We start from the raw sequence: 144,179 nt of genomic DNA, 5'->3' as shown, positions 1-144,179 counted from the left end.
CAGAAGCAATACAGCTTATAGAATATACAATTTTACAATATTTTGTATCAGTGAAATATAAATACAATAATTATACACAATATATGTATGGCGGAGAATGAAAATAAATTCATATGATAAATAATTAATACAACTACATATTACGAATTTTTTCAATATTAAACAAAAATTTACCTAAATTATTAAGTTCTTTCACATTGTGAACTGATAACAACTGTATAAGTTTAAAAGTGGATGGATATTGCCAATAATATTTCTTGATGTATAGTTTTCTTACATCACTATATCTATTACATTCTAGAACAACATGGTATTCATCTTCTACAATATTGTTATTGCACATAATACATAATCTATTTTCTCTATCTACATTGTAATATCTGCCTGTTTCTATGTTGAGGCTATGGGCGGATATACGATATTTACATATAAAAGGTTTATATATTTGATTAACAGGTCTATCTAAATAAAATTGCAGTATATCTGTGTCATATATATATCTATAAAGTATACATTTTGATGAATTATTAAAAAAAAGCATTAGCATCAGCAATAAAGGTATCTTTCATTCTTTGTTTTAACTCATGTATGAATATATCAACATTATTTACGCTTTGTTTTAGCCATACATCATGAAAACCATATCTACATAAAATATCTTTGACTGAACATGCCCAATTCGATTTGTCATTGGGTTTTTTAAATGAACTCTCCAACATATCTTCATAACATGCTTTAAGTATACAGTTATCAGTATTTAATAATTTAAACCAAAACTGAATCAGTCTTCTTTGTCTTTCATAATACATTGGATAACGTCCCAATTCACAGTAAACCATGTTATTTACAGCAGTTTTTCTAACCTTTAGAATTCGTTTTAAAAAATATAAATGTACTTTCTCTATATCATCAGCTTTATGATTACCCCACACTTCACAGCTATAATTAAGTATACTAGATACATAAGTATCAAATAAGGACAGTAACGTTTCACAGTTATAATATTCATCTACAATTTTACTACATAAAGCAAAAACAGCTTTTCTTCCTTGATTGGCTAACATTTTTTGTGTATGTAAAAAACTGCCATTATAGTTAAAAAGAATACCCAAATATACAAAACTATCACATATATCTATTTGGTTGTTATTCAAAAACCATTTTTCTTGACTTTTTACACTACCTCTATTTCTAAACACGACCACTTTAGTTTTAGACATATTAATATATAAACCATATTCCTCTGCAGAAGAGTTTACAGTATTTATCATATTTTGCAGATCATCTATGTTCTCACTAAATAAAACTGTGTCGTCTGCATACATAAGTAAAAATAAATTTAAGGATTTCAATTCTTATGACTGACAGCCATTACTGATTAGCTCTACTTCCATATCATTGACATACAACGAGTATAATAAAGGGGATAAAGATTCCCCTTGCATCAAGCCAGTATTACAATTAAAAAAATCTGAAATTTTTCCATTACACTTTATACTAGTTTTCAATTTAGAATACATAGATTTAATTACAGTAAGAAGTTTACCAGTAACGCCACATCTAACTAATCTCAACCACAATTTTACATGAAAAACACTATCAAACGCTTTAATATAATCGATAAAACAGCAATATAAGCGTTTACCTTTTCTTAATGACTTAGAAATCAGGGAAGGAAGACAGAAGATGGCATCAGAAGTGCCGTATCCAGGACGGAATCCAAATTGTGCATCTGTCAGAGTGTTGTTAATCTTGCACCATGTTATAAGTCTTGAATTAATCAACGACGTAAATAGTTTTCCTAAATGGGACACCAACGAAATACCTCTGTAGTTTCCAGGATCGTCAGGATTTCCTTTCTTAAAAATTGGAATTAAAATACATTTCACCCATATTTCAGGAAAATTTCCAGCACATAAAATATTGTTGAACAGTTTGCAAAGTACAGGTTTCAATAAAGTTTTACCAAACAGTATATACTCATTCATTATATCATCATAACCAGTCGACTTGTCTCTTTTTAGTTTTTTGATGCACGAATCCAGTTCTTTTTCTGTAAACGGAAGATCAAGTTGCTCAAAAACTGTTTCCGGAGTATTACTCGTTCCAACATTCACTTCGGGCGGTTTAGACATAAGTTTTTTAAAATGTTCCTCGAATTGGTCCAATGAAATGTTATTTTTAATGCGCTTTTTACGTTTTTTAAAATTCTTATAGAAACGTTTCGGATTTTTCTTCCTTAGTGACGACAGCATATTTCCTCGTTGGTTCTTATAATGTCTTTTAAGTCTTGTTTCGCAGCACTTATACTTTTGCTTTGAAAGGTTAAAGTTAATTCTGTTTTCATCCGAGCGGTATTTGATTGATTGATCACACTGTTCTTTGTATGTTACTTCAGATTTTGTATACTGTTCATATATATCAGTTAAAAGATTATTAAGTCTTTCTACACACGTATCTATATCGCTGTTTTCGTCAAAATTTACCAGTAGATCATCAAACTTTTGTGTGTTGAGTATCAATTTACTTCTGATATCATCTTCTGACCCTTCATTCCAGTTAAATATATTGAACTTAGTTTTATTACAATGACATTGACCGTAAGACTGATTATTACCCTTAAGGTACAATTCAACTACTATTGGAGCATGACATGAATACATATTAAATGGTTCAACATAAAAAGATTTTAAACATTTAAACATTTCACTTTGTGTAAACAATAAATAATCAATAACGCTACTACCGTTTTTATTATTAAATGTTATTTTCCCACTATCTGTTCCAAATCTGCCGTTACATATACGTAGACCGGACGACTGGCATAACTGCAATATACGCTGACCAAAACTATTTGGAGGTTTAATGTCTTCAGATTTTCTATTACAAATATAACTAACATTTACATAGTCAATAAAAGAAATACTGTTAATCAGTTCTTTATCCAATGTATCATTAACTATATTGTCCGCTTTTAGACCTACTCGTCCATTCAAGTCGCCTATCACAGCCACATTTCCTAATGTACTATAATGTTCAATATTTTCTTGCAGTATATCGAAAACATCTATATAATATTTACGGTAAAATACATTTTTATCAGGCGGAATATAAATAGCACAAATATACAAATCTAAACCATTTAAACATACATTTTTGTCAATTTTTAACCAGATCATACTATCTGCACAACAATTCAATACAGTAGTATAGGGAGTTAACCATTTCTTATAAAAAATAACTACACCTCCTCCTTTACATTTTTCTCTATACACAAATTCTTTTTCGTAGCCTTTCATTTCAAATTCATCGGGACATTTAAGCCAGCATTCATTTAGACACAATATATCATATTTATTTACTAAATTCAAGAAATTTCTATCTGACAATTTCCGGATCAACCCTTTTGATATGTTCCAAGAGCAAATTTTCAAGGAACCACTATTTTTAGCACAATCATTCTCCGCTACCTCCTATTCCTTCCATAGCTCACCATTAACATACAATTTGTCTCCAGCAATATAAGCTTTTTTGTTTTTTTTCCTTTCTTTGAGCATGATGGGTACCAGTTTTTTCCGTCTTTCTAGAACCTCTTTGGGATACTGTGGGCTTATACCATAATTGGTGTTTTTTAAACGGTTTGAGACACTGCGGATCATTTCACGATCCTCGAATTTTCTAAATTTCACCACAATTGGTCTTGGTTTGGCTGCTCCATCTTTCCTTTTTCCTAAGCGATACGCTTTTTCCAAGGTTATCTTGTCTTTTGCGTTTTCTATTTTCAGTTGGTTTTCACAGAATTCCAAAATTTTGTTTACACAGTTTTCATTATATGTTGATCCCGTTGCACCCCCCATGTAAACATGGGCATAATTATGGGTGATTATTCAGACTAGTCCACACATTTTACAGTTCAAACAAGGCAATGCCGAGCGTGGCATCCCCTCGTATGTAACATATTGGGGACAAATATGGACACTATATTTGTATATGACACATGCAGAAAATGGTAAATTGAATGTTGCATATTTAATACATAAACTATTTTTTTAGAAATCAACCAAAACATTCAGTAACTGGAAATACCTTTAATATTGTCTTTAGAACCAGTAGGTAAAAAAATGAGCAACCAATTTCCTGTGTATTATGCTATTTCAAGGAGAAAAAACAAGTCCATCTGCATGACCTTGACCTTTGGCCTTGAACGTACAAAATGTCAGATCATTACAAGGAGGAACAATATACCAAATGTGGTTAAAATCTTTTGAAGCATATTGGTTTTAGAGTGTCCACAAGGGTGATATTGCCTTGTATTACAACTGCCACTGTGACCTTGACCTTTGAACTTTAAAGTCAATAGCGCTTAAGATATTCTTAACGAGTACGAAACCATACCAAGTTTTCAGCATTTTGGTTCTAGAGTGTCCATAACAATTTTATCTACACGCAATTTACATGTAGTAGGCGAGGGGATAATAAACTAAGTTTTATAAGAATTAGACAAAAAGATCGATTTCCCGCCATGCATGGCAGACTTACACAGAAACGATATGTTGTCGAAATTCTGTTCGTCTCATAAAACGCGTGATGCCTTCGGCATATAATTTAAATGCATCGTAAGCTGTACACGACGTCTTTTAGACATCGTATGGCCATCGCGCCATCATCGTAATCCATCGTGTAGCCTTCGTAATCCATCGTGTAGCCTTCGTGATCCATCGTGTAGGCTTCGGCTGAAATATGAAGCTTAAATACCCGTCTTTGGTTAACCTTCGTATGTCCATCTTTTGCTATCGTATATAATTTCGGCACCATCGTATAGACTTCGTTATTGATCGTACTTGCTTCGGTCACTTTTTGGTATTTTAACGAGATCGGGACCAACTTCGTACGAACTTACAATTTTCGCATTCGGGTGTCCATCGTATATAAAAATCGGGACAGTGTGACGCGGGCATTATCATCGACGCCACAGTACTTCAACCAATCAGACAACGTTTATTGGGGCATTCGACCTATTTTAACTCAGATTTTGGAATTTTTTAATCGAAATTCTAGAAAAATGGAATGTTGTTTGTACATATAAAATAGAAAAAGATGAATACTATTAGCTAAAGCAAGTTTGGATGGGGTTCTGTGTATTTACATTGTTTGTACAACTCTCCTTACTATGCCATATTTTGGAATTTCCGTGACCTAAATGGTTCGCGAAAATTAATATTTTTATATATAGTATAGTAATGATCAGTCTACAGAACATAATATTTATTTCACTCAACATAATGATAACAGTACTGATTATAAAGTGTGTTTGACCACTGAATATTTCGGTTTCTGTAGTCAACATAATGGGAAATCTACATAATATAAAAATATGTTGACAGAAGATATTTTCAAAAGTACTGGATATAAAGACAAATCTACTCAATAGAATAATTTACCTACTGAACATAAAGCCAAAACTGCTAAGTATATTGATGAAAGTGCTGAAAATAATACCAGATCTGCACAATATAATGATTATTCTACTGATCATTATGATGTTACTACTCAACATAATTGTTATACTACTGAACATAATGAAAAGGGCACTCATAATCGAGAAAAAACCGCTGAAAATAATTATTAAATGATCACAGCATATACTAAATATGAACAACGGAAGACAGCTATGGCGTTCCATACTCAAGTCTTTGAACTTAAATAAGGAGGTTCAACTACTAAATTTTGGGATGATGAATAAAAATAGTAAAGACTAAATTTTAGAAACTTTCAGAAGTTATCTTCAAACGAATAATCAACTAAATCACGAACCACCAAAATAGTCCTAACAACTGATAGACTTACGAACAAAAGGACAAAATATGCACACATGAAAAACAATATTTAATATTCTGTTATTTTGTTTCAGGGATACACTGATATTTGTGAAGTTTTTCGAAAATGGAAAAGTTATAGATGGTTCCTACTTTCAGAAGAAAACTAAGGCAACGGCCCTTTTTGAATTCATTGGGAGAGATGACATTTTTCTAGAAAGCAAGTTTGTATCCTTATCATTTGAAGTTGCCAATAGAAAATTGGAAGATGTTTATAAAAATTCATCTATTGTCAACCTGAATATAGTTGAGTATGAGTTGCCTGAACTTGAAGAAATTGAAAACTCCATCCCAAAAGAAATAAGCTCTGAAAACCCTATTGTCATATCTGATTCTCCAGAAAAAATCAGCAGCAATGTCATTGAAATAACATCAAGTCCACTACATTCACCCCCAAATAAATACAGATGTATATCTAGCTCGTCTGATGATGACCAAGATCACATGCCTGTCTTGACAACAAAAAGGAGAAGAAAATTTGTAGAATTAAGCGATTCAAGTACACAAGATACTTCTGAAAATGGGAAGAGAACATATTCTTTGGGAAAAAGAAAACGACCTTACTCCAGGATGTTGGATTCATCAGACAGCGAAATTGAAATAGAGGAAGAAATTCCATGGAACATTGATGGGAATTGCAAATATAGAGTATCATACAGTAAAAATGAAGGTCAGAGAATGAAGTCAACAAAAGATGGCAGAAATTGGACACGTTATAACAACTCATTCACCAAAGAATTCCCTAAAACAATAGGTCTAAGACTGAGATCAAATTGTAAAGGTTCTTTCCAATGTCAATACGTGTCCATTTAAAGAGTATTTTGGAAAGGCAAGTAGTATCCATGTATAGTTAACAGAGATGGGAAAGTCTTTTGTGAGGAGTGTAATAACTTAATGGATTTCATCCCTTGCAAAGCTGTCAAAATATGGGAATTTAAAAAGTGTACTGAGTATGTTACTGTTCATCACCATGGATCTCATGCATGCTTCCCAATGAAAAGACCAAAACTACCTAAAGAAAAAATAAAAGAAACTTTTGATATTATGCCAAATTTAAAACCCAGAGAACTGACAAACAGACTCATTATGAAAACTATAGAGACATCAACTTTCAGAGAAGAGGTAGAGGACATTGCCGAAAGTTTATCGGATCCAAGGAAAACTAGAAATTTGAAAAATCAAATTTTCAATAAAGATCCTCTGTCAGAAAAATTATCAAAACTGCAGGAGAAATGTCTTCATCAATACAATGACCCTTTTCTTCTTTTTGAATATCAGATCAAAGAAGAACATGGAGACAAGTGGTTTATTTATCATTCCACAGTGGAAGGCAACACCATTGTAAAAAAAATAACAGAAACAAAAACTCCAGAAGACTTCCAAACTTATATAATAAAGTCATCAAAAAAAAAATTGGAGACATTAGTAAACATGACAAACAAAGACCATTTTTTAGGAGAAGGGTAGGCTTTCATTGATTTTAAAGTTAATAGGGTCATAATCAACGAGGGGGAAACTTGAAATGTTTTGGATTAAGTGTTTATCATACCCTACTTAAAAATGTCACATGGCTTGTTCGTATTGACTGTGAAAATGAAAATAAAAAGACTGTAGACCTTGCCATGTCTGTAGTTGATTAAATGTTACAATCATTCAGTGAAAATAAAACCCCAGAATTCCGACCATATTCAGGCATAATGTAAGATGAAGGAGGGGGGATGCACGCGTCACTTGAGAAACGATATGGCAAACAATATTATGATGAAAAAATTGTGACCTGCCAGTTTCATTTACGAACCTGTGGAAACCGTCATGCAGCAAGTGCATTTATTTGGGAGAGGTGTAAAGATACAGCTGTTACTGCTTTTATAAAGCACATGAATAAATTAATAAACGCTGAAACACCACTGATGTACAATGCTGCGTACTCGCAGATGGAAAAATTTATTGAAACATCAAGAAAACAACAGTTAAAAAGGTGGTTGATATGGTGGGATAATCGGAGAAACCATGTAATGAAGGCATTCAGATACATATGCACCATCTACCAATTTGGCAGAGGCAATTTATCCCATGCGTCTATGTCGCTTACAGGTGGTACAGGATTAAACATTTTACAAACTGCAATTTTCGATATTTCCGAATGTTTTAAATTTGAGAAAAGTGTTGAAGGATACTGTTTTGGGTTTACCAAATCGGGCGGAGGTCCATCAAAGCATTCACGACAAGGCAAATGGAGAGAAAAGGAAGCAAAAAATGCTGAACAATTAATGAAAGAGTTAGACCAACAGTACAAAGGAGGCACTGCTCCATGACAACCATCAACGTCTTCCTTTAAATCAAATGAAAGAGATGCACATAGAGCTGAAAGGGACCAGAAGACAACACACGTCCAAGTGGCAGGCGCAGAACATACCACAGTGCTAATTACGCTGTGTCTCTGCAAAAAGCAAACGAACCAAACGTATTTAAAATCATAGATTCTCCGAGTCAAGCATATATTACAATCAAAACTAGTAATTGCAAATTTTATAGCATTGATTTTGACAAAAAAAACAATCGCTCATGTCCATTTTCTGAAATACAAGCTCAAGTAAGGCAAGGAAAAGTTCCATGTAAAGCACAGGCTTTTTGTTCTTTTGGCTATCGGATTTTCATCAGAAGATGAAATTTTATTGCAGTATAGCTTTACAGTTTTTGAAGTCCGAAAAATTATAAAAAAACTTTGTGACTGGCAGACAAACAACAATCAACCTATGAACCTTCAACCATCTTCTTCACAAGGGAACACTTGTAGAGACTTAAAAGTGTCAACAGCATGTGTCACAGAACATAAAATATATGAATTTACATCCCTGCAAGGTTTAATATCCAAATGTTACGGCTGTGAAAAAAGTTTTACTGCTACAGACAAACAAAAACCTAACGATGTTGTCATACGTCATCTCGAACTCAGACCATCTTACAATAAGGAAAACAATGAATGGTACATACGAAAGGATGGGAAAATGGCAAATGCATACTATCATGTAAACATTCAGTGTGTAAAACTTATTCACTCAAGTTTCTGTCCTGGTTCGGTTACTGTTCCAGAAAGAGTAAACCTCACAGAGTCTCACATAGATAAGTTGCATTCCGTGGGATTTTTACATGTTTAAAAACATAAAGTTACTGTTAGGACATTTCGATTGTATTAGTTGTTCTTTTGGACTACCTCATGAATTTGTTTCATAAATAAGAATAAAGATAAATAAACAACTTTCCTTCTCTTACTTTTTGTCGAGCCTGCGACTTTTGTAGCAGAAAGCTCTACATAGGCATGGATAGTGATCCGGCGTCGGCGTTAGCTAACTTCTTAAAAGCTTTATATTTTAGAGGGTGGAAGACCTTCTGCTTCATACTTTGTATATAGATGCCTCATGTTACGAAGTTTCCGTCAGTCACATGCCAAATGTCCTTGATCTCATTTTCATGGTTCAGTGACTAGATCAGTACTTGAAAAAAAGTTAAGATTTTTTGTAATGTTAAATTCTCTCTTATTATAAGTAATAGGATAATATATTTGGTATGTGTGTAGAGTACCTTGCAATGTCCTCATGCCCGTCAGACAGTTTTCACTTGACCTCGACCTCATTTCATGGATCAGTGAACAAGGTTAAGTTTTAGTGGTCAATTGCATATCTCAGGTACCATAAGCAATAGGTCTAGTTATATTCGGTTTATGGATGGACTGTAAGGTGTACATGTCCAGCTGGCAGGTGTCATCTGACCTTGGCCTCGTTTTCATGGTTCAGTGGTTATAGTAAAGTTTTCGTGTTTTGGTCTATTTTTCTTATACTGTATGCAATAGGACTGCTATATTTCATGTATGGAATAATTGTAAAGTTTACATGTCTAGACCTTGACCTCATTCTCATGGTTCAGTGGTCAAACTTAAGTTTTGGAGTTTTGGTCTTTTTTTCTTATACTATATGCAATAGGTCAACTATATTTGGTGTATGGAAATATTTTATGATCTGTCGTGACGTGATATGATGTCCGTCGCGCAGGTTTAAATTAAATTAAATTATTTGCCCATGACCTCATTTTCACGGTTCATTGCTCAGTGTTAAGTTTTTGTGTTTTGGTCTGTTTTTCTTAATTTATAAGTAATAGGTCAACTATATTTGTTGTACGGAAGAATTGTTTGCTGTACATGTCTGTCTGTCTGGCATGGTGCATTGGTCAATGTTAAGTTTTCTTGGTAAATGTTTTATTTATGTGACAGTTGTAATAAATAATAATAATGATGAAAACTAGAGGTTAGTAGAACACATAACCCTGATACAAAAACAACATGAGTAAAACACTAGTACACAAATAAGAAGATGTGGTACGAGTGCCAATGAGACAACTCTCCATCCAAGACAATGAAGTTAAAGTAAGCAGTATTATTTTACAATACGGCCTTCAACACAGAACGGTCAAGTTGGCTCATTTTTACGTCCTGATGAAAATTGGAAGTGCAATTCTTATATATATACGTGTAAATTAATATTTTGACAATACATGAAAGACAGGACGGAATACAGAAATTTTCAAATGGGAAGACATGTCCAAGTAATCATCCAGAAAATCCTGGAGGCTCTACAGAGTATTTCAAATGTTTTCCGAAAAATTGAGATTTGTTTTGGCAGACGGATTATTTCAACTCGGAGAACACATAATTACCGCCAGAGACATGAAAACAATTGATTATTGATTTATTTTAAGGTGCAACGTATACCACGCGTATTAAAATCGAAAAAGGAACGAATAAGTAACAGGGTATCAGTGTAGCGGTGAAACGGGTACATATGCGCTAATAGTTTTTTTTCACCTCAGAGAACACGTAATTACCGCCAGAGACATGAAAACAATGGATAATCGATTTTTTTTTAAGGTGCAACTTATACCACGGGTATTAAAAGCGAAAAGGAACGAATAAGTAACAGGGTATCAGTGTAGCGGTGAAACGGGTACATATGCGCTAATAGGTTTCTTTTCACCTCAGAGAACACGTAATTACCACCAGAGACATGAAACCAATCGATAATCGATTTTTTTCAAGGTGCAACGTATACCATGCACGCGTATTAAAAGCGAATAAGGAACGAATAAGTAACAGGGTATCAGTCGAGCGCTGAAACGGGTACATATGTTCTATTAGGGTTATTTCACCTCTAAGAACCGGCAGTAACCACCAGAGACACGAAAATATTTCTTTTTAAAATTGAAACGTATAACACACGTTTTATAAGCGAATGAGGAACGAATAAGTAACAGGATAACAGTGTAGAGCTGAAACGGGTACATAGGCGCTAATAGGTTTTTTCCCCCTCTTAGAACACATAGGTACCACCAGAGACAAGAAAACAATTGAAAATCATTTTCTAAAAGGTGCAACGTATAACAAACGTATGAGACGAAAAAAGGAACGAATAAGACTAGTAACAGATAACAGTGTAGAGCTGAAACGGTTACATATAGGCCCTTATAGGGTTTCCCCCTCTTAGAAAGCATAGGTACCACCAGTAACAAGAAAACAATTGAAAATCATTTTCTAAAAGGTGCAACGTATAACAAACGTATGAGACGCGAATAAGAAACGAATAAGTAACAGGGAAACAGTCGAGCGCTGAAACAGGTACATACGCGCTTATAGGGTTAAATCACCCCTTAGAACCCAAATTTACCACCAGTGACAAGAAAACAATTGAAAATATTTTTTTTTAAATGTGCAATGTATAACACACGTATTATACGCGAATAAGGAACGAATAAGTAACAGGGTATTAGTCGAGCGCTAAAACTGCTACATACGCGCTGATAGGGTTATATCACCTCTTAGAAACGCAATCTACCACTAGAAGCAAGAAAACAATTTGAAATCCTTTTTTTAAAAGGTGCAACGTATACCACGCGTATTAAAAGCGATTAAGGAACGAATAAGTAACAGGATATAAACCGAACGCTGGTACGGGTACAGATACGTGCTAATAGGGTGATTTCATCTCTAAGAACACATAGTTACCGCCAGAGACAAGAACACAAATGAAAATCATTTTCTAAAAGGTGCAACGTATAATACGCGTGTTATAAACAAGGTATTACACGGCCGACACTCGGCTAACCGAGAGATTGGTCGGTTAATCTATATTGAGTATGTGGCTATATGGGCGATTGGTCTGTTAATCGGGTTGGTTATACGTCTGTTAAGAGTAAAACGCTTAATTTAATGTTAAACTCTATTAAATATACAGATTTTTGGCATGTTATAAGAACCAAATCAAAAAAAGAAAAGTGTCTGACAAAATGATATCTATCATAGAAAATTTTGCACTTGTAAAAACATTTCTTAGTCTGCGCAGTTTTCAGTAAAACTAAAAGGCGTCGCGCAAGTATGTAGTATTTATGCTTATACGCATAGCATTTTTTTTAATAAAAGGCGAAACAAACAAATTTAGATATTATTTAAAGGACAAAAAATAGTACTGGTGTTCTAAAAAATAAATTGACATTAGTAAATATTTCATAATTGTAAAATAACGTGAATAATACCACGTTTTAGTGAAAATTATGGGAATAAAGTCTGTTAATGGGTTGGTCAATTGAAATTGTGTCAGTTAAGAGTTATTTAGCCACGACAATAATTTTGCTACCTTTATATTTTCCCCTTGAAAATTTAAGAATGAGATGTTCCTGAGTGAACTAAACTGACAATTCGGTGCCACAGAATCCTAGACAGAGCATTTTTAGTTTGACTTTCTTTGCATTTTATTGAAGGGTGTATCACTTCAATATAGCGTGATGTGGATTGGCCTCTGGAATATGCATGATTTTTTAATTGACGTTTTCAATCAGCCTTAATTTTTGCGTCTGTTCGAAGTAGCACGTTCTTTATTCCGACTGAAAGTGTCTTTCTATTACAACACAAGGTACATATAACGTGTGCTCGTTCACATATGAACATGTTTACGGATTGATAGTTTAGTCTTAATTGCATGATATTTTTATTAGTTGTTAGTGGCTTTGAACTAGCTGTCAGATAACTGCGAGTACTCTCAGATTTGTTCATTGTGTCTTTTTGTGTCGGGATGTATAAGTACCGGGCCACGTCCACTTGTATTTTTGTCCATCTGATGAGTTAAGCCTTTTTCAACTGATTTTTATAGATCCCGCTGACATGTTTAACCCCGCCACATTATTTATGTATGTGCCTGTCCCAAGTCAGGAGCCTGTAATTCAGTGGTTTTCGTTTGTTTATGTGTTACATATTTGTTTTTCGTTAATTTTTTTACATAAATAAGGCCGTTAGTTTTCTCGTTTGGATTGTTTTACATTGTCTTATCGGGGCCTTTTATAGCTCACTATGCGGTATGGGCTTTGCTCATTGTTGAACGCCGTACGGTGACCCATAGTTGTTAATGTCTGTGTCATTTTGGTCTTTTGTGGATAGTTGTTTCATTGGCAATCATACCACATCTTCTTTTTTATATGATATTTGTCACTGGACGTTAAATCCTAATTCGTCAGCATCCTCCAATTGGTTCTTTTCTTCTATTACTTAATCATATGTTGTTTACAAATCACTCTAAAGAAGTAAACGGAAAGGAACGAATGCAGCTACATTTGGTTATTTTAAGTTTCAATTCATTTTATTCCGTTTAGTTCCTTTCTACATAAGTGCAGAAGAGAACTAAAGTTGTCTATGGTGGCCGGTAAATTACATTTCGCGTTTTCGATATTCTATGGGGCGAAACGCAAAATCGCGAAGTCAAAAACGCGAAGTCGAAAACGAGAAATCGGTTTCGAGTTTTCGCGTTTTCGACTTCGCAATTTCGCGTTTTCGCCATATAGAATATGAAAGGCGAAAACGCTAAAGCGAAAAAGCGAAAAATGGAATTAACCTGCCACCATAGTTGTCCGCATGTAAATTTCTAGAATTTGTCACCAATATAAGTACATCGCAATCCGTTACTGTTTCAACAGTCATCGGTGTTTCATGTATGTATTCTTAAACAAGTATTATTGTTCTTTCGTTTTTAGCAATGCATCACTCTCTACTGTCCTTATATAATATTCTATATTCTGCGTTTCCATCCAGATTCTCGTGTATACCATGAGGGTCCGGATTGGGGGTATATAATTCTTATATAATTGTTTATTTCTGTATTCTTTAAATTATTATGTCATTTTTTTCTACATTTTATTTTGTCTTACTCATTATTCTTTCTTTATTTTTCATATTTTGTCATCCCAATATATTTTACTTACTGATGTTTAGTTACATTACGACGTTTATCTCTGATTTATATACTGGTTACCAATGTAGATGACAAATTTGTGTCATTCATGACAATTAAACAGAATCAACATGATATATGCGATCATTCTTGGATGAAATTAATATTACTTTAATATTACACTTTTTGAAACCATTTTTATCAATTTTCAATTTCATGTGTTGTTTCCGTATATGTTCTGTTTCATTGCTCATGTGTTGTTTTCGTATATTTTAGCCGCTCGTCTTGAGCCTACTCATTTGATCCGATAACACCCCATATAGCAATAAAATTATACTTGTATTGCCATTCATAACTCTTAACAGACCAATTAACAGACCGGGTTTTATACATCCGACCCATTAACAGACCAAGTTTTAAATAAAGATTGAATTATGTCATCAAAATACAGATTTTGGTGTACCAAAATACAGATTTTGGTGTAGATTTTTCACACAATGATATCAATACGGTTAACAAAAATAATGCCTTTCTTTTTTTGATGTTCAAAATATTGAATGCAAGTAAATTTAACCAATGTGTCATTTTGTGTACATTTTATGTGTGTAAAATGTGTATAAATTTATTGATGAGTAACCCGCCTTTTCATTTTATAGATCGTACATCAAAGCTAGAAAAATAATAATTACACCACTGAATTCAGTACATTGAATTATTTTGTTAGACATGAATACTTTTTATGATGAAAATATATTTAGAAAGTTATACAATGAAACATGCTGAACTTTCAATGATTTTCTCGATAACACCTGATTAACAGACTTTAGCCAACCCGATTAACAGACCAACCGCCGATATAGCCGCATACTCAATACAGATTAACCGACCAATCTCTCGGTTAGCCGAGTGTCGGCCGTGTATTAGTCAAGCTCCGAAACGATGTACACCCCGCTAACATGTTTTATAGCTGACCATGCGGTATGGGCTTTGCTTATTGTTGAAGGCCATATCGTGACCTGTAGTTGTTAATTTCTGTGTCATTTTAGTCTTTTGTGGTGAGTTGTCTCATTGGCGATCATACCACATCTACATTGTTATACAAGCGCTAAAAGGTGATTTTAGCTCTTCTAACCAAGAACTAGATCTTCAAACATACGAATATAAAACATTTAAAAGGTAGAACGTATAAAAATCAAAGAAGAAACAAATAAGTATCTAACATAGAGCAACAGGATCGGTTAAGCACAAACACATATAAATAGGTCATAAAAGGTCATTTTACCTCAACAAATTTAGAACTATAACCAGACATAAAAATATAATTACATTAGATGTATGTTTCATTATAATACGTTATTCTGATTGGCTAACAGCACATCACGTGTTATTCCTTAATCAGTTGTATCACACAATACAACTTATCATTCATGATGACACGAGGTCCCATAATAAAGTGCACAGGTAAATTAAATAAAATCTTGATGTAAATCGTGTTTTCATGATCCTAGCTAAAAAAATGTAATTAAAGTGGATATGTTGCTTTTTGAACAACATAATTTGTTTTTAACCATTTGATTTTCTTGCTTTGTCTCTTTTTGATTATATATGATCTCATTTTTTTCTTCTTTCTATTTTTACATTTTACAAATTGTATGTCTTTTTTCTCTGTTTCATGTTATTGGCACAGTAATGTATAATATATTATGCAGCATTGTTGGTGTATTCTGGTTACAATTTGAATTCTTCTCAGACATGGCAGGTGAGATCAGACATCTCAAAGATATTTTCACATTCACACACTTTAAGTACACAGCTGTATGGGTTTTTTCTTGGTTTTCTTTTATGCATTTAACAAAATACATATTTTTGTTTTTTAAAATAGAAATATCATTTGAAAATGAGTAATAATAGTATAAAATTTCTCTCATACAACTGTCAAGGTCTTAATTCAATAGAGAAGCGAAGAGATGTTTTTGATTATCTTAAATCAAAAAACTGTAATATATATTGCTTACAGGATACACATTTTTCAGAAAATGATGAAATATCAATAAAAAATCTATGGGGAGGAGAGTGCATATTTAATTCATTTGCTACAAATCAAAGAGGGGTAGCAATTTTATTGACAACAAACTTTGAGTATAAAATACATAAAGTAAAAAAAGATGATCAAGGAAATTTGTTAGGAATTGATATGGAAATCGAAGGAAAGAGAATGACCCTAATAACCTTATATGGTCCAAACAAAGATACACCAGATTTTTATATAAAACTGAGTGGAATGATAGAAACTTTAAACAATCCATCAGTTGTTATAACTGGAGACTATAATTTAGTACAAAACCAAAGTCTTGATACATATAATTATCAAAATATTAATAACCCAAAAGCTAAGGAGAAAGTTCTAGACTTAAAAGATCTTTATAATTTAACAGACCCCTTTAGGGAAATTAATCCAGATTTAAAACAGTTCACATGGAGAAAAGCTAATCCCATAAAACAAGCAAGATTAGACTTCTTTTTAATATCCCAAGACCTTAATCAAAATGTAGTTGATGTACAAAATCACAACAGCTATAGATCAGATCACTCCCCAATAATATTAAATCTGAAGATGAATGATTTCATACTTGGAAAAGGATTATGGAAATTTAACAACTCACTTTTACATGATATTGAATACTCCAAAACTATAAAAGACACTATACTTAAAGTAAAAGACCAATATGCATCATTAGTATATAATAGAGAAACGTTAGAAGAAATTAATGATTTAGACATCCACTTTACAATAAATGACCAACTTTTTTTAGAAATATTACTTACAGAAATCAGAGGAAAAACTATTTCCTATGCATCTTATAAAAAGAAGGAACGAGATAAAGAGGAAAAAATATTATCAGAAAAAATTCAGAAATTAGAGGAAAGCATCTTAACAGAGGAAATATTAAATGAAATTGAACACCATAAATCTGATCTTAGAATAATAAGGAAAGAAAAAATGAGGGGATACTATATCAGGTCAAAAATGCAATGGATTGAAGAAGGGGAAAAGCCATCTAGTTTTTTTTTGAATATGGAAACTAAACATTTTATAAATAAAACCATCCCCTAACTAGTTAATGAAAAAGGGGAGACAATTTGTAAACAAGATAAAATATTAGAAGAGGCCAAAAATTACTATAAAAAACTGTATACTAAAACAGAAAGCTTGAGTGAAGTAAATCTTAATAGTGAAATACCTGATTCTGATATTAAAAAATTAAATGATACTTTAAAAGAATCTTTAGAGGGGGAGATAACTTATAATGAATTGACAACAGCTATGCGTAGAATGAAAAATGAGAAAAGTCCAGGGTCAGATGGCTTTACAAATGAGTTCTTTAAATTCTTTTGGATAAATGTAAGAAAATTTGTTTTCAGATCTATAATTTATGGTTACAAAAGGGGGGAATTATCAATAACTCAAAAACAGGGTATTATTACTTGTTTACCAAAAGGTGATAAACCTAGACAGTTTATGAAAAATTGGCGACCAATAAGTCTTTTGAATACAACATATAAACTAGCATCAAGTTGTATAGCAGAGCGTATGAAATCTGTTCTACCCATTATTATTAGCAATGATCAGACAGGTTTTATTCCTGGAAGATATATTGGAGAAAACACTCGTCTCATATATGATATTTTATTCTATACAGAGGTAAATGATTTGCCAGGTCTTCTCCTTCTCATAGATTTTGAAAAAGCTTTTGATTCGGTATCATGGAAATTCATAAATGAAGTATTAGACTTTTTCAATTTTGGACCCTCTATAAAACTTTGGATAAAGACTTTTTACACAAAATAAGCTCATCAGTATCCCAAAACTGTTTTTTTATCAGATTTCTTTCAGATTCAAAGAGGCTGTAGACAAGGGGATCCTTTATCACCTTATATTTTTCTTTTATGTGCTGAAATTCTAGGAATTTTAATCAGAAAAAACAAAGAAATTAAAGGAATTAAAATTGATGACACAGAATATCTTATCTCCCAATACGCAGATGACACATCAATAATACTTGACGGTACACCTGAATCTCTAGATGCATCTCTTCGCTTACTCCAAAAATATGCTGAAATGTCTGGTCTCCATATGAACTTGGACAAAACAAAGGTGGTGTGGATAGGCAAAAAAAAATATAGTCAAGACACAATGTGTGTAAAATGAGATTGGAATGGGGTTCCAGTAGGTTTACATTACTAGGAATAAACTTTTCTGTCAATTTGCATGAAATGGAACTGTTGAATTATGGTCCAAGAATTAAAGAAATTGAAAATATAATAAAAATTTGGTCTAAACAAACATTAACACCAGTTGGAAAAATAACTATCATTAAGACACTAATTATTTCAAAATTGAACCATCTGTTTTTAACATTACAAGCACCATGCAAAAATACTTTAAAACAACTAACTGACAAAATTTATTCATTTATTTGGGAAAACAAACCTGACAAGATAAAAAGAGAAATATAATGTTCTGAACACAAATTAGGAGGGCTGAAAATGATAGATATTGACAAATATATAAAAGGATTGAAACTAACTTGGATAAGACGGTTGTTGAAAAACAACCCAAAACTAAATAAGCTATTAGAAAGTACTGAAAAAATTAGTATTGAAAACCTTGTTTATTTAGGCCCAACAAAAAGATGTAAAAACCCTTTTTGGGAAGAAGTTTTTAAAGCTTGGACAGATTTACAAAATAAATTCATACCAAAAAATGAAGAGGAGTTTTTATCAGATTCGCTCTGGAATAATGAAAACATAAAAATAGGAACAACATCCATTTTCTATAAAGACTGGATAGATAAAGGGATCTTTTTGATAAATGATTTATTAAACGATGAGGGAAAACTAATGACTTTTCAACAATTCCAAAACATTTATAAAATTAAGTCAAACTTTCTTACTTATAATGGGGTCATTTCATCAATAAAATCATATAAAAAGGCTTTAAAAAACTATATATCTATAAACAATTGTTATAAAACACTAGGACCAATTATGCCAAATAATATAAGAATATTTTTTTTATCAAGAAAAGGCTCGAAAGATATGTATAATGTTTTATTTGAAAAAAGCAGTACTAAACTTAGATGTGAAGAAAAATGGTCCTTAACACTCAACAAAAATTTTGATTGGAAAACTGTGCATAATATGTCTTTTTACTCCACAAAAAGCTCAAAACTCCACTGGTTCCAATATAGAATAATACACAGAATATTGGGCACAAATAAATTTTTATTTCAGATAAAAATAAAACCAAGCGATAAATGTACTTTCTGCAGTGAAGTTACTGAAGATATTGAACACATATTTTGGACATGCCATAAAATAGCAGATCTGTGGATAAGACTCATGGACTGGATTTATAACCAAACACAAATAATTATTCCATTTAACATGGATATAATTTTATTTGGAAATTTAGGAAAAACAGAAAATAATAAAATAAAAAACTTAATAATACTTTTATCAAAATTCTTTATCTATAGAACAAAACTGTGTGAAAATCAAGTAAATTTTGCAGGGCTGAAAAACTATCTAAAAGAAAATCTAATACTAGAAAAGAATATATTTTTTAAAACAAAGCCTCTTCACATTGCCAACCTCTACTGGGACTCCTGGCTTCCATTATTAGAATAATTTACACTTAAGCAACTTAATTAGCATTACCCTATGTAATGTTATTGTGCATTTTATTTTAGCCTTTTCACACCATCATATATGTTTTTATTTAATATACTGTTATATATTGTTTATTGTTTATTGTCTTTTGTTCTTGTTTTGTGCCTAAAATGCATATACATTCTCTAATATCTATTTTGTGTTTGTATGAATTATTTACAATGGAAAACCAACTTTGCCAAATCTATTTAATGTTGCCAAAAAAAAAAATACTGCTGCCAAATTCCAAATTTCAAGGACTTTCTATTTTTTATTTTTATTTTTTTTTCTCTAGTTTTTATTTTTTGTTTTTTGTTTTGTATTTGTGTTTTAATTATTTATTATTTTCTCTTCTCTTCTCACATTCTCTCTTAAATAAAATTCTCACTTTATTGATCAATATTGAAATAATTGATACACAATAATATACTGTATATATATTTTGTAATTTTGAGTACTAACAATTACTAACAATTTTTCTAAATATACAATCTAATGTTTAACGAGGCCGGGATAAGGTACCGGTACTTTCTGTATCAAACTAACAAATGTGAAAGTTTTCAATAAAGTATGTATAATTTAAAAAAAAAAAAAAAAAAAAAAAAAAAAAAAAAAAAAAAAAAAAAAATGTAATTATAAGAATTATAAGTATTGAATGCTTCTTTTTGTAACTTCATAGGGTTGTAGAAGCGTTGACCGTGCGCACATTTTTAGAATGCACATACAAAATGTACTTCGGTCAACGCTTTTACAACCTAATAAAGTTACAAAAAGAAGCATTCAATTCTTAAATAAACAATTAAAAAGGGGGAAGGATATCAAAAATCGAATAAGTAACGAATAAGGAATAAGTAATAAGTAACGAATAGGTAATAAGGAATAATTTTATGTAACGAATAGGTAACGAATATGTAATAAGTAACGAATAGGTAACGAATATGGAATAGGGAATAGGTAACGAATAGGTAACGAATAGGGAATAGGTAACGAATAGGCAACGAATAGGGAATAGGGAATATGGAATAGGTAACCAACTTGACGTCCATTAGTTTGTGATATCGAAAACCCTAGTGTAATAACATAGATTTGTTTCTCTAAAATCTAAAACATACCAGAGCGAATAGTACAAGCTGAGATATATAAACACCATACAATGGTAACAAAGGAACGTCAACATCTATAAATGGATAATTAACAATAGGAAATGAAAGTTCATCTCTTTTATCATAAATTTTTGTATTAAGCTTTCCGTTAATGATACAAATATCAAGATCCAGGAAAGGACAGTGTTCATTGTTAGCATTAGCTTTATTTAATGTTAGTTCAACAGGATAAATCTCTTAAGTGTTTAAAATATAATTTGGAATTTAAATTTGAAAGATAATATCATAGGGAAAATGTACCAACTTTCAAATTGATTAGACTTCCAACTTTATCAAAAACTACTTTGACCAAATTTTGTAATTAAAAACTGTAACCTGAAACTCGCAGTATCATTTTCTTTCGTAGGTGGGCATAATTTCTATGTTCTGTTGACCATGGAATTGGGGGTAAAATATCTGATTTAGCATTTAAATTAGAAAGATCATATCATAGGGAACAAATTCATCAAAAATTACCTTGACGTAAAACTTTAACCTGAAGCAGGACAGACTTAGGATGAACAGACGGACAGACGGATGGATGAACAGACGCACCGACCAGAAAACATAATGTCCCTCTACTATCGTAGGTGGGGCATAGTTTCTATGTTCAGTAGACCGAAAAATTGGGATAAAAAATCTGATTTGGCATTGAAATTAGAAAGATCATATCACAGGGAACATGTGTAAAAAAAAAAGTTTCAAGTTGAATGGACTTCAACTTCATCAAAAAAAATACCTTGACTAAGAATTTTAACCTTAAGCGGGACAAACGGACGGACAAACAAACGGACGAATAAACGAACGGACGAACAGACGCACGGATCAGAAAACACAATGCCCCTTTACTATCGTAGGTGGAGTATAAAAAGGGATCCTAATAATTACATATGAATATCCCTGATAAGTTGCTCACTAGAGTTACCAATGCTGTACGAAAGATTGATTAAATTGATTCAAACGAGAAAACTAACGGCCTTATTTATGTATGTTTGTGCTTCATTCTTTCATATTTCATAAACAAATACTTTAATAAAAATAAAAAAACTTAAATAAAAATGAAAATAAACTATATATTCCTACTTTGTAGATTTAAAAAAGGCTTTTGATTCTTTCTGATAAAAAAACTTACTTTAAAAAATTTATAAGACAGGAGCATAGAACAAAATATTTAATATTAATAAAAGAAACTTATTTCATCAAGCAAAACACAGATACAAATTTTCAAATAAAAATTCATTAAAGAAGCTAGTATTTTATATTAAAAAGCAATAAATTCTCTGAGGCTCATATCGTACATTCCACGAGAATATTGCAAATGACTTGAACGAAAAGTCAAAATATGACCCTAAAAACTAGTAGGTATTGAACAATTTCTTGAATATTTTGAAAAATTAGATTTGTCTGATGAGGAGGGAGACTATCCTGGTATTGATTTTAATAATAAAAGTTTCCAGAGATTATTGATCGAATTCTAAATTATGTTATGACGGAAGAAGAATTTAATCAAAGTACTGAAGTACTGAACATCGGATGACCAAAGTCAAGTTCTTGTGGATGGTCAAAAGCACTTGTCTCAGAAAAAAATCTCATATTTCTTTACCTGAAACTGAAATTAATGTACAGAGAATTTTTTTTTCTGAGAAAAATTCGTGTGTGGATGACGAATAAATGATAGGAAATTCAACTTTTTAACTATTATGTTGTAGTGATATACACTGATGTGTTGTTATATATTATATTAAAATAACAGTTACATGTATATATGACTCATATATGATATCCATCCATTTGTATATCATTCTATTCTACTATCCTGGTACCTTTGATAACTATTTACACCACTGGGTCAATGCCACTGCTGGTGGACGTTTCGTCCCCGAGGGTATCACAAGCCCAGTAGTCAGCACTTCGATGTTGACATGAATATCAATTATGTGGTCATTTTTATTAATTTCCTGTTTACAAAAATTTGAATTTTTCGAAAAACTAAGGATTTTCTCATCGCAGGAATAGATTACCTTTTAGTCGTATTTGGCACAACTTTTGGGAATTTTGGATCCCCAATGCTCTTCAACTTCGTACTTGTTTGGCTTGATAAATATTTTGATATGAGCGTCACTGATGAGTCTTATCAGTAAAGACGAAACGCACGTCTGGCGTACTAAATTATAATCCTGGTACATTTGATAACTATCTACTAATGATAGTGCAATGCAAGTACATGGTGGACTCTTTTCTGTAAAAAATCGATTTTTCTAAAAGTTTGGATACGAGTAACCATTCATATTTTCCCGCAAATTATATTTATTCGAACCGGAAGTCCGCTTACGATATTGGGAATATTGAGACAGATTCCCAGACTATTGGTTCGTGTGCATTGATATAATCAATGATGTTTTACTTATATTTATATATATACTACAAAACATTTTCATATTATTGATTAACAAAAATATTTTTATCAGTATTCATTGAAGAGATGTAATTATATCAAACGATAAGGAATGTTATTTTGCACTATATGTGCGCGTATTTATCACGTTTATAGATCGGTTAAAATCCCAAAACTAATTTGCATAATTTATGCATTAATGGGAATTTAGGCGATAGCAATAAATCGAAATGACCTCAAAGTAATCGTGATGTAAAAAGTGATTAAAAATCTTGAAAATAACAAAACTGCAGGGTACGATGGTATAGTCAATGCACATATATAAGTCAACTGTTCCTATTATGTTGCCTAGATGTGCTAAACACTGGAAAGATCTCTTCAAAGAAGCTCTATCAGCGTTTGAAATGTATTGTCTACAACCGGGAAATTAAAAATAAATCTGTCGAAAACGAAGCTTGTTACCTTTTGCACACGAAGAAACCCGAATTATTTGCAATAATCATTAACTTTTTTATACGACCGCAAAAATTTTAATTTTTTGGTCGTATATTGCTATCACGTTGGCGTCGTCGTCGTCGTCGTCGTCGTCGTCCGAATACTTTTAGTTTTCGCACTCTAACTTTAGTAAAAGTGAATAGAAATCAATGAAATTTTAACACAAGGTTTATGACCACAAAAGGAAGGTTGGGATTGATTTTGGGAGTTTTGGTCCCAACATTTTAGGAATTAGGGGCCAAAAAGGGCCCAAATAAGCATTATTCTTGGTTTTCGCACAATAACTTTAGTTTAGGTGAATAGAAATCTATGAAATTTTGACACAAGGTTGATGACCACAAAAGAAAGGTTGGGATTGATTTTTGGAGTTGAGGTCACAACAGTTTATGAATTTGGGGCCAAAAAGGGGCCCAAATAAGCATTATTTTTGGTTTTCGCAAAATAACTTTAGTATAAGTGAATATAAATCAATGAAATTTAAACACAAGGTTCATGACCACTAAAGGAAGGTTGGGTTTGATTTTGGGAGTTTTGGTCCTAACAGTTTAGGAATAAGGGGCCCAAAGGGTCCAAAATTGAACTTTGTGTGATTTCATCAAAAATTCAATAATTGGGGTTCTTTAATATGTCGAATCTAACTATGTATATAGATTCTTAATTTTTGGTCCCGTTTTCAAATTGGTCTACATTAAGGTCCAATGGGTCCAAAATTAAACTTAGTTTTATTTTAACAAAAATTGAATCCTTGGGGTTCTTTGATATGCTGAATTTAAAAATGTACTTAGATTTTTAATTATTGGCCTAGTTTTCAAGTTGGTCCAAATGGGGTCCAAAATTAAACTTTGTTTGATTTCATCAAAAATTGAATAAATGGGTTCTTTGATATGCCAAATCTAACTGTGTATGTAGATTCTTAATTGTTGGTCCAGTTTTCAAATTGGTCTACATTAAGGTCCAAAGGGTCCAAAATTAAACTAAGTTTGATTTTAACAAAAATTAAATTCTTGGGCTTATTTGATATGCTTTATCTAAATATGTACTTTGATTTTTGATTATGGGCCCAGTTTTCAAGTTGGTCCAAATCAGGATTCCATATCAAGTATTGTGCAATAGCAAGAAATTTTCAATTGCACAGTATTGCACAATAGCAAGAAATATCTAATTGCACAATATTGTGCAATAGCAATTAATTTTCATTTGGATTTATCTTTCTTTGTATAGAATAGTAGTTGATAATATATGTTGGAAATTTGCCAGACATGACTATGATGTCATTTTCTATTTTTATTTGCCAATAACTTTATGTAAATAACTTCATTGGAAATTTGCCAATAAAAAATGTTGCTGATGAAGCTTTTTTTCCTTATCTTATCTAAAATGTTTTTAGATAATGTATGTTGGACATTTGCCAGACATGACTATGATGTCATTTTCTATTTTTATTTGACAATAACTTTATGTAAATAACTTCATTGGAAATTTGCCAATATAAAACTTTTTTGATGAAGTTTTTTTTATTGTTTTATACAATAAACAATGTATATTCACTTTTACTACCAACCAATCTTTACCATTCAGTGATAACAAGCACTTTATTTTACATTTTAATATTTTATGATGTATTTAAAAGAGTAGTTATTGTTGCAAACTCCATTAGAAATTTGAATTGATATCAGTTTTGAAAAAAGGGAAACGGGGATGTGAAAAAAAGGGGGGGGGTTTAAATTTTTCTCTTTTCAGATTTCATAAATAAAAAGAAAATTTCTTCAAACATTTTTTTGAGAGGATTAATATTCAACAGCATAGTGAATTGCTCAAAGGCAAAAAAAAAACTTTTAAGTTCATTAGACCACATTCATTCTGTGTCAGAAACCTATGCTGTGTCAACTATTTAATTTTAGATTTAAAAAGTTTGAAGAAGAAATCTTTAATTGATTTGTAAAATCTTGACATTTGTTTTGTGTAAAAAAAACACCATGTAATGTCAAAAATTTGATCACAATCCAAGTTCAGAGCTGTATCACGCTTGAATGTTTTGTCCATACTTGCCCCAACTGTTCGGGGTTCGACCTCTGCGGTCGTATAAAGCTGCGCCCTGCGGAGCACCTGGTTCCATTTTGTACCATATGTAATTGAACCTTTTTGAGCATGCAGACAATTTTGACAGGGCAACTATTTGATGGAACGCTCTATTTTTAGAACGAAAGAAGTTTCCAGTTATTGGTATTACAAAAATAGATTTACACAAAGATAATGAAAAGTTAAGGTTCAATAAAGCACAGAAAACGACTAGAAGGATTGAGAAGCCATGTGCATGCGTGGCAACACTTTAATTTTCTTATAAATGCCAATGAAAAAAATACATATAAAAATTTGACAATTAATTTGTGCATGCATCATATTACAAAAAACAAGTGATTAAAATAGTATATACAAAAATGTATTGTCTTGATTAAATCAGTTAACAGAGAACACCATGTGGAAGGTGTGCTCTGAAACTGTCAACTGTGGTTGACTGTACTGTGGCTATAGGTAGCATGTTCCCTTGTAGGATGATGTGTGGGAAAAATGCCCACTTATATGTTTCCTTTGTGGTTCATATATGTTTATAAGTATTTCGATGGTATGTCTTGTTCTACTGTCTGTTGGTATTAAAATCTCAGATGGTATGGCAATCATTGGCAATGAGGCCGTGAATACTTTTATAAAATATAATAAGACGTGTTTTACGGGTGTAAAGACGTAGGATAATCGGATTGTCAGTTGGCCAACATTCACAGAAACACAAGTAAAAAATAATATTTTACTAAAACAAAAATAAACAAAATCAAACAAAACAAGAAGTAATTGTAACAGGATGCTGTTACGAAGTCTCCCAAACAAAGCTCCCATAACTTGCCATTCATATGGTCCTATGTTCATTTGATTTGATTTTTTGTCCCATACAAGAATATATATGGCTTACAAGTAGGGATCTCCACCATTTACAAGTATTTAAACAGGAGGGGTGGTGGTGACCCACCAGGGAATTTACCTACATTTCATTTGATTTGTTTTATTGTCCCCTACAAGAATATATATGGTTTAGGGGTGGGGATCTGGACCGTTTACAAGATAATAGCACATTCTCAAATTGAACGGGGTGGGGTGACCCCCGGGAACTTCCATTTAATTTCATGTGATTTGTTTTATTGTCCCATACAAGATTATATATGGTTTAGGGGTGGGGATGTTGACCGTTTACAAGTTTTCAAACCAGAGGGGGTGGGGTGACCCCCTAGGGACTTCCCTTTTATTTCATTTCATTTGTTTTATTGTCCCCTACAAGAATATATATGGTTTAGGGGTGGGGATCTGGACCGTTTACAAGATAATAGCACATTCTCAAATTGAACGGGGTGGGGTGACCCCCGGTAACTTCCATTTAATTTCATGTGATTTGTTTTATTGACCCCTACAAGATTATATATGGTATAGGGGTGGGGATGATGACCGTTTACAAGATAATAGCACATTCTCAAATTGAACGGGGTGGGGGTGACCCCCGGGAACTTCCATTTAATTTCATGTGATTTGTTTTATTGTCCCATACAAGATTATATATGGTTTAGGGGTGGGGATGTTGACCGTTTACAAGTTTTCAAACAAGAGGGGGGTGGGGTGACCCCTTAGGGACTTCCCTTTTATTTCATTTCATTTGTTTTATTGTCCCCTACATGAATATATATGGTTTAGGGGTGGGGATCTGGACCGTTTACAAGATAATAGCACATTCTCAAATTGAACGGGTAGGGGATGACCCCCGTGGACCTCCGTTTAATTTGATTTGATTTGTTTTATCGTCCCATTCAAGAATATATATGGTTTAGGGGTGGGGATCTGGACCGTTTACAAGATATAAGCATATTCTCAAATTGAGGGGTGGGGATGAACCCCCAGGGACTCCCCCTATATTTCATGTGATTTGTTTTATTGTCCTATAATCATTTCTGAAGACTGCATGTATCTATCACTTACAGTTTTCAAGTTATATTCATTTGAAAATTTTAGAAAATAAAATCTCTTAGGGTTCTATAGTAAGCCCCTCCCTCCCTTCTACCCCCCAAAATACCCCTTAAAAGACCCCAATGCAAAAACGAAAGATTGATGGCTCACCTAGTCTACCATTTTATGAAATTTTAAGTAAATCTGACAAGCGGTTTCTGAGAAACGCTGCGGACAAGTTCATTTTTTAAAGTGGCGGAAGAGGAAGAAAAGGAAGACGTTCAGTTCAGTTCAGTTTCTTGTATATTCCTCCATTAATTGTGGAGCACTACCCAAAGGGTATAGTTTTAGCAACTATGTACACCTTAAAACATTAGGAAACAAATACATTGTAATTATATACAGATGACTGAATTTGGTTATAATAATCACTAAATGATAAATATCATAATTAATTCATAGGATTGTCATCATAAAGTTTTAAAAGATATATAATAATTCATATGTGCTGGGTTGTAAGAAAATGTTAAGAGACAACTGCATATACACTGTATTTACAAATAAGAATAAAAATGGTCTCAAGTTAAAATTACTTATAATTATTAGTTAAGAGTGCTATAAATACATCGGGAACTATAATGAAAATTATATTTTATAAGACTTATGTAGAATGGTTGGGGTTTGGAAAAATTTAAGCTAATATATATACATGACTAGATCTCTGCTTGTATGGTGTTGTACAATGTCTAATATTCCTTGTGCATCTGCAGTACTATTTGCCAGGACAGCAATGTCATCGGCACATGTTGGCGCAGGGACTTGTATATCACCAATACATGCTCCAAGTCCACTTTTTAATATGCTATCCAGTATGACGTTGTTGTAGCATTTATATAGCGTTGTAGATAGTTTTGCACCTTGTTGAATTGCTTGTAGCACCATTATATCTTCTGTACATTGCCCCTTCCCATTTAACCTTAATGCAATCCATTCCTTTATACAAGTTTCTCAGTAATATCCAGAGTTTTCCTTTTATTCCATAGTGGTACAGTTTGTTGAATAGTATTTCATGGTTTAGCTTGTCAAATGCCTTTTCTGCATCAAGAGTTATTAAGATCAGCAGTATCTTTAATTTCTTACTTTCTTCGATTGCTTCTGATGTGAGGAATGCCGCACATAGTGATGATACTCCTTCTGTAAAGCCTCTTTGCAGGGAGTTTTGTATGTTGTTAAATACAGAGTCAAATCTATCTTTCAATATACTTTGTAATATTTAGTTACAGTTATTCCTCTGTAGCTAGATGGTAATGTTTTGTAACGGTTTATTTCTTCCTCTGTGATATTTTATCCTGAGGATAATTTGTTCCGGTAATTTTTTTCCAGGCATAGTATTTCACAGGTTGATTTTTTCCAGAGGAGTGAAAATCTGTCTGTGTTATGCGGATAGTATGTACCGGTATATATTTGCCGTACTATATTTCACAGAACCGTGTGAAATAGAGTCCCATTAACTACTATGCAAGTTACTCACAATCAATATATACCTGACTATAATTATAAAATGTTTCACAAAGGTAGACTAAATTTGCATAATTTATTAAAGGGAGGTAATTATGAGCAATTTATATTTTAAAGACATTCATATAATATATTTCTGAATCTATTTTATAGTGAAATTTTTATTTGAATCTTATTTTTTATATATTCATTTATATAAAAAGATGACTTACAACTTGATTTAATAAGACAGATAACATTTTACAGGTAAAAACTATCCAGCTGTTAAACATGCTATTGTTCCAATATATTGTTATGCTATGATTTATCTGATTTCCATATAATCAACAACTACATCTCTGTCCCCAGACAAAACTATTTATATAGTTAAAAATATCATCATAATCAAATTCTTCTATTACTGTTAACAGTAGCAATATGCAACTATATTTCTACCTTACTTTTAAATTTATATTTGTACTGAGATCTGAAAACAACTCACTTTTACATGAATTTCACTAACCTTATTTAATCATGATATTATTTTCACAATTACGATCTTTGAAATTACTTCTGATTTTCTTCCCTATGTTTCATGATCATTTTCTTTTTAAAAGGATGATATTGACTTGAATATTTCAGAAAATCTTTTCAAGGATAATTTGTGAAATTATTTCCCATTATAATATATATTTTTTTTAACAATTTCGCTTTATTTCAAATACACTATTATTATTTCATTGTATTTTTAAAGGATAATTTTTTTCTAATAACTATTCAATAAGTTAACTACCCAGATAGAATTTCACGGCAAAGGATAAAATATCCCAGGGAAATAGTTTCCTCCGGATAAAAAAATAACAACAACTACTGTGACATTTTTTCCTCCGGATTAAATTTCACCCGGATATAATTTTGCTTTACACTATTGTGTCACCTATGTTATTTAAATGTATAAATATAATTCATACTTCAATATTGAAAATTTTGATCCAATTTTGAGTGATATTCATTGTCCAGTTGTCATACATTTTGATACTTCTGTAATACTTGAATCTGTTGATACTCTGTCACATGATGATAATACAATGTTGTATATAAATCAAAATGGAAGAATAATAATGCAAATGTATTTTTAGAAAATTTGAATGATGAAAATATTCATGATTTAGTTGAAAAACTTGAAAATCTATATGTCAATAATATTAATGTTGAAACTGTCAACAATGTAATATTGAATTGTAATTCAATTATTAAAAATGCTGCTGATAAAGCTGACATGATTGTAGAATTCAAACCCAAGAACGGTCGACCTGGTGTCAGGTCAAAAAAATGTAAACCTTATTTTAATCAAGATTGTTATTTAAAACGTAAAGCATATCGTAAATGTAAAAATCTCCACTGGAGATTACAAAGGGCTGAAACAAAAGAAAATCTCATCGCTAGTAGTAGAGAGTATAAACGTACGCTTAACAAGCAGTTTAGAGAATATCAGAAGTCTGTTATAGACAAATTGAAAAACTTGCGTAAATCTGATTCGAAAGCATACTGGTCTCTTTTGAACAAATGTGATACAAAAGGTAACAAAGCTGTAAATAAAATTGCTATGGATGTATTATATGATCATTTTAAAAATCTTAATGCTCTTGATGAGCAGGATGATAATGATATTGTATTACCTAATAATATTACTGATTATAATATTGAATTAAATCAAGATATTACTGAAGACGAAGTATTATATGCTGTCAAATCATTGAAAAATAATAAAGCATGTGGTGGTGATCTTATATTAAATGAATTTTTGAAATATGGTACAGTAAAGTTAATGCCTGTTTTTGTAAGAATATTTAATATTGTATTTCATAGTGGTATTATACCTGATAGTTGGTCAGAAGGTTATATATGTCCAATATTTAAGAATAAAGGTAATCCAAATGATGTGGATAATTATCGTGGTATTACTATTTTAAGTTGTTATGGTAAATTATTTACTTGTATTTTGAATAATAGGCTTCATACATATTTAGAAAATTCTGGTTTATTGTGTGAAGAACAAGCAGGGTTCAGAAAAGGTTATAGTACGGCAGATCATATTTTTAATTTGAAATGCTTGATTGATTTATACTTATATAGAGGTAGAAAATTGTATTGTGTATTTGTTGACTATCGAAAAGCTTTTGACTCTGTCAGAAGAGTATATTTATGGCAAAAACTGTTGAAATGTACCATTGATGGCAAAATGTTTAAGATTATAAACAGTATGTATAACAATGCAAAGTCTTGTGTGAGACAAGGCAACTCTTGTTCAAACTTTTTTAAATCAAATGTTGGTGTACGCCAAGGAGAAAATCTATCTCCTGTATTGTTTGCCATTTTCTTAAATGACTTGGTCGAATTTATGTCACATTCATATAATGGTTTAGTTGATATGAGTATTGCAGCACGTCTTCTTGATACTGACGAAGTCGCTGTATATTTTCGTTTATATTTGTTATTGTATGCAGATGATACTGTAATTTTAGCCGAATCGGCAGCAGAGTTACAAGCCTCATTAAATGCCATGTAACCTGGAAAATGCAAGTTAACATATTCAAGACAAAAGTTGTAATATTTTCAAGATATAGACGTAAAACAGATAATATGAACTTTAAATATAGTGGTGAAAGCCTTAATATTGTTACAAATTTTCAATACCTTGGTATTATATTTTCATGTAAGGGTAATTTTAATGACCCCAAAGCACATCTTGTACAGCAAGCAAGAAAAGCCATGTTTATAGTCTTAAGAAAGGCTAGGAAGTTGAATTTACCAATTGATATGCAATTAGAGTTATTTGATACAATGGTTGTACCTATTTTGTTATATGGTGCAGAAGTATGGGGTTTTGAAAATTGTAATATTATAGAAAACTTGCATATGCAATTTTGTAAAATAATTTTGAAGGTTAAAAAAAGTACTGCTCATTGTATGATTTATGGAGAATTGGGTAGAATACCATTACATATTCTTATTAAAGCTAGAATGGTTGGTTTCTGGCAACGTATCATGTGTGGTAAAAGAGAAAAAAATTCATATACACTGTATTCTATATTGTATCAGCTTAGTAAAAGGGGTATCTATCACTCTAAATGGTTGTTAGAAATTAAAAGTACTTTATATGAATGTGGATTTAATTTGATGTGGGATGATCAAATAATTGCTAAATTTGATAATATTAGTAAGAATGTCAAGAAATGTTTAAGTGAGAAATTTATGTTGAACTGGAGTAATAATGTTATGAATTCTGCAAAATGTCTTAATTACAGAATATACAAATCTGATTTTTGTTTTGAGAAATATTTATCGTTGTTACCATCTGATCTAAGAATGTATTTAAGTAAATTCCGTTGCCTTAGTAATAAATTGCCCATTGAAACAGGCAGATTTTTTAATATTGATAGAACTGAAAGACATTGTAATCTTTGTAATGCTAATGAACTTGGTGATGAGTTTCATTACTTATTCAAATGTACCTTTTTCAACAATGTAAGAGCTAAATTTTAACCTTTAAATATATGTAATAACCCAAATGTTTTAAAATTTAAAGAATTGATGAATACATCAGATTTATTTACACTTACTGGAATAGTAAAATTTTGCAAAAGTGTTCTTAAAACCTTTTAATACATGTGCTTAATCATGTTACTATAATTTGTACTTCCTGTCAAATATCTGCATTAATTATATATACTATTATTGCACCTTTGTTAACCATGTTGTTCTAATGTAAATATGTTCACACTTTTATTGTTTGTTAAAAATGTTGTACTAACATACCCCATGTGGGGGCTTTAGTGAAATATAATGTCTTATGTCTTATGTCTTATGTCTTATGAAATTCCATCTTCATCGGGTGCTTTTCCTGCTTTAAGTTTTTCTATAGCTTTATTTACTTCCTTTACATTAACAAGATCTATGCCTTTCTATGGATTCTATTATGTTGTTTTGTATTTCTACTAGCTCTAGTTTTTCAGTGTCAAAATTTTCCTCTATTGTTGGTGTAGCTAGTTGTTGGAAATGTTCTTGCCAGATGTTCATTATGCTTGGTCCATCTTCTGCAGTCTTTTCATTTAGTTTCAGTATCTTGGTATTAGTAAGGCAGCAACCATTTGATTTTCTGGGGGGGGGGGGGGGGGGGGGGCTATGGTTTCGTATCTGCATTTGAAGCTTTCATAATTTTTCCCGCTGTTGATTCTCTCTGCGAGGCATAGGCTTGTCTTTGTGCTTTTCGAAGTATTCTCTTTGCAGCTGTCATTTTGATTTTGAGCTCATTACTTCTTTCTTGAGGTGCTCCATGTTGCCTCCATACTTTATATGCATTTTTTGATTGCTTTGATGCCTTATCTATTTCACTGTGTCTAAACCACACCGGCAAAATTTGCTCAGACTCGATTTGAAGCTTTCATAATTTTTCCCGCTGTTGATTCTCTCTGCGAGGCATAGGCTTGTCTTTGTGCTTTTCGAAGTATTCTCTTTGCAGCTGTCATTTTGATTTTGAGCTCATTACTTCTTTCTTGAGGTGCTCCATGTTGCCTCCATACTTTATATGCATTTTTTGATTGCTTTGATGCCTTATCTATTTCACTGTGTCTAAACCACACCGGCAAAATTTGCTCGGACTCGATGGTATCTAACATCCGGCACAATGACGGAACACCAATAGACAAAAGAAAGGTAGGTTTCTCCTTATTTTTTTTATTTTTTTTTATGATATCGAAGAATATATATACATATACAACTATTTTCTATTGTGAGATGCAATATTTTCTATAACCGTTCTATATTAACGGAGAAATAAGTCAAAATGCATGTCAAAATGACGAATTGAGTGAACCTTGCCTCGAAATTGTTTAATTTCTCGTTAAATAGTTCACATTGTACGGAAAGAAAGGTACGGGAAGATAGATATTGACACGGAGATTGCAAATTTAGTTTTTATGAGCATCTACATAATTGTATCTCTGTGTATGGAACGAAAGAAATGGGTCATGTCAAAATGGAACTGGCCGGTTTCTCCAATGTATACAACCCGGTTTCGTCATAGATTTCAAAATGCATAACCCGGTTTGGTCAAATAAAAAAAATCATAATCGCATTACATTATAATTGATTATTTAACTTCAGCGTTCAAAAGGAGTTTTGCGGGTCGTTGGAAAACAAGTTCGTTCACCGGACAACGGCTTATTATTTATATGAGTCTCAGATTCAAATAAATAATAAGCAAACACTTGAATTCCTACTCTTAAAGAACACAAATATTTTAATTTACTTTGCCTTCCGAAATTTTTTAACAGCATATTGAGATTAAAGCTCTCTAAATATGCGTTTTCTATATGAGTTATGGGAAAATATGTTGAACATGTTTAAACTTGAAATTAAAGTTTACGGTCTTAAAATCGAAACACACAATTGATATGTGATTTTCTCGCACAAAAGGATGGACACCTTTATTAGTAATCTAATCATTCTATGTATGTAATCTTATCTACAATCGTTAAGGGATAATTTTAACTATGGTACAAGTTTTGGCACACATCGCGCATTTACTATACAGGCTCTGTCATCGGACGAGTTAAGGTTTTTTCATCATTTTTTATTATTTGTACTTTTGTTGTACTGTTTGTGTCAGCGACAACACTTTGACTCAGTCCATTCCCGAATCACACGCTTGTAATTCCATGGTTGTCTTTGGTTGCTTTATACCATATGCGTTTTGAACATAAAATAGGCAGGTAGTTTTCTTGTTTGAATTGTTTTATGTTTATAATTTAGGGCCCTGTTATAGCTTGCTTTCATGCAGTTTGTGTGTTTTTCTCATTGTTTAAGGCATACGCTGACCTAAACTTGATTAATTCAACATAATTTTTGTGTCTAAAAGAAAGTTATCTCATTGTCAATGCTTATGGGATAAGTGGTTACCGTCACTTCTTTTTAATAAGACCTAGATATAAATGACGGTCATGTTTTGCAAACCAACTTTTATTCACATTGAAAATACAAAACTGTCAGATATTGTTTTCGAAAGTTATCTTGAAGTTTCAATTGAATTTGAACTGTACAAAAAATGAATTTGAACTGTAAAAATAATGTGAAAAACATGCCTATGAAAATAAATGTGCCTACCAGAAACGGGGAGAAAGTTACAAATCTCACTGCTATGTTATGGATGCTTTTAAAGTGTGAAAACAGGACGGTTTTGCCTACGGTGACTTTTCTCATCATTTGTTTACTCCAATATCTATAAAGTGCTTTGAACATCTTCAATGTATGTATAGCATCATAAATATGAGTAACTGTAACAAAAACATGCATTAGAATATAAAATATACGTGTGCATCACACCAACTTGATAGAAAAAAAGTGAAATCGATGGACTATTTAGCTCTCGTATATAGTACAAAGCAAATAATCTTTTATTGCAAATATTTGCATCCGATTACAGCTAAATATATAATGTTTCAATATTCTTTTCGTATTTAATTAGAATGTTCGTATTTCCCATACAAAAATATGTTTTCCTTGAGGATCCCAAAATAAATTACTGTACGATCAGTCTACAACTGACTGTATTCTAGAAGCGATTTCAGATTTTTTGACTGTATGACCAGTCGTGATTTTGAAGAAAAAAACAACGGCAATTTGAAGGTACATACGTGTCTATGTGATATTATGAACTATCCAGGGAACTATAACGTGTAATTTCTTTTATCAGACAATACAAATATATTTCTGATGATTTTTATAGACGGCAAAATAATTGTATTTTTGTTCCGTCAAGTCTTATTTAAAATCAAATGCCTAAAAAGCAATAGATGATTCGTTGTGGACTTTGTAATAGTGTATCGTTGCAGTTATCTGTTTAGCTATTACATTTTTAAAGACTATTTACACCGTCCGCCGTTGGCCAATTGATGATAACATAAATCAAGCTCGTCTCTTTTAAAAATTACAAAAAATGGATAAAGAAATAAAATTGAGAAAGGAAATGGGGAATGTGCTAAAGCGACAACAACCCGACCATAGAGCAGACAACAGCCGAATGCCACCAATGGGTCTTCAATGTAGCGAGAATTCCCGCACCCGTAGGTGTCCTTCAGCTTGCCCCTAAAAATATGTATACTAGTACGGTGATAATAGACGTCATACTAAACTCCGAATTATACACAAGAAACTAAAATTAAAAATCATACAAGACTAACAAAGGCCAGAGGCTCCTGACTTGGGATAGGCGAAAAATTGCGGCGGGGTTAAACATGTTTATGAGATCTCAACCCTCCCCCTATACCTCTAGTCAATGTAGAAAAGTAAACGCATAACAATACGTTGCGTAGGGGGATAATTGATGTGATATAATTTGGATAAGTTTACAGAAATCATTACCTGTATCAATACAATGAATTTAAAATGAAAAGGATTTTATCAGTTTACCTCAAGAGATTTCTGGGTTAAGACCATATATCTCATATTGTACTGATTGCATTTGTTAATTGCGTGGCAACTTGTGAAGATGATAATAATTTGCTTATGTACTTTCACCCTTTTTAACATGATTTTCCACAGAAAAATCGGTTGGTAGGTTGAAGCGACCATTAAAACGTTCAAACCCGCTGTACTACAATTTTTAAAATAAATTGGGACTTGGATTAAGAGTTGTCTCATGGGCACTCATACCACATCTTCTTATTTATATTATTTTTGTGATTTTAGAATGCTGTCAAACATTGTCCATGTCCTTTACTCATGAACCGTTCAATCAAAGCTTTTAAAATTTTAATTTGTCGTTACTGATGCCAAAATGGAGGTCAAGATTGATATCGACGATTTTTACTGTTTTTGATCATGAGGTATGCTTCTTGAAAGGTTTAAAAATGGTGTTTCCAGTCGTTTCCGTGCGTTAACTCATGAATCGTTCAATCATACAACTTTTCAAACTTTAATATGTTGTTACTGATGATAACATGGAGGTCAAGTATGAGATTGATGATTTTCAAATTCAACGTTCAAGAGAGATGGTTCTTGAAAGATTGAAAAATGCAAGATATAAATAAATGGTTTATGAGAAGATGCGCTTACAAAACCGGGGAAACATATTGAACCAGTCCAACGGACAAACGGAAAGACGGACTTCATTATCATTATAAACCACCACTTTACAAAGTGGTGTACAATTGAGTGTCAAAGAGACAGCTGTACATCCAAAACAAAGTGAGAAACTGTGATCAATTATAGGCTACAGTACGGCCTCGAATGTGTGTAAATACATGCATTTTTATATAACAATTAAATCTGTGTGTTTGTACAATTTTAAGTATAACGGAGGACATTTCTTAAACTTGTTTATACAATAAACATTCCTCTTATTTTAGAAACATTTAAACATCCTTATACTTAATGTAGTAAGTCGAGTACACCCTATCAAGCTAAAACATGTTTCATAAGTTTTCAGGATGTGAATTTATTGAAATATATTTGTGTTGTTTAGAAAAATGCAACCTTCTTATGTATTGTAAATAACTTTGAAATCACCACTAGAATACAGTGAAATAAAGACTGATCATACAGTTTCAAAATATACAAGCGAGACTGATCGTACAGTGAGAAATTCAAACAAGTGTAATTTTCTTATTTCTGGATTCAAAGATCTGGTTGAAACTTTTACCACCACTAAAAATATACTTCATTCAGTTAATTAAGTCTGGTTTTTACGTTAATTTGTACACTAAGAGGATAAAAAGATTGTTTTAGGTTCACCGACTGATTTTCCTTAGTGATGCACTTGAAAATCTCTCGTTTAAGGCAAAGATATGAATAATGAATGTGCTGAATTTAATTCTAAACCATTTGAGAATATCGATGTCAGCTGAATTAATCATTAAGCAATGTACAGATGATCAACTTACCGTTTAATTCAGTATATCCATCAAATTTAAAATGTGATCCAAAAAGTTATCACTTCGAAAATCGCGACTTCCGGATAGCGTACAGAATAGTATCTACACTGTGATATTAAATTATTTAAATATAGTAAATTAAAATTATGGCACAATCAAAACACATCCTTTTATTTTTCATCTTTACATACTACTATTATAAACAAAGAAAATATAATAATGTTACAAAATAATTAGATACCAGTGTTTGCTATTCAGTATTTATATTCCATTTAAAATTAGTTTGAAGTTAAGTGAAATAAGGGATACGCCTTTCATTAGGAAATGTGTATTATCATAATTAACTATGTCCAAAAGTGCCCGTTTAAAATAGATTTTAACACGCCAAGTTTACTTTACAATAAATATATATTTAAATTCTCGAAAGACAATGTTCAGATCCGTGCCAAAGTTTCTTTTCATAAATTGTTTGTTAAAAAAACCCCAAAAAACCGGGTGATATATATAGACGAAACCGGGTGATTGTGAAGTAACAACATTGACGAAACCGGTTTATTTTAATTTGACATGACCCTTTTCTTTCGTTCCATACACAGAAATACAATTATTGAGATGCTTATAATAACTAAATTTGCAATTTCCGTGTCAATATCTTTCTTCCCGTACCTTTCTTTCCGTACAATGTGAACAATTTAACGAGAAATTAAACAATTTCGAGGTAAGGTTCACTCAATTCGTCATTTTGACATGCATTTTGACTTATTTCTCCGTTAATATAGAAAGGTTGTAGAAAATATTGCATCTCACAATAGAAAATAGTTGTATATGCATATATATTCTTCGATATCATAAAAAAAAATAAAAAAATAAGGAGAAACCTACCTTTCTTTTGTCTATTGGTGTTCCGTCATTGTGCCGGATGTTAGATACCATCGAGTCCGAGCAAATTTTGCCGGTATGGTTTAGACACAGTGTATTTATTCATTCCATATCGCCTTTCCCTTTGATTTGATTTTGATTTTTCTTCTATACTTTGGGATTGCTGCTTCTCCGGCTCTATGTAGCAATTTTTCTAGATTTCTTATATCTTGCTCAATGATTCCTTTTGATTTTTGCATGAGTTTTGGTAGATCTTTATTGATGACTTCCTTATAAATTTGATGGTCACAGTCAGTCCATTTAGGTTTTGCTATGATAGTTGTTGCTTTTTCCCTGACTTTTTTCAGTTGGCTATTCAGTGTCAAGATAACAGGTACATGGTCCGAGGTATTCTCTGGGTCAGTATCAAGGACATCAATTTGTCTGATTTTGTTAATGATTTCTGAGTTACTTTTGAAGAGGAAGTAATCAATTTGTCCTTTCGACATACCATTCTGGTGATAAAATTTATCTTTTACTGGGCATTTCTCAGTATATCTATACATTTTTCCTTTCAGAATGTCTTTGGGATTTTATCATGAGGTGTCGAGCTTCTATCAAGTGACCCGTTCATGTCTCCACATGCTATAATTTCGTGTGTGTCTTTATATTTCTCTATCATTTCATCAATTTGAGCCAATGTGTCTTTGTATTCGATGTCTGCATTTTTGCTATCTGATGGCATATATACATTTATAAGACATATTGGTTTGTCTCCTTGTTGAATATGTAGGGCTTGTATTCTATTTCCACCATCTATCAGTTCCTTTATATTTTCATTAATTTCTTTTTTCCAGATTATGGCTACTCCACCATATCCCCTTTTCATTGATACGTTGAAATCAGGGTCGTCATTATCATCAACACTTTTAGCTATGTATCCGCTATTTTCAGTAATTTCAGCTATGATTTTCTTTTCCGCATTAAAAAGCCAGTGGTCTTGAATGCATAACACATGTACATCCCTTAACAAGTTTTTGATATAGAGGGCGTTTGATTTCACATTTTGTACATTGAGGGTACCTATAATGATATCCTCCCTTTTATCTTGTTTGATCAGCCGCTGCCTAAAAAATGATTTGGTTTCTTTCTATTCCCATCTTCTTTTGCTTCTAGATTGTCAGCCTGAACTAGTCCCTTTAGATGCTTAGGACCACCAACATTGGCCCCCCTTTGAGAGGGGAACTTCTGATGGCAGTCCGCTTCCAGCGTGGCGTCTCCACTAGAAGCCGTTGTTATTAGACCAGTTCTGGGCGTGACATCTACTTGATGGCTTACTTCTGTATGTGCTTTGACTTCATCATTTTTTGCGGCAGCTGAATTTCTCAGATTGATGGTCAGTCTAGCTTCTTCTGCTGGTTCTTTATCTATTTGGTGAATATTATCAGCCTGATTTGTTAGCTGTTGCAATTGTTTTTGTCTTTCAATTTCTTCTGCATGACTTTGTTTAGCTATTACACTGGCGCTTGAATATGGCCAGGATTTATTCTGCTCTGTTGGTATTTGGCTATAGTGTGGAGGTGCCATAGGTGTCATGAATGGTGGATTGACGTGGTTAGGAATCCTGGATTGCTGATTTATAAGCTGTACACCAGTATGCTGATCACTCATTTGGTGTTGGTTTGAGTTCCTAGTATTGTCCATATTCTGATTATAAGGATAATATTAATGACTTCCTGGTCTTTGCCACATTCTTACTTCTTTCTGTAATTCCATTATTTGCAGTTTGTGTCTTAATTCATTCATCTCCATTTGATGTTTTATTCTTAGGTCTCTATTTTTCATTTCTAGTCGGAAGTTGTTCAGCATCATATCGACTTTGTTTATAGTCTGTTCCTGCGAATTGTTGCTACAGCCACAATTTGGCTGGTAGGTTTTTAAGTTACTTTTGTCAATAGTGCTTTCTTCTGATTGCATCCTAAGTAGATTGAATGTATTTCTATAGTCTCTATTGGTATCTTCCATTATGACTAGTCTTGCTCTGCATTGTGCTAATTGATCTTCAAGCTGTTGAGTAGTTTCATTAATATTTTTGCACTTATATTGCCTTTTCGGTTTTGCCTTGATGTTTTTTGGCTCATCTACATTTTCTATTTGTACATTCCTACAGTTCTGTACCATTTGGTTATGCTGTTTGTATGAAGCCGTTTTGTTCATTTCTAGCATGTCTAGTACTTCTGTGTTAGAATTTCCTGTTTCTTCTTCCGTGATCTGTGTTCTAGTTGGACTGTCTTTAGATGTATTGTCTGGCATATTTTTAACTATATGGCCTATTTCGCTATAATCCTCTGTCGAGTCTTGTTCTTCTAGAAGTACTTTTGGTATTGTTTCTTCTGTATCTATAATTGAGTTATTGCTTCTCATTGATATATTTACCACTTCCATGTCCATAATAGAACAACTCCTACATGAATATTGTTCTTCTTCAGTTTGGCTTATCCTTATAGGATCAATGTTTTCACATGTATAGTGAAACAGTTCACTGCATGCAATACAATCTATGGATGTTTCTAGTTGTGCTGTCTGATTGCATATGGCGCAGTAGTTACGTATAGTAGACATGTTGACTGCACTTGTGTCCTGACTGGGTGTTGGTTCATCTTCTGACCATTCAATGGCTCTATTCCAGTTACTTAATAATTCTTTGTCTGTATTTTGTATACATTCTGCCCCTTTGAATACAAGTATTCTTTTTATGTGGTTGGTTTTAGGTTGATTATTTGTTGCAAGTGATTCATTCTGTTTTCCACTTATTTCTATATCAGCTTCATTTCTCTTGATTATGTTTATCTGTTCCTCTATCTGTTTGTTGTAAATCTTATAGTTTCCTCTTGATATCATTCTTTCTTTTATATCTTCAATGTGTGTCAGGAAGAGTTCCATACCTTGGCCATTAACCTCTACCTTTGATGTAGTATGGAATAAATTGATACGATAGAGTTGTCTGTTATTACTTCTATTTCTGACCGAATGTGAAGTTCTGATGCATAGCCCTTGATTATCATGCTGGTGTTTGGGCAAGAGCTTGTATGTAGAGTGTTGTTCAAAGTATATGTCTATTTCCCCTTTTAAAACTTCATAAGCAGCTGCTGATAGCTCTAGGATGTAGTTTTGATGTTTCTGCTCAATTTTTATGTCCATTGCTCTATTACATGCTTCTAGTTTTTTGTCCAAGACCCTGGTTTTATTGATACTAAAGTTTTCATATTTAGCTGGTGTATAGGGCTGAGGTTTGCTCTTGGTTCTTGCTGATGTTCTTGTCTGGATACTCATTTTTTCACTTTAGATATTGTTGTTTTCTTTTAGCAAGGAAGTTCTTTGTAGGCTAATGTGCAATCAGCGGGGCGTCCCCACTGAAAGCTAGCTTTGATTAGAATTTTCCAGTTAACTTTTATATCTTCCGATATCAGGGTTTAATGAGTATGTAGATATATATCTCTATATTTGCAGGTTATACAATATAGACTGGTGTTTTATTAAAGCTGCTAATATTTCTATATATGAATGTTATTGTATATGGAATTGATAAATATGGTTGGTATAAAGTTTATGTATGTATAGTATACTATTCTACTCTATCTATAACATTGATGGAGAATTTTGGTTGCTATTCTTCTCATCCAGAGCTTTGCTAGTAATAAATTTGGATGTATGCCGTCAGTTCTGTATAGATTAAAGTTGTAGTATTCGTCAGTTCCGCCTTTTCTTTTAGATGTTTTTCGAATGTCAAGATCAAATTATGGTGATTTTTCTGGTGATTGATTTATTTCTTGGATGAAGGTATTTAATAGGTATAACTGGTTTTGAAGTGTTTGGTCGTCTTCACTGAAAATGTCCGGGTTTTTGTGGCCTTGAGATCTGTTCGAAGCTGAATAGAGTATGGCGGTATTTCTAAGTAGATGATTTTTGATTTTGGTTTTATTTTAGTGATGAGTTCCTTAAGTTCGATGAATTTTCTTCTTAGATATCTGACGTTTGAGTCGTTTTGGTTCACAAGAGAGATGTATCTGGTAGTTCTGTTAAGTTCGGTTAAATTACAAGTTCCTAGCCAAATATAAAATGTGATGTGTTTGTGTTGATGACAGATTGATGGTAATTCTTTTTCGGCCCAATCAATAGCTTGCTGTACTTTTTGTCCTTTTTTGGTGATGAATTTTATGTTTAGGAAATATTCAGTTGTTATAGCTCTCTTTATGTAGTTTCCTGTGCAAAAACTTCGTGCTGCTATACAACGCCCATTCGGAAGAATAATAAAAATAATAAGAACTGAACAAAAACAATAAGTCTCCAAACTTTGTTTGGGAGACTTAACTAAACATAATTATAACATGCAAATGAATACAAATAAACAAAGTAAACAACTGAAATGTTAGTAAGTATAAATTGAAACTAATCAGAAAAATGTCTCATCACATCTGCTATCATTCACTCTGTTTGCGGTCAAGATCTAGGACGTCGCTTGGAACGAACATCAAATACTTTCAGATTGAATTATTCTTAACTTTTACTTTATTAAACTTTTCACTATTTAATATTGACTTGTGTACACTTGTAACATCAATAAGATGTATGGCTCACTATATATTCACTTATAAAATATATTTCGCTAATTGCATAGCTTCTATATTGATATGCCACTTCCGGTAAATGAAACACGGACTTCCGGTAAACTAACACCAACTTCTGGTGAATATACCACAGCTTCTATAAACGCAAATACGTTATTTCTGCCACATAACATTTATATATTGGCCGTTGTATGATACGTTAAACAAATAGGACGTACGTTGTCTGACCATTTAAACGTTGCCACTCCAAAACTGAGCATTAAAACTGCATGGACCAAGCCTGAAACAAATAATTGAACCCCAAATAAATTTATAATCAAATGAAAACAAGATTTCAAACCATAAATCGACCGCCACTTGAATGAAAAGTCTCCGGGTCTGTTTGATATGTCAAAATGACAACTAAATGATAACACCTTCAAATATATAAACAAATGTTCTTACCTGAGCTTATTCATTATAGAATGAAATTCAAAACAGTGTGGCTGTGGTCATTGATTGACACATTAAATAATCCATTGACTGGGACAATTTAGGTGAACGTTTGTATGTAACGACCACTGCTCACTATGTACTTTTTAAAGACACTTAAACTTTGGGGTCACCAAAGGTTCTCAACACCTTAATAAAGTAATTCGAAAAATTAATCAGAAATAACACAATGTTTTTATTTATATCAATTATATAAATCAAAACATAAAGGTTATTCCTGATTAATTTTTCGAATTATTTTATAATTAAAGGCGTTAAGAAACCTTTGGTGACCCCACAGTTTAAATGTATATCGTAGGTACGTCGTGAACATATAAATGGAATGGATGAATTTAATGTGTCAATCAATGGCCACAGCCACACTGTTTTGAATTTCATTATATTGTCCTGTGAATCTCCATGTCCTGAATTGACAATTCTGAGGTATCACCAAATATAAGTGAACTACATGTCACATGATTTTTACCTGGCGCGTAAATCAATGAGTGGGGTGCCAATCAGGGTGCAACTTATACATACCTTTATAAACCATGAAAATAAGATAGTGAGCTGCCTTTCATGAATTTTAATTTATGAACAATAAGCAAATAATTAATAAAAGATAAAAAAAAAAAAAAAAAAACACACAATGAAGTTCGTCACAACGGGCATAGGATACAGTTTTGTTCCCGTATTTACATCTTGATACAAAATTCCATAGACTATTTTTTACCCGATTAAATCAAATATGTAATAAAAAAAATATACCTTCATGTGCTACTTTTTGCGTGGAAATACAGTCCCAATAAACAGTCCTGACCGACCTAAGCTGGTATAATGTTTAAAATATGAAAACTGAGCAGTTGCAACAGAGACTGCGTATTTAAACATCCCTAATATATAGTAATTTGATGATTAGAAAAATTAGTAATAAATTTTTACTAAGGGTAAGTAATTGAACGTGGATGCCTATTTACAAATCCCTGCCAACTGTTTATTGGGACTGTATTTCCATGCAGTTATTTTAACATTTCAACTGTCACCACCTTTGAAAATTTAGAGTTGTGCCAGTTCATATCGCAAATAGCTATTTTTATTTTGGCATATCTTTGTAGTCTTTGTGCCGTGTTTGGAAATTTTAAAATTTGTACCACCGTCTGCGTTTTTCGCTTAGATTGTATAAATTTCAAGATTTTGATAGTGTCTTAATTTGAATATATTGACATAATTCATTTGACATCGTGCTTTCACCGAGGAAGGATATCTGTTATCCGAAATATCTAACATATTGTTCGTTTTATTGTGTTTTTTTGGTGATGTTGTACCATTTTAGACTTGTTATAGTTTGTGCTGTATTTAGACCGTTCTACAACGAAATTTGTTTTACATGCACACGTATATAATTGCAGTTTTTAACCAACGCAATCATAGGTTTGAACGTAGTTTTCAAGTTAGACTTGTTTGTATTTTTTCGTTTGGGCTTGAATCATATTTTCCCTCCGGTTTATATGATCCGTTCATCCTATATTGACCCTTAAAATTCAAGAGTCTATCTGAAATTGAGTTCATCAGTTGTTCGACCTATAAGTCAAATGCGTTTTGTTTAAATATACTTTTCACTTTTTTTGGTCTTTTGGAAAATGTTGTTTGTGCTGTATTTAGACCGTTCTACAACGAAATTTGTTTTAAATGCACACGTATAAAAATTGCGTTTTTTATCCAACGCAATCAAAGGTTTGAACGTAGTTTTCAATTTAGACTTGTTTATATTTTTTCGTTTGGGCTTGTATCATATTTTCACTCCGGTTTATATGATCCGTTCATCCTATATTGACTCTTAAAATTCAAGAGTCTATCTGAAATTGAGGGTAAATTATATGGCCTTCCAAATACCGTTTCGATCCCTAACATCACTGAAGAGACACATATTGTCGAAATCTAGATCTGGTGTACAAAAAAAATATTGAAACCTTGTGTTTGTGGCACAACATCTTAGCCACAAGTTTATTGTTTTCTGTTTAGTATTGAATTTATATTAAGATCCATTTTGTTACATCTCGTGATCAATTTTATTTGGCAATCGCCTATGGCACTTAGCAGGTTTTAAGAACATCAGTTGTTCGAACCTGTTAGTCAAATGCGTTTTGTTTACATATATTTTTCCGACCTTTTTTGGTCTTTTGGAAAATGTTGTTTGTGCTGTATTTAGACCGTTCTACAACGAAATTGTTTTAAATGCACACGTATAAAAATTGCGGTTTTTATCCAACGCAATCAAAGGTTTGAACGTAGTTTTCAATTTAGACTTGTTTATATTTTTCGTTTTGACTTGTATCATATTTTCACTCCGGTTTATATGATCCGTTCATCCTATATTGACTCTTAAAATTCAAGAGTCTATCTGAAATTGTGGGTAAACTATATGGCCTTCCAAATACCGTTTCGATCCCTAATATCACTGAAGAGACGTATATTGTCGAAATCTAGATCTGGTGTACAAAAAATTTGACAGCTTGTGTTTGTGGCATAACATCTTAGCCACAAGTTTATTGTTTTCTGTTTAGTATTAAATTTATATTAAGATCCATTTTGTTACATCTCGTGATCAATTTTATTTGGCAATCACCTATGGCACTTAGCAGGGTTTAAGAACATCAGTTGTTCGACCTGTTAGTCAAATGCGTTCTGTTTAAATATACTTTTCACTTTTTTTTGTCTTTTGGAAAATGTTGTTTGTGCTGTATTTAGACCGTTCTACAATGAAATGTGTTTTACATGCACACGTATAAAAATTGCGGTTTTTATCCATGCAACGCAATCATAGGTTTGAACGTAGTTTTCAATTTCGACTTGTTTATATTTTTTCGTTTGGGCTTGTATCATATTTTCACTCCGGTTTATATGATCCGTTCATTCTATATTGACTGTTTAAATTCAAGAGTCTATCTGAAATTGAGGGTAAATTATATGGCCTTCCAAATACCGTTTCGATCCCTTACATCATTGGAGAGACATATTTTGTCGAAATCTAGATCTGGTGTACAAATAAAATATTGACACCTTGTGTTTGTGGCATAACATCTTAGCCACAAGTTTATTGTTTTCTGTTTAGTATTAAATTTATATTAAGATCCATTTCGTTACATCTCGTGATCAATTTTATTTGGCAATCGGCTATGGCAGTCAGCAGGGTTTTAGAACGTCACTTGTTCGACCTGTTTGTCAAATGCGTTTTGTTTAAATATACTTTTCACTTTTTTTGGTCTTTTGGAAAATGTTGTTTGTGCTGTATTTAGATCGTTCTACAACGAAATGTGTTTTACATGCACACGTATAAACATTGCGGTTTTTATCCAACGCAATCAAAGGTTTGAACGTAGTTTTCAATTTAGACTTGTTTATATTTTTTCGTTTGGGCTTGTATCATATTTTCACTCCGGTTTATATGATCCGTTCATCCTATATTGACTCTTAAAATTCAAGAGTCTATCTGAAAGTGAAGGTAACTTATATGGCCTTCCAAATACCGTTTCGATCCCTAACATCACTGAAGAGACATATATTGTCGAAATCTAGATCTGGTGTACAAAAAATTTGACAGCTTGTGTTTGTGGCATAACATCTTAGCCACAAGTTTATTGTTTTCTGTTTAGTATTGAATTTATATTAAGATCCATTTTGTTACATCTCGTGATCAATTTTATTTGTCAATCGCCTATTGCACTTAGCAGGGTTTAAGAACATCAGTTGTTCGACCTGTTTGTCAAATGCGTTTTGTTTAAATATACTTTTCATTTTTTTTTTTTTGTCTTTTGGAAAATGTTGTTTGTGCTGTATTTAGACCGTTCTACAACGAAATGTGTTTTACATGCACACGTATAAAAATTGCGGTTTTTATCCAACGCAATCATAGGTTTGAACGTAATTTTCAATTTCGACTTGTTTATATTTTTTCGTTTGGGCTTGTATCATATTTTCACTCCGGTTTATATGATCCGTTCATCCTATATTGACTCTTAAAATTCAAGAGTCTATCTGAAATTGAGGGTAAATTATATGGCCTTCCAAATACCGTTTCAATCCCTTACATCACTGGAGAGACATATTTTGTCGAAATCAAGATCTGGTGTACAAATAAAATATTGACACCTTGTGTTTGTGGCATAACATCTTAGCCACAAGTTTATTGTTTTCTGTTTAGTATTAAATTTATATTAAGATCCATTTCGTTACATCTCGTGATCAATTTTATTTGGCAATCGGCTATGGCATTCAGCAGGGTTTTAGAACGTCACTTGTTCGACCTGTTTGTCAAATGCGTTTTGTTTAAATATACTTTTCACTTTTTTTTGTCTTTTGGAAAATGTTGTTTGTGCTGTATTTAGATCGTTCTACAACGAAATGTGTTTTACATGCACACGTATAAAAATTGCGGTTTTTATCCAACGCAATCAAAGGTTTGAACGTAATTTTCAATTTCGACTTGTTTATATTTTTTCGTTTGGGCTTGTATCATATTTTCACTCCGGTTTATATGATCCGTTCATCCTATATTGACTCTTAAAATTCAAGAGTCTATCTGAAATTGAGGGTAAATTATATGGCCTTCCAAATACCGTTTCAATCCCTTACATCACTGGAGAGACATATTTTGTCGAAATCAAGATCTGGTGTACAAATAAAATATTGACACCTTGTGTTTGTGGCATAACATCTTAGCCACAAGTTTATTGTTTTCTGTTTAGTATTAAATTTATATTAAGATCCATTTCGTTACATCTCGTGATCAATTTTATTTGGCAATCAGCTATGGCATTCAGCAGGGTTTTAGAACGTCACTTGTTCGACCTGTTTGTCAAATGCGTTTTGTTTAAATATACTTTTCACTTTTTTTTGTCTTTTGGAAAATGTTGTTTGTGCTGTATTTAGATCGTTCTACAACGAAATGTGTTTTACATGCACACGTATAAAAATTGCGGTTTTTATCCAACGCAATCAAAGGTTTGAACGTAGTTTTCAATTTCGACTTGTTTATATTTTTTCGTTTGGGCTTGTATGATATTTTCACTCCGGTTTATATGATCCATTCATCCTATATTGACTCTTAAAATTCCAGACTCTATCTGAAATTGTGGGTAAGTTATATGGCCTTCCAAATACCGTTTCGATCCCTAACATCACTGAAGAGACATATATTGTCGAAATCTAGATCTGGTGTACAAAAAAATTATTGACACCTTGTGTTTGTGGCATAACATCTTAGCCACAAGTTTATTGTTTTCTGTTTAGTATTGAATTTATATTAAGATCCATGTTGTTACATCTCGTGATCAATTTTATTTGGCAATCGCCTATGGCAGTTAGCAGGGTTTAAGTGCATCAGTTGTTCGACCTGTCAGTCAAATGCATTTTGTTTAAATATGTGACGAAGTCATTAATGGATAAATATATTTTATTACGTAATTACAAAGTCAAGAAAGATTCTAAAGTTCAAATGTTCGAATGTTCACAAACTGTCTTTTAAGTTGAATTGTTCGAATGTTCAATATCTCACACGGGCACGTGATCGTATAGTGGTATAACTGTTCGTTCCTGTTAGAGTATTTCGGATATTACGCGCATGAGTTCCAGCCTACCCACGAGGGGGGAGACCTTGGCGGAATCTCCGGTACCAATCCCTTGTACCAATCTGTCCTCCTGTCCAAGTCCAAAGCTGGATCTTATATAGTCCAGTGGTCCATAAACATTGGCCCATAGCTGATGGCCGGATACGTATTAGACTGTGTGTTGAATAATTCTAGTCTGTGATTAATTGTCAAACTATACAATTAACCCCTGCAGGATACATGTTATTTCACAGTATACATGGTCATTTATTGGCTGCAGGTTATATGTTTATAATAATCGTACAGATCGTTATTAAGTGTCCAAAGAGTACATTTCATTGAATGTTCGGTTATGCTGTAATTAATTCCTTTTTAATGAATTTCCTAATTAATACTCCCGTAATAATAATAATTATTAATGATATGAAACACAAATTGTGTTACAAATATACTTTTCACTTGTTTGGTCTTTTGGAAAATGTTGTTTGTGCTGTATTTAGACCGTTCTACAACGAAATGTGTTTTACATGCATACGTATAAAAATTGCGGTTTTTATCCAATAGGTTTGAACGAAGTTTTCGACTTGTTTATATTTTTTCGTTTGGGCTTGTATCATATTTCCCCTCCGGTTTATATGATCCGTTCATCCTTTATTGATTCTTACAATTCAAGAGTCTATCTGAAATTGAGGTTAAATTATATGGCCTTCCAAATACCGTTTCGATCCCTTACATCATTGGAGAGACATATTTTGTCGAAATCTAGATCTGGTGTACAAATAAAATATTGACACCTTGTGTTTGTGGCATAACATCTTAGCCACAAGTTTATTGTTTTCTGTTTAGTATTAAATTGATATTAAGATCCATTTTGTTAAATCTCGTGATCAATTTTATTTGGCAATCGCCTATTGCAGTCAGCAGGGTTTAAGAACGTCACTTGTTCGACCTGTTTGTTAAATGCGTTTTGTTTAAATATACTTTTCACTTTTTTTGGTCTTTTGGAAAATGTTGTTTGTGCTGTATTTAGACCGTTATACAACGAAGTTTTTTTAAATGCACACGTATAAAAATTGCGCTTTTTATCCAACGCAATCAGAGGTTTGAACTTAGTTTTCAATTTAGACTTGTTTATATTTTTCGTTTGGGCTTGTATCATATTTTCACTCCGGTTTATATGATCCGTTCATCCTATATTGACTCTTAAAATTAAAGAGTCTATCTGAAATTGTGGGTAAATTATATGGCCTTCCAAATACCGTTTCGATCCCTAACATCACTGAAGAGACATATATTGTCGAAATCTAGATCTGGTGTACAAAAAAAAAATAATTGACACCTTGTGTTTGTGGCATAACATCTTAGCCACAAGATCATTGTTTTCTGTTTAGTATTAAATTTATATTAAGATCCATTTTGTTACATCTCGTGATCAATTTTATTTGGCAATCGACTGTGGCACTTAGCAGGGTTTAAGATCATCAGTTGTTCGACCTGTTAGTCAAATGTGTTTTGTTTACATATATTTTTCCGACTTTTTTTGGTCTTTTGGAAAATGTTGTTTGTGCTGTATTCAGAACGTTCTACAACGAAATGTGTTTTACATGCACATGTATCAAAAATTGTGGTTTTTATCCAACGCAATCATAGGTTTGAACGTAGTTTTCAATTTAGAATTATTTAAATTTTTCGTTTGGGCTTGTATCATATTTTCCCTCCGGTTTATATGATCCGTTCATCCTATATTGACTCTTAAATTCAAGAGTCTATCTGAAATTGTGGGTAATTTATATGGCCTTCCAAATACCGTTTCGATCCCTAACATCACTTAAGAGACGTAAATTGTCGAAATCTAGATCTGGTGTACAAAAAAAATATTGACACCTTGTGTTTGTGGCATAACATCTTAGCCACAAGTTTATTGTTTTCTGTTTAGTATTAAATTTATATTAAGATCCATTTTGTTACATCTCGTGATCAATTTTATTTTGCAATCGCCTATGGCAGTCAGCAGGGTTTAAGAACATCAGTTGTTCGACCTGTTAGTCAAATGCGTTTTGTTTAAATATATTTTTCCGACCTTTTTTGGGACTTTTGGAAAATGTTGTTTTTGCTGTATTTAGACCGTTCTACAACGAAATTTGTTTTAAATGCACACGTATAAAAATTGCGGTTTTTATCCAACGCAATCAAATGTTTGAACGTAGTTTTTAATTTAGACTTGTTTATATTTTTTCGTTTGGGCTTGTATCAAATTTTCACTCCGGTTTATATGATCCGTTCATCCTATATTGACTCTTAAAATTCAAGATTCTATCTGAAATTGAGGGTAAACTATATGGCCTTCCAAATACCGTTTCGATCCCTAACATCACTTAAGAGACATATATTGTCGAAATCTAGATCTGGTGTACAAAAAAAATATTGACACCTTGTGTTTGTGGCATAACATCTTAGCCACAAGTTTATTGTTTTCTGTTTAGTATTAAATTTATATTAAGATCCATTTTGTTACATCTCGTGATCAATTTTATTTTGAGGGTAAATTATATGGCCTTCCAAGTACCGTTACGATCCCTAACATCACTGAAGAGACATAATTATATTGTCGAAATCTAGATCTGGTGTACAAAAAAAATATTGACACTTCAATATTTGTATACAAGGGTGACTTCCGGTCAACTTTTTGCCCTTTTATAGTAATACATTTATTTTTTTCTTTATATCATATTATTTGTCACTTAAATGTCTTTAAGAGTCAATTTACAGACTTTGACCGGGCTTTTTATATTTTTGTGAATTTTAATTCAAAGTTGAAAATTTCACTTCAATATTTGTGTACAAGGGGGTATTCCGGTCAAATTTTTGACCTTTTATAGTAATATAATAATTTTTTTCTTTATATCATATTATTTGTTATCTAAATGTCTTTAAGAGTCAATTTACAGACTTTGACCGGGTTATATGGTTTTTCGTGAATTTAAGTTTTAATGTTCAAAAATGTGTTGCTAGAGTCGCACTAAGAAAGCCTTCCGGTCAACTTTTCGGTAAAAAAGCATATTCAAATATATATTTTTTTAATTTTATCTTATAGACTATTATATTAGCTTTCAAAATCAGTTTTATTTATTAATTTAGCTTTAGTGGTTCCAAAGATATTAGGTATAATACACTCATTTTTCACTTCCGCGTTTTCCATTTCCGCGTTTTAGACCTTCCCCTTGATTGCCACTTCCTGTCTCAATCGTCAAAAAGGATAAAACGAAAGTAAATGATTTTATCCTACCGTAAATAAGCTTCGTGAAGCAAAATGAGTTCCGATGATATAAAAATGATTTTGAGAAAGTTTTACGTTGCATTGCGAACAAATGTCGATCCATTTGCAGTCACGCCAGTAATTGATGGCCTCACAGTTTTTGATAAGCAACAAATACAAGCAACAACTAGAATGGATGGTGCAATGCTTGGGAACGACAAACTGCTAGACACACTTGGACGCCGCACGACAAGAACATTTTTGTCATTTGTGACAGTTTTAAAAGAGTATAATCAAGACTTAGCATATGATATTATGCAATACGCACACAATTATTTCCCAAATATACACACTAGCATTCAGAATTTTGAGCGACATCATAATCAAATACCATCAGCAACTGTTAAACCTTCAGTTGCTTCAAGTTCATGTGCACATAATTATCCTTGCAGTGAGAGCAATAGTATTCATCAAAGAACAACAGTTAGCCAGCATTCTGATGCAGGCTCACAGGTAGTTTATATTATGGTTTTAAAGATGGCAGTGTCTGGGCTTACCCGCATGCGGGTAGGAATAGTCAAATTGTTATTCCTAGGCCACACATACCCACATCCGGTTTTATATAAAAAAAAAAAAGGATTGGGAATGAAAAGTGAAATATAAATGGAAATTATCGATAATATGGGAATTTCGTGTAGAAAGAGTATGAAAAATTATATTTTCAAATTGTATTTATTTAATAATTATATATAATTATATATAATAATCATTGCAAATTAAATGCACAATGTCACTGATGGAAACTGAAACTACAGTCCCTGTAAAAGAAAAACATGATAAAAATTATTATTATAAAAAGTTAAATAATCTTTTAGTAAAATTTAAAACAGGAGATGATCAAATAAACATTTTGCTTCTATCGCAATCAGGTTTTGTCCATCTTTAGTGAGGGGAGTTAGAGGCCGGTCCTGATCCCAGGCTAAAAAAACATAAAAATCCTGAGATCCCCAATTTATGAAATTTAAATCCTGAAATTTGAAAAAAGAATTCCTGGATCCCGAAAGGATCAATCCCGAAATTCCAAACTTAAAAAAACCTGATCCCATTGACGTCCCGAAAAAGATCCTGCCCCCTCTTTGCACCCGCCAAGTTTAGAGTGGAAAGGACAATCCATTTGAAATGTTCTAAAAGTAGGCATATCCTTTATATTAAGAATGGTTTTAAATAGTAGTATTAACTAGAAGTACTCGACATAAAAAAAACTTGACCTGAGACTAGTGGTCTCAGACTTGACTAATGAAGGAAAAGTTGCAAATTCGATTTAATACTACACTTATTTTTTTGCCTCCATGAATACATGAAAAATGTATTCTTTCAAATTTAATTGTATAAAATTAATCAACTGTTCTTATTCATGTTACGTATGAAATGTCTTCCCCACATGTAGGCCTATATCTCTATTTTCCATTTTAAGAATATTTATTAACTGAAATAAAAACTTTTCACTTACCTATATAAAAATATTTATAAAACTTCTGAGTAGTTTTAATCAATTTATTCACTAATTGGGACAAATTCTGTATATATTTCACGTTTTTTTCCCGATCCGATGGCATTTTATTATAAAACCGGATGTGGGTACGCATAGACTACAAACGGCAATTTTGCTATTCGTACCCACATGCAGATACACGCAGACACTGCCTTTAAAGATTGTTTCATTTATGTTATATCATTTTCAAATTAATATAAAGAATTCCTATCCAGTCACCAAAGCCTAAATAATTGTGTGTGAAAATCATAAAATTCTCTCATGGGGAACCTTTATTTTTTGTTGTAATTTAAAATATAATATATTCAGGTGTAAATGGTTTGTCAGTGTTGTAATTCACTTATTGTATCGTAAATATGTATGGATAACTGATTGGTCGGGTTGTAATTCTAAAGTAGATATGACTGGTGATGTAATTACGTATATGCTAAATATGCAGGTGTTAGTGAAAGGTCAGTGTTCTAATGTTATGGTAATAATGCAGGTTTCATAAGCAAGATAACATTTGGTTGAGGCAAATGAAGTTAAAAACAGAAACGAAATATTTAGTAATTTTCATACGACCCCAAAAATTTTTGGGATCGTATAATGGTATGATGTCATTGTCTGCGTCATCGTCGTCCAAAGACACATTGGTTTCTGGATAATAACGTAAGTTTAAGTAAATAGATCTTCATGAAATTTTTTTAGAAGGTTCAATACCACAAAAGAAAGGTTGGGATTGATTTTGGGGATGATGGTCCCAACCGATTAGGAATTAGGGGCCCGAAAGGGGCCCAAAACAAGCATTTTTCTAGTTTCAGGATAATAACTTGTGTAGAAGTATTTCAATTGCTCTGAAATCATACCGCAATGTTTAAAACTACAAGTAGAAGGTTTGGATTCATTTTAGGGGTTATGGGGCCAAAGTTTAGGAATTAAGGACCAAAAAGGGGTCAAAACAAGCATTTTTCTAGTTTCAAGACAATAACTCACATTTGTATGTGTAATTGTGTGGATCTCTCTGAAATCCCAAAATATGTAGGAATAAGGAGCAAAAAAAGGGCCAAAAAGAAACATGTTTCTAGTTTCCAAACAATCATGACAATAACTTGTGTTTAAGTGTATGGATCTCTCTGAAATTGTACTACAAGGTTCAATACTGCAATGGAAAGCATGGGATTGAGTTTAAGGGTTATTGTTCCAAGAGGGTTTTAAAAAGTTTGGGTGGGGGGATTTTTTGTTTACCATTTTTTGAAGGGCTTCCTTTTTTTTGAATTTTGAAAAGTTTCAAGAAAAAATCTTCAATTGCACAGTATTGTGCAATAGATTTGTTAGATCTTTGACCACATTATTTTGTGATAAAATCCTATATTATGTCAAAAATTTGATCACAATCCAAATTCAGACAGAATCAAGCTTGAATATTGTAACCAAATTTGCCCCAACTGTTCAGGGTTCAACCACTGGGGTCGTATAAAGCTGCGCCCTGCGGAGCACCTGGTTCCATTTGTAAAGGGGCATAACTCTAGAACGGTAAAAGTGAGGCCACCAAAATTTAAACTTGATCTGTGTATTGTGGTAATAAGTATGGTGTATAAATTTCATATCATTTAGTTGAGGAAAACTTAAGGTAGAGAACGTAAACAAAAAATCTAGCAGTTTTTCTGTTTGTAACTTATGGGGCATTACTCCAGAATGGTAAAAGTGACACCACCAAAATCCAATCTTGATCTGTGTATTGTGGTAATAAGCATTGTGTATAAGTTTCATAACATTAATGATTTGGTTGAGGCAAACTAAAGTTGGAGAACGGAAACAAATTTTTGGACATACGTACAGACAAGGGTAAAACTTTCCGCTTACTGCATAAAAAAAACCTATGTCCATTCATAAGTAAAATATGGAAAAACGGGAAACAAGTTTTTCCTTCTAGATACTTATACTAAAGTTATTGTTCGGAAACCAAGTGTCTTCAGACGACTCTGTAGACAACAATGACAAGGCGATAGCAATATATGCGACCGCAAAAATATTGCGGTCGTATAAAAGTGCATGCTATTTACAATTAAACTACAAAACTGACCAATCACTAACACCTCAAATGTTTATGTGGTATGAATTCCTTTAAATTTCAGAAGAGTAAGATATAAATGGTCTACCTCTCGCTATTATCCTTGCCCTAAGCTTCGAAAAATTGGTCTGAATCAAATGTTCATTTGTCCATTACGACCAATAAATTCGAAATTCGCCGTTATCTTAAGATTGATTGTGATGACCAAATAGTTCTAAATATCTGTAATGCCTTATTATCCGATTTGTTAAGATACATTAAGCCTCTTACTTTAGTCAGGGGTACTACAAAATGTACTTGTACAAGTAATTTTTATTTACTTGGAGAAGTAAATATTAATATACTTACATGTATATAAGTAAATTTGTAGAATACTTATACAAGTGTATTTTATTTACTTGACAATGTATAGGTAAATAAAAATTGGGTTATGTCCCTTAGACATTCAGATTTTTATACGACCGCAAAAATTGAAAATTTTTTGGTCGTATATTGGTATGACGTTGGCGTCGTAGTCGTCTGAAGACATTTGGTTTTCGCACTCTTACTTTAGTAAAAGTATATAGAAATCTGTGAAATTTAAACACAAGGTTTATGACCATTAAAGGAAGGTTGGGATTTATTTTGGGAGTTTTGGTCCCAAGAGTTTATGAATAAGGGGCCAAAAAGGGCCAAAATAAGCATTTTTCTTGGTTTTTGCACAATAACTTTAGTATAAGTAAATAAAAGTCTATGAAATTTAAACACAATGTTTATGACCACAAAAGGAAGGTTGGGATTGATTTTGGGAGTTTTGGTCCAAACAGCTTAGGAATTAGGGGCCAAAAACAGGTCCCAAATAAGCATTTTTCTTGGTTTTTGCACAATAACTTTAGTATAAGTTAATAGAAATCTATAAAATTTTAACACAAGGTTTATGACCACAAAAGGAAGGTTTGGATTGATTTTGGGAGTTTTTGGTCCGAACGAATTAGGGGCCAAAAGGGGCCAAAATTAAACTTTTTGTTTGATTTCATCAAAAAATGAATTATTGGGGTTCTTTGATATATGCCAAATCTAACCGTGTATTCAGATTCCTAATTTTTGGTTCCATTTTCAAATTGGTCTACATTAAGGTCAAAAGGGTCCAAAATTAAACTTAGCTTGATTTTAACAAAAAATGAATTCTTGGGGTTCTTTGATATGCTGAATATAAACATGTAATTTGATATGCTGAATATAAACATGTACAATGTAATAAACATGTAATGAGTTACAATTTATGACAAAAATAAGCAAAGACCCATCGAAACACCATCTGATAAACAAATTTAATAATACTTTTAGATATTTGGATGATATTTTGGCTCTCAATAATGACGACTTCAGTATATATATTAAAGAAATTGATCCTGTTGAACTTACTTTAAATAAAGCTAATACTAACAATGACCACTGCCCTTTCCTCGATCTTTATATCTATACTAGACAATTTAATCGTGCTGCCGCTACCCTATGGAACAATCTACCTGTACAAATTCGTCACTCTAAATCTGTTCAGTGTTTTAAAAAACAATTGAAGACATATTTTTACAGACTTGCGTTTAATAAGCTGTTATCTTAATTCTTATTCCTTTTATTTGAAAATGTGCTGTGATTTTTGTTTTTTTTGTTTTCTTCGTACAATTTTTATTCTAGCAAAAGTTTTCATGACCATTTCAATTATTTATTATAATCTTTCTGCTAAATTTTTAATATATTTTCGCTTTCTATGTTTTAATTTTTTTTTTTTTTTGGTACTTATTATTGATTTTAATTCTATTATTTTTCTTTCAATATAATTATTTATGTTCATATATCTTTCATATATACGTTTTTAGTTCTTTTAAACATAACATTTTTTATTTCATTTTGTTTTGTGGTTAACTTAATATATTTTTATCATGTATATATATATGTAAAGCGCCTTAGAGTGATTTTATTGTTATATAGGGCGCTATAGAAATTTTTACTATTATTATTATCACTAACGGAAAGCTGAATACTAAAATTTATGATAAAAGAGATGATTTTTCATTTCCTATTGTTAATCATCCATTTTTAGATGGTGACGTTCCCTTGTCACCATCTTACAGTGTTTATATATCTCAACTTGTACGATTCGCTCGTGTATGTAACAATGTTTTAGATTTTAACAAGAGAAATTTATGTACTACTGAAAAATTATTACACCAGGGTTTTCGATATCACAAACTAGTCAAAACATTTACTAAATTTTATCATCGGTATAAGGACATCATTCGTAAATATAGCTCAACATGCAGACTTCTTTTACGTTCAGGTATTTCAAAAACCAGTTGTTGGCATGACACAGGTTATGTTCTTCTCATATATGTTATGATGGTATGATACTAAACCCCTAACAGGAAGGAGTGTGCCTGATGTTCATATGATGAAATCATAATCTTTCAGTCAGTTTAATTGAAGTCTTGAGCTGGCATGTCAGTTAACTGCTAGTAGTCTGTTGTTATTTATGTATTATTGTCATTTTGTTTATTTTCTTTGGTTACATCTTCTGACATCAGACTCGGACTTCTCTTGAACTGAATTTTAATGTGCGTATTGTTATGGGTTTACTTTTCTACATTGGCTAGAGGTATAGGGGGAGGGTTGAGATCTCACGAACATGTTTAACCCCGCCGCATTTTTGCGCCTGTCCCAAGTCAGGAGCCTCTGGCCTTTGTTAGTCTTGTATTATTTTAATTTTAGTTTCTTGTGTACAATTTGGAAATTAGTATGGCTTTCATTATCACTGAACTAGTATATATTTGTTTAGGGGCCAGTTGAAGGACGCCTCCGGGTGCGGGAATTTCTCGCTACATTGAAGACCTGTTGGTGACCTTCTGCTGTTGTTTTTTTTCTATGGTTGGGTTGTTGTCTCTTTGGCACATTCCCCATTTCCATTCTCAATTTTATGTAATTAGATTTTTGATTATGGGCCCAGTTTTCAAGTTGGTCCAAATCGGGGTCCAAAATTATTACATTAAGTATTGTGCAATAGCAAGAAATTTTCAAGAAATCTTCAATTGCACAGTATTGCACAATAGCAAGAAATATCTAAATGCACAATATTGCCCAATAGCAAGAAATTTTCAATTGCACAGTTTTGCGCAATAGCAAGAAATCTTCAATTGTACAGTATTGTCCTGTTTTCAAATTGGTCTACATTAAGGTCCAAAGGGTCAAAAATTAAACTTTGTTTGATTTAAAAAAAAAATTGAATTAATGGGGTTCTTCAATATGCTGAATCTAACCATGTATATAGATTTTTGATTATGGGCCCAGTTTTCAAGTTGGTCCAAATAGGGGTCCAAAATTATTATATTTTAGGTATTGTGCAATAGCAAGAAATTTTCAATTGCACAGTATTCTGCAATAGCAAGAAATTTTCAATTGCACAATTCTGTGCCATAGCAATAAAATTTCAATTGTACAGTATTGCGCAATAGCAAGAAATCTTCAATTGCACAGTATTGTGCGATAGCAAGAAATCTTCAATTGCACAGTATTGCGCAATAGCAAGAAATATCTAATTGCACAATATTGCGCAATAGCAAGAAATTTTCAATTGCACAGTTTTGCGCAATAGCAAGAAATATTCAATTGCACAGTATTTAAATTGGTCTACATTAAGGTCCAAAGGGTCAAAAATTAAACTTTGTTTGATTTAAAAAAAAAATGAATATACGGGGTTCTTCAATATGCTGAATCTAACCATGTATATAGATTTTTAGTATTTGGGCCTGGTTATCAAATTAATCCACATTGAGGTCTAAAGGGTCTAAAAATGAACATTATATGTTTTATTTTCTCCACATTGATGCCCGTCTGCCTCTTGTTTAATTTTTTACCTTGATCGGTAATTAAAAATGTTCATTTTGTTTTGTTTTGTGTCATTTCTTTTTGTGCCCCTGCTATTCCGCAAGTATACTGATTTAATCCATGACTGTTCATCCTTTTCTGAGTACTATATATATTTAAGGCAAACTTAAAAATCAGCATTTTACTTTGCCTGGTTTCTGGAGCAAATTTGAAAAAAAAAATATTTTGACAGCTTCCGAAGTGCTAAATTTTTTAGTAAATATGCAGGTATTTATGATTTGTCAGTTTAGTACATGGAGTCCTATTGTTAATATGCAGGTATCAGGGATTGGTCAAGGTTCTAATTCTACGGTTAAATATACAGGTGTTAATGATTGGTCAATGTTCTAATTCTACTGTTAAATATGCATGTGTTAATGATTGGTCAGTGTTGTAATTCTAAGGTAAATATGCAGGTATTACATAAATAATTGGTCAGTTTTATAATTCTAAGATTAATTAATATGCAGGTGTTAGTGATTGGACAGTGTTATAATTTTAAGGTTAATATGCAGTTGTTAATGATTGGACAGTGTTATAATTCTTAGGTAAAAAAATGCAGGTGTTAATGATTGGACAGTGTTATAATTTTAAGGTTAATATGCAGGTGTTAATGATTGGACGGTGTTGGAATTCTTAGGTAAAATATGCAGATGTTAATGATTGTTCAGTGTTATAATTCTAAGGTTAATATGCAGGTGTTAATGATTTGATAGTGTTATAATCCTTAGGTAAAATATGCAGGTGTTAATGATTGGTCAGTGTTGGAATTTTTAGGTAAAATATGTAGGTGTTAATGATTGGACAGTGTTATAATTCTAAGGTTAATATGCAGATGTTAATGATTTGACAGTGTTATAACTCTTAGGTAAAATATGCAGGTGTTAATGATTGGACAGTGTCGTAATTTTAAGGTTAATATGCAGGTGTTAATGATTGGTCAGTATGGTAATGCTATGTGAATATGCACAGGAATTAGTGATTAACAATTTTTATACGACCGCAAAAATTGAAAAAATTTTGGTCGTATATTGGTATGACGTTGACGTTGTCGTCTGCGTGGTCGTCGTCGTCTTCCAATACTTTTAGTTTTCGCACTGGAACTTTAGTAAAAGTGAATAGAAATCTATGAAATTTAAACACAAGGTTTATGACCACAAAAGGAAGGTTGGGATTTATTTTGGGAGTTTTGGTCCCAACATTTTAGGAACTAGGGGCCAAAAAGGGCCCAAATAAGCATTTTCTTGGTTTTCGCACTATAACTTTAGTTAAAGTAAATAGAAATCTATGAAATTTTGACACAAGGTTTATGACCACAAAAGGAAGGTTGAGATTGATTTTGGGAGTTTTTGTTTCAACAGTTTAGGAATTCGGGGCCAAAAAAGGGCCCAAATAAGCAATATTCTCGGTTTTGGCACAATAACTTGAGTATACGTAAATAGAAATCAATGAAATTGAAGCACAAGGTTTATGACCACAGAAGGAAGGTTGGGATTGATTTTTGGAGTTGAGGTCCCAATAGTTTAGGAATTAGGGGCCAAAAAGGGGTCCAAATAAACATTATTCTTGGTTTACGCACCATAACTTTAGTGTAAGTAAATAGAAATCTATGAAATTTTGACACAAGGTTTATGACCACAAAAGGAAGGTTGGGTTTGATTTTGAGAGTTTTGGTCCTAACAGTTTAGGAATAAGGGGCCCAAAGGGTCCAAAATTGAACTTTGTTTTCATCAAAAATTGAATAATTGGGGTTCTTTGATATGCCAAATCTAACTGTGTATGTAGATTCTTAATTTTTGGTCCCTTTATCAAATTGGTCTACATTAAAGTCCAAAGGGTCCAAAATTAAACTAAGTTTGATTTTAACAAAAATTGAATTCTTGGGCTTTTTTGATATGCTGAATCTAAAGATGTACTTAGATTTTTATACGACCGCAAATTTTGAAAAAATTTTCGTCGTATATTGCTATCACGTTGGCGTCTGCGTCGTCGTCGTCGTCGTCGTCGTCGTCGTCGTCCGGCGTCCGAATACTTTTAGTTTTCGCACTCTAACTTTAGTAAAAGTGAATAGAAATCTATGAAATTTTAACACAAGGTTTATGACCATAAAAGGAAGGTTGGTATTGATTTTGGGAGTTTTGGTCCCAACATTTTAGGAATAAGGGGCCAAAAAGGGCCCAAATAAGCATTTTCTTGGTTTTCGCACCATAACTTTAGTTTAAGTTAATAGAAATCTATGAAATTTTGACACAAGGTTTATGACCACAAAAGAAAGATTGGGATTGATTTTGGGAGTTTTGGTTTCAATAGTTTAGGAATAAGGGGCCAATAAAGGGCCCAAATAAGCATTTTTCTTGGTTTTTGCACAATAACCTTAGGTTAAGTAAATGGAAATCTATGAAATTTAAACACAATGTTTATGACCACAAAAGGAAGGTTGGTATTTATTTTGGGAGTTTAGGACCCAACAGATTAGGAATTAGGGGCCAAAAAGGGACCCAAATAAGCATTTTTCTTGGTTTTCGCACTATAATGTTAGTATAAGTAAATACAAATCTATGAAATTTAAACACAAGGCTTATGACCATAAAAGGAAGGTTGGTATTGATTTTGGGAGTTTTGGTCCCAACAGTTTAGGAAAAAGGGGCCCAAAGGGTCCAAAATTAAACTTTGTTTGATTTCATCAAAATTGAATAATTGGGGTTCTTTGATATGCCGAATCTAACTGTATATGTAGATTCTCAACTTTTGGTCCCGTTTTCAAATTGGTCTACATTAAAAGGTCCAAAGGGTCCAAAATTAAACTTAGTTTGATTTTGACAAAAAATGAATCGGTTGGGTTCTTTGATATGTTGAATCTAAAAATGTACTTAGATTCTTGATTATTGAAGTTTTTTTGGTCCAGTTTTCAAATTGGTCTACATTAAGGTCCAAAGGGTCCAAAATTAAACTTTGTTTGATTTCATCAAAAATTGAATCCTTGGGGTTCTTTGATATGCCAAATCTAACTGTGTATGTAGATTCTTCATTTTTGGTCCTGTTTTCAAATTTCAAATTCTACATTAAAGTCCAAAGGGTCCAAAATTAAACTAAGTTTGATTTTAACAAAAATTGAATTCTTGGGCCTCTTTGATATGCTGAATCTAAACATGTACTTAGATTTTTGATTATGGGCCCAGTTTTCAAGTTGGTCCAAATCAGGATCTAAAATTATTATATTAAGTATTGTGCAATAGCAAGTCTTTTCAATTGCACAGTATTGTGCAATGGCAAGAAATATCTAATTGCACAATATTGTGAAATAGCAAATTTTTTTTTAATTAGAGTTATCTTTCTTTGTCCAGAATAGTAAGCAAGAAATATCCTATTTGTGCAATAGCAAGAATTTTTTTTAATTGGAGTTATCTTTCTTTGTCCAGAATCAACTTAAATCTTTGTTATATACAATATACAATGTATATACACTTTTTACTACCAACTGATAAATTTAAATAATCTTTACCATTCAGTGATAACAAGCAGTTTTTTTACATCTTAATATTTTATGATGTATTTAAATGAGTAGTTATTGTTGCAAACTCCATTAGAAATTTGAATTGATATCAGTTTTGAAAAAGGGAAACGGGGATGTGAAAAAAAAGAGGGGGGGGTTAAATTTTTCTCATTTCAGATTTCATAAATAAAAAGAAAATTTCTTCAAACATTTTTTTGAGAGGATTAATATTCAACAGCATAGTGATTTGCTCAAAGGCAAAAAAAACCTTTTAAGTTCATTAGACCACATTCATTCTGTGTCAGAAACCTATGCTGTGTCAACTATTTAATTTTAGATTTAAAAAGTTTGAAGAAGAAATCTTTAATTGATTTGTAAAATCTTGGCATTTGTTTTGTGTAAAAAAAAACCATGTAATGTCAAAAATTTGATCACAATCCAAATTCAGAGCTGTATCATGCTTGAATGTTTTGTCCATACTTGCCCCAACTGTTCAGGGTTCGACCTCTGCGGTCGTATAAAGCTGCGCCCTGCGGAGCACCTGGTTGATTATGGGCCCAGTTTTCAAGTTTGTTCAAATCAGGATCCAAAATTATTATATTAAGTTTTGTGCAATAGCAAGAAATTTTCAATTGCACAGTATTCACCAATAGCAAGAAATTTTCAATTGCACAGTATTGTGCAATAGCAAGAAATTTTCAATTGCACAGTATTGCACAATAGCAAGAAATCTTTAATTGCACAGTATTGTGCAATAGCAAATATTTTCAATTACTCAGTATTGCGCAATAGCAAGAAATATCTAATTGCAATTTCAATTGGAGTTATCTTTCTTTGTCCAGAATAGTAGTTGAATCAACTTAAATCTTTGTTTTATACAATACAGATATATAATTAATATTTCAATTGGAGTTATCTTTCTTTGTCCAGAATAGTAGTTGAATCAACTTAAATCATTGTTTTATACAATATACAATGTATATTCACTTTTTCTACCAACTGATAAATTAAAACAATCTTTACCATTCAGTGATAACAAGCACTTTATTTTTACATTTTAATATTTTATGATGTATTTAAATGAGAAGTTATTGTTGCAAACTCCATTAGAAATTTGAATTGAGATCAATTTTGGAAAAAGGGAAAGGGGGATGTGAAAACAAATGGGGGTGGGGGGTTAAATTTTTCTCATCTCAGATTTCATAAATAAAAAGAAAATTTCTTCAAACATTTTTTTGAGAGGATTAATATTCAACAGCATAGTGAATTGCTCAAAGGCAAAAAAAATATTTTAAGTTCATTAGACCACATTCTTTCTGTGTCAGAAACCTATGCTGTGTCAACTATTTAATCACAATCCAAATTTAGAGCTGAATCCAGCTTGAATGTTGTGTCCATACTTGCCCCAACCGTTCAGGGTTCAACCTCTGCGGTTGTATAAAGCTGCGCCCTGCGGAGCATCTGGTTTTACATGTCGTGCCGTATCTTAAAAATAATTTATGATTATTGCTTAAAACTTTACACACTTCTTTGTTATATTAATCTAAAGATCTGTATACTTTTTGGTTTTGATTAAAAATTTTATTTTAGTGATATTTAGTTTTTTGTAAAAAAAAAACAGGGTTGGGGGTTTCACATGTCCCGCCGTGTCTCAAAAACAATATATGGTTATTGCTTAAAACTTTCTCAGAAACTATTTAGGATTATTGCATAAAACTTCCACACAAGACTTTGGGCGTATCATGCGCTCATGGCGCAGCTGTTTATTCTCATTTCAGATTTCATAAATAAAAAGAAAATTTCTTCAAGCATTTTTTTGAGAGGATTAATATTCAACAGCATAGTGAATTGCTCAAAGGCAAACAAAATATTTTAAGTTTATTAGACCACATTCATTCTGTGTCCGAAACCTATGCTGTGTCAACTATTTAATCACAATCCAAATTTAGAGCTGAATCCAGCTTGAATGTTGTGTCCATACTTGCCCCAACCGTTCAGGGTTCAACCTCTGCGGTCGTATAAAGCTGCGCCCTGCGTAGCATCTGGTTGATTATTGGCCCAGTTTTCAAGTTGGTCCAAATCGGGGTCCAAAATTAAACTTTGTTTGATTTCATCAAAAATTGAATAATTGGGGTTCTTTGATATGCCAAATCTAACTGTGTATGTAGATTCTTAATTTTTGGTCCCGTTTTCAAATTGGTCTACATTAAAGTCCAAAGGGTCCAAAATTAAACTAAGTTTGATTTTAACAAAAATTGAATTCTTGGTCTTTTTTGATATGCTGAATCTAAACATGTACTTAGATTTTTGATTATGTATGTTGTGTCCATACTTGCCCCAACCGTTCAGGGTTCAACATATCTAACATATGTTTTAGTGTCTTAACCTCCCTGTTTTTGGAAGGAAACAATATAAAGTGATGGTGGTTCATTAGTACCTTCCTATAACATTTCTTCATCCAAATGGTTTTTGAGGTTTTACTTGGTATGACATGGCCTTTGTCACACAAAACATTTTTATCTACTTCTCCCAAAACCCTTTATCCAGTATAAACCTGCAACATATATTTAAGAATTGACCGAAGTACATTTTGTATGAAGCGCTTCATTCTCAAAATGTACGCACGGTCAACGCTTTTACAGCCCTATAAAGTTACAAAAAGAAGCATTCAATACTTATAATTACATTTTTTAGCTATGATCATGAAAACACGAATTTTATATATTTTATTATTTAATTCACCTGTGCACTTTATTGTTGGAGCACGTGTTATCATGAATAAAAAGTTGTATTGAGCAATGCAACTGCTTACGGAATAACAAATGATGTGCAGTTAGCCAATCAGAATAAAATATTATAATGAACCATACATCTAATGTAATTATTTTATTATGCAACAACATTCTTAAAGTTAAAGGAAATGAGGAATTCATTACTTCTAATCCTTTGCCAATAACATGTATTTTTAGTGTGCTGGATTAATAGATAAAGTTGTTAGATTCTGATGCTGTAAAATATAGTGCAGCCCTTTTAAACCAGCAAGAGGATATTCATATTTTTACCACAAACTTAGTGCTGATTAAAATGATGTGCTTACTGTTTATTCATTGATCAATTTCTGATTTTTTGCAGGCCATCATTACAAGAGAACAAGAATCTAGAGATACATACAGTAGTGGTGGTTTTACTGTTCAGTCTGTTCACATAACTACAGAAGTTAGACAGGTGAAATTCACTGAAGGTAATAATAATTTGCTATTTACTTTTGGAAAACTAGATTGAATGTGAATAAGTTTAAGATTTGATGTGAAAAATGACAATGATGTTCTAGTATATCCTCTACTTTCTAAAGCAGGGTATATGTATATAATGATCGGTAATTTTTTTGTTATTTCATCAGTCTATTCTTGATTTTTTCATGCAATTGTAATTTTGTTTGTTTACTCTTCATTCAGTCCCACATTGTCTTATCCAGTGCTCCTGAATCCATAGACTGCCACTGGATTTTATGAAACTTTCAAAGAATCTTACTTATATATGTAACATACCTTGCAACTCCTATTTCATTTCTTTATCAAAATGATTTTGGCATGTTTTGGCAGAAAACATTTACTTAACTAATTAACATCAGAAATTATTGAATCTTCCTCAAAACATAACCAAATAATGACATTGTACACCTTTTATTTTGTATTTTGATCCAAATTATTTTTTTCAGATTTTGCTTAACAAATTATGAATCATTTTTAGGAGAGTAAATTGGTATCAAAGAAAATAACAGTCACATTGTGTGCCCCTATCATAGGCAAAGGGGGCATTAAGTGTTTCCATTGACTCTCTGTCCACCCATCAGTCTTTCAGTTCGTCTATGCATCAGTTCCATTTTCGTTTCTGCACTAGTACTCTTATTACTTAAATTTGCTTCATCCAAATTCTATGAAACTCATACACAATGCTGTAAACCAAAATTTGCAGACTAGAGTTTGAATTTGGGGAGTATGTCACTTACTGTTCTAGAGTAATGCCCCTTTTTAACTTGCAAAATAGCAAACTTTGAGCAGGGATACATTCTTCTTTTCCTTTGGAAGAGTTAGAGTTTGTGTGGTCATTGCAGATTTACTTTTAATATATTTTTGATAATCCTTGTTATCCTTTTTTATGTACAAACAGTTCTCCTTATTATCACAATCAAGCTCTTTGATGAGGTGATCAAAACCTGATTCTTATCAAAGGACTTTAAATTTGAAATATATATATGATATAACATTGTGCAAAACTACCAATGGAGAAATGATTTTTATGCCCCCACCGTAGCGGAGGGGGCATTAAGTTTTACCCTTGTCTGTCTGTATGTACGTCTGTCTGTATGTATGTCTGTCGGTCCGTACATCCCAAAATTGGTTTCCATTCTCTATCTTAAGTTTGCCTCAACCAAATGTTATGAAACTCATATACAATGCTTATTATCACAAAAAACAGATCAAGTTTGATTTTTGGTAGCGTCACTAGAACCGTTCTAGAGTTATGCCCCTTTATTAATGGAAAAATTACTAAATGTTTAGTTTCTGTTTTCTTACTTAAGTTTGCATAAACCTAATGCTATGAAACTTATACTAAATGCTTATTACCAAAAAACAAAGATCAAGTTTGAATTTTGATGGCATCACATTTACCGTTGTTGAGTTATGCACCTTTATAGATAAAAAAAAGCTGATTTTTTTGTTTCCATTCTTTTACTTTAGTTTGCCTCAACCAAATGTTATTAAACTTATACACAATGCTTATTACCACAAAATACAGATCAATTTTGAATTTTGGTGGTGTCACTTCAACTGTTTTAGAGTTATGCTCCTTTACAAACAGAAAAAAAAGGAATCTAATATCTGTTCTAAATATGTCAATGGTATAATTGTTAAAATTGATTTTTAAAATTGGAGTAATCTTCCTTTGTCCATAATTGTAGTTGAATCGACTACAATTATGGACAAAGGAAGTTAACTTCAACTTTAAAAAATAATTTTAACTAACTACAATTATAGACAAAGGAAGATAACTCCAATTTTAAAAATCAATTAAACAATTATATCAACTACAACCAATGCTTTATACATTGCAATGTTCACTGAAAAAATTAAAACAATCTTTACCCATTGGTGCTTACTAGCACTTGGATAAATGTTCTTCAGTTTTGTCCCTTTATAAACCTTGTATGATATTTTGTTTCGGTTCTCTAACTTAAAATGTTTGATGAGTTGTAAAATTTTATCTATTCATTCTATCCAAAATCTGAGACACCCTTTTGTTGACAATGGCTCTAGAAACAACATATAATAAAATCAACCCTATCTGGGTATCAATGAAGAAGCTAATTTCAAAAAGAAAATTGAAATTTCTTGTAAAATTTTGTAGACACAGTTAACATTATAGTTGATTACATAGTTGTTGAATAATACTAACATTGCATTTTATTGAAAGTTTAATCAATTAGCTATCCATAAACACCACTTTTATAGATTTTCAAGCATTATAAAGAAAGTTACAGCATTTTAAAACTGGGGAATTGGAGGTATGAAATCTTTGTATTGTGCTTGAAAAAACTAGAGGCTCTAAAGAGCCTGTGTCGCTCACCTTGGTCTTTGTGCATATTAAACAAAGGACACAGATGGATTCATGACAAAATTGTGTTTTGGTGATGATGATGTGTTTGTAGATCTTACTTTACTGAACATTCTTGCTGCTTACAATTATCTCTATTTATAATGAACTTGGCCTAGTAGTTAAAATATTTTATAACAATTTATGAAAATTAACAAAATTTATGAAAATTGTTAAAAATTGACTATAAAGGGCAATAACTCCTTATTGAATGGGTCAATTGACATTTTTGATCATGTCGTCCGAAGACGGATGGTTTCCGAATAATAACTTTAGTATAAGTTAATAGAAATCAATAGAATTTTAAAACAATGTTTGTAACCACAAAAGGAAGGTTGGGATTGATTTTGGGGATTATGGTCCCAATGTTTTAGAAATTAGGGGCACAAAGGGGCCCAAAACAAGTATTTATCTAGTTTCAGGACAATAAGTTGTGTATAAGTATTTCAATTGCTCTGATATTGTACCACAATTGTCATATCATAAAGTAGAAGGTTGAGATTTATTTTAAGGGTTATGGGGCAAACAGTCTAGGAATTAAGGGCCAAAAAGGGGCCAAAAACAAGCATTTTTTTAGTTTAAGGGACAATAACTTATGTATAATTGTATGGATCTCTCTGACATTGTACCACAAGGTTCCATATAATGAAGGGAAGGCTTTGATGTAGTTTGGGGTTTATATCCCTGAACATTTAGGAATAAGGGGCCAAAAAAGGGTAAAAAAGAAGCATTTTTCTAGATTACAGGCAATAACTTGGGTTTAAGTGAATGGATTTCTCTGAAATTATGCTACAAGGTTACTTACTACAAAGTAAAGGCTGGAATTGAGTTTTGGCGTTCTTGCTCCAAGGTGGGAGGGGGTTTCAATAAGTGAGGGGCCAAAAAGGGGCCCAAATAAGCATTTTTGTAGTTTTCAGTCAATAACTTGTGTTTAAGTGTATAAATCTCCCTGAAATTATACCGCAAGTTTCCATACTTCAAAGGGATGGTGATGGGGGTTATGGCTTAAATCAGTTAGCAATTAGGGGCAAAAAAAGGGGGAAAACAAGGGTTTTTCTAGTTAAAGGAAAATGTAGACAATTTAAAAGCAGTGTAAGGGTGGTAATGCAATTAAAATTTAAAGAATACTGTTATATATATATATGTTTGATTACTTGATTACCTCCCTTACACTGCTTGTTTTCAAAAGTTTAAAGAACATACATGTGACAGAGTTGTCAAGCCACAACTGGAGATTTGGAAATTTTCAGCTGGAGTTTGGGTCTCATAACTGGAGATTTTTTATTGACCTTTTTATCGACGTACGCAATGTTTTTTTGTGTGTTTAAACTGCATATCTTCCTTTTTTTGTTAAAAGAACAATAATTCCATACCTTTAAACACCTGCATATCCATTTTTACTTGATAAAAATAAAAGATAAGGGGTTTTCAAATATTTATTCATTATGTATAATTCAAGATAAAGTGATCAGCCATCATACATAGTTGGCAAAAAGTATCTCTGATTAAGCTACATTGTCAACTTTGGTACCACTATTGAACATGCTTGTAACAGAAAGTGTTTAATTGATAAGGTTGTAGGCTTGCTGGTTGGTAGCTGTCTCCATTAATAGATTGGTCAAGTCATTAGGGCCACCATAGTCAGCTTTGCATGAAGTGTAGTAAGCATGGTCTTCACCCTTGGTACTGGATATGCACCATTTAGATATACTGTTCCCAGGTTTATACAACTTGTACAATTGGTCAATTTAATCCTTCGTCAGTATTTCACTTTTAATCAATCAGGCTTGTGTCTTAAACTAGCTAGTTGATCACCAGGTAATTGCCTATTATCTTTAATTTATTGTTGTATATACAGTTTAATCCTAAACACCTCAGGCTGATTTTTACCTATTTTACGACCTCATTTTCCTTTGACACAACAGGAAACTTCTGTTGTTCTCGGACTTTTCCCATATCAATTTCGAGTTTCTCTGACTTTTTCTCTGTCCCTATCGATTTTGTAAACAAAAATATGTACTGAAAATTTTACTAGGTTGACATTTTCAAAAAGTGGAAGATTTCAAATTTTAAAGGGAGGGACGGAAAAGGGTCTGAAAAGTGAGAGATTTTGACTCCCGCCGGAAGAATCACATGTATGAAAGAAGAAATCTTCAATTGCACAGTATTGTGCAATAGATTTGTTAGATCTTTGACCATATTTATATTGTGGCAAAAACCTATATTATGTCAAAAATTTGATCACAATCCAAATTCAGACAGTATCAAACTTGAATATTGTGACCAAATTTGCCCCAACTGTTCAGGGTTCGACCACTGCGGTCGTATTAAGCTGTGCCCTGCGGAGCACCTGGTTTAAACTAGATACCCCAATGATGATTGTGGTCAAGTGTGGTTAAATTTGGTACAGTAGTTTTAGAGAAGAAGATTTTTGTAAAAGTTAATGACGACTATGACAGACACCAAGTGATGAGAAAAGCTCACTTGGCCCTTCTGGCCAGGTCACCATCTCAGAGCTAAAAATAAAACCATTGGGTCTTACAAACAGAGAAGAAACTTCTTGCCTAAGCCACTTTTCAATTTATAAATAATTTAAAATTATGAATGTGAATTTTGAAATAATTATTCAGATATTAAATACATTAATTTAGTGATAAAACTTTTTTGTTTAACTTAATAGATTATACCTATAACTTCAATTTTCCAGAAACTTTGTTGGAAGATGTACCTAACATTGTCTTTTTGAAATGGGCTGCTGAATTGAACAGTAATGACTACTGGAACAAACTTGGAGACATTATGCAGCTGTCAAGAAAACAAATGAAAGATCTTAGTAAGTGTGATATAAGCTGAATCATTGATTTTACAGCAAAGCTTTAAATAATATTGGAATCATTAAACTAAAAAGACATATTGTGAAACCAACATCTTCCTCTATTCCAGTAAATGAAAATATGTTTAGAAGGAATATTAAAATAAAATAAAATTTCCCAAAAAAATTATAATTTTGATTTTTGTCGAGCCTGTGACTTTTGTCGCGGAAAGCTCGACATAGGGATAGTGATCCGGTGGTGGTGGTGTTAGCTAACTTCTTAAAAGCTTTATATTTTAGAAGGTGGAAGACTTGGATGCTTCATACTTTGTATATGGATGCCTCATGTTACGAAGTTTCCCTCAGTCACATGTCCAATGTCCTTGACCTCATTTTCATGGTTCAGTGACTACTTGAAAAAAAAGTTAAGATTTTTTGTAATGTTAAATTCTCTCTTATTATAAGTAATAAGATAACTATATTTGGTATGTGCGTACCTTGCAAGGTCCTCATGCCCATCAGACAGTATTCACTTGACCTTGACCTCATTTCACGGATCAGTGAGCAAGGTTAAGTTTTGGTGGTCAAGTCAATATCTCAGATCCTATAAGCAATAGGTCTAGTATATTCGGTGTATGGAAGGACTGTAAGGTGTACATGTCCAACTGGCAGTTGATGAATTGCAAGTTGTTAAGTCTGACACAGATCAGGATACAGAGGATGACGAAGAATCAGAAGAAGCATTATTCAATGAGATTGACTTTTGTGATGCTCGTAAAGCTGAACTTGAAAATTGGAAGAAACATCATGTTTATCAAGAAGTTGAAGACTATTGTCAGTCATATGTATCCACTAGATGGGTATATACTATAAAAGAAGCTGATAATGAGATACATAGGAAAGCAAGACTCGTTATTACCGTTTGTTATTAGTGACACTCAAAAGGGATTTATCAAGGGGAGATTCATTGGGGAGAATACTAGATTATTGTATGATTTGATGCATTATCTTGAATATCACAACATGAGCGCCTTACTTTTATTAGTTGATTTTGAAAAGGCATTTGACTCTGTTGACTGGGTATTTTTACAAAAAGCATTAAAAAGTTTTAATTTTGGTCCTTCGATGTGCAGATGGTTCAAGACTCTCTACAAAAGTGCTAAAAGTTGTGTAATCAACAATGGCAATTTGTCAAATTTTTTCAATCTTGAGAGAGGTTGCAGACAAGATGACCCACTCTCCCCTTATTTGTTTGTTATTGGTGTAGAGTTATTATCGTTGAAACTTAAGTCAAACCCTAAAATTCACGGTATCTTCATTAATGAAAAACAAACACTTTTAAGTCAGTATGCAGATGATACTTTTCTAACTTTAGATGGTAGTGAGACATCACTACAAGAAAGCCTCAATTGTTTTGATTCTTTTTATATGTTATCTGGATTGAAAATGAACAAATCAAAGACAAGAGCTGTTTGGATTGGTAACAAAAAATATTCTGATCAAATATTGTGTCCTAATTACAATCTTATGTGGTCACACACAAACTTTAGACTTTTAGGAATAGATTTTTCGCTTGATTTAAAAAGTATTCTTGATATTAATTTTAGAAAAAAGATCAAAGAGGTTTCAGCTATACTAAAAAGCTGGCAACATAGAAAATTAACATTACATTGTACTAGGTAAAATTACTGTAATTAAGACTCTGGCATTGCCAAGACTGATTCATTTGTTGACTGCCCTGCCAAATTTACCTCACTCACAATTAAATGAGCTGAGTGCTATGTTTTTTAATTTCATTTGGAATGGTAAGACTGATAGAGTAAAGCGTAGTACTCTTATTGCAGATTTTTCACAGGGAGGATTAAATATGGTACATTTGCAGTCTTTCTGCACATATCTTAAATTATCTTGGGTAAAGAGATTTTTATCAAATTCAGATGGTACTTGGCAGAATTTATTACTAGCAGAACTAAAACAGTTAGGTGGTGACAGAGTCTTTACATTACAAAAGGATAAGATTAAAGAAATTTCAAATTGCTTAAAAAATCCATTTTGGAAAGACATATTTGAATGTCTACACATGGCAAAGCCTTATACAAAGTTATGTGTTCCAGAAATTTTGTCATTGGATATTTTAAACTTTATACCAATATCTGAATACCCTGTTTATATGAAATGGAAGTTATATGGTATACAGTTTATAAGGGACATTGTAGATAGTCAAAGTAAATCACTACTAACATTCCAACAAGTAAGACAAAAACTTAATTTGGAAATTTTTTTGAGATACTATAGTTTATTATCTAACATTCCAAAATATATAAAAAAAAATACATCAAAGATTATTGTGATTTGAACTTACAAAATTTTGTTCCTTTTGATGCATTTTCTAAAAGGATCTTGGAAAATAAGAAGTTAAAATTTGTATACAGAGATCTTGTAGATAAAATATGTATACTCCCATATGAGAAATTTTTAAAATGGGAGGATGTAACAAATTCTGAAATCTCAGAATGGTCTAAGTATTTTTCTCTTTTGAAAAGATGCTGTAGGGATACATATTTAAAGAATGTTCAATATAAAATATTACATAGAATTATACCTACTAATACATTTTTATATAGAATTAAGCAAAAAGAAACAAGTCTATGTACCTTCTGTAATGAGGAAGAGGAAACAATATAACATTTATTTTATGATTGTAATGTTACATACAATTTTTGGTTGTCATTTTTACAGAAAATTCAATTATTTGATGAGCATTTCAGCATTAGTAAGACAGAAATTTTATTGGGATTTATTACTAAGAGCTTGTTTATAAATTTGTTAATAATTATAGCTAAAAACTACATCTTCAGATGTAAGTTAAGAAATATAGCTCCTAGTTTTATAGGACTTAAATTCAGAATAAAACAATACCAATCTAATGAATTTTATATTACAAACAAAAATAATAGAGCAGCATCTTATGAAAGATTCTGGTCCCCACTCCATATAATTTTTTCATGATTTATATTATCATTTATACTTTAAATTATACTATAGTGAGCAGTGGTATTTTCAATTTTTACTTTATATATAGACATGCATGCATACTAATGGTAAGATTGCAGCGACTGTGTGTAAGTAGTGAGAGAAAGTGTGAGTGTGAGCAGCTATATTCTTTTTTTCTTTAATAACTATATTCTTGTATTATGAAGATAAATTTAAAAAAAACAAAATGGATAGTCTTGTATATAACTTTTAATATTTACCCCAAAAACCAAAGTCAGGTGGTGATTGTAGGGGTATTGTAAAATCCTGACTATTTGAAAAACAAATAAAAGATAAAAAAAGAAAAGCAAGACTCGTTGCAAAAGGTTTTGAAGAAGATTGTTTGGATGAAATACAGAAGAACTCTCCTACATGTGACAAACAATCTCTTAGACTCATTCTTTCAATCATAATGCAAAAGAAATGGTCCATCAATTCAATAGACATTAAAACTGCCTTTCTGCAAGGGGAGAAAATGCAAAGAAAAGTTCATCTTCGTCCACTTAAAGAAGCCAATGCTAATGGAAAACTCTGGCTTTTAGAGAAATGTGTGTATGGTCTTGCAGATGCTTCTTTGAAATGGTATGAAAAGGTTAAGAAAACCCTAAATGAATGTGGAGGTACTGAATCTAAAATTGACCCAGCAGTATTTTACTGGCAAGCCGCATAATTCAAATGGTCTGGCTGGTGTTCTTGCAGTTCATGTTGATGATTTTTTGTGGGCAGGAACCAATTTGTTTGAAACTGAGATTATATCGAAAATAAGAGAGAAATTCATTGTCGGAAAAGAAGCTTCAGAATCGTTCAAATATTTAGGACTGGGTCTAAGTCATGCAGATGATAAAATAATATTGAGTCAGACAGATTATGTTGAAGTGTTAAAGACAGTCTCAATTGATAGAAAAAGGCCAAATGATTCTCAGTTTTCATCAGTCGATCAAACTGTTCTTAGATCAAAAGTTGGACAACTGTTGGGGCTTGCAAAACAAACTCGTCCTGATATTGCTTTTGACATTGCTATGATAGCATCAAAGTTAAAAACAAGTACTATTGAAGACTTCAAAAGAGTAAACAAGCTTTTAAGGAAAGTTAGAAATGATCCAGTGTCTCTTCATTTCAAGGAACTTGGAGAACATGTAGAACTTTTGTTATATACTGATGCTTCTTTTGGTAATCTTCCTGATGGGGGAAGTCAAGGAGGGTTTGTTATTATGCTTTTAGGTGAAAATGGAAAAATCAATCCAATTACATGGCAATCAAAGAAAATAAGAAGGGTTGTTCGAAGTACACTAGCTAGTGAAGCTTTAGCTTTAGCCGATGGTATAGATTGTGCTACCTCACTAGCTACTTTGTATAATGAACTGGTTTTCAATAAATGTACTACAGAAGGAGGCATTACAGTAAGATGTGTGATTGACAATAAGGACCTTTATGAAGCTGTTCGTTCAAAGAAAAATGTCACTGAAAAGAGATTGCGACTCGAAATTAGTTGCATCAAGGAGATGATCCAAAAAGGAGAGCTAACCGTTCATTGGATTGAAACAAAAGAGCAGATAGCCAATGTGTTGACCAAGCATGGTGCCAGTGCACAGAACCTACTATATTGTTTTGAAACTGGACTTGTTAATACCGTTTTTATGAAGTAGTTTTAAATTGATCATGTGACACTTACAATAGTGATATACATGTTCCAGACCATACGAGTATTTGGACCGTACGCGTACGGTCCGGACCGTATACGTATACTCGTACGGTCGGACCATACGCGTACGGTCGGACCGTATGAGTATACGCGTACGGTCCAGCTGACCATACTTGTTTTGGGATCATATGGGTTAAATTCAAACAAACATTTATCAAAATCTTTATTTCAGGAGATTAACAGATTGAATAAGCGTGATTTTTTTTAAATAGTTATAATATGAAAAGTTTTTTATTTCAATTACTATTGAACTTTTTATATTAATTTCAGATATAAGTTATGTTGATCTACCATATACATTTGTATCAAATTTCAATGAGCATACTGGGCTGTAATTAATGAATTACTGACATGCTAAGTACAGGAGATTAACAGATTAAATAAGCCTGATTTTTTACAAATAATTAAAATATTAAGTTTTTATTTCAATAACTATTCAACTTTTTATATTAATTTGAGAAATATGTTATGTTGATCTGATATATACATTTGTATCAAATAAACTTGACCAACTTCTTAATATTAGTCAGACCGTACGCGTACGGTCCGACCGTATGCGTATTTTGAAAAAGTACGCATACGGTCCAGACCGTACGCGTACGGTCCAAATACTCATACGGTCTGGAACATACATATATTCGATGACACTTACAATAGTGATATACATATGCTCGAGAACAGTAGTTAAAAAAACAAGAAGAGAGAATTAGTTATAATGTGATAAGCAATATCTACAAAACTTTTATTTTCATTTTATTAACTTTACATCTACTTAAGAAAGAGAAAGGATCATCATTTTCATGGTTCATTGGATATAGTTAAGTTTTTGTGTTTTGGTCTGTTTTTAGCTCACCTGGCCGAAAGGCCAAGTGAGCTTTTCTCATCACTTGGCGTCCGTCGTCTTCGTCTTAACTTTTACAAAAATCTTCTCCTCTGAAACTACTGGGCCAAATTTAACCAAACTTGACCATAATCATCATTGGTTATAATCTTGAATATTATTATAGATAGAGATAAACTGTAAACAGCAATAATGTACAGCAAAGTCAGAACTAAAAATAAGTCAGTATGACCAAAATAGTCAATTGACCCCCTAAGGAGTTATTGCCCTTCATAGTAAATTTTTAACAATTTTCTTAAGATTTGAAGATTTTCAATAACATTTTCCACAGAAAGTACTGTTATAGATAGAGATAATTGTAAGCAGCAAGAATGTTTAGTAAAATAAAATCTACAAACACATCACCATCACCAAAACACAATTTTGTCATGAATCCATCTGTGTCCATTGTTTAATATTCACATAGACCAAGGTGAGGGACACAGGCTCTTTAGAGCCTCTAGTTTTATGCTGTATGCAATATGTCTACTATATTTGGTGTATGGAATGATTGTAAGGTGTACATGTCTAGCTGGCAGGTGTCATCTGACCTTGACCTCGTTTTCATGGTTCACCTGTCAAAGTTAAGTTTTTGAGTTTTGGTCTTTTTTTCTGATACTATATGCAATAGGTCAACTATATTTGGTGTATGGAAATATTTTATGATCTATATGTCAGTTGCGCAGGTTTTATTTGACCTTGACCTCATTTTCACTGTTCATTGCTCAGTGTTAAGTTTTTTTGTTTTGGTCTATTTTTCTTAAACTATAAGCAATAGGTCAACTTTATTTGTTGTATGGAAGCATTGTTAGCTGTACATGCCTGCCTGACATGGTTTATCTGACCTTGACCTCATTTTCATGGTTCATTGGTCAGTGTTTAGTTTTCTTGGTTAATGTTAAGTTTATGTGACATTGTAATAAAGCTTTATATTTAGGACTATCAACATTATATCAATGATTAGTAAAGAATGTGAGACATTTCAGCGTGTGCACTCTTGTTGTAAGTCTAGTTATCTCAAAAAAGTTTTTAAATGGGAACAATGAGACCCCTTTTCATCCTTCAAAATTGTAGGAAAAAGTTTAAAAAACATAAAAAAAAAATTAAAAATCAAATTAAAATTTAAGTTAAAAAAGAAAATCAAATGTATTATATTTTTTTATAAAGTCAAGTTTTCTGAAAAAAAAGCCCTCAATAGGGAACAATTAAACCATGTATTTATGCTAAACAGACAATGTACCGAAACAAGATATTTTGGGTATCAACCAGCATGGACATGAATTCGTTGACTTTTTAAATGAAGCAAAGTTCTGTGTTTTGAATGGACGATTTGCATTGAACGACGATTTCACTTCGATATCACGCAAAGGAAAAGCCGTTGTAGACTACATATGTGTACCACAAGATTCCTTCAATGACTTCCGAAATTTCAAAGTGCTAACAACTCAAGACATTGTTGACAATAACAACTTGCAAGGGTTAATTGGCGATAAATAAAAGCTACCAGACCATTCAGTAATCACCTGGGAATTTAAAGTTACACATTGTAATCTTGTCAACAATACTGAAACATCAAATCAATCAAATACTCGCTCCAGACACAGACTAGACAGGATTCTGTTAGATTTTATGTCAAGTGATTTAATGCGACAAATTTTACTGAATCTTATCGGTCAAATTGAGCATAGTAGAGAACCTCAAGAAAACGTTGACAAAATATATGACAATTTATGCAACTTAATTATCGGAGAGATGGATGACAAAATTCCTAAAACAAGTTCTAATAAATCCAACAGACGTTAAAAACATACGAAACCCTACTGGAATGACACTCTTAAAGACTTATGGAATGTTATGCGTATGCGTGAAAAGGATTTTCTTGCATGTACAGGGAATCGACACAGAAAAACGGATTTTCGACAAGAATATATACAAATAAGAGATAAATTCCACAAAACTTTGAGAAAAACAGAACGCGAATAAAGAAGATTAAAAGCTGTGGATATAGAAACAATGTCAACCAAAAATCCAAGTGAGTTCTGGGAAAAAATTAAAAGACTAGCTCCGACAAAAGATACCACAATACCGATGGAGATAATCAACGAAAACGGATATCCAGTTAGAACGGAATCCGATGTCCTTAAAAAATGGCGTTTATATTTTCAGAATCTCTACAATGGAAGCAATATTGACGAATTCAACAAAGAGCATTATGATGAGGTTATAATACACAAACAGTTACTTGAACAAAACATGGAAGACCCATTATACTCACAAAATGATCAGATAAATAACAACATAACTATAGAGGAAATAACAGAGATTGTAATGCACTCCAAAACCATTCCACATGTGGATATGACCAAATTCCTAACATTGTCTTAAAATTCCCTTTGAGGCAACAAAGATCAACAAGAAAAACCACCAAAGCGAGACAAACGAACCCATTCAGATGTGTCTGAGGAAAGTATTGACAACATTGACATTATGAGCATTCACTCAGACCTAAAAGATATTAAAAAATCCCTTCAGGACACAGTGATCAAATCTGATTTAGAGTCCTTAGTCAAACAAAGTGACTTAAAAGAACTTGTTACAAGTATTGTTAGTCAATTATTGAATACACTAAAAGATTCTATCACTGCAGAATTCAATAGTAAGTTAAGAGAAAAAACAGGACAGTTGCAAGACAATGTTGATTCTCTAAACTTGGAAAATCACCTTCTGAAGGAGAAACTAAGGGAGAAAGAAATTAAGATAAAGGAGTTGGATGAAAAAGTGGAGGATTGTAATTTAAGAAGTGTGGATGCTTTGAAATCTGCAAATTACAATGAGCAGTATTCAAGGAAGCACAACATTCGCATTGTGAACTATCCAGAAAAAAACAATGAACATCTACATGCTGAATTTATCAACCTTGTCAAAAAAGACTTGAAGATTAATTTGGAGCCTACTGATTTAATTGCCATACATCGCATTCCTGGAAAAGATGGGGCAATACGACCAATCATTGCCAAAGTAAGAAACACAGATACGAAAATTAAGATCATGAGGAGCAAAAAAGGATTGAAAAAAGATATAAAATTCCATGATGATATCACCCAGAAGAACTTAGGACTGATGTCAAGACTTAACCTAACTGGGAAACTAGAGAATGTTTGGTTTTATAACTGTAGTGTTTATGGGAAGCTCCAGAACAGTAAAAGTGGTAACCAAAGAATAAAGTTTGACTTGTTTGACAATATAGAAGAGAAAATTAGAAAGAAAACAGCTTCATGAGTTATTTTGAAATACTGATCTTAAGAAGGGAGATAACTCTAACTCTTTTTTAAATTGTAAAAATGTTGGTCTCATCTGTTTATGTTACATTTTCATTCCATTGTATATGAGCATAGTTGAAAGTTTTGATGATAAGGGAGATAATTCAATATATTTTTCAAGATAACAAACAGGTGTTTCCCCCTTCAATTCAAGTTACTTTTACCAGGCTACACCTCTGTGACTTCAATAAATAAATAAAGAAGCAATCAATTCATTCCTTGCTTTAAATCACTATTAGACTACAAAATTATTTTTTATTTTTTATTTAACTTTGAGTAAAATAATCTTCAAGTCTATGTTGATACATTTTTTTTTCTGTTGTGTTTTTTTTTTTATTAACTTTTAAATATTATACGGTTCATAATTTACGCCAATACTGTGAAACCAATCTGATGTGTTTTGTACATTATCACCAGTGTCATTTTATTGTATGTGTGTTGTGTGTATGTGATTACAATATGTACTTTATTACTGTTTTACAATTAACTTATTTGCTCTCTGGTTTATGTTCTATCTGTTATATATACATAACCTATGGGAATAGATAATAATATTACTATACTATCTATGAATGTAATGGGTTTATTTTCTAATAAAAAGAAAAGATTGGATGTCTTTGATTGGGCAAAGGGCAAACATGCTTCAATTATATGTTTTCAAGAAACACATAGCAGTAAAGATGTTGAAAAAATATGGGAAGAAGAATGGGGCAATACTTGCATTTTTTGTCATCATAACAATAGAAGCGCTGGAGTTAGTATCATGTTTAAAAAGGGTTTAGATTTTACTATTCATGACACTAAATTTGACCAGAATGGTCGTTATATTGTTATTGATATCACTTTATTTGAACAGAGATTGACTTTAGTATGTCTTTATGGATATAATACGGATGAACCATTATTGTTTGATGATATTTTATATAAAATAGCATTGTATGCTAATACTAGTATTTTATTATGTGGTGATTGGAATGTTGTCCAGGACTGCAATTTAGATACATATAACATTTTACATAAAAGAAATCCCAAATCTCGTGAAAAGATTGAAGAAATTATTGAAAAATTAGAATTATTAGATCCTTGGCGAACATGTCACCCTACTGACAGAAAATTTACTTGGCGTCAACCATCTCCTATTAAACAAAGTCGACTAGACTATTTCTTAATCACTGAGGACATATATTCTCTTATGAAGAACACGAAGATTATACCCGGTTATAAGACAGATCATTCTGCCATTGTCTTTACTTTTTCTGCCAGTCTTGCTAAGCGGGGAAAGGGGTATTGGAAATTTAATTCACAACTTGTAAGAGATGTTGAGTATGTTGAGAAAATTAAGACATGTATAAAAGACACTATTTCTGAGTATTATCTTTCAGGTGACATTCAAAATTGTCTCGATGTTAAACTTACATGTAATGATCAATTATTTTTTGAAATCCTGAAGATGAAGATCAGGACTTTGTCCATTTCTTATAGTATTGAAAAAAATAGAGAGGATAGAGAACATACATCTAAGCTTGAAAAAGAGGTTGAACAATTAGAAAATATTATGAATATGTCACCAAATGTTAATGTTCAAGCTACTTTATATGGGAAGAAACTAGAGCTAGAAAATAAAAGGGAACAAAAGATTGAAGGTTTACTCCTCAGATCAAGAGCAAACTGGCATGAAAATGGAGAAAAATGCTCTGAATACTTTTGCAAATTAGAGAAGAGTAATTTCATTAAAAAGACAATGGCTGAATTGATTGATGACCAAGGTAAACATATTTCTGAACAGTCAAGCATTCTTTTTGAACAACAGAAATTTTATAAAACTCTGTATTCAAGCAGAAGATCTGACAGGGAAGACAACTCTTTTTATAACCATAATGTTAAACTCACACAGGAACAAAGTGATCTGTGTGAGGGTAACTTGACATTTGATGAATGTGCTCTGGCACTGAAACATATGACAAATGGTAAGAGTCCTGGTTCCGATGGATTTACAGTTGATTTTTATAAATTTTTTTGGAGAGATCTCGGTCCATTTGTATATCGATCTTTATATTTTGGGTATGAGCATAGAAATTTTTCTAGTTTTCAATATCAGAGTGTCATTACTTGCCTTCCAAAAGATGGAAAAGATAGGAGATATATGAGTAATTGGCGACCCATCAGTTTACTGAATACTGACATTAAAATAGCTTCAGCAGCTATAGCTAACAGACTCAAACCAGTATTGCCATTTATTATAAGTGACACTCAGAACGGGTTTATTAAAGATAGGTTCATTGGGGAAAACATTCGCTTATTATATGATCTTATGCACTATCTGGAAGAGCATAATATGACTGGTTTACTGTTACTTGTTGATTTTGAGAAAGCATTTGATTCTGTTGAGTGGGATTTTCTAGTAAAAGCTCTAAAAAGCTTTAATTTCGGACCATCTATATGCAAATGGTTTGAGACTCTCTATTCAGAAGCTAAAAGCTGTGTAATAAATAATGGTAATTTGTCAAGTTTCTTCAATCTTGAGCGAGGCTGTAGACAAGGTGACCCCCTATCCCCATATTTATTTATTATAGGTGTTGAATTATTAGCTCTAAAACTAAAATCTACATCTGACATCCATGGTATTCCTATTCACAACAAAGAATTATTGTTGAGCCAGTATGCTGATGACACATTTCTTGTTTTAGATGGAAACGAAAAATCTTTAGAGGAGACTTTAAAATGTTTTGATTCTTTTAAAAGGGTCTCTGGGCTTAAAATGAATGCATCCAAGACCAAAGCTGTTTGGATTGGAACCAAAAAATATTCAGACCATATACTTTGTCCTAATTATAATCTTCAATGGACAAAGTCAAATTTCAAACTTTTAGGAATAGATTTTTCATTAGATTTACAAGCTATGTTAGATATAAATTTCACAAAGAAAATCAAGGAAATGTCATCAATACTTAAGGCTTGGGAACACAGAAAACTTACATTACTTGGTAAAATTACTGTTGTAAAGACTCTGGCATTACCAAAGATAATTCATTTGCTTACAGCTTTACCAAATCTATCCCAGATTAAAATTAAAGAGTTAAATACTCTCTTTTATAACTTTATTTGGAATGGGAAATTAGAACGTATAAAACGCAATACACTAATTGGGGATTTTATGCAGGGAGGTTTGAACATGGTGCATTTGTCATCTTTTAGTACATATCTAAAAATAAGCTGGGTCAGAAGACTTCTTTTGAATTTAGAGGGATCATGGCAGACATTATTACTATCTGAATTAACCAAATTTGGTGGTGACAGAGTCTTTTCTTTACAAAAAGAAAAACTGCTAGAAATTCATGGCTATGTTAAGAATCCTTTTTGGAAAGATGTTTTATTTTGCTTACATACTGCAAAGCCTTATACTAAGGCTTGTACAAATGATATATTATCGCTAGATATTTTAAATTTTGTGCCACTTTCAGATTACACTATTTATATGCAATGGAAGGACTTTGGTGTACAGTATATAAAAGACATTGTAAATGGTCAAAACAAAGATTTCTTTACATTTGAAAAGATTAGACATAAGATTCTTACAAATAATTTTCTGAAATATTACAGTCTAATCTCCAATATTCCAAAATTTATTAAAGATCACATAAAAGAATATTGTGATTCTCAACAGATTGAAAATGTCAACATCTCTGATGCTTTTTGTACTCAGATTATTAATGATAAGAAACCAAAATTTGTGTATAAGAGTCTTATTGATCATATATTTCAACCTCCCCTTGAAAAATTTCAGAAATGGGAGCAGTTGATAGACTCAGAAATTGAAAATTGGCAAAAATATTTTATGCTACTAAGGAAGTCTTGCAAAGATACCTATTTAAAAAGCTTTCAATACAAAATACTTCACCAAATAATTCCTACAAACTCTTTTTTGTACAAGATAAAGAAGAAAGATTCTAGTTCATGTACTTTTTGTAAACTTGATGACGAAACTATTGTACATTTTTTCTATGATTGTCCAATAACATATCAATTTTGGTCATCATTATTACAGCAAATAAGATTGTATAGCAGGGATTTTGCCATCAGTAAAAAGCAGATATTCCTTGGTTTCTATTCAGAAAGCTTATTCATGAATCTTTTATTTTTAGTAGCAAAAAATTATATATATAAATGTAAGTTTAAGGAACTTACTCCTAATATTTTTGGTTTTAAAAATAGAATAAAACAATATCAGTCATATGAATATTATATTGCAAAGAAAAATAATAATGTCGATGTATATGAAAAATTTTGGACCCCATTACAATGTATATTTCCACCATAGAGTATGATATTAATCTGTGAGCAAATTGTTTGATTAGATTTTGTTTATTCTTTGATGCATATAATTGTAAACAATAATTATGTACATAATTAAGTAATGTATGTGTGTATGTAAGTAAGAATTGTATGTGTGTATGAGAGACTGAGAGAAAGTGAAAGTGAATGCAAGTGGTTCTCATTTCTTTTTTCTATTTACCTCTTTACATTGGTATTTCCTGATATTTATTTATATATTCATAAATTTCTACCCTTTCCATTTTTTTGTTGTTGTTTTTTTTGGCTTTCTTATTTCTTAATTACTTTCAGTGTGTTTTAAAGCTTATCTTAGTTATTTATTTATTTTTATTTTATTTATTTATATTTTTTTTCTTGTGAGGGAGGAGTTAAAATTTAATAAAATCATTTAAACATTTATTGCTTTAAAAAAGGGAGGAAAGAGAGAAGAAAGAGAAAAAAGAAATGAAACTACTCTTGATTTATAATCTTTGTTTGGTTCCTTAAAATCCAAAACTAATTAATATGTCACTTATGAAGAATTGTTTATTTTTTGTTTGTTAGACATTAGACATTTATGTCGAACCATCTTTATATTTGTTAGCATTTATAACTTACATGTATTTATACCGCTATATTATATATATATATTTGGTGAATATTACTAACAACCACTAACTCCTGTATATATAAATATCATTACTAATGTTAACGAGGCCGGGATAAGGTACCGGTAATCGATGTTTTAAACTAACAAATGTAAAGATTTCAATAAAATATGTAAACCTTAAAAAAAAAAAAAAAAAAAAAAAAAAAAATGTTTGCGAAAAAATTGAAAAAAAAAAAAAAAAAAAAAAAAAAAAAAAAAAAAATTCCCTTTGATTATAGAAACTCTACATCATCTGTTTCAGTTCATATTCGACACAAGTATTATTCCATCTATATGGAGGAAATCTATTATTTGTCCAATTCTGAAAGATTGTAACACTGATTCGAGAGACCCGATGAACTACAGAGGGATAAGCTTGTTGCCCTGTATAAGTAAACTTTACAGTGCACTTATCAATAGAAGAGTCACAAGTTATTTAGAAGAAAATGACTTGTTAGCAGACAAACAAAACAGATTTAGATGGAATCGTTCATGTGAAGACCATATTTTCACACTTAATAGAGCAATCCGAAATAATGAGAACTTATTCGTTGCTTTTATCGACTTGAAAAAATGTTTTGATTTCATTGACAGGGAGATGATGTTGTAAAAACTACTACGATATAACATTAATGGAAAAGTGTATAACTCTATAAAAAACTTTTACCAGAGTTCTGAATCATGTGTGAGATTAAACGGAAAACTTACCGACTGGTTCTGTTGTGAAACGGTGTAAAACAAGGGGACAATTTATCGCTGACATTGTTTTCGATATTGGTTAATGACCTGTTGTTGGAGTTAAACGGGGTCAGACCTATAATCCGACAGTCCCATAATCCGACAGACCGATAGTCCGACAGTCCTTTAATCCGACAGCCCGATAGTCCGACAGTCCTATAATCCAACAGCCCAATAGTCCGACGCACGGTCACTTGTCTCTGAAAAGTATGCCTATATAGACATGAAACATTTGTAAATTGGTATGTAAAAGCATACATCTAATACTTGTATATTTTTTCACACAGAAAATTAACAAATCAGTCAGTATGACGTCTTGTACAGGACCGCAACAATCCCATACGAATCTGAAATGAACGGAATACGGGTCCTTTCACCTTAAAACATGATCCCTCTCAATCAAATTCGCCCCTTTCACTTTCACACCCGACACGTTCTTACCAAAAGTCCGTTTGCTTTTGTTTATTATGAAAACAATGATAAACATAATTATAGCAATACTATTACTGCTCAATTAATATACTAACCAAAACTCGATTTTTTTTCATTATTTCATAATAAATTTACATTCTAAAAACATTTGTTTGTGTTGATGGTTTGGTTAGAGACTTGCAATATTTTTTTCATTGTTTCTGGCAACGGTTTTGTGTTGAATAAATCTAAATCATGTTTTGGTTAGTGTATTTGTATTGCTATAAAAAAAATCATTGTTTCTTAATAAAATGCCTTTCTTATTTCGTGCTGTCATTTTTAAAACTTCAGCACTGCAGTCATAGGTCTTAACCGCTATATATCTGCATTTTAGCTCACCTGGCCCGAAGGGCCAAGTGAGTTTTTCCCATCACTTTGCGTCCGGCGTCCGGCGTCTGTCCTCCGTCGTCGTCCGTCCTCCGTCGTCCTCCTCTGTCGTTAACTTTTACAAAAATCTTCTCCTCTGAAACTACTGGGCCAAATTAAACCAAACTTGGCCACAATCATCATTGGGGTATCTAGTTTAAAAAATGTGTGGCGTGACCCGGCCAACCAACCAAGATGGCCGCCATGGCTAAAAATAGAACATAGGGGTAAAATGCAGTTTTTGGGTTATAACTCCAAAAACCAAAGCATTTAGAGCAAATCTGACATGGGGTAAAATTATTTATCAGGTTAAGATCTATCTGCCCTGAAATTTTCAGATGAATCGGCCGACCCGTTGTTGGGTTGCTGCCCCTGAATTGATAATTTTAAGGAAATTTTGCTGTTTTTGGTTATTATCTTGAGTATTATTATAGATAGAGATAAACTGTAAACAGCAATAATGTTCAGCAAAGTAAGATTTACAAATAAGTCAATGTGACCGAAATGGTCAGTTGACCCCTTTAGGAGTTATTGCCTTTTTTAGTCCATTTTTAACCATTTTTCGTAAATCTTAGTTATCTTTTACAAAAATCTTCTCCTCTGAAACTACTGGGACAAATTAATCCAAACTTGGCCACAATCATCATTGGGGTATCTAGTTTAAAAAATGTGTGGCTTGACTCGGCCAACCAACCAAGATGGCCGCCATGGCTACAAATAGAACATAGGGGTAAAATGCAGTTTTTGGCTAATAACTCAAAAACCAAAGCATTTAGAGCAAATCTGACATGGGGTAAAATTGTTTATCAGGTCAAGATCTATCTGCCCTGAAATTTTCACATGAATCGGCCGACCCGTTGTTGGGTTGCTGCCCCTGAATTGATAATTTTAAGGAAATTTTGCTGTTTTTGGTTATTATCTTGAGTATTATTATAGATAGAGATAAACTGTAAACAGCAATAATGTTCAGCAAAGTAAGATTTACAAATAAGTCAATGTGACCGAAATGGCCAGTTGACCCCTTTAGGAGTTATTGCCTTTTTAGCTCACCTGGCCCGAAGGGCCAAGTGAGCTTTTCGGGCCAAGTGAGCTTTTCTCATCACTTGGCGTCCGTCGTCCGTCGTCGTCCGTCGTCCGTCGTCCGTCGTCGTCGTCGTCCGTCGTCGTTAACTTTTACAAAAATCTTCTCCTCTGAAACTACTGGGCCAAATCAAACCAAACTTGGCCACAATCATCATTGGGGTATCTAGTTAAAAAAATGTGTGGCGTGACCCGGTCAACCAACCAAGATGGCCGCCACGGCTAAAAATAGAACATAGGGGTAAAATGCAGTTTTTGGCTTATAACTCAAAAACCAAAGCATTTAGAGCAAATCTGACATGGGGTAAAAATGTTTATCAGGTCAAGATCTATCTGCCCTGAAATTTTCAGATGAATCGGTCAATCGGTTGTTGGGTTGCTGCCCCTGAATTGGTAATTTTGAGAAAATTTTGCTGTTTTTGGTTATTATCTTGAATATTATTATAGATAGAGATAAACTGTAAACAGCAATAATGTTCAGCAAAGTAAGATCTACAAATAAGTCAACATGACCAAAATGGTCAGTTGACCGGTTTAGGAGTTATTGCCCTTTATAGTCAATTTTTAACCATTTTTCGTTAATTAAAGTAATCTTTTACAAAAATCTTCTCCTCTGAAACTACTGGGCCAAATTAATCCAAACTTGGCCACAATCATCTTTGGGGTATCTAGTTTAAAAAATGTGTGGGGTGACCTGGTCAACCAACCAAGATGGCCGCCACGGCTAAAAATAGAACAAAGGGGTAAAATGCAGTTTTTGGCTTATAACTCAAAAACCAAAGCATTTTGAGGAAATCTGACGGGATAAAAATGTTTATCAGGTCAAGATCTATCTGCCCTGAAATTTTCAGATGAATCAGTCAATCGGTTGTTGGGTTGCTGCCCCTGAATTGGTAATTTTGAGGAAATTTTGCTGTTTTTGGTTATTATCTTGAATATTATTATAGATAGAGATAAACTGTAAACAGCAATAATGTTCAGCAAAGTAAGATCTACAAATAAGTCATCAAGACCAAAATGGTCAGTTGACCCGTTTAGGAGTTATTGCCCTTTATAGTCAGATTAATTTAATTTATGAAAATTTTAACCATTTTTCATAAATTAAATTAATCTTTTACAAAAATCTTCTCCTCTGAAACTACTGGGCCAAATCAAACCAAACTTGGCCACAATCATCATTGGTGTATCTAGTTTAAAAAATGTGTGGCATGACCCGGTCAACCAACCAAGATGGCCGCCACGGCTAAAAATAGAACATAGGGGTAAAATGCAGTTTTTGGCTTATAACTCAAAAACCAAAGCATTTAGAGCAAATCTGACATGGGGTAAAAATGTTTATCAGGTCAAGATCTATCTGCCCTGAAATTTTCAGATGAATCGGTCAATCGGTTGTTGGGTTGCTGCCCCTGAATTGGTAATTTTGAGAAAATTTTGCTGTTTTTGGTTATTATCTTGAATATTATTATAGATAGAGATAAACTGTAAACAGCAATAATGTTCAGCAAAGTAAGATCTACAAATAAGTCAACATGACCAAAATGGTCAGTTGACCCGTTTAGGAGTTATTGCCCTTTATAGTCAATTTTAACCATTTTTCATAAATTAAATTAATCTTTTACAAAAATCTTCTCCTCTGAAACTACTGGCCCAAATTAATCCCAACTTGGCCACAATCATCTTTGGGGTATCTAGTTTAAAAAATGTGTGGCGTGACCTGGTCAACCAACCAAGATGGTGGCCACCGCTAAAAATAGAACATAGGGGTAAAATGCAGTTTTTGGCTTATAACTCAAAAACCAAAGCATTTTGAGGAAATCTGACATGGGATAAAAATGTTTATCAGGTCAAGATCTATCTGCCCTGAAATTTTCAGATGAATCGGATAATCGGTTGTTGGGTTGCTGCCCCTGACTTGGTAATTTTGAGGAAATTTTGCTGTTTTTGGTTATTATCTTGAATATTATTATAGATAGAGATAAATTGTAAACAGCAATAATGTTCAGCAAAGTAAGATCTACAAATAAGTCAACATGACCAAAATGGTCAGTTGACCCGTTTAGGAGTTATTGCCCTTTATAGTCAATCTTTAACCATTTTTCATAAATCTAAGTAATCTTTTACAAAATCTCCACTGAAACTACTAGGCCACAATCATCTTTGGGGTATCTAGTTTGAAAAATGTGTCCGATGACCTGGCCATTCAACCAAGATGGCCGCCACGGCTAAAAATAGAACATAGGGGTAAAATGCAGTTTTTGGCTTATAACTATGAATTCAAAGCATCTAGAGCAAATCTGACAAGAAGTTAAATTGTTAATCAAGTCAATATCTATCTGCCCTGAATTTTTCAGATGAATTGGACAACTGGTTGTTGGGTTGCTGCCCTCCAATTGGTAATTTTTAAAGAAATTTTGCCGTTTTTGGTTATCTTGAATACTATTATAGATAGCGATAAACTGTAAACAGCAATAATGTTCAGCAAAGTAAGATCTACAAAGAAGTCAACATGACCTAAATGGTCAATTGTCCCCTTAAGGGCATACGATACAGTTACAGGGAAGGTGATGACGTTGCTAACGTAAAATGTTATTTTCGCGACGTCAAACTCTGACATATCAGGAAAAGATGCATTTTTCGACTGATTTTTACCATTCAAACTGATTTAATTTGAAAACGAGTGCATGGACCCCTATTTTTTAAAACAGCAATTTGTTTTATTTTGCAAGGTGATTATGTGACCCAAATTTTATAAAACTGTAAATAGCGCAATTTTTTTAATTTTGATAAAAATGCAGCAAAAATTGACGTTTGTTCCTCTATTCATGAACATTTGATAAATATAGAGTTATTTCGGAATAACAATTGCATAATTTTTAATGATGCTTATAAAATACAGAAATTACCGATTATTTAACAAAAACCATTTTGTGTTTATCTTTTAAAACAAAAAAGTTATGTCTTTCTTTCGAAAAAGAAAATACGGACATAAATCTGAATTTTGAGCAAATATACAAAATTTCGACCTTATTTTACTCAAAAAGTAGCACATGAAGGTATATTTTTTATTACATATTTGATTTAATCAGGTAAAAAATAGCCTATATGCAAATTTTCATCAACTTGTAAATACAGGTTCAAAACTGTATCGTATGCCCTTTATAGTCAATTTTTAACAATTTTCATTAATTTGGTAAATATATGTAAATTTTTACCAAATATAGTTCTCTGTTACTAATGGGCAAAGTTCATTATAGATATAATTGTAAGAAGCAAAATCGTTCAGTAAAGTAAGAACTTCAAACACATCACCATCACCAAAATACAATTTTGTCATGAATCCATTTGTGTCCTTTGTTTAATATGCACATAGACCAAGGTGAGCGACACAGGCTCTTTAGAGCCTCTAGTTTAGTCCATTTTTAACCATTTTTCGTAAATCTTAGTTATCTTTTACAAAAATCTTCTCCTCTGAAACTACTGGGACAAATTAATCCAAACTTGGCCACAATCATCAATGGGGTATCTAGTTTAAAAAATGTGTGGCGTGACCCGGCCAACCAACCAAGATGGCCGCCATGGCTACAAATAGAACATAGGGGTAAAATGCAGTTTTTGGCTAATAACTCAAAAACCAAAGCATTTAGAGCAAATCTGACTGAGGTAAAGATGTTCATCAGGTCAAGATCTATATGCTCTAAAATATTCAGATGAATCGAACAACCCGTTGTTGGGTTACTGCCCCTGAATTGATAATTTTAAGGAAATTTTGCTGTTTTTGGTTATTATCTTGAATATTATTATAGGTAGAGATAAACTGTGAACAGCAATAATGTTCAGCAAAGTAAGATCTACAAATAAGTCAACATGACTAAAATGGTCAGTTGACCACTTTAGGAGTAATTGCCCTTTATAGTCAATTTTTAACCATTTTTCGTAAATCTTAATAATCTTTTAGAAAAATCTTCTTCTCTGAAACTACTGGGCCAAATTTAACCAAACTTGGCCATAATCATCATTGGGTTATATAGTTTAAAAAATGTGTCCGGTGACCCGGCCAACCAACAAAGATGGCCACCATGGCTAAAAATAGAACATAGGGGGTAAAATGCAGTTTTTGGCTTATAACTCAAAAACCAAAGCATTGAAAGCAAATCTGACATGGTAAAATTGTTCATCAGGTCAAGATCTATCTGCCCTGAAATTTTCAGATGAATCGGACATTTCGTTGTTGGGTTACTGCCCCTGAAATGGTAATTTTAAGGAAATTTTGCTGTTTTTGGTTATTATCGTGAATATTATTAAAGCAATTGCTTTTATGCTATCGCGTATGGCCATCTTTGTGACCCAGATCAGAGACTCCGCCCATATCAAGCCATAGTATTTTGTTAAACAGGCTCCTGGTCTGTCATTCTCTAACACCTATGTATGTTTTCTAATGCAATACATAGCTTGAAACTTTAAAAAAACGTTAGTGGATTTAAGAAGTTTCAGAATATGTTCTTGTAGATGTATTTTTGTATTTAAAGGGTCAACCGTTTGACTATCAAATAACATAGAAGTCCGAGTGAAAAAAAGTACATTTTTATAACTGCGATTCCGTTTTCCGCCGTTCGTAACAAAATATGGATTCATTTCAGTTGTTGATTTAGTATTGAAAATTTAACTGAATTATCTCCTACTAAATACGGTTTTATATGTTTAATTTGTGTTTCTTTAAGAGGTCAGGTGCTCTTGTTCATTCATAAAATTATCGTTCATTCATACATTTATCGTAAAATCAAAATCACTACACAGGTTAATGCGTAGTGTCAAATGATTATGTAACGGTTTATTTCTTCCTCCGTGATATTTTATCCTGAGGATAATCTGTCCCGGTAATTTTTTTCCAGGCATGGTATTTCACAGGTTGATTTTTTCCAGTGGAGTGAAAATCTATCTGTGTTATGCGGATAGTATGCACCGGTATATATCTGCCGTACTATATTTCACAGAACCGTGTGAAATAGAGTCCCATTAACTTCTGTGTAAGTTACTCACAATCAATATATACCTGACTATAATCATAAAATGTTTCACAAAGGTAGACCAAATTTGCATAATTTATCAAAGGGAGGTAATTATGAGCAATATTTTAAAGATATTAATATAATATATTTCTGAATCGATTTTATAGTGAAATTTTTCCTTGAATCTCATTTTTTATATATTCATTTATATAAAAAGATGACTTACAACTTGATTTAATAAGACAGATAACATTTCACAGGTAAAAACTATCCATCTGTTAAACATGCTTTTGTTCCAATATATTGTTATGCTATGATTTATCTGATTTCAATATAATCAACAGCTACATCTCTGTCCCCAGACAAAACTATTTATATAGTTAAAAATATCATCATAATCAAATTCTTCTATTACTGTTAACAGTAGTAATGCGACTATATTTCTGCCTTACTTTTAAATTCATATGTGTACTGAGATCTGAAAACAACTCACTTTTACATGTATTACACTAACCTTATGTAATCATGATATTATTTTCACAATTACGATCTTTAAAATTACTTCTGTTTTTCTTCCCTATGTTTCATGATCATTTTCTTTTTAAAAGGATGATATTGACTTGAATATTTCAGGAAATGTTTTCAAGGACAATTTGTGAAATTATTTGCCATTATAATACATTTTTTTTTTAATAATTTCGCTTTATTTCAAATACACTATTGTTATTTCATAGTATTGTTAAAGGATAAGTTTTTTTCTAATAACTATAATAAGTTAACTACCCAGATAGAATTTCACGGCAAAGGAAAAAATATCACAGGGAAATATTTTCCTCCGGATAAAAAAATAACAACAACTACTGTGACATTTTTTCCTCCGGATCAAATTTCACCCGGATATAATTTTGCTTTACAATTACCTGTAATCTAAAAATAGACAAACTTTGTTTGCGCAAATAATTTAGCGGAACGAAACCCTTGTTGAAAACACATAACAATAAGTTCGTTTTCCTTTTCTGTCAAACTCCGTAATATTTATCGATCACCTTACTAATGAAATGGACCCGTCCAAACGTAGTAGATGCCAAGTCGGTCCAGATGAAGAGATATTTCAATTTGGAATTTTATAGTTACATAGATTGAAAAAAAAGTACGTCTTTTTAAATATCATGATCAAAACTGGGAATGCATAACAAATGTCAGATGAAACCATTATCCTCGTCTTTTCAGTGAACAAGTCTACTACGTTTGTTGACACTCGACGGTCCACCGTGTTAGCAATTTTATTTCACATGTTTTCGAAATATTGAAGATCATTTTTCGCAATGTTTCCTGAAAATTGATAAATGTCAAAGCAACGTAGAGCTGTTTGTTCTTGTTCGTAGAATACAATTGAGAATGGAAATGGGGAATGTGTCACAGAGACAACAACCCGACGATAGAAAAACATACAACAGCAGGTCACCAACAGGTCTTCAATGCAGCGAAAAATTCCCGCACCCGGAGGCGTCCTTCAACTGGCCCTAAACAACACATCAGTGATAACGATTTAATGTCATGTTTGTCTGTGATGACCCCCCCCCCCCCCCCCCACTTTTCGGGATTGCATGAGAATTATAGTTATCTCGTACCCACATGCACTTGTTTCTATTCATAGGAAGGTCGGCTATCCATATAAAACTATTTTGGATAGAAACAAGTGCCTGTGCTCGTACCGCATCAGAAGGACATACATGTATATCAACTGAGCAATAATGTTTGGAACTTAGTTTTAAAAATGATGACAAAGTACCATTATGAAAATATTTTTATTAAGCTGAAATATATATTTATTCTTTACATGTTTATGTCTTGTAAGATATTTTATTTCTTTCCCGTTTTTAACATTTGCGTCTGGAAAGTTGAAATGTTTTAACTTAATCATTTGTGTTAATGGTTAAATATAAATTAATAATGAAAATTGTTAAAATTAAATCAATAAAGGAAATTATTGCCCAGTTACAAACACTACCAGGGGATAATCCATGATGATTTCTTTTTGAGTTATATGTTTCAGCACATGTATATTTGACCCCAACTTTAGCCTGGTAAACGTGTTGTCTCCTTGTGAAATATAAAACATATTAAAAATGACTTTCTGCTAAAGTCTTTTATTTATATAAAGTTAAAACCTTCTTACTTCTAACTAGACAACACTCATGTCAGGTTTAATTATTATATATATGTGGATGAAAAATAAAAGTCCCCAAACATTAACATGACAGCAATTGCTTTTACAGCCTTTAAGGCTTTGATTATAGATAGAGATAAACTGTTAACAGCAATAATGTTCAGCAAAGTAAGATCTACAAATAAGTCAACATGACCAAAATGGTCAGTTGACCACTTTAGGAGTTATTGCCCTTTATAGTCAATTTTTAACCATTTTTCGTAACTCTTAGTAATCTTTTAGAAAAATCTTCTCCTCTGAAACTACTGGGCCAAATTTAACCAAACTTAGCCATAATTGGGGTATCTAGTTAAAAGAATGTGTCCGGTAACTCGGCCAACAAACCAAGATGGCCGCCATGGCTAAAAATAGAACATGGGGGTAAAATGCAGTTTTTGGCTTATAACTCAAAAACCAAAGCATTAAGAGCAAATCTGACAGGAAGTAAAATTGTTGATCAGGTCACGATCTATCTGCCCTGGAATTTTCAGATGAATCGGATAATGGGTTGTTAGGTTGCTGCCCCTGAATTGGTAATTTTGAGGAAATTTTGCTGTTTTTTTTGTTATCTTGAATATTATTATAGATAGAGATAAACTGTAAATAGCAATAATGTACAGCAAAGTAAGAACTAAAAACAAGTCACTATGACCAAAATAGTCAATTCAACCCCCTAAGGAGTTATTGCCCTTCATAGTCAATTTTTAACAATTTTTCTTAAAATTTGAAGATTTTCAATAACATTTTCCACAGAAAGTACTGTTATAGATAGAGATAATTGTAAGCAGCAAGAATGTTTAGTAAAGTAAGATCTACAAACACATCACCATCACCAAAACACAATTTTGTCATGAATCCATCTGTGTCCATTGTTTAATATTCACATAGACCAAGGTGAGCGACACAGGCTCTTTAGAGCCTCTAGTTCTGCGTACTGTCTTCATGTCATTGCCTATCTTCATTCCAATCTTTTTCACATAATTGGTGTCATGTCGTGATGATTCTATGACTAGGGATGCTCAGGTCCTTATAATAATTTACATATAAGTGTTATCCTTTATCACGAAAGAGTTCAGGTTTTGGCAATCAGTAAACCAAAAAAATACTAGATAGTACAACGGTTTATATTGCCATACAAGCTAGAGCAATGATAAGGTATTATAAATAGACGCAATTTAAGTTAAGATTTCACTCCAAATCATTAACTATGAAACCGTTCTGAAAGTGGTTTTGCATCTTGACTGAAATTTGAGATAATGACACTATTCCTAGTTTATCAAAACTAATTGCTCGTTTTAGAAAACAAAAGAAAAGATAAAAAAAAAAGTATCGATACTTTTATGTTATTTTTATCCGAAGTAATCGTTTCATATCTTCGGGGCGAAACCCCTCAGATATAAAAGCATACATCTAATACTTGTGATATATCACATTCAACCAGTTTATACGTTAATCTTTGAACAGTATATTTAACAATATATGTGCTCCTGGTTACATGTATGCGGTTGCGCATGTACAAAATGTATGTAAACAGACATTCTCGTTATCAACATCGACATGATGATGTAAGGAATCTTATATTAATTGTTCAAACAAGAAGGGGGTCAAGAAGGGATTTGATTTACAGATGTATATCCCATTTCGATGCATTCCACTTTTAAAATTTTAAACACTGCTCGGCTAATACGCTTTTAAGAAGACAATCATCCTTTGCAGCAGCACAGCTCGTGTCAGAACATCGGATTGTCGGATTAACGGACTGTCGGACTATTGGACTGTCAGACTATCGGACTGTCGGACTACTGGACTGTCAGAATTTCGGGGTGTCGGATTATAGCTACGCTCCCGAGTTAAACGATATGAATTTTGAAATTGGATTAAAAGACAGCAATCTCTCTATATTGCTTTATGCTGATGATATTGCACTTTTGGCAAAAAATGAAAAGGACTTACAGCAACTGTTAGACAAACTTCAGGACTGGTGCAAACGATGGAGAGTTTTGTTAAACACAAGTAAATCGAAATGCGTCCATTTTAGAAAATCTAGAGCTAAACCTACAGACTTTGAATTCAGTGTTGGTCGAAATAAACTTGAAACTGTTAATGAGTACAAGTATTTAGGAGTCGTGTTTACTTATAATGGAAGCTTCTCAACGCACACTGAAGCATTATCAAAGGGATCAGGACCAGCATTTGGGAAAATGATATCAAGTATTCATCATGTTAAAGAGTTTGGAGTTAAATCATACTAAAAATTGTTTTATGCCTGTGTAGTGCCTATATTAGACTATGGATCAGGAATTTTGGGATACCTTAAGTTCCAAGCTTTGGAGAATATTTAAAAGAGCTATACTTTATTTCTTAGGAGTACATCGCTTTGCACCCTTGTTGGCGATTTATGGCGATATCGGATGGCTACCTTGTCACTACCGACATTACATTTACTTGGCCCGTCTTTGGAATAGACTTATATCGTTCGACGATAAGTGGATTACAAAACTTGCTTTCGAATTTGATTATGAGGGATACCGAAACAATTAGTGCTTTGATTTTAAAGACATCCTTATTAAACTAGATTTAGTCAGCCATTTTGAACTTAAGGAAATCATTGATATGTCGTTATTAGTAGTAGAACATACTTTAAACTGAAAACAATTGTTGAACAAGAATCATACGTTTAGTTGTATCTCAGCAAACCACAACGGTGTGGAATTTTACCGCTAAGAATGTTCCTTCATCCAAGCATATCTTGGATGTGCAGGATGAAGGTCATTCTTAGAATATGAGCCTGAGGCTCGAAAGTAATAAATTAGCTTAACTTCTCTATGAGGGGTGAAGCTTACATGTAATATCTCTGTTTAAAGAAACAAACTATAACCACCAGACCATAGCTGGCCAGTGACCTTGACCCTAGTATATAAGCACCTGTTCCATAATAACTTGTCATAATTTAAAGCAAGTTTGTGTCGACCAAATATAAAACCCATTGGAAAAAGGGTGGGTCTAACTGAAAATCCCTAGGGTGGGAATTAATTACTTTCGAGCCTCAGGCTCATATTCTAAGAATGACCTTCATCCTGCACATCCAAGATATGCTTGGATGAAGGAACATTCTTATTCATATTTCGCCTTCGGTCTCAAGTAATAAATTAGCTTGTTTAAAGTGTAGACACAAACTAAAAACAATTTTTATAAATGCCAACATTTAATAAAGCATAGAAATCACAAGATCATCCAGTAACTACAACTGAAGAAAAGTGTTTTAGTACTGATATTATTCACTTTCCCTTTTATAGAACTTATAAAAAGTGTTATCATATGTCCAGACTAAGCTGTTGCCATAATGTCTTTAATAGAACATCCTGAAGCTAAATGCACTTATGAAGAGGTTCCTCTAAATGAGTAATCCTTAAAACCTCGGCTAAAATTAGAACTATCTCTAACTATCTAAACTTTACGAAAAGACTTAGATGAATTCTCTCACATATTTTGTACACAAAACATGATAAATCATTGTCTTAACAACACAAAGTTTTGGTTTATCAAAACCCTTGATCACCTCATTAGGTAGACTAACTAACAGATCTAGTATTTTTCAAAAACTCATGTATATATATGAAAAAATGAAGTGCCATGTCTCTGAATGAAAGACATAGAATGTAAATCTACAGCTGATAAAGATTGTACTTTGGCAGTTGTAGTCAAGGCAAATAAAGACACAAGTATAAAAGACAGTCTTCAATGTAAAATCCTCTAATGAATATAAAGAACTTAAAAAGATAGCACTAAATTCATCTCCACAGTGAACGAGTATCTTACTCTTCAATTGCAGATTCAGGCTTAAGCAACCTTTCACATATGCATGTAGTAAACAAAAAAATTAAGTAACATCTACTTCTTAAAGGATCAAGTCTGTTTCAACATAAAACAAGTAAAATTCACATTAAACATGCTGAATATGAAAAGCTTGTGTTTTACAAAAAATTTCAATAATCAATAACATCCTTTTTAGATGGTGATAAGGAATTGGTTCTCTTTGAACACACCAAATAATGAAATTTCTCAAAAAATATTGATAATGCTTGATCATAGATGCATGATCTCCAAGATGAAGTGTAAATATATTTTACAAATGATTTTGAAATCTCCTGTTTATATTAAAGTGATTTCTAAATATAATACACACGTTTTTACCCTACCGCACAATCAACCCTTCAGGTGTTGGTTCACTTATATTTTTTACAATACACAGTTAAATCAAATCTCTTCCTAACGGAAAGGCATTTTTCAGTATGTAACATTGTTACTAACTTTTATGTTTAGCAGAACTTTTAACTGTCAAATAAATTAAAATTGGTCTTAGCAAAGAAAACCAACTCTGAGCAGACCAAAAGGAATAATCAAAAGAGCCTTCTGAACTTTATCACTAATAATTTTCTTTATAATTATCCCCAACAATGAAAAAGATTGGAAAGTATATGGTCTTAAATCTGACCATGAAAAGTACAAACATCTCTGAAAGGAGCTTGTTGGTCAAAAGACAACGAATCAAATATCTACAGATTTGAAAATGAAAACGTGATAACAACAAAACAAATATATCTTCTTTCAATTGCCATCCTGTTGAATCTGTAAATTTTTTAGACATATGATAAGCATCAAAATTTTCTTACCAGGAATATAAAGAGTTGTGATAAAAATGTTCTTTCTTGAACACCAAGCCCAAATAATGAAATATTTGTAGTAAACATGTTTTAAAAGTGACAAAGAGGTTATACCTCCTATTGCATAATAAATGCTACTGAAATTGTATTTTCTGATTGTATAACTCTCTGTGCTAAAAATTTCTCTCCAAAAGAAAAATATAGCCAACAATTCTAAGAAATCTATATGAAATGAGCGCATGTTCTTAAAGAAGCTCCATCTACCAACAGAAAAATTTTCTTCAAATTTGGATCCCAAATCCTTCTAATGAGGCATCTGGTCCAATCCAAAAACTTATTTGGATGGGTCTAAAAATCAATTCTTAATTTCTGATTTAAATTGTTAAAAATTTCACCTATAGATTGATGATAATAAACACTGTAACAACTATACAGTGTTTCAACAATATTTCTCGCCATGTTTCTGCAACATTCCCACAGATACTGCATTAAAAGCATGTGCCACAAGACCAATATATGATGCAAATCATCTATAATACAGTTACACAATTCTATTTAAGAAGAATTTCCCAAGGGAGATAATTTTACCATTTCTCATCTGTCATAAAAAACTTAAATAGCTCAGTATCAATAATGAGACAAAGGAAAACAATGTGATTCCAATGCAAGGAATGAGTACCAACTTCTCAAAATTTATTCTGAAGCACAGCTTATCAAGCATTTGCACCACTTCTTCTGTATTCATAATACAACCATCTAAATTCTGATCCATACTAAAAGAATCATCAATGTATAAACTATAGCATGTATATACTTCAAGTGACATTATTTCATAAAAATACATAGACAGGTTTTAAAACCTTAGTAAAAACTCTTGATGCAGAAGCCAATCCAAAACAACGAACATAAATATCATATCAATGTCCTTTCCACATGAATCAGGAAATTGTGATATAATCATAAATGATACTTAAATATGCATCTGTGAGATCTATAGATGTTAGCTCTCTCTCTCTATATATATAGATAACCATCCCTAAGAATTACATCTAAACAAAAGATAAATGGTCCTGCTCCAAATGCTGATTAGCCACAAGCTAAGTTTGTTTGAATTATTCAAATAGGTAACAGGCCTTGAAGACCCATCTTTCTTAGAAACTAAGAAAATATAGGAAATAAACTGATTTTCCAATGATCGATCAACCTCTTAAATAGCTCCCTTAGCTATCAATTTTTGGACTTCTGAAATTATTTCATCCTTATGAAAGGTGAAATGTATTATATTCAAATATGTGGTACATCACTAAAAATAATTTTATAACCATTTCTTATTAAATCTAATATCAATAGATCATTGGTAACATTTTCCAAATCATAGTATTTAAGTTATCTACTGTATATAGCAACTGGTTGAGAAATGTGACCTCTTTGAGATTCTCTGTTCCCTTTTTGGAACCTCTCCCTCTCAATGAAGGGAATTGCCTACTAGTATACGCCCTGTTGACCAACAGAGCCTCCACAGTTAAAAGACTGATATTGCCTTTCCCATAACAGCTGGGAGTAAAATAATTGCTAGACCTGGAACCTCTTCCAAGGAATCTAGAATTTGCTTTAGAATCTTTGTATAATCACCAAGTTTGCTTCATGCAATCATAACTAAAAACGTAATAAATCAACTATCACATCAGAATTACAAATAAGTTTTATCATCTAGATATTTCTGAGCATCTCCTATGCGTTTAAATAGAAACCCATGGTCAAACAAACAAATAGAATTTTACAATAAAATCCTCAACAAAAGGGGTGATGATCAACCCCTTAATAAAGTATCTCTGGGTTTCCTGCATCTTTGAAACCACATAGTGGGCCTGTCTAGGCAGTGCCATTTCAATCTTGTTATTTATCCTAGACACACTAGGATTCTCACAGTTCTCAGGGTGATAGTATTACTCCTCTGTGAACTTGATATTTTCCTGATTTGATATTTACTGACATGGTAGTATTATGAACAGTCACAGAAAGTCCAGAAGAAAACTTAGACACAGTTTTCTGCCTTTTTAAACAATTTTGGGATTTTCCAAGCAAAATCATGATTAAACTGTTCAACAAACAGGATGAGATAATGGACCATTAATCTCACTAAGAGAAGCCTTAAAGGCTTCTGAAAACCTTAATGCAGGATCAAAAGACGTATCAAAATTCAGTTCCGGCTGGACTATCATCAGCCATGGCACAAACTCCAAAAGGAGGTACATGAACAGTATCATTACAGTAGTTCAGATCAAAATTAGAACTAAATCTTCATAAAAGTAAGCCTCTAATGGCAAAATTCGAATAAAGCAGCAGGTTTCTCTACAAACTCTGCTTGAGTTGAAGGCAGAGAAACTGTCTCAAACCTCATGATTCATACATGTTCTTTACTACATTAATAATAATGAGTCAATGCATCAATATGTATTGTACATGCCTATCTTAAATCTCAACAGCACTATCTTGAGAAAAATTCACAAATGAAGGAGATTTTGAAGCTATACAAGTAGCACTAGATTTTAAAAACTTACTTTTGACTCGTTCTGTTGCTTTGTCAATTATTTCCAATTGCAATGCCATTATGATCTTTTATAAAACTACTAGGTTTTATAACTGTTTAAGAAGAGGATTTATTCAAAATACCTCGTTTTCCTATTAAATTTATCATCTTTAATTTCTAAAACAACTCAGAGGTGATGAAAATCATAGCCATCACCCTTGTAAGTGTAAACATAATTCTAAACATCTTGCAAAAGCAATACATTTGCATAATCAAATTCAGCCATTGTAATAAAATAATGTGTACCTGTGCAGGTAAAACACGTGTAAATTCTGAAGAGTACTCACAATCTTCAGGTGAATAGAAATACTTTTAAATATCTACCTGTTTAAGAAACAGGAGCAAATGTGCTGTACATCGTACTAATGCAAATACTTATTAATGAATATATAAAATTGTCATACATTGTAGACAATAAAAATTTTAATTAATTTCCATCGACACTTGTCATACATCGTAGACAAGAATTTTTTAAATTCATTTCCATCAACACTTGTCATACATCGTAGACAATTGAGGAATTATTATTTCTAATTAACAAAATAACATTAGAACTTGTCGTACATCGTAGACAAGTTAAATGTAACTTTAGTAACTTTCCCCTAAATCTTAGATAAAAATAAAATAACTAAAAAGAATTCAAGTGAAGTGTTCACTTCACACCCTCTAGAAAAATAATGACAAGTTATTATGGAACAGGTGCTTATATACTAGGGTCAAGGTCACTGGCCAGCTATGGTCTGGTGGTTATAGTTTGTTTCTTTAAACAGAGATATTACATGTAAGCTTCACCCCTCATAGAGAAGTTAAGCTAATTTATTACTTGAGACCGAAGGCGAAATATGAATAAGAATAGAGACTGGAAGGTACATTGGCAAACAACGAGAGGAATGCATTTGTATTTTTTGTACCAAAAACAGCAATTGTAATTGTAATTATTATATTTTCTGACTAGATAAATTGATTATTGAGACTTACTATCAAATTCGTGACACAAATCAGATATGAACTTTAATATTTAATATTTAGGTGACTTATAGACCCAGTGGGTCGGGTGTATATGAATATGTTCCAGACCATATGAGTAAATGAACCATACACGTACGGTACGGGTCGTATACGTATACCTGTACGGTCCTGTACGAGCTGACCATACATGTTATTTGATCATATGGGTTAAATTGAAACAAGCGTTTATCATTTTTAGTTTTACAAATGGTTATTGATAATTTATTACAATTAGATAGATAAAATGAACAAACGAACAATTGAAATTAAGTATTTGTTTAATTGTATATGTGAATGCTATTTTGGTACTCTCGCCCAAGGTGACAAAATTCAAATAACGTAATATTTTTTATTTCATGTATGTTCCTTTGCAATTCCATTTTTTGGTAAAGTTGCTAAATATTATAAAACAAATGTCCTCCCACATTATGTTTACTTCCGATATCTTCAATTTCAGTGATCATAGTTCAATTAATGTACTACTGATCGACATGCTTAATACAAGAGATTAACAGATTTAATAAGCGTGAATTTAAAAAAAAGTTAAAATATAAAGTTTTTCAATTACAATTGAACTTTTTAACCGGATTTTTGTGACAAAAGTGTCGGTTATTGATTTGGCGATGTACGGCGGGCGGGCGGTCGGGCAGTCGGGCGGGCGGGCGGGCGGGCGGGCGGCAATCAAATGTTGTCCGTGCATTTACTCATGAACCGTTCAACCAAAGCTTTTAAAATTTTAATATGTTGTTACTGACAACTAAATGAAGGTCAAGTTCAATAATTGCGATTTTGACTTTTACTGTTCAGGAGTTATGGTTCTTGAAAGATTGAAAAATGAAGTTTCCAGTCGTGTCCGTGCATTAACGCATGAACCGTTCTACCAAAGCTTCCCAAATTTTAATATGTTGTTACTGATGACAAAATGGAGGTCAATTTTAATAATGACGATTTTGACTCTTACCGTTCAGGAGTTATGGTTCTTGAAAGATTGAAAAATGGAGTTTCCAGTCGTGTCCGTGCATTTACGCATGAACTGTTCTACCAAAGCTTCCCAAATTTTAATATGTTGTTACTGATGACAAAATAGAGGTCAAGTTCAATAAAGACGTTTTTGACTTTTACTGTTCAGGAGTTATGGTTCTTGAAAGATTGAAAAATGGTGTTTCCAGTCGTGTCCGTCCATTTTCTCATGAACCATTCAACCAAAGCTTTTGAAATTTTTATATGTTGTTACTGATGGCAAAATAGAGGTCAAGTTTAATAATGACGATTTTGACTTTTACCGTTCAGGAGTTATGGTTCTTGAAAGATTGTAAAATGGCGTTTCCATTCACGTTGTTGCATTTACTCATGAACCATTCAATCTAAGCTTTTCAAATTTTAATATGTTGATACTGATGACAAAATGGAGGTCAAATTTGATATTGACGATTTTCAATTTCACCATTCATCAGTAATAGTTCTTGTGATATTGCCAGGACACAAATAAATATTAATAAATCCGGTTTGCTGTCGTTGTGACAGCCTCTTGTTTATATTAATTTGATAGTTAAGTTATGTTGATCTGCTATATGCATTTGTATCTAATAAACTTGACCAACTTTTTTCAGACCGTACGCGTACGGTCCGACCGTATGAGTATTTTGAAAAAGTATGCATACGGTCCAGACCGTACACGTATGGTCCAAATACTCATACGATCAGGAACATATATATTATGTTAAACTATGTTAATTGAAACACTAATGTGATTACACAAGTCACTATAATAAATAATCTACTTGCTTACTTACTTACCTACTTACTTACTTTATTTAATCTTCATCTTAGTCTATTAAAAGATGAAAATATTAAGAGTGATTGCATGATCTATCAAAACATTTTTAAAGTCACAAACAATTAAAAACTTTACTTTTTTAAATTAGTAATGTTAATTACATGATAAAAGCTCTACCATTTAATCTTTTGAGACCAATTAGTGGTCAAAACTTTGACAAAAGTTATAGAGGTTACATTTATACTGTTGTTCTTCAATCATGTAGTCTGTCGTCTTTGTCAAGCCTATGACAGCATCCAGATATAAGTTCAGTCTGTAGTTAAAAGTTTTTTTTAATCATCAATAAATTTGCAAAACCGTAATGGAATATTATGTAATCAGACAGAAGCTTTTTTATGACCAAAATTTAAAAAAGACAATAATAGGAACAAAATTTTTAAAATAATTTCTTTTATTTTCTGAATTTTACTGATAAATGCACATATATATTTTTTTAGAATTATCTAGGATGAAGTGTAAGGTTTAAGTGTTTTTTAAAACCAATAACAACTTTGTCAAACCTTTATGGATCTTTGGGTAAAATGCAATCAAAACCCTATGTTACTGACTTGATATCTTAAAGTGGGTCTCATTGGGGTCTAAGCGTGAAGCGGGATTGCTGATTTTTTGTAAGCGTCAAATTATTGTGTCGTGAAAACGGGAAATGAGGTCTAGCGGGACCGGGAAATGACAAAAAAAATGAGAATTGCTTACGTACATAGTGTAAGTAGGATACGGGAATCTGACAAAACAGTAAGCGGGATACAGGATCGGAACCCCCCAATGAGACCCCCCTTAAACTTCCAAGGTTCATTATTACTTACACAAGATGTAGTGAATTGATCATATCATTCTAAACACCCTATCCATGAAAATCCGGAAATTTATCAATGAAATATATATGCTCAAATATTCATGTTACAAAATTAAATGATGGTGTATGTACTTTGTGCAAGGTGCAGGAATCATATATCTGTATAAAAATATCAATGATGTCATTGTTAAAATAATCTGAAAAATTGTAGTAGTCTTCCTTTGTCCATAATTGTAGTTGAATCAACTACAACCAATGTTTTATACAATGAAATGTTACTGCCCACTGATAAATTAAAGCAATCTTTGCCCTTTAGTGCTTACAAGCACTTTGATTTTAAGTGAGACAGCAGATTCCCCGTCTATTTTCAAGGTTAAAAGAACCTACCTTTACTGTGACCTAACTGTAAGTGTTACTCACCATCTATTGCAATCCAATAAAAGTTCTGACCCAATTGCAATTTGTTTTATGAAACCAAACTGTTTATTAAATTGAAACTCTTCACAGAATTTTGCAATACTTTTACATAATTTGACTTTTATAATGTTCTTTTGTATCTCCTATTAAATTTGTGCTTCTGAATGATTTTTGTATTTCTCTGTTACAAATTCGAACATTTAAATTAGCATTTTGGGAAAAAGGAGGAATCAAGGCAATGGTATATCATTGTGAGCTACATTTTAGGATTCAATGACTTTGGTAAAGTTTTACTTACAATTACTTTAAGTAATATGATGATCTACTGGTCAACATCCTGCTAAAAGTAGATTGCTATGAGATTAAATGTAGAATGAAATTGTATAGTGAAACATCCAGTACACAAATGTAGTATTTTTATTTTCAGAGAGAAAAGATAAACCAGGAGAAGAAATTTTAGACATTTTATGTAGTAAAGAATCTGTTACTGTGAAGCAGCTGATGCAATTTTTAGATGTTGCTGATCTTCCATCTGTCCATGAATTAGTTAGAAAAAGCTTAGGTAATAATACATTTTATTTTTTATGCACAAATTGTAGCTACCAACTTTTAGATAACTTTTTATTCATCTGTCATTTTTGTCCAGCCAGCCACTTTTATCGCAGAATACTAGACATTGGGATAGTGATCCATCGGTGGCCTAGTTAGCTAACTTCTTTTAAGGCTTTGTTGCGGAGACGAGTTATGTGAGCGCGCTCACTAAGGTTCTTTTATTTGGTGTATGGAAGGACTATTAGGTGTACATGTCAAACTGGCAGGTGTCATCTGACCTTGACCTCACTTTCATGGTTCCGTGGTCAAAGTTAAGTTTTTGAGGTTTCGTCTTTTTTTCTAATACTATATGCAATAGGTCAATTATATTTGGTGTATGGAAATATTTTATGATGTACAGTACATGTCAGTCTCGCAGGTTGTATTTGACCTTGACCTCACTTTAACAGTTCATTGCTCAGTGTAGGGCTTCCAAAATAATTTTTAGCCAGCAAGACATTTTATATATTATCTCCATTTTAATCCCTTAATACAAAATAGTCAAAAGGCAATTATGGTAATTAGTGAGACCTTAGAGTTTAAGTAGCTTCTCCGCGTTATTTCTTCAAGAAAATACAGGAAATGGACGTTAGATAAATGTATCAATGATAATTTTAGCATTTTTTTATTTTTTTTAATTTATATATATTTATTGAAATCTTTACACTTGTTAGTTTAAAACATCGATTACCGGTACTTTATCCCGGCCTCATTAACATTAGTAATGATATTTATTTATACAGGAGTTAGTGGTTGTTAGTAATATTCATTAACTATATATATATTATACCAGTATAAATGCATGTAAGTTAAATGCTAACAAATATAAAGATGGTTCAACATAAATGTCTAATATAACAAACAAAATATAAGCAAATCTTCATAAATGAGATATTATTTAGTTTTGGATTTTAAGGAATCAAACAAAGATTATAAATCAAGAGTAATTTCATTTCTTTTTTCTTTTTCTTCTCTCTTCCCTCCCTTTTTTAATGCAATAAATGTTTAAATGATTTTATTAAATTTTAACTCCTCCTCCCTCCCAAGAAAAAAAATAAAAATAAAATAAAGTTAAATAACTAAGATAAACTTTAAAACACACTGAAAGTAATTAAGAAATAAGAAAAAAAAAGGAAAGGGTAAAAATTTATGAATAGAAAAATAAATATCAGGAAATATCAATGTAAAGAGGTAAATAGAAAAAAGAAATGAGAACCACTTGCATTCACTTTCAGTTTCTCTCAGTCTCTCATACACACATACAATTCTTACTTACATACACACATACATTACTTACTTATGTACATAGTTATTATAACCCCGGTTTAAAAATACCCCCGCTTTAAAATGGGGGTATAATGTTTTACCTCTGTCTGATCTTCCATCAGTCCGTCAGTCAGTCCGTCCGTCCCATGAATATTTTTCGTCGCATTTTTCTCAGGAACTACAATACAAGGATTTCTGAAATTTGGTTTCAGGGTTTATCTAAGTCAGCTATACTGTGTGATGCGTTTTCAGATTGATCACTCTACAACTTCCTGTTTACCGAACACTTGTATGATTTTACACATGATAGCCAAGTTGAAAATTTTCGTCACATTTTTCTCAGGAACTACAATACAAGGATTTCTGAAATTTGGTTTCAGGATTTATATAAGTCAGCTATACCGTGTGATGCGTTTTCAGATTCATCACTTGACAACTTCCTGTTTACCGAACACTTGCATATTTTTACACTATTAATATTATCCACTTGCGGCGGGGGTATCATCAGTGAGCAGTAGCTCGCAGTTTCACTTGTTGTTTATAATTTTATGCATCAAAGTCTAAACAAAATATAATCAAAAGATTTGCTGACAGATTAATATCATACTCTATAGTGGAAATATATATTGTAATGGGGTCCAAAATTTTTCATATACATCAACATTATTATTTTTCTTTGCAATATAACATTCATATGACTGATATTGTTTTATTCTATTTTTAAAACCAACAATATTAGGAGTAAGTTCCTTAAACTTACATGTATATATATAATTTTTTGCTACTATAAATAAAAGATTGATGAATAAGCTTTCTGAATAGAAACAAAGGAATATCTGCTTTTACTGATGACAAAATCCCTGCTATACAATCTTATTTGCTGTAATAATGATGACCAAAATGGATATGTTATTGGACAATCATAGAAAAAGGTACAATAGTTTCGTCATCAAGTTTACAAAAAGTACATAAACTAGAATCTTTCTTCTTAATCTTGTACAAAAAAGAGTTTGTAGGAATTATTTGGTGCAGTATTTTGTATTGAAAACTTTTTTAAGTAGGTATCTTTGCAAGACTTCCTTAGTAGCATAAAATATTTTTGCCAATTTTCAATTTCTGAGTCTATCAACTGCTCCCATTTCTGAAATTTTTCAAGGGGAGGTTGAAATATATGATCAATAAGACTCTTATACACACATTTAGGTTTCTTATCATTAATAATCTGAGTACAAAAAGCATCAGAGATGTTGACATTTTCAATCTGTTGAGAATCACAGTATTCTTTAATGTGATATTTAATAAAATTTGGAATATTGGAGATTAGACTGTAATATTTCAGAAAATTATTTGTAAGAATCTTATGTCTTATCTTTTGAAATGTAAAGAAGTCTTTGTTTTGACCATTTACAAGGTCTTTTATATACTGTACACCAAAGTCCTTCCTTTGCATATAAATAGTGTAATCTGAAAGTGGCACAAAATTTAAAATATCTAGCGATAATATATCATTTTATAAGGCTTTGCATGGTATTACATCTATGATGTAAGCAAAGTAAAACATCTTTCCAAAAAGGATTCTTAACATAGCCATGAATTTCTAGCAGTTTTTCTTTTTGTAAAGAAAAGACTCTGTCACCACCAAATTTAGTTAATTCAGACAGTAATAATGTCTGCCATGATCCCTCTAAATTCAAAAGAAGTCTTCTAACCCAGCTAATTTTTTTGTACTAAAAGATGACAAATGCACCATGTTCAAACCTCCCTGCATAAAATCCCCAATTAGTTTAGTTTTATACGTTCTAATTTCCCATTCCAAATAAAGTTATAAAAGAGAGTATTTAACTAACTCTTTAATTTTAATCGGGGATAGATTTGGTAAAGCTGTGAGCAAATGAATTATCTTTGGTAATGCCAGAGTCTTTATAACAGTAATTTTACCTAGTAATGTAAGTTTTCTGTGTTCCCAAGCCTTAAGGTGTCATACCACCAATTAAAAGTCCCTATCTGTTCAACCAAATATTGCAATTTTCACAGCTTTCTAAATATTTTACCTTAAGTTTAACTTCATAGAAACTAGGTATATCCTGAATTGTACAGGTGTCACCTTTCTGCGTGCCAATTTTCAACATACATTCAAAATCATATAAGAAAGCAGAGAGCTTCCGAAAGGAGGTACCACTAAAAATAACCCCTGGTTTTCTGGAAATCTTAAATTAGTATACTATGGAGCGCATTAATCCTCAATTTTTAATGCAAACTCATAGACAGGTAAATTTTGGCTCAAAATGGTCTTAATATATTTCTCTTTCAACAAAACTTTCATTTCTGCAAATTTGTTAGTTAGTTTAGGTGAACAATGACATCAAATGCACTTTTTTTTGTCCGAGTAGGCCTACTTTCACATACGTTCTAAATTTGAGGGAGTAATTGGTGGTATGACACCTAAAGAGACAAAAAAGTTGATTAGAAATCTTTTATTTTGCTTTATTCTTAATCCTTAGTCAATTTGTAGTTTAAAACAGCCTATCTGAGCATTATGCGACTTATAATAAAAATTTCACAGCTCAATTTAAACTGACTGTAATGTATGACTTTGATAGAAAATACTTGAAAATTTCATTTTGGGCTACAGGAACATAAACTTTCAATATCAAGATCATTGTTTGCTGATTTTTTATTGTTTGTTCTACTTCTTTAAAGACTTCCAACAATTTTTGCAATGAATTTAGTAAAAAATCCAAGGTATTGAAGTGTCAAGGAATATTGACCCCCCTTTTTTTCATCTGGTGTCAGTAAAGTACTACAAATTGATCAAAAGTGCAGTCATGGTCATTTAACGGTGTTTATTTACATCAGTTAATAAAATTTAAGATATAAAAATTTCATTTGGAATAATAAATGGTGCTTTTGTGAGTTTCTGCAGTGCTTACATTAGGCTATGCTATCTGCCAAGTACATAGTATGACGCAATGCTATAAGGGGTAAAAATCAAATAATTTCATTAAATCTGCATGACGAAATTTTTTTGGGGGTAGTAAACAACTTATGTTTCAATGTTTAACACCACAGAATAACTTTCTGTGCATTTATAACATTATTTAGGACATTTTTTATATAAAAGCATATTGTCAGGATGGGAAAAGCTAAAAATAGGACAAACTCAAGATTTAGGCTCTAAATTTGCAATATGTGACATTTTACCCCCAAAAAGATTGAAATGTGGCTACTATTATCTCAAATGATCAGTTAAGACAAAAAAAAACTATTGTTTTCTGATTTTGATGTTTCACCGCATTTTGCTTAAAGGTGTCATACCACCAATTAAAAGTCCCTATCTGTTCAACCAAATATTGCAATTTTCACAGCTTTCTAAATATTTTACCTTAAGTTTAACTTCATAGAAACTAGGTATATCCTGAATTGTACAGGTGTCACCTTTCTGCGTGCCAATTTTCAACATACATTCAAAATCATATAAGAAAGCAGAGAGCTTCCGAAAGGAGGTACCACTAAAAATAACCCCTGGTTTTCTGGAAATCTTAAATTAGTATACTATGGAGCGCATTAATCCTCAATTTTTAATGCAAACTCATAGACAGGTAAATTTTGGATCAAAATGGTCTTAATATATTTCTCTTTCAACAAAACTTTCATTTCTGCAAATTTGTTAGTTAGTTTAGGTGAACAATGACATCAAATGCACTTTTTTTGTCCGAGTAGGCCTACTTTCACATACGTTCTAAATTTGAGGGAGTAATTGGTGGTATGACACCTTAAGTATTGATGACATTTCCTTGATTTTCTTTGTGAAATTTATATCTAACATAGCTTGTAAATCTAATGAAAAATCTATTCCTAAAAGTTTGAAATTTGAATTTGTCCATTGAAGATTATAATTAGGACAAAGTATATGGTCTTGTATTATTTAAATTTTAATTTCTTGTGTACAATTTGGAAATTAGTATGGCGTTCATTATCACTGAACTAGTATATATTTGTTTAGGGGCCAGCTGAAGGACGCCTCCGGGTTTGGGAATTTCTCGCTACATTGAAGACCTGTTGGTGACCTTCTGCTGTTGTGTTTTTTTATTTTGGTCGGGTTGTTGTCTCTTTGACACATTCCCCATTTCCATTCTCAATTTTATTTTTAGCCCAGAGACCCTGTGAAAAGAATCAAAACATTTTTAAGTCTCCTCTATAGATTTTTTAGAGCTTTTACTAGAAAATCCCACTCAACAGAATCAAATGCTTTCTCAAAATCAACAAGTAACAGTAAACCAGTCATATTATGCTCTTCCAGATAGTGCATAAGATCATATAATAAGTGAATGTTTTCCCCAATGAACCTATCTTTGATAAACCTGTTTTTGAAGAGCAAGGATTTTTAATTAAATTTCCCAACTGTGCACATGCGCACTAGTTTAAACAATGTACGTTGTTCTGACGACCTTTTTATACGACCGCAAATTTTGAAAAAATTTTCGTCGTATATTGCTATCACGTTGGCGTCAGCGTCGTCGTCGTCGTCGTCGTCGTCGTCGTCGTCGTCGTCGTCGTCGTCGTCGTCGTCCGAATACTTTTAGTTTTCGCACTCTAACTTTAGTAAAAGTGAATGGAAATCTATGAAATTTTAACACAAGGTTTATGACCACAAAAGGAAGGTTGGTATTGATTTTGGGAAATTTGGTCCCAACATTTTAGGAATTAGGGGCCAAAAAGGGCCCAAATAAGCATTTTCTTGGTTTTCGCACTATAACTTTAGTTTAAGTTATTAGAAATCTATGAAATCTTGACAGAAGGTTTATGACCACAAAAGAACGGTTGGGATTGATTTTGGGAGTTTTGGTCTCAACAGTTTAGGAATTAGGGGCCAAAAAAGGGCCCAAATAAGCATTATTCTTGGTTTTCGCACAATAACATTAGTTTAAGTAAATAGAAATCAATGAAATTTAAACACAATGTTAATGACTACAAAAGGAAGGTTGGTATTGATTTTGGGAGTTTAGGTCCCAACAGTTTAGGAATTAGGGGCCAAAAAGGGACCCAAATAAGCATTTTTCTTGGTTTTCGCACCATAACGTTAGTATAAGTAAATAGAAATCTATGAAATTTAAACACAAGGTTTATGACCATAAAAGAAAGGTTGGGTTTGATTTTGGGAGTTTTGGTCCCAACATAATAAGGGGCCCAAAGGGTCCAAAATTAAACTTTTGTTTGATTTCATCAAAATTGAATAATTGGGGTTCTTTGATATGCTGAATCTAACTGTCATGACTGTGTATGTAGATTCTTAACTTTTGGTCCCGTTTTCAAATTGGTCTACATTAAGGTCCAAAGGGTCCAAAATTAAACTTAGTCTGATTTTAACAAAAATTGAAATCTTGAAGTTCTTTGATATGCTGAATCCAAAAATGTACTTAGATTTTTTATTATGGGCCCAGTTTTCAAGTTGGTCCAAATCAGGATCTAAAATTATTATATTAAGTATTGTGCAATAGCAAGTCTTTTCAATTGCACAGTATTGCGCAATGGCAAGAAATATCTAATTGCACAATATTGTGAAATTTCAAAATTTTTTTTAATTAGAGTTATCTTTCTTTGTCCAGAATAGTAAGCAAGAAATATCTAATTGCAAAATATTGTGCAATAGCAAGATTTTTTTTTAATTGGAGTTATCTTTCTTTGTCCAGAATCAACTTAAATCTTTGTTATATACAATATACAATGTATATTCACTTTTTACTACCAACTGATAAATTAAAATAATCTTTACCATTCAGTGGTAACAAGCAGTTTTTTTACATCTTAATATTTTATGATGTATTTAAATGAGTAGTTATTGTTGCAAACTCCATTAGAAATTTTAATTGAGATTAGTTTTGGAATAAGGGAAAGGGGGATGTGATTAAAAAAATTGGGTTCAATTTTTCTCATTTGAAATTTCATAAATAAAAAAGAAAATTTCTTCAAACATTTTTTTGAGAGGATTAATATTCAACAGCATAGTGAATTGCTCTAAGAGAAACAAAAATTTTAAGTTCATTAGAACACATTCATTCTGTGTCAGAAACCTATGCTGTGTCAACTATTTAATCACAATCCAAATTTAGAGCTGAATCCAGCTTGAATGTTGTGTCCATACTTGCCCTAACCGTTCAGGGTTCAACCTCTGCGGTCGTATAAAGCTACGCCCTGCGGAGCATCTGGTTAAATATTTGATCAAATCATATTTATAAACCATTTTTATACGACCGCAACAATTTTAATTTTTTGGTCGTATATTGCTATCACGTTGGCGTCGTCGTCCGAATACTTTTAGTTTTCGCACTCTAACTTTAGTCAAAGTGAATAGAAATCAATGAAATTTTAACACAAGGTTTATGACCACACAAGGAAGGTTGGGATTGATTTTGGGAGTTTTGGTCCCAACATTTTAGGAATTAGGGGCCAAAAAGGGCCCAAATAAGCATTTTCTTGGTTTTCGCAATATAACTTTAGTTTAAGTGAATAGAAATCTATGAAATTTTGACACAAGGTTTATGACCACAAAAGGAAGGTTGGGATTGATTTTGGGAGTTTTGGTTCCAACAGTTTAGGAATTAAGGGCCAAAAAAGGGCCCAAATAAGCAGTATTCTTGGTTTTCGCACAATAACTTGAGTATAAGTAAATAGAAATCAATGAAATTTTAACACAAGGTTTATGACCACAAAAGGAAGGTTGGGATTGATTTTTGGAGTTGAGGTCACAACAGTTTATGAATAAGGGCCAAAAAGGGGCCCAAATAAGCATTATTTTTGGTTTTTGCACCATAACTTTAGTATAAGTAAATAGAAATCTATGAAATTTAAACACAATGTTTATGACCATAAAAGGAAGGTTGGGTTTGATTTTGGGAGTTTTGGTCCTAACAGTTTAGGAATAAGGGGCCCAAAGGGTCCAAACTTGAACTTTGTGTGATTTCATCAAAAATTGAATAATTGGGGTTCTTTGATACGCCGAATCTAACTATGTATGTAGATTCTTAATTTTTGGTCCCGTTTTCAAATTGGTCTACATTAAGGTCCAAAGGGTCCAAAATTAAACTTAGTTTGATTTTAACAAAAATTGAATCCTTGGGGTTCTTTGATATGCTGAATTTAAAAAATGTACTTAGATTTTTAATTATTGGCCTAGTTTTCAAGTTGGTCCAAAAGGGGGTCCAAAATTAAACTTTGTTTGATTTCATCAAAAATTAAATAAATGGGTTCTTTGATATGCCAAATCTAACTGTGTATGTAGATTCTTAATTTTTGGTCCAGTTTTAAAATTGGTCTACATTAAGGTCCAAAGGGTCCAAAATTAAACTAAGTTTGATTTGAACAAAAAATAAATTCTTGGGCTTATTTGATATGCTTTATCTAAATATGTACTTTGATTTTTGATTATGGGCCCAGTTTTCAAGTTGGTCCAAATCAGGATTCCATATCAAGTATTGTGCAATAGCAAGAAATTTTCAATTACACAGTATTGCACAATAGCAAGAAATATCTAATTGCACAATATTGTGCAATAGCAATTAATTTTCAATTGGAGTTATCTTTCTTTGTATAGAATAGTAGTTGATAATATATGTTGGAAATTTGCCAGACATGACTATGATGTCATTTTGTATTTTTATTTGCCAATAACTTTATGTAAATAACTTCATTGGAAATTTGCCAATATAAAATGTTGCTGATGAAGCTTTTTTTCCTTATCTTATCTAAAATGTTTTTAAATAATGTATGTTGGACATTTGCCAGTCATGACTATGATGTCATTTTCTATTTTTATTTGCCAATAACTTTATGTAAATAAATTCATTGGAAATTTGCCAATATAAAATGTTGCTGATGAAGTTTTTTTTATTGTTTTATACAATAAACAATGTATATTCACTTTTACTACCAACCAATCTTTACCATTCAGTGATAACAAGCACTTTATTTTACATTTTAATATTTTATGATGTATTTAAAAGAGTAGTTATTGTTGCAAACTCCATTAGAAATTTGAATTGATATCAGTTTTGGAAAAAGGGAAACGGGGATGTGAAAAAAAGGGGGGGGTTAAATTTTTCTCATTTCAGATTTCATAAATAAAAAGAAAATTTCTTCAAACATTTTTTTGAGAGGATTAATATTCAACAGCATAGTGAATTGCTCAAAGGCAAAAAAAAACTTTTAAGTTCATTAGACCACATTCATTCTGTGTCAGACACCTATGCTGTGTCAACTATTTAATTTAGATTTAAAAAGTTTGAAGAAGAAATCTTTAATTGATTTTTAAAATCTTGACATTTGTTTTGTGTAAAAAAAAAACCATGTAATGTCAAAAATTTGATCACAATCCAAATTCAGAGCTGTATCACGCTTGAATGTTTTGTCCATACTTGCCCCAACTGTTCAGGGTTCGACCTCTGCGGTCGTATAAAGCTGCGCCCTGCGGAGCACCTGGTTAAATGTATTTTTAATAATTTTAATCTTTTTGAATAAAGAAATTTGATGTTAACCTCTGAAATGTAAGAAAATATCAGGTACAATTTACAGATTACATAACAACTGACCAGGTAAAGTTCAGCAGTTGGATAAATGGAACTTTTTAACAACTTTGACTGGCAGTTTGACAACTAATTAACCTTGATTTATAATGACAAGGTATTATAATAGGGTTTGTTTTGATAGTATTTATTCATCATGTCACTTTTATGACCGGAAATGTCTGGCTGTTAGCAAAAGGTCAGGTCAAAAAGACAATAACGGGACAAATATAATTTTTCTGGAATATATGACCATTTTGGAAGCCATGGCTCAAGTTTTTGTGTTTTGGTCTTAACTATAAGCAATAGGTCAGCTATATTTGTTGTATGGAAGAATTGTTAGCTGCATATGTCTGCATGGTATTATTCATCCGACCTTGACCTCATTTTCATGGTTCATTGGTCAATGTTTAGTTTTCTTGGTTAAGTCTGTTTCTTAGAAACGATGAGCAATTGGTGAACTATATCTAGTGTATTGAATGATTATAAGATGAATAAGTATTTCTTGTTTAGTTTATATAACATTGACCTCATTTTCTCGGAAATGTGATGTTTTATGTGATGGTTGTAGTAAAGCTTTATATTTAGGACTATCAACATAATATCAATGATTAGTAAAGAAGTTGAGACATTTCAGAATGTGTAAAAAAATGCTGCAAGTTTGGTTAAATTGAAATCGATTTTATATATATCCTTATTGGTCAATCAATTTTTCCCAAATAAAGTTAAGAGGGGGATAGGGGGGTCAGTGAAAAAACTATATGAATTAAGTTTTTTATCCTACATTGAACTTTTGATGTCGTCCCTTAATGTGTTTATGATATAGTATACATTACCTGTCATATCATTTGGCAGTCACACATAGCTTAAACAAACTATGTATGTTCTGTTTTAATGCAGTACAGTTGTGTATACCTATGTGCAATGTGCACTTTTTTTTATAATTTCAGTTGCAGCAACAGTTATACAGGGAAGTACTAACCAGACTACAGCAGTAACAGAAACAAGCCTTTATGACAGAACTTCCATTGAACAGAATCCTGTTAACAGGTATAGTTATATTTTCCTTGAAAAGAGAAATAGTATTACCCCCTCTTAGAAAAAAAATTTTGCGGTCGTATATTGGTATGACTTTGGCGTCATCGTCTTAGTCCGAGGACACATTGGTTTTGGCACTATAACTTTAGTTTAAGTAAATAGAAATCTAGGACATTTAAACACAAGGTTTATGACCACAAAAGGCAGGTTGGGAATGATTTTGGGAATTTTGGTCCCAACAGTTTAGGAATTAGGGGCCCAAATAAGCATTTTTCTTGGTTTTCGCACCATAACTTTAGTATAAATAAATAGAAATCTATGAAATTTAAACACAAGGTTTATGACCTTTGATATGCTGAATCTAAACATGTATTTAGATTTTTGATTATGGGCCCAGTTTACAAGTTGGTCCAAATTGGGGTCCAAAATTAAACTTTGTTTGATTTCAACAAAAATTGAATAATTGGGGTTCTTTGATATGCTGAATCTAAACATGTATTAAGATTTTTGCTTATGGGGCCAGTTTTCAAGTTGGTCCAAATCGTGGTCCAAATTTAAACTTTGTTTGATATCAACAAAAATTGAATCCTTGGGGTTCCATGATATGCTGAATCTAAACATGTATTTAGATTTTTGATTATAGGCCCAGTTTTCAAGTTGGTCCAAATCGGGGTCCAAAATGTTTAATTTCAACAAAAATTGAATTCTTGGGGTTCTTTGATATGCTGAATCTAACCATGTATTTAGATTTTGGATATTGGACCATAATAGGTAAATGTCCAAATTAAAATTTTTAAGTTTTTAAGTTTAAGTTCTTAGACCACATTCATTCTGTGTCAGAAACCTATATTGTGTCAACTATTTAATCACAATCCAAATTCAGAGCTGTATCAAGCTTGAATGTTGGGTTCATACTTGCCCCAACTGTTCAGGGTTCGAACTCTGCGGTTGTATAAAGCTGTGCCCTTTGGAGCATCTGGTTAACCCACATGATGGCACATCATAATTTAATGAAATTTTCTATGAATCTTTGCTACCAGTATATACTGCAATTGTTAAAATCCTTTTTTGAAAGTTTGCTATACCTTGCTATAGCAATAAACTTTCTAAAGGCATCAGCCTCTTACCGGAAGTGACAGACCATCTTACTTTAGGATGTGTGTCCTACTCCTAGATAATGTAGACTGTTGTTTGAAAACTAATTCTAGGAAGATGCTTTTGAAATTTTGAGTTACTTATATTTTGATTAGCTTACAGCTAGAATTAGAGTGTACTGATTGTTTATCGATAATTCAAGTCATTCAATTTCATTTTGAAAATGCCTATCACAAACTCTACTTCGCGGATCTGCGCTGTGCAGAAAGTAAAATCAAAACACAAACGAGACAGGTTTCTACATTATGCTTTTATCCGTTTTCTACAGACATGTGTCAGATCCATGTATATGTGCCTACAAATGGGAGTACTATAATCCCGGTTTCAGGGGTTTCCTACTGTCAACCGGTTGAAGAGAAAATAAATATTCCTTGAATGAACATTTTCATGATTTTTACGATTTTTACAAATGTTTATTAAAGACGTAAAAGTCTTAGTGAATGGAAAGTTTCCTGTATCTCATCTCGGCCCACAACAAACTTGCTATAAAGTCTCCCAAACAAAGTTTGGAGACTTATTGTTTTTGCTCAGTTCTTATTATTTTTCTTCTTGGGATCTATTTAGGGGGGTTTACTATAGAACCCTAGGCCAACATTAAAAATATTTTTGTTTCCCTTCCCCGACTGAGGTTTTCAGGGTATGGGTAGGTAGGTAGGCAAATTATTTTATTTTATTCCTTGATATGATTTTCTAATAAAGTAAGAAACTTCCAGCTATTTTAACTGGCCCTTCAAAATTGAGAAAAAATTACCCCTTGAAATTGCAGTAATATGTTTACACTTTAAAAACAACTACATGCATTATCAACATTTATCACTGTCAGATAAAGAAAATTTATACTGTCACATTGTATAGGATTCTGACATTAAAATTTGTCAAAAAGTAATTTTGAGTTTCTATATAAAATATTTTCTGCTTTTTCTTTCTTTTCCATATCTCTTTTGGTTTTCAATTCTAGTGTTTATATTTCATAACCATAGATGTATTTTGTCATCTTCCTGGATTTTTTTTTTTTTTTTTTTTTATGTGTAGTTGATCACCAAAACCCAGAATTACCCTTATCTGCTTCCGGAATCGGACCCAATATTGTAATTATCTTCACGGCATCCATTGTTTTTCAATGTTGTTTTTGTCAGTCAGATACGATTTTACTCGAATTTACATATTACTTGTCAGCGATTTTCTGTATAAAGCTAGCGGTTGAACAAAATGAACATCGCTGTCATGAAAAATAAAGATGAAAATAAGTTTTGAGATAAGTTTATTTGGAGGTTTGCAAAGTTATTTTTGATTTCCTTAGGTCCGCCTGGCGTAGCTAGTAACCAAGTCGAAAGTCAGATTGCAAAACTGGAAGGTCGCGGGCCTCAGACCACTGCTTATTTGAACCCCTGCATGCTGATACACAATAGTGTGACCAGCCATGTTTATTTTTAGCTAAGTGAGCTTTTCTCATCACTTGGCGTCCGTCGTCATTGGCATCTGTCGTTAACTTTTACAAAAATCTTCTCCTGAAACTACTTGGCCAAATTAAACCAAACTTGGCCACAATTATCATTGGGGTATCTAGTTTAAAAACTGTGTGGCGTGACCCAACCAACCAACCAAGATGGCCTCAATGGCTAAAAATATAACATAGGGGTAAACTGTAGATTTTGGCTTATAACTCTGAAACCAAAGCATTTAGAGCAAATCTGACATGGGGGTATAATTGTTTATCAGGTCAAGATCTATCTGCCCTGAAATTTTCAGAAGAATCGGACAACCGGTTGTTAGGTTGCTGCCCCTCAATTGGCAATTTTAAGGAAATTATACCAATTTTTGGCTATTATCTTGAATATTATTATAGATAGAGATAAACTATAAACAGCGATAATGTTCAGCAAAGTAAGATCTACAAATAAGTTAATATGAATAAAATGGTCAGTTGACCCCTTAAGGAGTTATTGCCCTTTATATTAATTTTTTACCAATTTTTCGTAATTTTTTGTAATCTTTTACAAAAATCTTCTTCTCTAAAACTACTGGTCCAAATTTAACCATACTTGACCACAATCATCATTGAGGTATCTTGTTTAAAAAATGTGTGTGGTGACCCTGTCAACCAACCAAGATGGCTGCCATGGCTAAAAGTAGAACATAGGGGTAAAATGTAGATTTTGGCTTATAACTCTGAAACAAAAGCATTTAGAGCAATTCAGACGGGGGTGTGAAATTGTTTATCAGGTTAAGATCTATCTGCTCTAAAATTTTCAGATGAATTGGACAACTGGTTGTTAGGTTGCTGCCCCTGAATTGGTTATTTAAGGAAATTTTGCCGTTTTTATACGCCCGTCAAAATTTTGACGGGACGTATTATGGTATACAAATGTCCGGTGTCCGTCCATCTGTCTGTCTGTCTGTCCGTCCGTCTGTCCGTCTGTCTGTCCGGCGTAAACATGTCGCACCGTAACTTGAGAACGACTTATCTAAATAACATGAAACTTAATATAGTTGTTTTTTATGATGGTCAAATGATCTGTATACTTTTTGGTGAAAATAAGATTTAAACTTTTTGAGTTACGGCACTTTGTAACTAAAACAGGGGTGTGTTTTTTTTCACATGTCGCACCGTATCTCATAAACGATTCTTGATTATTGCTTAAAACTTTACACACTTTTTAGTTATATTAATATTAATATCTGTATACTTTTTGGTGATGATTCAAAATTTCATTTTTGAGTTATTGAGTATTTTGTAAAAAAGGGGGAGGGTTTTTTACATGTCGCGCCGTATCTCAAAAACGATTTATGATTATTGCTTAAAACTTTACACACTTCTTTGTTATATTTATCTAAAGATCTGTATACTTTTTGGTGATGATTCAAAATTTCATTTTTGAGTTATTGAGTATTTTGTAAAAAAGGGGGAGGGGGTTTTTACATGTCGTGCCGTATCTCAAAAACGATTTATGATTATTGCTTAAATCTTTACACACTTCTTTGTTATATTAATCTAAAGATCTGTATACTTTTTGGTGATGACTCAAAATTGTATTTTTGAGTTATTGAGTATTTTGTAAAAAAGGGGAGTTTTTTTTTTACATGTCGCGCTGTATCTCAAAAACAATTTATGATTATTGCTTGAAACTGTACACACTTCTTTGTTATATTAATCTAAAGACCTGTATACTTTTTTGTTTGATTCAAAATTTTATTTTAGTGATATTTGTAAAAAGAAAACAGGGTGGGGGGGGGGGGGTTTCACATGTCCCGCCGTGTCTCAAAAGCAATAAATGGTAATTGCTTAAAACTTTCTCAGAAACTATTTATGATCATTTCATAAAACTTCCACACAAGACGTCGGGCGTATCATGCGCTCATGACGCAGCTGTTTATTAGCTCACCTGGCCCACAGGGCCAAGTGAGCTTTTCTCATCACTTGGTGTCCGTCGTCGTCGTTAACTTTTACAAAAATCTTCTCCTCTGAAACTACTAGGCCAAATTTAACCAAACTTGGCCACAATCATCATTGGGGAATCTAGTTTATAAATTGTGTCCTGTGAAGTGGCCAACCAACCAAGATGGCCACCATGGCTAAAAATAGAACATAGCAGTTTTTGGCTTGTAACTCAAAAACCAAAGGATTTAGAGCAAATCTGACATGTAGTAAAATTGTTTATTAGGTCAAGATCTATCTGCCCTGAAATTTTCAGATGAATCGGACAACCCGTTGTTTGGTTGCTGCCCCTAAATTGGTAATTTTAAGGAAATTTTACTGTTTTTGGTTATTATCTTGCATATTATTATAGATAGAGATAAACTGTAAACAGCAATAATGTTCAGCAAAGTAAGATTTACAAATAAGTCAACATGATTGAAATGGTCAGTTGATCCCTTTAGGAGTTATTGCCCTTTATAGTCAATTTTTAACCATTTTTCGTAAATCTTAGTAATTTTTTACAAAAATCTTCTCCTCTGAAACTACTTGGCCAAATTAATCCAAACTTGGCCACAATCATCATTGGGGTATTTAGTTTAACAAATGTGTGGCATGACACTGCCAACCAACCAAGATGGCCGCCATGGCAAAAAATAGAACATAGGGGGTAAAATGTAGATTTTGGCTTATAACTCTAAAACCAAAGCATTTAGAGCAAATCTGACCTGGCGTGTAATAAACGATTAGGTCAATTTCTATCTGCCCTGAAATTTTCAGACAAATCAGACAACCCGTTGTTGGGTTGCTGCCCATGAATAAGTAATTTTAAGGAAATTTTGCAGTTTTTATGCCCCACCTACGATAGTAGAGGGGCATTATGTTTTCTAGTCTGTGCGTCCGTTCGTCCGTCCGTCTGTCCCGCTTCAGGTTAAAGTTTTTGGTCAAGGTAGTTTTTGATGAAGTTAAAGACCAATCAACTTGAAACTTGGTACACATGTTCCTTATGATATGATCTTTCTAATTTTCAACCCAAATTAAACTTTTGACCCCAATTTCACGGTCTACTGAACATAGAAAATGAAAGTGCGAGTTTTAGGTTAAAGTTTTTGGTCAAGGTAGTTTTTGATGAAATTGAAGTCCAATCAACTTGAAACTTAGTATACATGTTCCCTATGATATTATCTTTCTAATTTTAATGCCTAATTATATTTTTTACCCAATTTCACGGTCCATTGAACATGGAAAATGATAATGCGAGTGGGGCATCCGTGTACTTTGAACATATTCTTGTTGCTTATTATCTTGAATATTATTATAGATAGAGATAAATTGTAAACAGCAATAATGTTCGGCAAAGTAAGATCTACAAATAAGTCAACATGACCAAAATTGTCAGTTGACCCATTAAGGAGTTATTGCCCTTTATAGTCAATTTTAAACCATTTTTCAAAAATTTTAGTATTCTTTTAAAAAATCTTCTCCTCTGAGACTACTGGGCCAAATTTAACTAAACCTGGCCACAATCATCATTTGGGTATCTAGTTTTAAAAATGTGTGGCATGACCCTGCCAACTAACCAAGATGGCCGCCATGGCTAAAAATAGTCCATAGGGGCGAAATGTAGATTTTGGCTTATATCTCTGAAACCAAAGCATTTAGAGCAAATCTGACATGGGATAACTTGTTCATCAGGTTAAGATCTATCTGCCCTGAAATTTTCAGATGAAACAGACAATGTGTTGTTGGGTTGCTGCCCCAGAATTAGTAATTTTAAGGAAATTTTGCAGTTTTTGGTTATTATCTTGAATATTATAATAGATTGAGATAAACTGTAAACAGCAATAATGTTCAGCAAAGTAAGACCTACAAATAAGTCAACATGACCAAAATTGTCAGTTTACCCCTTAAGGAGTTATTGCCCTTTATAGTAATTTGTTAACAATTTTCATAAATTTTTGTAAATTTTTGTAAATTTTTAGAATATATTTTCCACTGTAATTACTGGGCCAAGTTCATTATAGATAGAGATAATTGTAGCAAGAAGAATTTCCAGTAAAGATCTACAAACACATCATGATCACCAAAACACAATTTTGTCATGAATTTATCTGTGTCCATTGTTTAATATGCACATAGACCAAGGTGAGCGACACAGGCTCTTGAGAGCCTCTAGTTTGTTATTATCTTGAATATTATTATAGATAGAGATAAACTGTAAAAAGCAATAATTTACAGCAAATTAAGACCTAACAATAAGTCAGCATGAACAAAATGGTCAATTGACCCCCTAAGGAGTTATTGCCCTTTATAGTCAATTTTTAACAATTTTCATAAAATTTGTAAATTTTTACTAACATTTTCCACTGAAACTACTTGGCCAATCATTATAGATAGAGATAATTGTAAGCAGCAAGAATGTTCAGTAAAGTAAGATCTACAAACACATCACCAGCACCAAAACACAATTTTGTCATGAATCCATCTGTGTCCTTTGTTGAATATTCATATAGACCAAGGTGAGCGACACAGGCTCTTTAGAGCCTCTAGTTCTTGTTTACCTATCATTTAGGTGCTTCGATGCAAAAATGCCCTGAATTAAAACGCTTGTGGACTACAGCATCAGAAAGGTATCATCAAAAACCAAAATGAAAAAAAATATATTGAACACGAACAGCACATTAAATTTATCGGGTCGCAGTGATTTTACTGGGTCGGTCATGGGAGGGGAAACAAACAATATTTTATTTTTGGCCCTATGGGATTTTTATTTTTTAATTTTCAAATGACTATAACTTGCAAGTAAGGTATACCCACACTTGGTTTTCAGTAATGATCAAAGGACCATAAAACAAATCAAATAAAATATAGGTCACTTGGGTCACCCATCCTCCCCATTCTGTTTGAGAACTTGTAAACAGTCAAGATCCCCACCCCTAAACCATATATATTCTTGTATGGGGCAACAAAACAATCCAAAAAATATATAGGGGAGTCCTTCTGTGTCAGTCCCAACCCCTCCTGTTTGAGATCTTGTAAACGGTTGAGATCCACACCCTGAAACCATATATATTATTGTAAGGGACAATAAAAACAAATCTAATGAAACAAAAGGCGAGTCCCCTGGGGTCACTCCAACCCCCTTCCCATTTGAGAACTTGCAAACGGTTGAGATCCTCACCCATAAACCACATATCGTCTTGTATTGGACAATAAAACAAATTAAATGAAATATAGAGGAAGTCTACAGTGGTCACCCCACCCCTTTCTTTTTGAAAACTTGTAAATGGTTGAGATCCCCACCCCGAAATCATATATATTCTGGTATGGAACAATAAAACAAATCAGATGAAATAAAAGGCTAGTCCCTAGGGTCACTCTTTCCCCACCCCCTTCCTGTATGAGAATCCAGATTCCCACCCCTGAACCATAAATATTCCTGTTCATGTTTTTAAGAAGATTTGAATGACATACAGGGGTAATCCCTAGGCGTCACTTAAAAGTAAATATTTTTTTTTATTTTTGAAAAATGGTTGAGTAATGAATATTTTATGAAGGTTAGCAGTTGACACTGAAATGTGACAAAAATTAATTTAAAGAACGATGCCAAGTGAAAGTGTAAAATCTTGTTTCTACCTCAATTTTTGACAAAATCTTAAAAAATGTACCTCTTTTGTCAATTTTTTATTGTTGAAAATCTTAATAAGATCTCTGATGATGCAAAATTGTACAAAATTTAGCAATTTCAAGCATAAAAATGTTAATCTTTATGTTTATTGCATACCAAAGACTTGATTAAAAAACTTGGTGATAGGGAACCAATTTTTTACAGCTGAATCAACTAAACATTTAAAATATGTCAAAATGTAACATGAAATCTTGATAAAAATATTAATTTGGTATATACGCAAGAAAAAATACAAAGCATTCAATACTTAGGCTACTACATAAAGCGCAATCCTTCAGAAGCAAGGGTTAAGCCAATAGAATACAAAAATAAGCCTTGTGTCAAAATGTCTAATTTTGGTTGCTTAGGACTGTAAACAATGAAATTGACATGTAATTGTCATTCTTTTAAAACATTCAATTCCCTCAGAAGTTGAATTAGAATCTATATATCAATGGATTTTTTGTATGAAAAGTCTTGAATTATACAATTCTGAGCTAGATAATTATGCCATAAGGTAGCAATAAACAGTTAAGAAAATATATTAAAATTTTCCCTCATAAATTTTACCATCCTCTTTTCATTGCTTTCTTGCAATATAATGTCTACTGTTTGTGTCATATATGTGCATATGTATGAAATCAGAATCTTCCATAGATTTTATATCCAGAATATAAAATGGTAAAATATAATTTCTTTTGGGTGAATCCATGGCAACAATCTGCATTTATTTGCTATAAAATATTGCAAAAAGGGGAAAAGATGTCACATATTTCCCCAAAATTTGGCAAAAAGTAGAATTTTAATAGTTTGAAGTCATACCTTTTCTGAAAATATTTACATATATCTTTCATTAAATCCAATGAAAACCATATGTCTTGCATCTCATTGTTTTGTAAAATTGCATCAAAAACTTTGTGTAGAAAAAAAGTGTTTGTAAAAATTACAATAATTTCTGGACTGTTATCATCTGTTAACTTTTACAAAAATCTTCTCTGAAACTACTAGTCCAATTTGATTAAACTTGGCCACAATCATTCTTGGGGTGTCTAGTTTGAAAAATGTGTTCGATGACCCGCCTACTAAGATAGCCTACACATCTAAAAATAGAACATGGGGGTAAAATGTAGATTTTGGCTTATATCTCAAAAACCAAAGCATTTAGAGCAATCTGACATGTGGTAAATTTGTTTATCAGGTCAACTATCTGCCCTGAAATTTTCAGACATATCAGACTACCTGTTGATGAGTTGCTTTCCCTGAATTGGTAAATTTAAGGAAATTTTGCAGTTTTTGGTTGTTACCTTAAAAATTATTATAGATAGATGTAAACTGTAAACAGCAATAATAATCAGCAAAGTAATAACTACAAATAAGTCATTATGACCAAAATTGTCAATTGACCCCTTTAGGAGCTATTGCCCTTTAAAGTAAGTTTTTAACAAATTTTAAGAATTTTTTGTAATTTTATAAAAATCTTCTCCTGAAACTACTGAAACAAATATTACCAAACTTAGTCACAATCATAATTAGGGTATCTAGTATAAAAAATGTGTCCAATGATCCCGCTTGCCAACCAACATGGCCGACAAAGCTAAATAGAGAAAATAGGGGTAAAATGCAGTTTTGTATAAAACCGCAAAAAAAAAATTGGGATTGTATAGTGGTATGATGTCATTGTCTGCATTGTCATCATCCAATGACACATTTGATCTCCCGTGGGGTTATTGCCCCATTCATGCAGGAATTAGGTGCAAAAAAGGACTTAAACAAGCATTTTTATACGACCGTAAAATTTGAAAAAATTTTCGTCGTATATTGCTATCACGTTGGCGTCGTCGTCTGCGTCGTCGTCGTCGTCATCGTCGTTGTCATTGTCGTCGTCGTCGTCGTCGTCCGAATACTTTTAGTTTTCGCACTCTAACTCTAGTAAAAGTGAATGGAAATCTATGAAATTTTAACACAAGGTTTATGACCACAAAAGGAAGGTTGGTTATGATTTTGGGAGTTTTGGTCCCAACATTTTAGGAATTAGGGGCCAAAAAGGGCCCAAATAAGCATTTTCTTGGTTTTCGCACTATAACTTTAGTTTAAGTTAATAGAAATCTATGAAATTTTGACACAAGGTTTATGACCACAAAAGAACGGTTGGGATTGATTTTTGGAGTTTTGGTCTCAACAGTTTAGGAATTAGGGGCCAAAAAGGGACCCAAATAAGCATTTTTCTTGGTTTTCGCACCATAACGTTAGTATAAGTAAATAGAAATCTATGAAATTTAAACACAAGGTTTATGACCATAAAAGAAAGGTTGGGTTTGATTTTGGGAGTTTTGGTCCCAACATAATAAGGGGCCCAAAGGGTCCAAAATTAAACTTTTGTTTGATTTCATGAAAATTGAATAATTGGGGTTCTTTGATATGCTGAATCTAACTGTCATGACTGTGTATGTAGATTCTTAACTTTTGGTCCCGTTTTCAAATTGGTCTACATTAAGGTCCAAAGGGTCCAAAATTAAACTTAGTTTGATTTTGACAAAAAATGAATCAGTTAGGTTCTTTGATATGCTGAATCTAAAAATGTACTTAGATTCTTGATTATTGGCCCAGTTTTCAAGTTGGTCCAAATCGGGGTCCAAAATTAAACTTTGTTTGATTTCATCAAAAATTGAATAAATGGGGTTCTTTGATATACCAAATCTAACTGTGTATGTAGATTCTTCATTTTTGGTCCTGTTTTCAAATTGGTCTACACTAAAGTCCAAAGGGTCCAAAATTAAACTTAGTCTGATTTTAACAAAAATTGAAATCTTGAAGTTAATTGATATGCTGAATCCAAAAATGTACTTAGATTTTTTGTTATGGGCCCAGTTTTCAAGTTGGTCCAAATCAGGATCTAAAATTATTATATTAAGTATTGTGCAATAGCAAGTCTTTTCAATTGCACAGTATTGCGCAATGGCAAGAAATATCTAATTGCACAATATTGTGAAATATCAAATTTTTTTTTAATTAGAGTTATCTTTCTTTGTCCAGAATAGTAAGCAAGAAATATCTAATTGCAAAATATTGTGCAATAGCAAGATTTTTTTTTAATTGGAGTTATCTTTCTTTGTCCAGAATCAACTTAAATCTTTGTTATATACAATATACAATGTATATTCACTTTTTACTACCAACTGATAAATTAAAATAATCTTTACCATTCAGTGATAACAAGCAGCTTTTTTACATCTTAATATTTTATGATGTATTTAAATGAGTAGTTAATATTGTTGCAAACTCCATTAGAAATTTTAATTGAGATTAGTTTTGGAATAAGGGAAAGGGGGATGTGATTAAAAAAATTGGGTTCAATTTTTCTCATTTGAAATTTCATAAATAAAAAAGAAAATTTCTTCAAACATCTTTTTGAGAGGATTAATATTCAACAGCATAGTGAATTGCTCTTAGAGAAACAAAAATTTTAAGTTCATTAGAACACATTCATTCTGTGTCAGAAACCTATGCTGTGTCAACTATTTAATCACAATCCAAATTTAGAGCTGAATCCAGCTTGAATGTTGTGTCCATACTTGCCCTAACCGTTCAGGGTTCAACCTCTGTGGTCATATAAAGCTACGCCCTGCGGAGCATCTGGTTGTGTTTTGGTCTGTTTTTCTCATACTTTATGCAATAGGTTTACTATATTTGATGTATGGAATGATTTTAAGGTGTACATGTCTAGCGGGCAGATGTCATCTGACCTAGACCTCATTTTCATGGTTCAGTGGTCAAAGTTAAGTTTTTGAGTTCTGGTCTTTTTATCTAATACTATATGTCATAGGTCAACTATATTTTGTGTATGGAAATATTTTATGATCTATATGTCAGTCGTGCAGATTTTATTTGACCTTGACCTGGTTTTCAAGGTTCATTGCTCAGTGTTAAGTTTTTATACGACCGCAAATTTTGAAAAAATTTTCGTCGTATATTGCTATCACGTTGGCGTCGTCGTCGTCGTCGTCGTCGTCCGGCGTCCGAATACTTTTAGTTTTCGCACTCTAACTTTAGTAAAAGTGAATGGAAATCTATGAAATTTTAACACAAGGTTTATGACCACAAAAGGAAGGTTGGTATTGATTTTGGGAGTTTTGGTCCCAACATTTTAGGAATTAGGGGCCAAAAAGGGCCCAAATAAGCATTTTCTTGGTTTTCGCACTATAACTTTAGTTTAAGTTAATAGAAATCTATGAAATTTTGACACAAGGTTTATGACCACAAAAGAACGGTTGGGATTGATTTTGGGAGTTTTGGTCTCAACAGTTTAGGAATTAGGGGCCAAAAAAGGGCCCAAATAAGCATTATTCTTGGTTTTCGCACAATAACATTAGTTTAAGTAAATAGAAATCAATGAAATTTAAACACAATGTTAATGACTACAAAAGGAAGGTTGGTATTGATTTTGGGAGTTTAGGTCCCAACAGTTTAGGAATTAGGGGCCAAAAAGGGACCCAAATAAGCATTTTTCTTGGTTTTCGCACCATAACGTTAGTATAAGTAAATAGAAATCTATGAAATTTAAACACAAGGTTTATGACCATAAAAGAAAGGTTGGGTTTGATTTTGGGAGTTTTGGTCCCAACATAATAAGGGGCCCAAAGGGTCCAAAATTAAACTTTTGTTTGATTTCATCAAAATTGAATAATTGGGGTTCTTTGATATGCTGAATCTAACTGTCATGACTGTGTATGTAGATTCTTAACTTTTGGTCCCGTTTTCAAATTGGTCTACATTAAGGTCCAAAGGGTCCAAAATTAAACTTAGTTTGATTTTGACAAAAAATGAATCAGTTAGGTTCTTTGATATGCTGAATCTAAAAATGTACTTAGATTTTTGATTATTGGCCCAGTTTTCAAGTTGGTCCAAATCGGGGTCCAAAATTAAACTTTGTTTGATTTCATCAAAAATTGAATAAATGGGTTCTTTGATATACCAAATCTAACTGTGTATGTAGATTCTTCATTTTTGGTCCTGTTTTCAAATTGGTCTACACTAAAGTCCAAAGGGTCCAAAATTAAACTTAGTCTGATTTTAACAAAAATTGAAATCTTGAAGTTCTTTGATATGCTGAATCCAAAAATGTACTTAGATTTTTTATTATGGGCCCAGTTTTCAAGTTGGTCCAAATCAGGATCTAAAATTATTATATTAAGTATTGTGCAATAGCAAGTCTTTTCAATTGCACAGTATTGCGCAATGGCAAGAAATGAAATATCTAATTGCACAATATTGTGAAATAGCAAATTTTTTTTTAATTAGAGTTATCTTTCTTTGTCCAGAATAGTAAGCAAGAAATATCTAATTGCAAAATATTGTGCAATAGCAAGATTTTTTTTTTAATTGGAGTTATCTTTCTTTGTCCAGAATCAACTTAAATCTTTGTTATATACAATATGCAATGTATATTCACTTTTTACTACCAACTGATAAATTAAAATAATCTTTACCATTCAGTGATAACAAGCAGTTTTTTTACATCTTAATATTTTATGATGTATTTAAATGAGTAGTTATTGTTGCAAACTCCATTAGAAATTTTAATTGAGATTAGTTTTGGAATAAGGGAAAGGGGGATGTGATTAAAAAAATTGGGTTCAATTTTTCTCATTTGAAATTTCATAAATAAAAAAGAAAATTTCTTCAAACATTTTTTTGAGAGGATTAATATTCAACAGCATAGTGAATTGCTCTAAGAGAAAACAAAAATTTTAAGTTCATTAGAACACATTCATTCTGTGTCAAAAACCTATGATGTGTCAACTATTTAATCACAATCCAAATTTAGAGCTGAATCCAGCTTGAATGTTGTGTCCATACTTGCCCCAACCGTTCAGGGTTCAACCTCTGCGGTCGTATAAAGCTACGCCCTGCGGAGCATCTGGTTCTAGTTTCCAGAAAATAACTTGTGTTTAAAGTGTATGGATCTCTTTGAAATTGTACTACAAGGTTCCATACACTACAATTGAAAGCCTGGGATCGAGTTTTGGGGTAATTTCTCCAAGGGGGGATTCCAAAAAAAAGGGGGGGTTCAATTCTCTCAAAATTTCTCAAATTTCAAATTTTTGAAAGTTTCAAGAAGAAATCTTAAATTGCACAGTATTGCGCAATAGATTTGTAAGATCTTGACATTTGTTTTGTGTCAGAAACCTATATTATGTCAAAAACTGATCACAATCCAAATTCAGAGTATCAAGCTTGACTGTTGTGTCCATACTTGCCCCAACTGTGGAGCATCTGGTTGGCTTATATATCTGAAACTAAAGCATATTGAACAATGGGTAAAAATGTTCATCTGGTTAAGATCTATCTGTCCTGTTTCAGGTGAATCAAACAACCTGTTGTTGGGTTGCTGCCCCTGAATTGGTAATTATAAGGAAAATTTTGCAGTTTTGGGGTATTATCTTGAATATTATTATAGATAGAAATAAACTGTTAACAGCAATAATGCTCAGCAAAATAAGATCTACATATAGGTCAACATGACCAAAATGATCAATTGACCTCTTAAAGAAGATATTGCCCTTTAAAGTAAATTTTTTCATAATTTTTCATTAATTTTTGTAATCTTTTACAAAAGTCTTTTGAAACTGAAGCAAGAGTATAACGATTGCATTATTTCATGTATCAATTGTATATAGAAATATCAGGTGAGAGACACAGGCTCCTTGGAGCCTCTAGTTTGTTTTTTTGTCCAAATTCTCTTTCAGATTTCCTTTACCAAAGCATGGACTTTGTCTTTGTTTTATTAGGGGATTTCTTGTTTTGTATCTACAACTCCTCCTTATTCCCTTATCAATTAAAATTTCCTCTCAATCTTAACTATATAATGCCATTGTTCACCTATTTTATTTTATTTCACATCTATTTTTGGGGTTTCCCTTAACAAATATATAAACTTTCAAGGACCAGACGGTATCTTTTTTAGCTCACCTGGCCAGAAGGGCCAAGTGAGCTTTTCCCATCACTTGGCGGCCGTCGTCGTCGTAAACTTTTACAAAAATCTTCTCCTCTGAAACTACTGGGCCAAATTAAACCAAACTTGGCCACAATCATCATTGGGGTATCTAGTTTAAAAAATGTGTGGCGTGACCCCGCCAACCAACCAAGATGGCGGCCGTGGCTAAAAATAGAACAAATGTGGGTAAAATGCAGTTTTTGGCTTTTAACTCAAAAACCAAAGCATTTAGAGCAAATCTGACATGGGGTAAAATTGTTTATGAGGTCAAAATCTATCTGCCCTACAATTTTCAGATGAATCGGACAACCCGTTGTTGGGTTGCTGCCTCTGAATTGGTAATTTTAAGGAAATTTTGCTGTTTTTTGTTTATTATTAGCTCACCTGGCCTGAAGGGCCAAGTGAGCTTTTCTCATTACTTGGCGTCCGTCGTCGTCTGTCGTCCTGCGTCCGTTGTCGTTAACTTTTACAAAAATCTTCTCCTCTGAAACTACTAGACCAAATTAAACCAAAGTTGGCCACAATCTTCATTCAGGTATCTAGTTTAAAAATTGTGTCCGGTGACCGGGCCAACCAACCAAGATGGCTGTCATGGCTAAAAATAGAACATAGGGTTAAAATGCAGTTTTGGCTTATCACTCAAAAACCAAAGCATTTAGAGCAAATCTGACATGTAGTAAAATTGTTTATCAGGTCAAGATCTATCTGCCCTGAAATTTTGAGATGAATCGGACAACCCGTTGGTAGGTTGCTGCCCCTGAATTGGTAATTTTAAGGAAATTTTGCTGTTTTTGGTTATTATCTTGAATATTATTATAGATATAGATAAACTGTAAACAGCAAAAATGTTCAACAAAGTAAGATCTACAAATAAGTCAACATGACCAAAATGTTCTTTTGACCCCTTTAGGAATTATTGCCCTTTATAGTCAATTTTCAGATTTTTAACCATTTTTCGTAAATCTTAGTTCTCTTTTACAAAAATCTTCTCCTCTGAAACTAATGGGCCAAATTAAACCAAACTTGCCCACAATCATCATTCAGGTATCTAGTTTAAAAATTGTGTCCGGTGACCTGGCCAACCAACCAAGATGGCCACCATGGCTAAAAATAGAACATAGGGGTAAAATGCAGTTTTTGGCTTATTACTCAAAAACTAAAGCATTTAGAGCAGATCTGACGTGTGGTATGTTTATCAGGTCAAGATCTATCTGCAACAACAAAAGAGAGTTTTTAACGACCTCAGCTGGCTATACAACCCTTGCACAATCAACTGAATTTTGCAGAAATCATTAATAGGATAGATTGCCCTTATATGATAATTTTTTATTACCTTTTTGTTTTTTTGGCAAAGGGGGAGTGGGGGGGTTGCGCAACAACAACACAACTTCACAACTTTCTCATTACTTTGCATTTCTTGTTAGATAAAATTGAGAATGGAAATGGGGAATGTGTCAAAGAGACAACAACCCGACCAAATAAAAAACAACAGCAGAGGGTCACCAACAGGTCTTCAATGTAGCGAGAAATTCCCGCACCCGGAGGCGTCCTTCAGCTGGCCCCTAAACAAATATATACTAGTCCAGTGATAATGAACGCCATACTAATTTCCAAATTGTACACAAGAAACTAAAATTAAAATAATGCAAGACTAACAAAGGCCAGAGGTTCCTGACTTGGGACAGGCGCAAAAATGCGGCGGGGTTAAACATGTTTGTGAGATCTCAACCCTCCCCCTATACCTCTAACCAATGTAGAAAAGTAAATGCATAACAATACGCACATTAAAATTCAGTTCAAGAGAAGTCCGAGTCTGATGTCAGAAGATGTAACCAAAGAAAATAAACAAAATGACAATAATACATAAATAACAACAGACTACTAGATAAATTTTACAAAATTCTCCCCTGAAACAACTGTCAAATTCAATGGCGGATCCAGAACTTTTCCTAATTGGGGGCCTGCTGAATGACCTAATGGGGGGGGGCTCCAGTCATGCTTCAATGATTCCCTATATAATCAACCAAATTTTTCTCACGAAAGGGGGGGCCCAGGCCCCCCCAGGGCCCCCCTCTGGATCCGCCTATGAAATTTAAACAAACTTGGTTTAAATCACCACTAGGATATCCAGGGACCACTGTGTATGATGACCCTGCCCGCCCACATGGCTGAAATTAAACATAGGTTTCAAACACACTTTTTAGTATTATATCTCTGAAAATAAATGACAGTACAACAGTTGCATTAATCATGCATCAATTTTAAATAAAAATATCAGGTGAGCGACACAGGGTCCAAGACACAGGGTCCTTGGACCCTCTAGTCTTGAATATTATTATAGATAGAGATAAACTGTAAACAGCAAAAATGTTCAGCAAAGTAAGATTTACAAATAAGTCAACATGGCCCAAATGGTCAGTTGACCCCTTTAGGAGTTATTGCCCTTTATAGTCACTTTTTAACCATTTTTTGTAAATCTTAGTTATCTATTACAAAAATCTTCTCCTCTGAACCTACTTGGCCAAAGTAATCAAAACTTGGCGACAATCATCTTTGGGGTATCTAATTAAAAAAGGGTGTGGCGTGACCTGGCCAACCAACCAAGATGGCCGCCATGGCTAAAAATAGAACATAGGGGTGAAATGTAGATTTTGGCTTATATCTCTGAAACAAAAGCATTTAGAGCAAATCTGACATTTGGTAAAATTGTTTATCATGTTAAGACCTATCTGCCCTGAAATTTTCAGAGGGATCAGACAACCTGTTGTTGGGTTGCTGCCTCTGAATTGGTAATTTTAAGGAAATTTTGCAGATTTTGGTTATTATCTTGAATATTATTATAGATAGAGATAAACTGTTAACAGCAATAATGTTCAGCAAAATAAAATCTACAAATAAGTCAACATGACCAAAATTGCCAATTGACCCCTTAAGGAGTTATTGCCCTTTATAGTCAATTGTTAACAATTTTCATAAATGTTTGTAAATTTTTGTAAATTTTTACAAAATATTTTCCACTGTAATTACTGGGCCAAGTTCATTATAGATAGAGATAATTGTAGCAACAAGAATGTTCAGTAAAGAAAGATCTACAAACACATCACCATCACCAAAACACCACTTTGTCATGAATTTATCTGTGTCCATTGCTAATATGCACATAGACCAAGGTGAGCGACACAGGCTCTTGAGAGCCTCTAGTTTGAGTTTGCTAGCAGTATACCTTTAGTTTTGTTAAATATATCTTTCCACATTCACAGCTTGTGTAGATTGTATTAGAGTTTGTAATGTTGTATAGACCCTTGTTGTAAAAGAATGTATTTTGACCTTGATTTTTTTTTTATGGTTTTATGAATGCCCTCATTGATGAATATCACATATCTCCTGTTGTTCCTATTTGATCATAATAGCAGTTCAAAATTCTTTTAAAATTTACTAAAAAATCTGTATAAAAAAGTCATCTAGATAAAAAAAAAAGAAGAAAGAAAGCTGATTTTGGAGCTTGTTTTGCCTTGCATAATGTCTTACAATGAACAGTTGTTGTATTACAATTTTAAATCTCAACTGTTTAAATATTTCTATAGATTTAAGATTTTTTATACAACCACAAAAATTGAAAATTTTTTGGGTCGTATATTGGTATCACGTCATCGTCGTTGTCATCGTCCGAAGACATTTGGTTTTCGCACTATAACTTTAGTAAAAGTAAATAAAAATCTATGAAATTTAAACACAAGGTTTATGACCATAAAAGGAAGGTTGAGGTGGATTTTGGGTGTTTTGGTCCCAACAGTTTAGGAAAAAAGGGGCCTAAAAGGGCCCAAATAAGCATTTTTCTTGGTTTTCGCACAATAACATTAGTATAAGTAAACAGAAATCTATGAAATTTTAACATAAGGTCTATGACCACAAAAGGAAGGTTGGGATTGATTTTTGGGAGTTTTAGTCCCAACAGTGTAGGAATTAGTGGCCAAAAACAGGTCCAAAATAAGCATTTTCTTGGTTTTTGCACAATAACTTTAGTATAAGTTAATAGAAATCTATGAAATTTTAATACAAGGATTATGACCACAAAAGGAAGGTATGGAGTGATTTTTTGGAGTTTTGGTCCCAACAAATTAGGTGCCAAAAGGGTCCAAAATTAAACTTTGTTTGATTTCATCAAAAAATGAATTATTGGGGTTCTTTGATATGCCAAATCTAACCATGTATTCAGATTCTTAATTTTTGGTCCTGTTTTCAAATTGGTCTACATTAAGGTCCAAAGGGTCCAAAATTAAACTTAGCTTGATTTTAACAAAAATTGAATTCTTGGGGTTCTTTAATATGCTGAATCTAACCATGTACTTAGATTTTTGATTATGCGCCTAGTTTTCAAGTTGGTCCAAAAGTTTTTAAGATTAAGTTCTTAGACCCCATTCATTCTGTGTCAGAAACCTATATTGTGTCAACTATTTAATCACAATCCAAATTCAGAGCTGTATCAAGCTTAAATGTTGTGTCCATACTTGCCCCAACTGTTCAGGGTTCGACCACTGAGGTCGTATAAAGCTGCGCCCTGCGGAGCATCTGGTTCCATGTGTTATAATTAATTTGACTGTGATATAAATAAAGTGATATCAAAAGAAAAGTTAAAAGTTCTTTTAGCAAAAAAAAGTAGACCCCAGCATTATTTTAGATTGATTAACATAGAGTACATTTGTGACTTAAACTAATTTTATTACAAACCACAAAACAGACCTCTTGTGTGAATATTATTTTGGATGCATCTTGTGCCCTAGGTTCTAGATTATTTTTCCAAAATGTATGAGTCAAGATTTTTTGTAATTTTACCATTTACCGAATTTACTGTTACTTATTGATTAGAAAACCCTGATTTAAATATTCTTTTTTAAACCAAAATTGAAATATTTTTCAAATGTATGTAGTTAACTTTTGTGCTAAATTGAATTTAGGGCAAGTTTGACTCCAAATGGTACACCTCTTCATGTTTTATAAATGATACCTAGTCTTAATCTTTAAATATAAAGATTTGCATTAAAAAAATATGTTATTTAAGATGATATTCAGTCTTCAGATCTACTACTGTAGTTTCAGTTCTTTTCTTTTAAACCAACTTCAGGGATTGAGGAACAATTACATTTCATGGGTTGGCACTATTCTGCATAAAACCTAAAGAAAATGTAAACAGTTAAATTTGTGGTTTACCTTTACCCATGAATTATTAAAAATTGGATTCACACGAATAAACTAGAGTATATATTATATATTTCATTTGAAAATTTGTATAATATCAAATATTGTATCATTTTAGAGATGTAAAAAAAGACAAAGAGAATATTAATTCCTTGGAGGAAAACAAAGCCGCACTGAACAATAGTATGAAAAAGATGAATATTTCAGATGATTCAATGAAAAGTAATACTGACAATGAAGAAGTCCTAGCAACAGAGTATGTACCTGGGGATATGGATGAAGTCAATAAAACTTTAATTAACAACCTCAGTTCAACTCACATGAAATTTGAAGCTGTTAAAACTGTACATATACATGTACATAATAATAAAGAAAACCCAGCATGTAATTTAGAGGAGAATAGTGAGGAAAATGATAAAAATAGAAATGTTGAAAGAGAAGTTTCTGCTGAAGATAATCCATCACCAACTGGCCTAGATTCACAGCAGTATCCAAATCTTAATCTATCTGTTGGGAGTACAGGAAACAATAACATAGCTGATGATAAAATAGAGACATTACATAGACCAGGCATCGTTCCCCCCTCTTCTGGTGCAGACAGTTCTTTGCCAGAACATGACACAGGACAACCATCTCTCCCAGAACCTTGTATCACTGAACAGCAGTTAATGGTCAATCCTGAGAACACTACCACAGTAATCAATGGAAAAAATCTAGAGCAAGAACGAGCTGCATTGAGTGAGGATTTACGGAACCCACTCAATCTAGACAGTTACAGAGACATTCAGAATAGCATACCAGGAACAAGATCATCAGATAATAACAGGGGATTAGTGCAACAAATCAGTGGATTAGATGAAAGACAGTTCAGAATACAACATCCAGAAGACAGTCTTAGTACAAATGATAATGTGGAGAAAAACGTTGATCAAGACCATATGGCATTTCAAAGAGATATTGAACACCAACTAAGATTAGAAAGCTACAGGAATCTTCAGACAAGCTTTCCCAGTGAAGTTTCAGATTCACCAGAAACAACTCCCTTACATAATTCCATTGAAACAGATACAAAACACCTGTTTTAAATACAACTCTATGTAAAAATCATTTAGAAAAACACTGAGTTTATGCACAAAGGTAATACACAAGAATTAATTTGTATTTTCAAATACTTTTTTTGTACTGTGATGAAAAAGATTTGAAAGATCTCCTTGTAATGAAGTTTTACTTCATATGCATTGTAAACAATTTGTTAAAAGTAAAAACAGCAGTGGCGAATCCAGGGGTTATGGTCCCTTCTTTTCTTATGATCAATAGTCAATACTTCTAAATTGGGACATGTGTTTTTTTTCAACATCCAACAGTTTTATTGGTTTGTCTTATAAAGCATGACATGATTTATTGTTCAATGTTGTTTATTTGTTTTCAGTGTCTTTAAGTGCATTAGTTTTGACATTCACAATTTTGATGATGTATTTATAAAAAATAAATTATAGATGCTTATAAGTTTTCTTTATCATCAGGATGATATATTTTGTTTGTTAGAACATGTTTAAGTTTGAAACTAACAGATTACCATAATTTATGGTATAAACTTTCTTTTATTCATAGTTTTATTTTCTTATACCCAAATTCCTAATAAATGGTTTTATCGCACCGTGGGTAAATTATCACGTTTTGATTGGTTTAACAGGTCACGTGGTGACCCCCTATGAGACCGTAGGGTAAGTTAGTAAATTTCATAGGGGGTTCATGACACGCTAATGGTGACATCATTTATTAATGTTTTGTGTTTCATTGTTTATTTTTCAACAAAATGCAGCAGAAGAAGTCCAGCGTGCGATAAATTTGTTATACAGTTAACTACTGACCCCCTACGGATCCATAGAGGGTGAATAAAATCCATATAGGATTTGGCCTCCGGCCTCACCCCCTATGGATTTTACTAACCCTCTATGGATCTGTAGGGGGTCAGTAGCGAACCATATAACTTATAATATGGGTTTGCCTCTTTCTGTCTAATTGTGTGTTGGTTTTTGTCACATTTTATCTAGAACCACTATTTTGAACTTCCTGCTTTGCCATAGCTCATGTCAACACTTTTTAGTCTACACATTATGAGCATGAATGACTATTCATGACTATTTGTTTCATTTTTCTCAGTAATGATGAGTCACAGCTTTCTTAAGTTATTGAAACATGTAAAATGTAATTATTTTATATATAAATACAATGTGATACATTTTCTTATTGATAATTTATCAAAGTACATTTGAACCTCATTGTGTCGAGGTGGAAGGGACTGGACCAAAGTATTCGACTCATCAAAGGTTGAGTTTGCCGTCATAAATTTGGAATGCATGACATACGGTATGCGATTTGCCTAAACTACATGTAGATAATTTAAACAGTTTGCTTTTTTTATATGACAAGTTTTGATTGTGTATTCAATCTCCATTGTTGGTCCTTTATAATAATTATACACACAAGTACAGATACAAATCATGCACATATAAAATCAACTGTCAACATAAATATTCACAAATGTCACTCAATATAAATTATGAACCACTCACGGAACGATTTGGAAAGTGCTATAGCTTGCTATAGCAATACTTTCCAAAGGTATCTACCTCAAACTGGATTTGACAGACTATCAGATGAATTTATCTTTATCTTGAAAATGAGCATCACAAACACTACTTGGCGGATCTGCCATGCGCTGATGAGAAAATCAAAACAAATCTATGCAAAACAGTGTTTAATTCATGAATATTTCTTGAAGGAAAATTTTCCCGTACTATTTTTACAACATACTATAATTATTTTCGAAATCATGAAAATACATGTATCATAAAAACATTTTATTAGGCTAATGATATGGTATCACACAACACAAATATAGTTCAAATAAAGAAACAATTACAAGAATTTTCAAATTATCAATTCTAACCAGATGCATGGTGCAACTTTATACGACCGCAGAGGTCGACCCTGAACAGTTGGGGCAAGAATGGACACAACATTTAAGCTTGATACAGCTCTGAATTTGGATTGTGATTAAATAGTTGACACAACATAGGTTTCTGACACAGAATGAATGTGGTCTAAGAACTTAAACTTAAAAACTCAAAAATTTTAAATTAAACATTTACCTATTATGGTCCAATATCCAAAATCTAAATACATGGTTAGATTCAGCATATCATAGAACCTCAAGAATTCAATTTTTGATGAAATCAAATAATGTTCAATTTTAGACCCTTTAGACCTCAATGTGGACCAATTTAATAACTGGGCCCAAATATTAAAAATCTAAATACATGGTTAGATTCAGCATATTGAAGAACTTCATATATTCAATTTTTGTTGAAATCAAACAAACCCAAGAATTAAATTTTTGTTAAAATCAAACTCAGTTTAATTTTGGACCCTTTGGACCCTAATGTGGACCAATTTGAAAACAGGACCAAAAACTAAGAATCTAAATACACGGTTAGATTTGGCATATCAAAGGACCCCAATAATTCATTTTTTGATGAAATCCAACAAAGTTTAATTTTGGACCCTTTTGGCCCCTAATTCCTAAACTGTTGGGACCAAAACTCCCAAAATCAATCCCAACCTTTCTTTTGTAGTCATAAACCTTATGTTAAAATTTCATAGATTTCTATTTACTTATACTAAAGTTATTGTGCAAAAACCAAGAAAAATGCTTATTTGGGACCTTTTTTTGGCCCTTAATTCCTAAACTGTTGGGACCAAAACTTCCGAAATTAATCCCAACCTTCCTTTTATGCTCATAAACATTATGTTAAAATTTCATAGATTTCTGTTTACTTATACTAATTTAAAAGTTATTGTGCGAAAATCAAGAAAAATGCTTATTTGGGCCCTTTTTGGCACCTAATTCCTAAACTGTTGGGACCAAAACTCCCAAAATTAATCCCAACCTTCCTTTTATGCTCATAAACCTTGTGTTTAAATTTCATAAATTTCTATTTACTTTTAGTTATATCCAAAATCTAAATACAATTTATAACTAAAGTTATAGTGCAAAAACCAAATGTCTTCGGACGACGCCAACGTCATACCAATAGAATTTTTGAAATACTTAGGCTTTTCTATCTCAGGCATAGATTACCTTAGCTGTATTTGGCAAAACTGTTAGGAATTTTGGTCCTCTATGCTCTTCAACTTCGTACTTTATTTGGCATTTTTAACTTTTTGGGGATTAGAGCGTCACTGATGAGTCTTTTGTAGACGAAATGCGCGTCTGGCGTATATACAGAATTTATGATGAGTTTATATACGACCAAAAAATTTTCATACAATTAACCCTAAACTAGTAATTAAAAATCCTCCTCCTCAGTGTTACGATTAACAACTACAACTACATTTGTAAACAAATTGTTACAAGGATAATTAAGGCTTGTATTAAAAGCAACCGAGTCAGCTTCTACTTCTTAGAATAGCTCAGTGTATCAAGACAAGTGCTGTAGAAATACATCAAGGATGTTAGTTATACGTCCTTGTTTACATGATTAAATAAAAATTGTCCATGTTCTATCAAAATGACTTTCTTAGTGCTTAACAATGCAGTGGCGGATCCAGAACCTTTTTTTCCACACTTTATTCCTGGG

General features: G+C 32.4%; 1 protein-coding gene across 1 annotated transcript; it reads left to right on the top strand.

Annotated features, from left to right (window-relative positions):
- Positions 1-53,115: 53,115 nt before the first annotated feature.
- LOC143064827 (uncharacterized) lies at positions 53,116-141,037 on the top strand. Its single transcript, XM_076237960.1, has 6 exons — positions 53,116-53,630; positions 67,248-67,356; positions 72,478-72,603; positions 108,084-108,218; positions 119,022-119,121; positions 139,655-141,037. Exons 1-6 carry the CDS (start codon positions 53,172-53,174, stop codon positions 140,619-140,621), a joined length of 1,896 nt encoding a protein of 631 aa, XP_076094075.1. The 5' UTR covers positions 53,116-53,171; the 3' UTR covers positions 140,622-141,037.
- Positions 141,038-144,179: the final 3,142 nt, after the last annotated feature.

Source organism: Mytilus galloprovincialis, chromosome 2, assembly GCF_965363235.1.
Source record: "Mytilus galloprovincialis chromosome 2, xbMytGall1.hap1.1, whole genome shotgun sequence".
Taxonomy (NCBI): domain Eukaryota; kingdom Metazoa; phylum Mollusca; class Bivalvia; order Mytilida; family Mytilidae; genus Mytilus; species Mytilus galloprovincialis.
The sequence above is the reverse complement of the archived record's forward strand: the minus strand, read 5'-3'. Positions and strand labels throughout refer to the sequence as shown.

Bases quoted from the DNA above. Each gene is read 5' to 3' on its own strand.
- LOC143064827 (XM_076237960.1), top strand. From the start codon at position 53,172: ATGAGTTCCGATGATATAAAAATGATTTTGAGAAAGTTTTACGTTGCA. The intron at 53,631-67,247 runs GTAGTTTATATT...GATTTTTTGCAG, and splicing joins ATTCTGATGCAGGCTCACAG to GCCATCATTACAAGAGAACA. The intron at 108,219-119,021 runs GTAATAATACAT...TTATAATTTCAG, and splicing joins ATTAGTTAGAAAAAGCTTAG to TTGCAGCAACAGTTATACAG.